Source organism: Platichthys flesus, chromosome 17 (genome assembly GCF_949316205.1).
Source record: "Platichthys flesus chromosome 17, fPlaFle2.1, whole genome shotgun sequence".
Lineage (NCBI taxonomy): Eukaryota > Metazoa > Chordata > Actinopteri > Pleuronectiformes > Pleuronectidae > Platichthys > Platichthys flesus.
In genome coordinates this window covers 9,573,316-9,695,211 of record NC_084961.1, presented here as the reverse complement: position 1 = coordinate 9,695,211, position 121,896 = coordinate 9,573,316, and the positions used below count along the sequence as shown (strand labels likewise).

The following is a 121,896-nucleotide window of genomic DNA, read 5'->3' as shown; positions in this document are numbered from 1 at the left end:
GAGAGAAGGGAGTATCTGTGGAAATAGACAGACACTATAACTCCTAACGGTGCACAGATGTAATGTAATATCCTATATACATAGCATATAGTGGCATATCCAGAATGTAACTCGTCTGAACCAGCAGTAGTGTCTCACTTTAATGCTCAGAGCATTTTACACGAGACAAAGGTAGGTTTGTAGCATGTACCCCGAAGGAAAGCTGGTCTTCCTCTTTATACCTTTGACTCCCCCCCCCTCTGGTTGAGGTATTTTCTAAGGGTCAGGGTCTTCTGATGACATCAAGGAAACAAGCCAAAGATTCATTCAGTCAACAAAGGATATATTGTACAGGATTCAACATGGTCAGTAAACAGGGGAAATGACCAAGAGTCTAACCATGAAGAGTTCACTCCTTCAGAATTTTATGGTATTCTAGTCATACAGCTATCGTCACATAGAGGAAACACTTTGAACAGTGATACTTCTGTCAGCGCAGTCACTACTGGATCACAGCATGTTCTCTCGGCTGCATCTGCATTCGTTTTTTTGTACAAGGAGAAGGAAAGTCCATGGACATTATACATACAAGGTTTCACCGAGAATTAACATGTCCATTACACTCAGAAGGAAAACAACCAAACACAAAACCAAGGTAAATGTCCATAAACTAAGGAGGCCAACCATAGTTTTTATAAAGAGAAAGAATAGAATATGGAGGAAATAATGTTTCTACTATAAGTATACGACTGGCTTCTGTGGAATGTGTTAGTGTGTTTTTCCACTGTTAAGGTATTCTGTAGGTCCGATGCATTGAGGCTGAGGGGCTCCAGATGTTGGTTATAAATCTGTCCAGGAGAACGGGGGTTTCTCTTTAAGAGCAACGAAGAGAACAAAGAGAAAAAAAAAAGGTCTACTATATTGTTTTGTGCGATTATTATTATTAATGACATAAATGCGATTTCCATGACACCAAAGCAGAGACCTGAACACAAACATTCCTCGAGCTGCTGAAAATCCTGAGTCTGAAACAAGGCACCTGTCATAATCCAGAGGAGGTAGTCAGCATGCTGAAGATGAGACGTTGCATGATGTGGGAATGCTGCTGCTTCCACTGTGTGGACCTTGACCTCTAAAATGACCAGTGTTCTATGACTAGTTACATAACTTCTTTTGATCAAACTTGGATGTATTACGGGAAATACTAAATCCTCAGTTGTAACTTTATTTGGACAAAATCAGATACAGGGTGACCCAATTGGCTCGACGATAAGAAAGTCCCTCACATACAACCTGAGTGAGCAGTTACAGGAAGGGTATTTCTTAGACTGTAGGCTACGTCCAATCACTTGATACTGCTACATCTTTGTGTCCAAGTCAGAGTTTTTGCCAAATTTGAAGACATTCCCTCAAGCTGATCTTAAGATATCAAGAAATACATATATCTACTTTGTGAGGCCACCGTGACCTATGACCTTTGGAAGGTCTCTGGTTCGTCTCTGGTTCGACTCCACGGAGAGACAACAAAAGACGAACCTGGATTGATCTGTCCAAAAATCCAAGAGTCTCCCTACCCTGTCTAGTGCCCCTGAGCCAGGCACCTTACTCCCCCAACATCTGCTCCCCAAGCGCCGTACATGGTCGCTCACTGCTCTGTGTGTCCTGCACCAGATGGGTGAAAAGCAGAGATTAGGCTCTGCCTTTGCATTTCTGTGCATGTGTTTGGGACTAATAAATGCATCTTAATCTTAATCTTAATCTTAATACAAAATAAGATCATAAGAATTCCCTCAGGCCACTGCGGGCAGAAAAAAATCTTAACCTTCACCCAGTCCACTGAAGATGTGAATTCCTCTCACACACACACACACACACACACACACACAGACACTTGTATTTCTATCTTAGTCAAGACGCTCATTGGCATAATTCATTCCCCAGCCCCTAACTACAGCTTTAACTGTATGCTACTTGAACACTGCAACTCGTCAGTGGTGATGGAACTTCACAAAGCTTTGTACTACAGCCAGGTTCATCACCTTTTTGAGGCAAAATGACCCCACTCTGCAAGGTCTAAGCACCCCCCCCACACACACACACACACACACACAGACACCCCCCCACACACACAACAAGCTGTTGATTTGATTGGTCGAAGCAGAAGAAACTGAGGCGCCGCAGTGCGCAATCGCAACTTTCAGCTCCAGTCACATGGAACTGAACGGTGATCAGTGATCGGTGAGTTTAATATTGAATATTGAATATTTAACAGTGACCAGAGCAGCCTGACTCGCAGTCAATTCGCTGGACTGAACTCTTCATCGGGATTAAACACGGACGCTGCTCTTCATCGGTAAGCAGGAAGTCATTATATATTTTCACGCTGGGTGTGAGGAAAAAGTTCGAGACAGTTGAAAGACGTGAATTGTTGAGTGACAGTGTGTTGTTGTTAGTGTCGTGGAATGATTTGCTGACTAGCAAATAGTTTGGGTTTGAGCTCTGCATAAACGATGTTGTGTTACTTGTTGCCTTAGCCTTCATATCTAGACAAACCTTAATCAAGTTCTAACCAAAAGAAAGTGTTCTAAATATACACACGACTTCCAGGAAACACACAATATGACAAACACGCACGCACACTTGTGTTTATCTAGGGTTATAAATACTGATGTAATAAACCAGATTCCCTTCGCACTGAGATTCCGCGTCTGGGTGTAAATACAAACATTTCCACTACTTCCCGCTCCAGTCACATGGACCTGGATGGTGACCAGGGACCAGTGCAGCCTGACTCCCAGTAAAGTCACTGGACTGAACTCTACATCGGGATCGATCACAGACGCTGTTTCTTCATCTGTAAGCAGGAAGTCAACGTCTTGAAAGTTGTTGCTCGTGTATCTTGAGAATTACAACAACAAACAACAACCGTATCGGTGCATTCACGTGCTCCCCTGAACCTTAGTTAGTTGAGAAGTTGATGAGTTTTCACGGACGCAGTAAACAACCACATGGACCCACAGAGAGTAGAGTTGTAATAATAGTTGTTAGAATTGAATGGTTTGTTTATGTTTGTTGTTTTCTTTTCTGTTTAACTTACAAACAAGGGGAATTATAACAATTAATCAACAGTCATCACAACTTCATGTGGTGTTTATAATCTAATAATCATTTTTAACAATCTCACTGTAGTGACACCTATTGACTTGTATGTGTGAACGATCGGATGGTGCTGCAGCGCCCCCTGGGGGTGGTTAGAGTTTAATATCGAGCCACAGGACTCAGGAGTAACACAAATTTAGCTGACTATACAAACTTTTTGGAGACAGACTCACAGTACACATCACTCTGAATGACAGTACCTATGAGCAAAGACAAAGGTGGGGTCTGTATTCTTTAACCCTCAGACCCCCCTTCATAGGCAAAGGTATTTATCACCCTCCTGATGTCTTATCAGCGGGGGAGACATCCTGCCTTCACGTCTCTGTGGAGTGAGACTCCAGGTGTGAGAGCCCAACCATATACAAGGAGATAAAGCTGAGGCTTCAAAGAGGCAGTAAAGTTCAAATCTCTTAAGCAATAATCGTAACCCTGAAGTTGCCCTTTCAGATAAACAACTGGTCATACCACACACACATCTGCTCATGCAGTATGACCTACACAAATGACAAAATTTCAATTACAAAACAATTTTAATATAGGTTATAGATGGATAGATAGATTACTTTATTGATCCTGGAGGGAGATTATATTTGTCATTTAAATACAAGGTAAAGATACACAGTGCAGTGGAAGTCCACTTAAAATGCGACAGAAGGAGAGATTAAATAAATAAGGTGCATTTATTGAGAATAATGGACAAAATGTTGAATATCCTTTGTGAAATGGAAGTTTCCATTATCTAACTGTTCGACCTGATTGTGCTCTGTAGGTGCAGTTACAGGAATGCTTGAGTAAGGGTAAAACTGAGGAAATGTCGGTTAATATAAGATTCTGCACACCTATACAATCTGTACATTTAAGAGAGATCTAAGTCCACCTCTCCAACAGGCAGCAGGGTACAGGACGCATGAGCTTTCCTTTAAGAAACAGTGCTCTGAATTTGAATTACAATTATTTATTAATCTTTTTTTCCTACAGGTGGTGACTCTACAACTGCAACATGGAGTCGGGTGAGGCACAGCTAGTTGAGTCTGTCACTGTGTGCACGTGGGCCACCACGCTTAGAAGCATGTCATTGTTTTTCTTCTCACGCATTCTCTGTTAGTAGGCTTATCGAGCACAGGCGAGCTCTTCGATTCTCTGAAGGTGTATCTGAACAACAAGAAGAGACTACAACCCATCATTGGTACGTAGCAACAAACACCTGTTTTGTTTTAGGTTGTCCGTGCTCATTGAAATAATTAGTCCTTCTATGTCCCGTCAGGCCTGGGCAGCATTATAGAGTGTGTGAAGGTGGGGGAGCGCTGCAGAGAAGCATCGTACCTGTGCGAGGTGTGTGTGTGTCGACTGAGTAAAGCCGACATGCGGAACCACATCAGCGGAAGTCTCCACAGATACAACTACATTGTAAGTAGGACCCTAGAACGAGGATGCATCCACACGCATTCACTTCTAAAATAAGGAGATGTGAGAATTATAGTCTTTCCTCTGCACTTCATTCTTTGTCAGAGAAGGTCAGACAGTCTTACAGCATGTGAGGGTCCTGAAGAGTGAAAGACAAGGGAACATTTGCAGGCGTGTTCTTTTATGCAGCTGGGTGATCCAAGCGTGTTTTCAGAGGTGAAGTGTGAAATCCCAGGAGATAAGAAACAGGCTGTGGCTCTCATCAAGGTTGAAGCGGAGGAGACGAGTACACCGAGCACCATCAGAGCTCTTTTCAAAACGGCACGTTTGCTTGCTGGGCTGAGTTGTAGTTTACGCGCAGGTTGTGTTTTGCATGACAGAAAGCCTGGCACCCCCATCTAGTGTGTGAATGGAAGGAGAACTCTGACCTGTCGAGGCTGGCCTGGCCACTGATGGAGATCGCCAGGACAATTGAGGCAAAAGAGGGGAGTGGAGATGTCAAGGTATGTTCTGTTTATGACTTACTGCGTCTATCTTTGTTTCTGTTTGCCAACACGTGCGTTTGGATGAGTTCTCACATGTTTTTGCTTCTTGACATGAAGTTAATAGAGGTTGGAGACGTTCTGTACCAGAAGGTGGCAACACTCAGCGAGAATGATGGTCAGTGATTGATCTCGGTCTTCCTATCTACTGTGTCTGTTTACGCTTGTGTTTTTTTGGAACTATTTCTATTGTACATCTAAGTTATTTTTAATATATATGGATCCTTTTCTCTCTCTAACAATACAGCAGTAACTCTGATTGCAGCAGTAAAAACTGTAAGAGATTGGCAGGGTGGACCCGAGTGCCTCTCTCAGGCTACATCTGATCAGCTGGAGCAAAATTCCGGCCAATCGCAGAGGACTGTGTTGCTCGGTCGCCACCAACCGCCCAAGAGCGAGCGCTCCCTCGATGCTGATGTGATCTCGCATAAGATGTCAACACAGACCAACAATCTTTATCCTACTGTTGAGTCAGAGGGCTGGTTAACAAACAGCTCAACGCCACACTCAAACAACACTGAACCATCTGTGCTCTCAGAGAACAGCAGCAGCTTTCTTCATGGCTACAGAGGAACCAAGCCTCTTATTGGTGAGCACAGATAGATAACAGCAGCTGTGAGAACACATTGAGGATGTGGTTTAAGGCCCAGATCAGACCTAGCTTTAATACCTGTCCCGAGGGAGCCAATCACAAGGGGACAATGCTAAGTACGCGTGTGAACGCATTCAAACGTGTCTTGAGATCTTATCTCTCAGACCACATTCAGAGGAGGTCCTTGACACATGTGGCAACATTCTTATCACTGTGGGAATGCAAATGTGTCCTTGCCACACACCGGCTCGTGCACACAAACACACACACACACACACACACACTCACACACACACACACACACAGTGACATCGGACATATCTGTTAAAATAACATTATGTACAAGGACATTTGCATATGTGAGTGGGGAAGTGAGATTCGATCTGATCGTAGGAGACATATTCAGGAAACCTTTTATTACCAAGTTTGTACACGCATGTTTAAAGCTGTTTCTTAAAGGGTTCTTTCACCAGTAATAAGTGCTAGACATTAGTATTTCATTGTAGACTTTGTGACTAATAAATAAAAAGCTACTTTATATGCTCCCAACAGGTCTGGGCCGCGTGGTCGAGTGCAGGATAGACACTGGCTGCACCTTCCTTTTCTTATGCCACTGCTGCCGCATCCGAACAAACAAAACGGACATCATTGATCACCTGACCGGCTCTTCCCACCTCATCAACTACTTGGTCAGTTTGTTGTATCAATACCTGAAATAGAAAGAAACAGATTGTGTGTGGCCAGGCTGTAATGAGCATGCCAGGAATACTTTATTTTTATTTTTTTTAGATGGAAACTAATCCTGAGCAGGTGGAAGCATCGACTGCAGATATTAATGACAACTTTCTCCGATCACTGGCCGAAAAAGTGGAGCAAGAGGAAGGCAGAGGAGAGCTGAAGGTATCGCGTTGTCTACTCTGCACAGTTTACCTTGCTCTGGTTATTCTAGGTGTGAAGACGACTCGTGTCCTTCACCAGCAAGGTCTTGACTGCTCCTGCACTCGTCTTCTCGCATCAGTTTTTAAACATCTTATGTTCCCAGGTGATAGACGCACCAGAGTCACTCTGTATCCAACTGACTGGCAGAAGTTACCACTGGTGTAAGTACAGATTTGTGTGTTTGCTTTTGTGTCTGTGGCCATAAACAGGTCTGAGCTCTTGAGGAGTGACCCGACGTGTATGTATGACCTGTACTCTACACTATACACACACAGTATTCATCTATGGTTTCATCAAGTGAAACTTAAAGATGGTCGACATAACAGTTCCCCAAAACCAAAATCATCCAATGCCCCCTGGTGGCTGGCCTCCAGTATCGATTAAGATTAAGATTAAGATACATTTATTTCTCCCAAACACATGCACACACAAGCACAGACATGCAATGTAGGGACATTTAACCTCTGCTTTTAACCCATCTGGTGCAGGACACACTAGTGCCCCTTGCTCAGGGGCACTAGACAGGGCAGGGAGAATCCTTTGGTCATAATCCCCCATCATAATCAGCCTTTGGACTGTGTTCTCAAAAACATTTTTATGAATTTAAGCAGGGTTACCATTATGTTACCGCAAAACGTTTTTGACTGTCATTCGAATTTACATTTTTGTACTTTTATACAGTATATACAGTCACGCTTTATATGATTACAACTTTTGGTTGAGATGCGTCCATTTTTATATGTTTGAAGCACTATTCCCACGATGATTAATCCATGGTGAAAGCCTCTTTTTTTTCATCATCTTCTTTTTTTATTCTCTTTCAGCCTCGTCAGTGTTTGAAGCACATTTTGAGCCCCAAAGTTGCTCTTGTGTGTTTTTCAGTGCAAAGACTTGACGGTTTTGTTTTTCTTTGTATGCTCCATGTATTGCATTTCTTCCACTTCCAGGTTTGAGGATGCTGTGTAACAGATGGACTACAAGCACCCCAAATAACAAATTAACTGTCAGAGGTGTGTTTCTTTGAAAGATACTGTACGGACTGGGGCTGAACCTTTTTCTTTCTTTCAGTAATGTGATATTCTTGTTATTTCCTTTTGCTTTTCACCTTGTGTGTCCACTTGACGCTCTTTGCTCAGGGCATAGTGTGAACAAGGTCTCGGTTGAGGGTGTGACAGAGAAACGTTCTGCCGTTCTGTCAAATTGGGGGAAAAGGACGAAGACGAAGAAGAAGAAGAAGAAGAAGGGGAAAGTGGCTGATACTTTATTTACGGTAAGCCTGCCTCTTACCAAAGGTCCAGTGGTACTGCAGAGGACGTCTTTCAGCAAGGACATCCTCCCGGTGTCCTGTTCACCACCACCTGCCTCAGACCTCTTCCCATCGCCCAAGTCCGACACTGATAATGGCGACGCTGAATCGTTTGCCGTTGACCATGATCAACACACCCTCTACACTGGAGGTGCAGTGACCGGTCAGTACATGGCAGGAGAGACAAACTGCACAGTCACTCTGTATCAAATGATGGATGGTTATTCCAGTGATAATGAGCACTTAGGCCAGTCCAATGACACAACCGAGAGAGAAGATCAAAAGGGTTACTGGGAAAGGAGTCACGATAGACACCACGGTTCTCAAGAGAGATCAAGAGAGAACATTCCCTGCACACCTGAGATGGGTTATGATGAACAGTGGTATCACCAACAACTGCTGCAAAATCCTCACATGGCACCAGATCATATTAGTCTCATGGCGGCCGATGCGGGTCGTAGTGGTAGAGTGGCTCCTCGTTCAGACGCTGCTTGGATCAACACGTGTCCTCAGTTAGGAGACGTCCTTGCCTACAGTGGCAGTTTCGCACCAGAGACTAGCGTGCGCTCTCATGGGACTGACCAGAGGCAAGTGCCAACATACTTGGAGTTCACCTCTGGCAATGTCCAGATAACTCCACAAAGTTATATGACGCCTCCTCTGGCCTATCATGGTGTCCAAACAGGCCAAGGGGCGATGTCTAACCCCAGCTACAGTTATGGACAGACAACTGAACCTGACTGCTACTCTCCCTATCAAGACAGCAGCAGCAGCAGCAGCTGTGGTTGGGACATGTCCTGTTCCAATGCTTTCATCCCACCTGTGCCATCTCTGTATTATGGAACCAGCTCTGATTCAGATTTCAGAGGCACTGGGCGGCTGAGGGTTGATGATTTCCAGGGGTGGCGCTAGAACTCAGATGGTCCAACATGGCTTCTAATTGTGCTGTCTTGTTATGCTCACATATAAAATCAATTCGAAGGATGTTTGCCTCCGAGTTTAGAGATCAGACTTTGACTTTTTGACTCACAATCAGTGTTATTTTTGTTTGACATAGTTTCTTTGACGTGTTATTAAAAAGCGTTATGGGGAAGATTTGTATTTTTTTTTTATTTAGAAAAGATATTTGTCTTGAAAGCCTTTTGTTATTCTTCAATGATTATTATAAACATGATTTCAGCTATGCAGACAGTATCGGAGATAGAGTATAAAAAGGTTATAATTTATTTTCTGTATTGTTAGGTCTCTCATTTATCCTAACCAAGTGAAGGTGAGAGGCATTTCAGTGTTTGCATTCCTTTGAGTTCTGAGCCAAAGAAGCATAGTGGTAAAAAAAGAGAAACTGTGATCGGGTGTAACTAAATACATTGAATGAACACCCACATTTTTTTCCTGGTGGATACCAGTGTGACTTCATGAATGTTTAAACTGAGCTTCAATAACTCGGAAGAATGTCTTTAAAATCCATAAAAAGTGTGGTGGCTCTCTTTGAGTTTGTGCTCCAGTTAACGTTTCTACTTTTGTTTTAAAAAGCTGAAGCCTGTCATGAAATGTGAAATGTCCTGCTCAACCAGCTGAATAAAGAACCTTCTGAGATTATTTGGACTTTTTGACAATTTGTTTGGTGCCTATTTTGTTTACCTCTGAGGATTATATTTATGTTGACAATAATGTATAACCAAATCTTCATGTCATCAAATATAGATTCATTTTATTATTTTAGGGGAGTGGGATTTGGTTTTCCCTTACTGAGATGTGTTTTCACTCAAAGGCTCCTAACTCTGGTTGTAATGCCATAATCACACAAATAGATGTTTTGTTAAGACCTGCCCATTATGAAACGACATTTCACTAGATCCAGATTTTTCTTTGCAGCTGCACCAAATAGCACAAACTCCAATAGTATCCTAAAAATGCAAGATCCAAAAAATGTTTATCTGGATCTATGATAACAACACATGTTATCATAGATAACTCTTACAATTGGCAGGATTTCAATTAAAATATTCATTTCAAAATATCTCACGCTTTCTAAATGTAACTTGAATAAATACAAGAAAAAACATTTACTTAAATTAAATCAATAAATAAAATAAATAATAATTATTTTTATTTTATTTAACTTAATTTAATTTTAATTTTAATTTTAATTTTAATTTTAATTTTATTTTATTAAATTGTATTCTCCAACAGGAACGCCTGTCAAACTTTAGCAATTAAGTTAACATTAAGGATTGGATTACCTGCCTATTCCCATGAGAAACTAAGCACAGGAAGAAGATGTACAAATTGCACCTGTAGACTTTTTTGTTTGTCTGGTCATGACACACCTGTGTTTCGAGTTTTGTGAACATCGGTAAATGATGCTGGTCTTCACAGGTGACTGACCTACACAAGCATGTAGCCGCCCATCGTAGTTTAGGAAAGGAAATTATTTGGATTTGTCGAACGCACCCCTCGATTTTCGTCACTGTTATTTCCATCGGGCATGAACGCAACATCGGTGTGACACGGAAGTGCCTGCATCGCAGCCTGGTTTATCCCGAGCACAGCCAGCTAGCTAGCTAGCACAACCCGCCTGGCGTTGGACTCGGGGACGGCTGCGCATGGCTTTTTGGTCTGGATAGTGAACCCCCTGCAGTGAGTGGATAACCCGCTGCAGATACGCACACATCAGGGAGAAACCTCGACGCTGCTGCCTCTCCCGGCGTCTCCCTCCTCGAGTCTCCCGTCGAAGATGTCAGCTTTCTCCGAGGCGGCTTTAGAGAAGAAACTGTGCGAGCTGAGCAACTCGCAGCAAAGTGTGCAGACCCTGTCGCTGTGGCTCATCCATCACAGGAAACACTCGAAGACCATCGTCAATGTTTGGATCAGCGAGCTTAAGAAAGGTAAGGCTGACACGAGTAAGCTAGGTGCTCATATAAAACACTGCTAACGAGCCCCGGAAACGTACGTGTAGCAGTTGGCTACACGGGCTAACTGCTGCTAAAGCTATTGGAACATTTATAAAGTTGCTGTGCTAACGTCAAACTTGTGTTTGGAGCTGTTAGCAAAGCAACTGCGAACATTAGCCAACTTTCTAGCTAGCGAGTTAACTTAGCGTTTAACCTGTTTATCTGTGTGTGTAGGGCTGGTGGGTTTGTGTGTTATCCAAGGCTGCTGACACTGTGAAGTTAGCCTTGGTAATCGAGGTCTGTCACTCAGTTGTTTTGGTTGGTTGACCCTTCACGGTCACTGTTACATGCTCATTACACAGGTTGTTATTAAAGCTGCAGCAATGAGTGTGTATACTATTATTTAGTCGCTCAAGTGACTGGGTGTGAAGGGACACAGCTGGATCGTGGTGTTGAACCCACAGATAATAACATCTTTGCACATTGGTGTCCTTTTGCACATTATCCATATAAAGTAAACCCATTATGTTATGTTATTCCACTATTATACCTCTTATTGAGATTGTTCACCCAAATACTTGCATGACATCTTATATTCAGAATAACATTTTAAACTGTTGTGATGTAAATATTTATACTTACATGTTATAGCACTGTGAATTATTTATACCCTTATAAATACATGCACCCTGCACAGAGCATTTTATTCAATTTTTCATTTTGTGTACCATACCTACTTATAATAGTCTAATTTGCACATCTATGTAAATGTTTAATTCAATATTGACTTATACTAATGCACAAATGCAGTTCATCTCCTCAAGCAATCGTCCTGAGCCACTGCACTTTATTCAAGCACATTTCTTAAGCACATTTCTCTACAAACACTTTTCCTGTTGTTAACGGCACATATTCTCTATTTTTTTCATTACATTTTTTTAAATCATGCAGCTCAGTTGTAGATTCTCTCAGCTCACTGTTTCTCGTCCCTCTAACACCACAACCATCCACCAGCCGCTGCAGACGGACTGTCAACGTTTTCATGTAGCCTCTCTAAAGCCAGATCTTTATCTCTGAAGATGGTTGAGACCAAAGCAGAGCATCCCTCTTTCACGTGAATGATAATGTAGCAACTGTGACTGGTGATACCATCATTGACTTTACATTGACATCATTGACATACGTGAGCAGTATGCCATAATAAAACTCACCCGACTTCATATTTGTATGTTGTGTTTTTAAATTGATCATAGAAAGACTTTAAACAAACTAATTGAGCACTGAATACCAAAAATAATAGGGGTATTGTGAAAGCCCTGGATCAATAACTTATCCTCTAATGTCAGCAGTTGCTACGGATGATTCTGTTGCTGGTCGTAGCTGCTGGGATGGGCGCAGTGACCATTTCTCCTGGGAAGTTTCACTGCTCCCAAAGTGGCTTCACAATCATCTCTGTCATATTTTAGTCCCTTCTCTTCTCTCAAGGGCACAAGCTGCAAACAAAAGTTTCAAATGTTCCACTGAAAGTAAGCATTCAAGACGCATCGTAGTCAAGGTCAGTCAATCTAATGCATTTAAAGCATAGCATCTGACGGAGAAATATAAACTACATAATTGTGCATCAAAGTTGTACTGTGATTGATACTTTTACTTTGACGTGGCGTTTGTCTGTTAAGGCTTAAATCCATTAAGAAGTTAAGACAGCTCCATGATATCAACATACTATCTTACAATGTTTTTGACACAGTTTAACCTCTGTTTTGCTATTTTAGTTTATTAAATATAATTTAATTTTTATATATTTGTTCCCATCATTGTCACTATACTGTAGGTTTATTTTATTTCACAGCAAGATATTAGATATAGTATTTTAAATAATGGTTTGTAACTAAAATGTAAGTTGATCCACTTGCATTTTATTTCTGTAAACAGTTACATGTCAAATATATAATTGAGCTGTTGGGAATATTTTGGGGATTAAAGCCAGCTGCATTGCTGTAGTTGTATCTAATAGAGGTGCACTTTTCCTTAGGGTGCTACTCAACAACCTAATGATATCTCAAGTGGATGTTTTATTTTGGGAGCCTTGTCTGAGGACTGAAAAGAGAGTGCAGTGGGAATAGACATGGCACAGTTCTCTGGAGCTTTGTGCTCAGCTCATTGTTCCCTGTTCAACAACAACACAAACAAACACGTGTTGTAACTTTAATGTTCTCATTGTGTTTATGTTGGTGGATAAAATACAAAAATTGAAAAGACTAAACACCACAAGCTGTTGCTTAGAGGGGAGAAAGTAATATTTACTGGTAGCATAGGTTTTAAATGTTTCTACCCCCAAAACTTATTAGATTTGGTTCTTATTTGTGAATAAGAATGATTCACCTCAACGCATAATGTTCTGGCTTTGAATGGTATTAAAAATGTAATTTATACTAATAATTAGTAGGTTGATAAATGTATCCTTTGGAAAATGGGTTAATATAGCCAGTGTATTTATTGTAACCAGATGCTCCACTGTAACATGTGTTTGTATTCATTTGAATTCATGCAGCTCAGGTACCACGCAAGCTGACCTTCCTCTACTTGGCCAATGACGTCATTCAGAACAGCAAGAAAAAAGGGCCCGAGTTCACACAGGACTTTGCACCGGTCATCGTCGATGCATTCAAACACGTGTCCAGGTCAGATTTAACATTACCACATTGCACTGAAATTCATGCTGTTTAAATTCACTGAGTTGTGTTGAGAATTTGTATCTAAAATTGGCAATTCAAGGAACTGCTCAGTCAGATTTCTCAAGGATAGCAAATGCTAATGACAGTATGATACACTCCAATGGGATTAACATATCCAGATTACCTAATGGTTCAGAATGAGATATTTCCAAATTAGGAACACATGATTTGATGTGTGTATATATTGACAGTTATAGCATTATGGTTTGTCTGCATTGTTAAGTCTTCACAAAGCGGTTAAACATGTCTCTGAACTGTTTCCTGTGCAGAGAGGGCGAGGACGGCTGTAAGAAACAGTTGGGTCGGGTTCTGTCCATCTGGCAGGAGAGAGGAGTATACGAGACCAGCCTGATCGATCAACTCTCTCAAGTCTTGTGTATGTACAATCCACATTAATCTGTACCTGCACTGTGTGAACACCCTACCATGTCTACATATTTGGTGTTAACTACAATACATTACTAATAACCCTGCTTGTAGACAGGTTCAAACCTCACTTACTTGGTCTTGTAAAATGCATGTCATAACAGCACATGGCACTTGCTACTATGTTTAAGAGATATAGATTCTTAATAGCCAATCAACTTCATGGTAAGATGGTGACCTTTTTCAATTTGAGCTAGAAACAACATTAAGCTGTTTTCAGTCAGTTGCGTTTTCACCAGCGCAGAAATCTCTGGAGTATTGTGGTGAGGCTTGATGCAGCAGAGGCAAGACAGGCGTATAAATTCCGCTGCAGAGATGTTTTTATACTTGCTCATCTTCGTCTGCGTCGTCTTTCATCTTGAGATATTTGTATTCTTCTTTTAGTATTTTACAGTTTTCAGTCTGTTGCATCCACATGCGCATCTCCTGCTGTTTTCTCACATTATCCAGACTGTTTACTAGGCGTCTAGCAGGAGAAACCTCAGAGAAGGTCAGAAACCTGAAAGAAGCTTTATCTAATGTTTTTATAACCTTCTTCTCTTTTTCCTCTGAATCTCAGATGGCGAAAAAAAGGCTAAGAAGAGGTCGTATGAGCAGATCCGACCAGACGATGACGACTTCGCCTCCCAGAGCTCTCCAGCTGAGCCCCCACAGGTACTGCTCCAGACAAACACTGAATCCATGAGAACATGATTTAAATGAAATGATACTTTAAACTATTTAGAGCCCATGTAATCATATATTTTAAATGTTGATGCAGCTACTTCTGTAAGGAATTGTCTTTTGTGTCTTCCTTTCTCTGCTGCCTATCAAATGTATATTTTGCAGAAACTTATCAACGCTTATCATTAATCATACCTTATTCTTCTGTCACTTCTCCCATCCTTTCTCTCCTTTCACCTGCTGCCTCAGACAGCAGAGTTAATCCGAGCTCTGCAAGAGCTGGAAAATGCAGCCTCTGGCGACTCAGTGCTGCGTCAGCGAATCTCCTCCCTTCCTGCTGAGGTGCAGGACACGTCACTGCTTCACAGGATCACAGGTAGGATGCAGGACGCAGCACGTTTTCTGTATATACACTCACCCAGCACTATATTAGGTACAACATTCTTAGCATAGGGTTTGAAACACTCAGGTCTGGTGACCGAGGCCACTGAAGTTCGCTGAACATATTCTAATTTTCGTGAATCAGTTGGAGAAGACTTATTCTTGGAATAATGCTTTATCGTGGGGGTAGTGGCCATTAGAAGATGGTAAATCGTGGCCATAAAGGGATCCACATGGTCAGCAACATTACTCAGACTGGCTGTCGCATTCAAACAGTGATTAATCAATATTAAATGGCCCAGAGATCACAAAGAAAACATTCCCAACATTATTATAACACCACAAGGCCGGTTAGGTTCATGGATTTTGTCCCACCGTGCCTCAGCAGAAATCCAGATTCATTAGACCATGCTGTGTTTTTCTAGTTGTCATCTCTAGTTGTCTATGTCCATTATGCCCCCTGCACATTAGAGGATTTTCAATTCTTATTTGATTTTAAAAGAGGTGTGAGACCACAGGCATGATGACAGATGTAACCAATTCTTGTTTGTGTCATGTTTAGCACTGTCTCTTTCATTCGTGTGTGTGGCTTTTGCTCACTCACCAAATCGATGTTGTGCTCATACTTCATGGGTCAGTTATCCTCTAATGTGGGGTCTCCTGTTGTAGCTCGTCCACTCCGAGTTTTAATGTGCTGTTCATTCTGAGCAGCTTCTCTGCTCACCACAGTTGTAGGAAATGGTTTTATGAGCTACTGTCAGTTTCTCCTCTGATCTCTCTCTTATCAACAAAGTAATTCCAGCAGAGCTGCTGCTCACTCGGTGATTTGAGCTTTTGGAACCATTTTGAGTAAACTGAAAGACTTCTGGCCCCAACAATCAGGTTTCAGTCAAAGTAAACTGAGGTCTATATCTGCATATTTGATCATTGAACTACTGCCACATGATTGGCTGCTTGGATAGTGGCATGAATATGCAGGTGAACTCGTGCCCCTAATAAAAGGCTTAACCATTTTAACCTACTATTTATTCAAATGTTACTAAGCTTCCCCTCAAGAAACAAACACTAAACCAGGATGAACAAAGGGGGAAAATGGCTCTGTCTGTCACAGGATACAATGATTGAGTTGCCAGTAGTTACACAGTATCTGTTTAACCTTGTGTACTGATTGATACCTGAATGACCTCCACTTGAACCCTCTACATTAACAATGTTAAAGCATTGTGCTCCCTGTGTGCTGTCTGTGATTGCAGATAAAGAATCCGGGGATCGGCTCTCCCGGCTGGTGGAGGAGGCCTGCATGCTGCTCGCAGACTACAGCGGTCGCTTGGCAGCAGAGATAGACGACAGGAGGCAGCTCACCCGCACGCTAACCGTCTTCCTGCAGAGCCAGAAGGATGGCTTGGTCCAGAACGAGCAGAAACTCGAAGTGCGTAAATCACTTTCTTTCTTTCACGTGCATGTCTCGTTCTCCTCACCTTCGTGTCATTATTAATCATTCTTTGTGTTCACAATTTGAAATAACATCACTTTTCATGTATTTCAGCAGTTACATACTGCAGAGTGCCCCTTGTATTATTTCAAATTGAGTGTCAGGGCTGCAAGCCTTTGAAACTGGAAACATTCCACATTAGATCAATCCACTTGACGTCAATTGAGATATTCTCTCGTCATTGAAATACTCAAAGCCTTTTTTATTTAGTTCACTTCACTCAGTGCCCAATGGTAAGTATCATTCCAAAAAGAGAGCGATGAAGTTCTCTCCTCGACAAACATATCTACTTAGTTTCCTGTTTTCTCCTAACCATGACAACAGTGCTTTGTTCTGTGTTGACATTAACTGTCTAGCCTTTATCCACAGGGGACCAAGAGGATAAAGTATCTCATATTTGTATCTTCACCCAGTCTCAAGTCTTCTGTAATAAAAAAGAAAAAATGAAAATAAAAGATGAAAATAATTTTGTGAGTGCTTTTATTTTACACTCGCCGCTCCTGGTGGTGTTTGCATTGTTTCAACATCCAAGACCTTTAATGCTTCTTTTCTTGTATTGACACAGTAAATGTTACCTAAACACAAAGTTTGAATTGAGCTCAATATGCTCATATACTGGTGCAACCAACGAGCCAGAAAATACAATATCTTCAAGAATCCTGACACAACTGATATTTTACATTTAGAGATTTGTGCTTCCTACTGAGGTTTGAAGCCTGATCTGTTTATACAACCACCTTCACATATCAGCTGGCACACAATCAAACACAATAACGTCTTAAAAGTGACGTGTGCAGCAAAACTGGAGCAGAGATAAAGCACTTGAGCAACACTTAATGCCACTATGTCTCTAAGGTGTCAACATTTCTGCATATACATGAACAGGGGTGTAATTGTATGTGAATGTGTCATTCATACACACCCCATACCTCTACTGCTGTTAGTAGTAAAACAAGTTGAAACACTTGGAAAACTCTTAACTCTAAGTTAAAAAACTTAGACTTGAGTTAAGTTTATTATCTTGAAACTGAGCCATGTTACAGGTTCAGTCAAATACACACACACACACATGCTTATACATACAATGCTTTGGAAGGGGGATGAGTGGAATGTGTTAAAAGCACAAAAAAATGAATTTTTTTCTCAATACTTAAAGTCCAATCCACCTATGCAATACAAAGGTATTAATTAATAATATATCCATTTTCTCTTATTCTTGAGTGATATTTTTTTCTAATCATACATCAGCCTGTTATTTATCACTGTCTACTTGCCACTAATTGTGACCTCAATATTTCTGCTGAGACTATAAAATAATCCCCAAAGTGCAATGAGCGCTGTGAACTTCGAGCTCTGACGGACCTTTTCCTCTGGACTTTTTTCAGGAATACAAACGCAAACTGACGAGGGTAACCCAGGTCCGCAAGGAGCTGCGTTCGCGTCTGAGCAATCTTCCAGGACGGATCTACAACCCCTCGGACTGACTGACGTCCCCCCCCTGACCTTGTACCGGACACTACTCCGACTGAAACGTCTCCACCTGCATCTCAGATGTGTGATCAGTGACGTCGCCACAGCCTCTGTTTTTGATTTTTGGAAAGAGTATTTGCGTGTCCCTGTTTGTCGACCTGTGGTCAGTGCACTGTACACAACGACCTAAAATCCTCAGACACAGGCCTCCCATGCTTTGGCCCCTGACCATCAACCTTTTACAGCTTCTTAGTGGTACGGATGCTGCTGGTGTGATATTTTTGTATTTATAGCAGAGTGAGATGATAATGCACCAGAGTATAAAATCCAAAGTGTTACCATTCATTATTTGGATTGCTGTCATAACTTCCTTTTGCTCTTTCTTTGTAGCTCTTTGTTTTAGGTACTTGCAGCAGCTTCTTACAAACTAGGATGATTTGTTTTAATGCAGTGCGATATGGCCTCCAAAGAGTATTGTGTACTTGTGAAATCATTAGCAAACCATATTCAGAGGCGGAGATGAAAGCCACGAGCCTCAAAGCAAACATATGTAATTACCATTTACATAAAGCCTCTTTGTGAGAGGGCTGTGTATCATCTGTGATTGTAAATGGCATGTAAATATAATGGAGTTATACCTTTACGCGCTCATGATTTCTAACAACATGGTCATTCAGACAAAGTACTGATTTGCCTCTATACAATGATATATTTGCAGTTGCCCATTACACCCAACACGATAGTGAAACAATGAGAGAAGGTGTCTGTTGTCTTGTTTACCATCACACACGACTGATCATTTTACCCTCGAGTCTGCTGTATGCTGGGCCGTCACCTCGCGCAGCTTGAGAAGAGCCCCGGTTTCCCAAGTGTGATGTAAAAGCAGCCGTTTGTTTTTGTGGCTGTGGAGCAAATAAGTCTAAGAACCAAAATAAACAGAAAGTGTTCAAATCCCTTCAGTCCTGTCCCGTCCCGTCTGTGGTGATTGAGACTTGTCCAACAGAGGGTGTCAGTTGTCGTCCTATCAACCACCGTTGTACATTCATGCTACCAGAATTGTTTTTTTACAGGGTATAATATTGCATTCAGTTGTCATCTGGAGCTGGTGCAGAACTGGGCCAGATTAAATTAGGTCACAACAAACAAAATCCATCATTTTTTCTGATTGGAAAGAATCAAAATGGAAACAGTGACACATGCGATTAGACTGTGGACGTCAGTGGTTCTCTATTTTGCCCAAAACATATAAATGATAGTTATTGGGGACTCAGTTATGACAAAAAAATCGTGTGCACAGATGTGGGAACGTTTTTTGAAACACTTCTCAGATTAGGGGTTCCATAACACAGCGGTAGATGGCGGTAATTTTCTATTTAGTTGCAACTCTGCAAAGAAGAAGAAGATAGTGTTAGTACACTCCAGTCCAGTAGGCGGCGTTTAACCGCGTTCACCAACCGTCCTTTAAACTCGTAGAAGAAAACGAGCCTAGCGTTAGCAACATAGCGCACGATAACAGGCTTTCAGCGAAGTTTCCTAAAGCTTTATCATTTCAAACCTCACCATTTCAATTGCTCGGCCCCCGGCCGCTCATTAATTAAACCGCATAACATCCAGAAATGGACCAATTCGAAACACCTTACGATGTTGAGGCTGACTTTATTGAATGCACGGTAAGCTAGCTGTCGTTAGCTGCATTTCATGTTTGTGATTGTCGTGCTAAAGAAGACAATAATCTGACTTTCACCTGCGTCTACTCTCAGTTTTTAGGTTTTTAGGTAACGCGTTATACTGAGTGTGGGTTGATGCATCAAACTGGATATAAACTACTCCTCCGATCCCTGTAGATTATTGATGGTGTTTCAACTCACTGGTTATTGTTGAGGTTGTAATGGATGAGTGTAAGGCTAAGGGGCTGTTTTCATTTAGCTGTTGTGATCCAGTAATCGGATCATTGCATCTAAACCATCATATGTAGCTGTGATAGTGATCCTCTAACGTCTTCTGTCTCCCTCCAGGTCTGTGACAAATCCATACGGGGAGACACCTTGTACAAGATACACATGACTACACCAGCGCATTTGAAGGTACACAGCACCGTGTACTACTGCACAAAGCTATACAATATTACAGTTGTGTTGAATATTGGCACCAAAACACCCAGCGATTGAAGTGAAGCTTACTGTGACCAGTGTTTTCAATTTGACCCCCTGATTGTTCTGCTCTTCACATTCAACAGTCATACATTTTCCACAGTTCAAGGGGAAAAAATCAAAGATGCAAATAAGAGGCTTCCAAAAGTGATATTTCACTATCTTTCTAAGCTGGTGGCATTATCTGTGGATTGCCAGTGTTTTCTCTTGTGATGCTGCTTGTCTGCTTGTGTATCCTGTGATCTTACTGGTTTCTATACCGTCTGATTAACACAAGGCATCTTTTAATGTCAAAGCACAATGAATTGGTGGTAAGACATTTCTCCTTGAGGCTTATGCAACTGAACTTGAAAGTCTCTAGACCTTTTTCTGTGCAGATTTTATATTCTTGCTTCCTTGGCTAAATCACTGTTTAGTATCCAGGTTCCAGGACAACTGTGTCTCTAAGGTGTGAACCCTTAGAGTGATGGTAGACAAGAAGGCAACATATTAACACCCGAAGATCTCACTGACTTTAAGACTTCATCTATGTTTTCCTCATGTTGCCTGACATCATATGAAGACAGTTTTGATGGCCACAACTACTTTGCAAAAGCAACGTTTTTTTTTTTGTTTTGCAAAAAGGTCTGTAACCGATCTGCATCAATCTTTTTTCGATGCTCTATTCCTTGCTTGTTTGAGACAAAGGAAGATCCTTGAGACTTTGTCTCACATCCACTTATATAGATGTTCTGGAAAATATGGAAATGTATGTTTTTCATATCCCTCTGGAAATCTGATGCCATGGCTTTTGATTCCACGAAAATTCAACATCAAACATCAACACACCAATGTCAGGCACATGTCAATGATGTTCTTGCAAATGACGGTTGTCATGTTTTTGCAAGTCTCTGGAGATATGTATTTTGGTGTGCAGGTTTGACAACTGGCGTCACTCTCAATATTTTTCCCGACTTAACCATCCGACATGGAAGAACAAATCTCAATGAACACGGACCATGCTTTGACCGTCTTTGCATCACAGATGTAAATGCATTTCTGATGCATGCAATGTAGCAACAACAGCAGCTTCAGTCCTAAGTCGGTGTCCATTCAGGATGCATCCACTAGTTATGCGTTCTTGTTTGATAAAGAATGGACTTAAATTCTGGAAATTAGCCTCAGATCGAGGTACAATGTCTGCATGTCTTGCATGGGAAGGAACTGTTTCATCTGGAACTTCCTTTGTGTTTAAAAACAAAAGGTCCAACCATTAATCAATAGTTGAATCCAGTGTGGGCAAGGTCTGAATGAAGAAATATCAGGTCGCTTGACCATCGGATTACATCTCCTTTTGGTTGTGATGAAGAAAACCGGAAGCTGCATCCCTCCATATGGATATCCTGTTTCACATTCAATTAGTTCCTTCACTGTTAGCAAGACATCTTTATACATGCAGTTATGTGTTGGAGGACAAGCTCATCTCTCCTTTATGGCTTTATTGTCTTACAATCAATTTAGGATATGGACTTCTGCTACACCTCAGATGAGCTGTGGTTTCGGTCAAATTAAGCGCAAAAAATGTTTGTTTCCATGATATAAACTTTTCTCTGTTTCTACTAGAGGTGAACTCATTGACTCATTGACTTGACTTTAATGGCTCTCCTTTCATTCCTGGCAGAAAGAGGAAGGCTTAGTCACTTCGGGTAAGTAGACAACCTCTTTAGCCTAGTCATTTTTTTCTATTCAGGCCATGAGTATATTGTCTTTTGAAATGAAGGAGATCACTATAATCTGCCCAGATCCATAAATTATTTTTATCCTTGTAGAATGGTAATGAACAAATATAAATATAAAGGTCACATCATCATGTGGACTGTACCACACTATATTGACAGTGCCCCAGCACCACAAAGGCAGGTACACAAACCTAATGGTTTCTCCTTAGTTCAATTCAATGCCTTCACTGAACCCTGACCTCATCCCTTTGAACACCTTTGGGCTGAATGAGAACGACACTGACCTCATCCTCCAACATCAGTTCCCGACCTCACCACTGCTCTTGGCTGAATGAGAGCAAAACCTGGTCAGGTGACCAGGTGTCTGAAAAATCTTAACAGCTTCATAAATTCACTACTTCTGATGGCCAGAGTAATTCAGATCTTGTAATGAAAATGTGCCACAACTGGCCCTGTCACACAGGTTTGATACTGGCTACTGAAAGTGGCCAGAGCATGCCACAGTGGCCTGCTCAATAAAATCATTCCAATCTGCACATCCAAAGCAATGGATAACATCCGTTTGACTGTTTACCTTTTGATGCCACTTGTTATTGGTGGTAGAATTATGCTGGGAAGAGTTAAATCCTCAATGGCTGATGGATGGGCGCTGTTCTCATCTTCCTTTTAATGTGCTGCACAAAATAAGTAAGTCGTACTGTAATCCCATAATATAGCCTGGGTTTATGAAACACATGTTTTTTGTTGTGATTACTTTACTGGTTGGATTAGGGACTCAATGAACTCCGGTCAGTCACTGATTGTTTTGTGCAAAATGACAGGCTCTTGCGTTCCCCAGTGGTAGAACACTGATTGGGCTAGCACCTGCACTAGAAGGAGCTTCAGACCCAATGGCATCTGCTTGTGTCGCAGGCAAACTTGGTGAGAAGCTTCTTCGACTGCATAGGGTTTGTTTTTTTGTCTGTGTGCTGGCCAAAGGCATCCAAGAAGGTAATATGTTGTGTCCGTCGCATATTGCAGAGAATTAACTGATTTAGATTGTGGAGGTCAAATGTCAAAGGCATTGTGTAATCATAGACCTTTTTGGCCTTGTGCCAAAGCTTGATTGATTGTTTTGCCTCTGTGCTGTGATAGGCAGCGCAGAGGGCATATTGTGTTTATTGGGATCTGTTCACGTGTCAGTCCCATTCTCATGAATGCAGTATCCCAGGAACCGGTAAGGGGATCACAAATATTCATTTGGTGGTCAAACAAAGGTCATGGTCCCAAAACTCATTTGCGGCCATAACTCAAGAATAAATGCACTCTTTATTTGATTTCAAACCTATTGTTTGCCACTAATGAAGATCCCAGCACGGGGCTGTTCATGTCTACATCCAAAATCTACTGTAGCCAAACATGGGGGCTACATATTAACAGAGCAGGCTCACGTTCCTTTATTCTGGTGCTGCAGCATCAATGTGCGCACCAGCATTGAGCCGCAATCATCCTGATTTGGCTGATCGTTGGCTGTGGAAAGAAAATTCAGAGAAGCGTGTTAGGGTAAGTTTGCAAAGATTTGAAGAACTAATTAGTTCTTACTCATACTAAAAGAGAACAAGCTTCTTTTTTACTTGTGGTCTGATTTAAAAAGCTGGACGTTACCTCTACAGTTGGGTAATGGAGGTAACGTCAGCATATAGCTTCTTTTTTTGTGACAAGATGGATTTCAAAGGAGGCTCTGCTGTAATGCCTCGACGGGCAATTCTTTACCAGAAGGTTAAAGCATAGCAACATGCTAGATACCAAAGGTTACATCACGTTTGTTTTCCAATGGTTCACTTCTGTGTTGATTTACAGTAAGTAGAGCAGAATTTGAACATGTGTTCAATGTGAAAAGGAGAGTTCCAACCTTGTTGCTGTAGCTACAGTACAACGTCTTTACTTATTACTTCCCTTACACCTGTTGGTCATATGCATAGGAGATCATATCCTCCACTAAGATAAAGGGAGATGTTCCTAACATTACGAGTTAGAGAAAGTTAAGTGAGAGAAGATGCAGTGGGTTGCAGATGTATCTAGTGAAAATAGCCTTACAATAACAACCTTTTTAGAACTTTCCCTGTTGTAATATTTTCTTTTACCAACTACCAGTGTTTTGGTTTTCTTAGGGCTTGCAGTCAGAAAAAGAGGCGTACTGGACTTTAAGGACATTTTACAATACCTGGAATACCTGAAGCTCAACGAGCCCATCATTGGTAAATATCCTTCAACTTTTTGAAAAATGTATAGTTTTTCCCATGTGGATTTAATTCCTATGTAACTATTTGTTTTTGCAATCATTTCTTAGGTTTGAGCTATTTGGAAGAAGTCCCTTGTAATGATGAACAAGAAAACCTCAGCTACTTTTGTAGGCTATGTCACCTGACTGTAAACCTAGTCGAAGCGGTCCACCATGTGATTGGACGTAAACACAGGCAGAAATATGTGGTAAGGCCTCGTTAACATTTTCAGAAAGAAACAGCAGATCTTTCTTTGGGTTTTTGCCTGTTAATGTGTGTGTTTTAATGTGTGTATTTCAATGTGTGGTTTTAATGGTGCGAACCAAGTGAAAACGCCTTACCTTTATGTAGGAAATCGAACGGCCGGACTTGGTGACCTGGGATAAACAATCTGTAATACACCAAGCAGGAAAGATCATACGGACCCGAGCAGAAATAATAGAGAGACAGGATGGAAGTGGGACTCCAACGGTGAGAGCCATACAGATTTCATGAACTAAACATCCTGAATAGTAAAAATAATATTTGCATTAACCTTAATCATTATTTTGAAAAGTCATATACAATTTCTTTTGTCTCTTTTCCAGCCATTGGCAAAAAAGAGGCATGAAAGCAAGTCAAACGCATCAAGAGGTAAATTTATCCCAATATTCAGTTTTATATTAAAAAGCTACAACTTTGTAGGACTTTTCATATTGTCTTTCGGTATCCAATTGTTTTAAAACAAACTTGAAAAACGTTGGACATTTCCTTTTAAAGTTATGCCCTACATGTAATGCTATTCAGGGAATATGTGTAAGGCATCCTTATTATAAATCACTGCATATGCGCCACACTAAATGTCGTAATTTATATTGCTATTTATGGAGGAATACTTGCTTTTGAATAGTTGCAGTTCCAGCATGTAGTAAATGGGTCAGGGCCATTGCATCTGCAAAAAGAGCTATTTCTAAGCAACATGCATATGAGTCTGTAGTATTTTTTTATCTAAACTCTGTGTTTACTTGTGTCCAATAGTTCCTCCAAGGCAGAAGCAAAATAGTTTGACCCCAAAAGACGTGCCGCCACGGTTTCCACAGTTTAAGGCCAACATGGGGGAGAACTCTGGCCGAGGGTACCCGAATACGCCGTCATTCCACACAGAGGAACCTTCCATGAACAGAGACAGACAGATGTACCAGCGGGAGGATGGTCTCAGCCGTGGATACATGAAAGACGAGCAACACAGTGCAGCTTACATGAATAACAACATGTACGGAGAAGAATATATGGACCCTAATAATAGCATCCAATATGAACAAGATCCACAAATAAGAGACCAACAGGAGCCGTGTGGTGGTACCAGGTATGATAATTGGGAGGAGGTGCCAATGCCCCATGGCCAGACTGAGAATTTTGATTATTTTCCAGAGGAGGCTCCTCCTTACAGAGGATCCTACCCAGAAAAAGATGCTCCGAAGGACTTCTACTCTGAGGAAGCTTGGTGCTGCAAAGCCCGTTCTGAGTATGAGCCCTCACAGCCGTCGTATCCAGATGATGAACGCCAGTGGTCTCTGGACAGAGAATCAGTCAGACATGACGATATGAGTAGAGCAAGTCGGCAAGGATCAAGTGAACCAAAGGCCAAGAGGAGGAGCTTTTCCACACCTGTGGAGAGTGACTTATCACATGATCATTTGTTTGGTATTATCAACGATTATAGGCACAACCAGAGAGAACTGTGTGAAGAGGTAGCTTCTAACCCCGGGATGAGCAGAACTGGACCCCCTTCCTCCCGGAGACGAGTGGACGTGACTAAAACCATATCTGGCATCCCAGAGCCGTTCAGGCGCTTTCTGACGGGTGCCACTAGTGATGAGGGATGTGGGAAAAGAAAACGAAAAAGTCGCTTCTCTGATGCCACTGCAGAGGAAGTGGAGAGGACAAAGGAGATGTGAGTGATGATGCACCTTTTGAAGCTTAAGAAATATGTGTCTTTTATATATTTTAATGCCTGATGTTTTATCTTCTTATTCATTTTTCTGGACATCTTTCATCCTCCTAAGTCTCCGTAAAGAACATGGATACCCAAATCCAAAGTTCGTTGGGCATCAGAGACCAGTTAGTGAGACAGTGCGACCTGAAATCCACCGAACACAACATCCTGACCACTACACGTCATCACAGGTAGCTTGTTGTAAAATAATCAATTCATATAACTAGATTACCCGCCAATGTTTTCTACTTGTACTTACTGTAATCTAAAACTTGCTCTGACTTTTTGTTTGTAACTGATGTCAAACCTGTTGGTTTTAGAGCCAACATCATCCTGAAAGCTACCACAGAGAAGGCTTGCGGTCAGAGGGGGTCTTTGATCTGCTGGTAAAATCCTGAATTATATTTTATAAAACACTTTTCCTTTTCTCTTTTGTTGCTTTGGTCTTCCTTTAGGAGTATAACTTTGCTTTGGAAGTGCTATATAGATACAATTATTATTTTAAAAAGCATTGGTAACACATACAGCATTATGCCACCGAGACAAGGAGTGTCTTATGTCTTTTACCCTGTTCACTTTCCCCCCTTCTAGAAAGGAATTGAAATTGAGAATGCAGAGGAGGCTGATTTCCTGAAGAACAAACTTTGCAGCCTTCTGAGAGAATTTAAGTCCAAAAAATCTGAGCAGACAGCGGTACGTGTCACTCGGCACAGGGCCGGCCCTTCTGATGAACCAGTACTTTAAACTATATCCTATGCAAAAACTGTAGAGGCGAATGAAAGAAGAATGTGTTTTTGTTGTTGCAGCACAACAGCCAAGGCGGAGCAGTCCACAAGAACGAATACAACAGCTTGAACCCGGACCTGCAGCTTCCTCCACGACACCAGTATGAGAGAACACGCAGAGAAGATTCAGACCATCGACGATCACAAGACACAAGTTTCCAAGATGGTTCCAGAGGACGAGGTTGGCAGCAGCATGAGTATATGCCTGTCGAACAGCGCCAAGAACACCATCATTCTGAACGCAAGGAACCAGGAACCTCAAATAGAAGCCGTTATGAAGGTAAACTGCAATATATAAATATATAACACAATAACATAGGATTCTGTTGAGCTTAATGATTTTCTATTTGCTGCATACCAGTCATTTACTCTTACATTTACGTAATACAGGTTATGCGCTATCGTTTTGGACGCAGTCGGAGAAGCGTGCACAGTTGTTAAAGTTCATGTTGAGTTTTTATGATGGGATGAATGTACACTCCTGTGATTAACGTTAAGCTACATATTCAGTTAAATTATAATTATGCATTTTTCCATTTCACTTTAATTGGATGTTTAAGCTATTTCCTCGATCTCCTTATTTTTTTTTTCAGAGGCCTTTGGGCACCCTGGAATGTCTCGGACACCACATGCTCCCTTTTCAGACAAGCCAGAACATTACCCTGAAATGTTTAAAGAACCCATGAACCCTCGTGGCTACCGACCCGCTGCTGAGGAGTATTTCGACTGTCCCTCTGCTGCCCTACGCATGGCCGAAGAACCTAGGATGCAGAGCGGCTCTCGGTTCTCCACCAACCTGGACAAAATCACCTCCACCCTCCTGGAACTTGTGGCAAGAAAACAACAATGAGATTTCTGCAGATGTTGGTTAAATTAATATCTATTGTTTGAAAGGAATTCTTTGATTTAAAAACTAGGTTTTAAGTTAAATTCCCTTTTTTGTTTTTTTAGTTGTTTGCTTTAAACTTGTGAAGAAATGGGTTCTTGAATAATTTTTCTATGTAGAGATTAAAACATTTGTCTTCTGCAGCTTCTGAGATGTTTCTCGTTTCTTCAAATTACTGTTACCACCACCAGCAAGAATAATGATACTGTAACATTTTTAATAGTAATGTACTGATACTTCACCTAATTAAATTTGTCTTGGCTCAAGTGGAACTAACTGATGTTTTTAGACTATTTAATGCAGGTTTTTATGAATAATGTGGTCCCATGAAACAGAATATTGTTATTCAATTATTATCATTATTAGCAGCAGTGGCTGCATGAATATACTTCACTGTAGTCCTATAAAAGAAATGCATAAGTATCTCAACAATACTAAAACTTAAGGAGTAAATAGATTAAATATAAAACTCACATTAAAACTCACATTTCCGTTTCAATTTAGCGAATTAAAGTGGAATTTGTGGAGAGATGAGGGGCTTACGTCACTGCGGCATAGGGCTACGTGTCGTCTACGTCATCACGTTCGTGCGTCCAACTCTTTCCGGTTCCAATAGCAGCCATCTTGTTTCCCCTTGCTAGCTAAATAAAATAAATAATACGCCGAGTCGGACTTCACCTCGAACCCGTAAAACAAAGTGAGTAAGGAATTAAATTATATGTTGTGTGTGGAGATGTTGCGTTTAAGCAGCCCGCGTTGGGTGGAAGCGGAGGCCGTTACTTCCATTGTTTTCATTTGCCTGTTCTTGACCAATAGACGATTGTTTTGGAAGATGAACACAGGCGCCATTTCCCTCCCCGCGCTCTGAGGCGCTTATTGGTGGCCCGCTGACGGGATCACGGGTGGGTCGGGAAACTGCCGCTTTGTGTCCACCATGTTGGCTCTCGCCTTCCGTGACAGTCACGCGGACCGGCCACTTCTAGCTTGGGCCCCGAATGGCGTCAGTTGCAGAACGAGCTTAGCCCCTAAAAACCTTGATTGGTGGAATCTAGTCCGAGGTTTGATTGGTCTGAAGGACACATCCAAACGTTGTCTTTATTGGTTAGGCTGCTTCTTCCCAGCTCCGGGAAGCTGTGCAAACTTTCATTTGATGGCAGGACACGTTGACCAGTGATTATAGTTACACTCACTGCGGACGGCCATCTGTGCTGTACAACAGTCTCCATCTTTAGCATGCTAACATTATCTTCGCATACGATAGCATGAAGGCAAGCTAGCTGCCGGTGCTAAGTGTGTGTATTTAGTGGCTTTCGCGGTTTAGCAGCAGCCGGCAACGATGCAGTGCTTTTCAATGTCGCTTTTATCCTGAATGATTTTTTCCGAGGGATAAATAAATACGGGATTCCATCTGCTACACTGGGACGTTGCATCGGTTTCTTCTGCACTTTAGGCTTTAACTTTCTATAATGCAGCGACCCCATTTAAATGCGCAACCGAATTAAAGGCTGGTGCAAAGTTGCTCTATTTCCAGTATACATGCATCTCTAAATCTGAAGTGTGTCTCTGTTTTCTAACTCTGTGTGAGCGACTCTTTTGGTTTCGATCAAACTCAAATGAACATAACGCACGTAGCTCAAATCAAGTTAACACTGCAGACACATATGTTATTTGTATAGCGCCATATCATAAAATACGTGATCCCCAGGGACTTTACATAGTAAGGTCGAGACATAAAAAAATATAAAGCAACAAGACACAAAGGTCACTCAGCATTAAGCAGTTCTTTAGTTAGCATTTTTAAAAGATTATTTAGCCCTACTGAAATTTATATTTAATTTGTCTGAAGAACAATACAACCTCTACTGCCTATCACCAGATAATATATATATATATATGTATTTAAAGTGATGTGGAGTTTTATATTCATTTTCAGCAGAGGGGCCAGATGCTGTATTTGGTTTTAGTACTGCATTTGATTTAGTTGATAGATTTTAGTTTTATCTTCACTTCATAGTTATTTTTCTTCAGTTTATTGTGTTGCATTATATTTACAACCTGATCTGAGACATTTGTGTGCAGTCAGTCAGCTAACCGCCGGTGTGCGTGCATGTTTGTGGGTGAATGCATGGCCTGGTCCGACTACCCTGAGGGTGCTGTGTATTTATGAAACCCATAGTCTGGCTGGTGGAGGTTTATCTCTAAACAGCGTCAGTGAGAGCAAACATGTCCCCGCTACGGGCAGCACAGGTCATGGGAAGGTCTCATTCGTATGGTGACCTTGCCAGGTGTCATTACTGAAGCATTTTGGGTAGCTGAAATGCACCTATGAGGAGAATTGCTCTGGCAAGGCGCCACGCTGAAGAGATTAATCTTTGTGCCGCTCTGCTCTAATCATTAACCGGATGGCTATAGCACCGGCTCTAGTCCCAATGCTCCTCACTAAAATAGAAAAGGGAACATTTAGCTTTGTTTCTCTTGAGTCTGTCTTGTTCTCTCGCCCTCTCTCCACTTGTTCTACCCCTCCCATCCTGTAACAACTCTCCTCTCTGTCCTTCTCCATCCTTCCGGTTCCCCTCCCCCTCTCCGTTTTTCATTGATGGGACAGGTTTGCTCTCCTTCTCTCCCCCTTTTTAGCTCAATGTATTTCTCACTACAGTCAGAATTTGCAGGAATATTGAGCATAAAGCTCGGGCCATGCCATTATTCTTTGCCCAAGTCTAAATCTACTCTAACCAAAATGTCATAACCATCGCACTTTAACTTTCTGCACCTTCTTAACACTGCCAGCTTAACATCTCTTAAAGTGGAATTACTGATAGTCAGTGGTGCATTGAAAACCGTGAGTGTTGCACGTGAGCAGCAGTGTCCTGCCTTGGTGTTCATAAGTAAAGGTTACTGTGTAGAAAGTGGGCACCTTATGCAAGTGGCGAGTTAACAAGAAGGACATTGTAGGACATTGCTGACATGGTTTTTTGATGGTGTTTTAATTGTGGAAGTTGCTGTTAGCGGAGGATTTGGAGTCAAGACAAAGGTGTCTTTGTTTACAGACTTTCACCCATATCTCTTGAGTCTTGTTTATCCACAAATAGGGCGAGATTCAGTTGCACCCCCCCATCTCTGTTCCGTTCTATGCTCACGAGTCAGCTGATTTTTTTTTTGTTGTGCAAATCTCTGCAATGATCTGTTATGCAGCATTTCGTTTTTGTATTAATTTAATCAACACCATGATTAGGGTTTCATTGGTTTCATGTTGCAAGTTGCATAAATCTCTTCCCACGACTCATGAGAATTTGTTTAATTAAGTCTAATTTATCTAATTCATATTCTAAATGAGTAATTACTGACCATGCATGTAGACAATTGTTCTCCTCTGTGAGCATAATATTAAGAGTGGAATGAATCTCATTATAACAAATAGGTCGGTTAGAGGCTAGATGTGGTTTGTACCTGTGGCTGTGAGCAAGGATGAATGACAAGCAAGGACAAAAAGGTGTGTGTGTGTGTGTGTGTGTGTGTGTGTGTGTGTGTGTGTGTGTGTGTGTGTGTGTGTGTGTGTGTGTGTGTGTGTGTGTGTGTGTGTGTGTGTGTGTGTGTGTGTGTGTGTGTGTGTGTGTGTGTGTGTGTGTGTGTGTGTGTGTGTGTGTGTGTGTGTGTGTGTGTGTGTGTGTGTGTGTGTGTGTGTGTGTGTGTGTGCATGTATGTCTTTGCACACGTATGAGACAGCGAGACTGGATAGGATGCTTTTGTACTTTAAATCATGTGGATGCAACATGCGGCATCCATCCTGGCAGTTGTTTTAGCCAGTGAGGGCCATCGTGGCCGCCTGCATCACTATGCTCTCAGCCTATAGCGTCAGAGAGGAGGCGGGGCAGAGGGAGACATTTAGTTTGACATTGTAAATAAGCAGAGAGCAGTTGTCAGAGAGCAGCCCGTGGAACCTTTCTCATCTTTTCAGCCGCAGGGGAGGCAGCCACCGCCAGAGGACAAACCATGCAGAGGCAAGCCACTACGAACATACTCTCACACACTCCCCAAAGAGCTTTTCACAACTTTGTTTGCTCTTTTCCACCTTCTCTCCTCTCTTCTCTCTCTTTCCCATTTATTTTCCCTGACCCCTATCCTGCAGCTCAAGGTAACTTAGAGCAGGAAGTTGGCTGTCGGTAAAGGGGGTTGGGAGTAGGAAATGGGAGGAGCAGGCAATGTGTCAGAGCTGACTTGTGTGTGCAGCAGCCAATGGCATAGGAGGAACCTGTCCTCTTACTGGTTGCAAGTGTTAGAATGAGGCGGGAGCCGGCTATGAGGCGGGGCTTGAGTATCATGTAGCATGCTAGATTGATTACTCTTGAATGTTAAAGGGGAAGGAGGCTAGAGATTGCTGTTGTGAGTCGGGAGTGCCGCTGTACTGTTTGCCTGCTGTTGCCTGCTGCGGTGCCGGGCTCTCTGTTCCCCCTCGCCCTCTTCTGTGCGCTGGGCCAGGGGTCAGCTCAAAGACAAATGCACAGGTCACTGGTTAGAGAGAGGGAGAGGGGTTAGGGGGTGTAGAAGGCAGAGAGACACAGAAGGTCAGCGAGTTGGGGACTTGCTCAGAAGAGAAACAGGAGGGACGGGCCTGTATGTTTGTGCAGGAGGAGGACGCTGGGGGGCTGCTGAAGGAGACCGGGCAATGTGTAAAGGGAGAGTGGGAGAGAGAAGGGGGAGGGGAAGAAGAAGAAGAAGGGGGGGGGGGGGGGGGGACGACTTGCTCTCCTCTGTGTGTCCGGGCTGAGAACCTTTTTAAAGCCATCCAGTGGAGCCAGAGTGCCTTTTGTCTGTTGATACGATAAGGGGACTGCAGGAAGTGAAGGAGCTTGAGAGTTTTTCTGTCAACCTCTGTGCCTCTTCTTCCTGCTGCTGCTGCTGCATGCGCTCAAGGAGACTTGAACAGGGCTATCTGTTTCCCTCTGTTCTGCTCCGCTCCAACAGGGCAGACTGTTCACCATGAAGGGCACAGAGGTAAGTCCGATCGCTGAAAAAACAAACCTAGAGAGAAGACTCATTAAGTTGGCCAGGCTTAGATTTTGTGAATAAATTCCTCTGATCTGCTCACTTTCTGATGTTTTCTCTCTCCATCCTGCCCTGCAGTGATGAGACAGTGTCTGTCCTTTACAGCTGTCCTCAGGCCCCCTCCCTCTCCCGTCCTGTAGTACTCTCCTTGAAAGATTGGAGTTGTGCTTTGTGTGTGCGTGTGCGCTTCTCACACATGTCCTTCAGTTGTCACTTCACTACAGCGTATTTTTTTTTTTTTTTTTTGCAAAATGGTTTGAACAAACTGTGATATTTCTTCATGTTGTATATTTTCATCCAATCTCCCTTCAAGAAACAATATTCTGTGGAATCTGTCTATATTTGTTATTGTTGTGTTTTGAATTTGGAGCGCCACACAGACAAACACTGAACCCCTCACTCTGAATAATCGGCCACATAGAAGTGTCAAACTCCAACGCTGTGCTTAGATGTGCTTCACTATCTTGTTGCCGTTGATGTCTCAAAGGCTGTGTAACATCAGGATGTTTGTCGGACCCTGTGTTCGATTAGATTCCCTTGTTTTTTTTGTGAGCTCCAGACAGTGACGCAGAGCTGGGCACCAAAGATGGCATCCAAGTTGAAAGGAGATTTTTTGTATATTGAGAACTCCGCGAGAGGATATCTCTCATTCTCGGTGTCAGGGGTCTCCAGTGGTGGAGGTGCAGCTGGTTGCAATGACCTCAGGCCCCTTCCCCGGCCGTGCCAGGCGCCCAGATGGGACAAACTGTCAGTCTGTCAGCTTCAAGGGCAGAGGAGGCTTATAGTTTGATCTGATCTCTTCTGATGGAATCTTTGGAGGGTGCCTCTCCTCTCACTTGCCTATGACTCCCTTTCTCTCCCCTCCCTCGCTTCTTAATTGAAAGTTTCCATTGGTGCCTTTGACAAAACAAACTCCCATTGGGGGGGAGAGAGAGAGGGAGATAGTGCGAGAGGCTGAGAGAGGGAAACTAAAAATAAACCCTAAGTTGAAGCCCTTGCTGCCAAATCCCAGGGCTGGCTGCTGTCTGCATGAGATTTGAATATCATCTGTGCCCTTTGTTGTACCGTAGGCACAACCGGGGAAGAAAGAGTAAACGAAACACGCAAACCACTTCGAAATCGCCAGGCATTTTATCTTATCACTAAGGTGACCACTACTACCATGCGTACGCTCTTTTGTCCTTGCCCCCTCTCTTTTTACATGGGCACACTGTCACTTAGGCCTGTGTGTGTGGCTAGCCAGGGGTAGTCAGCTGTGTTCCAGCATGTAATATGCAGGTAGCTGTAGCCCTGCCTACTCTGACGCGAGGGACTGGGCCTAGCATTGGATGAAGGTCACAGGAATGTGAGATTGGCTCCCTGCAGTCTCTCTGTCAGCAACGAGAAGGAAACATATAGCCGGGGATGAGAAGCGAAACTCAAAGGGGATACGGAACATAGCTAATATGTAAAGTATGTGATGTTTTCATTAAGCTTCTTAGAAAGTACAAGGCCTGAACCACTGGGGTCACTTAAGTGCTGCAGTGAAAGTTGAAAAACCTGTCCTTTTCTATCCTCCCCCCGTCCCTCCCCTTCTCTCTTTCATCTAGCGCTCCCTCCCTCCTCCCCGCTCTGGTCTCCCTCTCTCTCTCTCCTCTGTTGAATGACCTTGGGAGATCAGTGACTAGCACTTCCTGGAGTTGGCTTGAAGCAGAACCAAGGGCAAAGTTTGCAGGGGCTGTTTGGTCAACTGGATCGGTCCAGCCGAGCCGAAGGGATGTTACTCCGTGGGTCCCAGAGAGCACTGTCTGTTATTATAACCCCGTCCATTCACATTAAATCACAAAAAATTTGCAACAGCATCTGTGAAAATGTGATGGGATTTCCAGTAGTTAATCTGTAATTTCTGGCTGGGAACTTCTTGTTTTTTTCTCTTGCCTCAGTAGATCATTAACCCTGCATGATGTAACTGTGCCAGTGTGTTTGTGGCATTGGTGATTGGGTTCATCAAGGTGAACACTTTAATAGTACAGGATATGTACACTTGTCCCCTTTTGATTTATGGCCGTCATTTAAACTGAATGTTTATAAGAATGACATTTGTTGCATGTGCTGTTTATTCTGTCATTTTAGATACAGTAGATCAGAATAAAACCGTCGTGGTAAAAGATGTATGTGAAGATTCAGTGGTTGAATTATTTATTCTGTTAAACAGTGATGGATGTTGTTTAAACAGGGATACATTGCTTTTTTCTGCTTAGCCGGCCAGTTTAAAGCTCGCAGACGTCAACCTTTAGTGACCTTCCTGCAGAACGGTCCATTCTGCATCACTGACAGTTTCACAGCCTGTGGAAAAATGACCTCTTGCTAAAGACATGTCCGTTAGCTGGTATTATGTCCTTATAAAATGTCTTTTGCTTGATATCATATCGCTGAATGTAACCAGTGTTTATGGGTATATATTTGTTATTTTTACAGCCCGGTGGTTTAATCGTTAGTAACCACAAATAATAAATAATGCGGGAGGTTGTGTTGGGTGGGGGCTCATCTGTGCCTCCTCGATGTCATCATACCCTCCCTCTGTCATTTGCCAGCACAGTCTCCCTAATCCATGTATATGAACAGTCTCTGGTGTTAAAAAGGAGTTGTGAAGATTTAGGTCTGGAACATATTCTAAAAGCAATTAACTGCACAATTAAAAACTAGTTGTGCCCTGGATTACAGATTAATTGAAGGACTACACTGATTCATTTACAGCAACCGCTTCCTTGCAAATGAGTTGTAGAAATTCTCACTTAACAGAAATTATATTTGGCACCCGTTGACACTGAGTTTCTCTAAGTCAGGTCTTCTTAAATGCACATGCTCTTTAATGTGAAGTGTCCACCCTGCTTGATGGAAAGATCTGTGATGAAATTAATTCTTCTTCAGCACAGCGACCTGTGAGACTGAAAAGTTGGCCCTTCTTCCCAGACTGTAACTGTAGAACATTTCACCATAACCAAATACCAATTAATGGATTTACTAACCTTTTATACAATTATACCTATGTATGTGGATCTCCAGGCTGAAAGGCTTTACAAATCTTAAAGGACAAATGAACATGGTTAATTGATATTATCTTTTTATTTTTCCGGTCTTCTGCATGCATTTATCAGGTTTATTTGGACAGGAATTGGAGGCTCACGTAAAGTGGTGTGATGTCAGGGCTGGAGCGAGTCGCTGATGCTGCTGTGAGTGGCCACTTGATGTGACGTGCCAGTAAGTGCGAGGGGGAGGCAGGGAGGGATGAGAGCGAGAGAGGAGAGATGCAGGACTGGGCCAGGAGGGAACAACATTAGCGCTGATTCAGCTGCTGCAGGCAGAGCAACATTGAGTCTCCGGGAGAAGTTGAGCAAAGGGGATCAGGTGAAAGTAAGTAAGACAGAGGAAGAGGAAACACAGAGAGAGATGGGAAGCACTGGAGAAGAGACAGGGAGAGCGATAAAGAGGAAGAGCAAGTTGCTGCGGTGGAAAATGTTGACAAAGCTCAGACATCACGTTTGTCCTCAAAGACAGACACACACACACACAGAGAGCATTGGAAACCCAACACCGGCCTCTCTCTGTCTGAATGACCTGATGAAGGACAACAGAACCGCAGGGAAGAGGAGAGGAGAGTTGGACATTGCAGAACAACAACACGTACCCTAATATAGCCTACAGGACAACGCAGCATAGATGAGCTTGTCACTTTTGACACAATGATGCACTGTATTAGGAAATAAGAAAAGTATAAATTAAAGTACATTTGCAGAAACTTTCTCTGTAGCAACGTACACTACTGACAACAGGTAGTAAGAAGAGGACCACTGCAGAAAAAAAGCCGCCTTGACACTGGCTTTTTTTCTCCAAACCATTTACAACCTTTATAACACTGACATTTATTAGCTCTCAGGGAGTCTCAAAATTACATTGATTTTCTTTGTGCGGTGGATAGCCCCACTCAGTGTGTTTATTTGACTGGTCTAGACCCAGACCATAGAAGGTGTTGCATAAAGTCAGCAGAAGACATAATGTTCTGCGCTCATGTGTTAGACGTTCTCCCACACAAACTTTCCATTGATGCGAAGGCAGGGGAAATATGGTAATATTGATACATGGTAGGTACAACACGCTATGCTTATTGCGGGAGCAACACCCAAGGACATGTTGATACCTCGCCCCTCTCTCTTTCTCGTATGTTCAATCTTTTCTGACACTGACTCACACTCTCACCCTCCACCCTGCATCTGCTGTGGTTAGTGCGTGGCTGTGTATTTACATTGAAGGTCACAGGGTCAGAGAGAGGGGGTTGTGGTGCATGTGACTTAATAACAGCTCTGTTTTTAAAGAAAGGGCAGGAGTTTACGAGAAGTGAGGCATGTGTGAGAGAGCAGAAGGAGCTGTGGTGCGAACCCTAACCCTGCTTTTTTTTAACAAATCACAAAAATTGCTGTTTTAACTCCTATCCCCCTCAATGTTTCCATGGTAATTAGCCAGATGGTTCCCTGTAATGCTGTTAAGGGAAATGCCTAATTATTGTTTCTTATCAGGCTAACTTGTTGGAGAGTGCCGCACAAACTGGCAGAAGAGGACAGACACACAAGGTTGAGTTATTCCAAATTATCACTAGATCGAGTGCTGATACGGGTGGTCAAATACCATTTAGCTAGACAAACTAATTTGCGTGGTCATGGTGCCGCAAAGTGCACAGAGGCTGCACAAGAACTGGTTGAGGTTAGTTCAACCAGCGGGTAGATAAAGAGTAACTACAATTCCTGTCAGTCATTTCTGTCCCATGGAATGCTGGGATTGCTCTACTGACTGCATGATCTCAATTAACCTTGAAATGCAACTGGACGCTGGAGCGTCCGGCAGAGCAGGGGAGATATTGTCAAGGTCAATCACTAGCCTGGCATGTCATAGCTACAAGCGGCCTGATTGATTTATATAAAGCCACCCCCACTGCCATTCTGCCTCATCGATTTAGGTTTCTCTCTGTCAAAAAACTGAACGACAGAGCAGGATGCAACAGTGCTTCTCCTATATTATTCAGTATCTTCCACAAATGCCAGAGATCGAATCTTACCTTTCAAAAATCAATCCGGTAAAGGCTCTGCATTCGTAATTAGCGATTTATCGGTGTAAAATATTTAAAGCTGCACTTAACTGGTTGGAAAAAAGGAGCTGTGCCGTGTGTCAAAACAGTCCCGTACAGCACTACTGTTAGAGAACGTAGAGACGCCAGGTGAAGTGTTTGAAAAGCTGTCTTTTTGTATTGTGTCACTCTGTCAGTTGGACCGGAGCTGCAGCCATTCATGCCTGTTGGCCCAGAGTGAGAAAAAGAAAGAGACGATAAAGAGGAGACACCCCCCTCCTTTTTCTCCTAACACTCTTTTTCTTTGTACTGTCACATCTCTCTCTTTCCCTCCGTGTTTCCCTCTTTCTGTCTTGTTTGACCCACATAGCTAGGTTTGCACAGCAGTCTGACTGAGGCCCTGTCTGTCTCTTACCTCCCCCTGTTAAAGCCTTTGGCACTTTGTCTTTGCTGAATAAATGCTGTACCGGACAAGGGACAACCCCTCCCCTCAGCAACACACACAAACACACTCCGTCTCTCTCGAGTACCTTCACACACTCATCTCTTGTTCTGCCCCCCACCATTTACGTTTTCTTCTCACTTCTTCTGGACCTACTGAGGTTGGGAGAAAAGCGTGAGAGGGAAAGAGTGCGATCCAGACACGCCAAGCTTGGCATGCTCAGACAGGCAGGCCAATATTCCCCAAGCAGATTCCTGGCATGCCATAGTAACCTGCTGGATCCTCTTTCAAACTGTCAGACCCCTTGTACAAGCAATGTTTTATGTCAACATGCATATGTGTGTTACAGCCGTTTCATTTCACTTTACAACTTTTTATGAGTTTGCGAGCGTCTACTTGTGTTTGTTCACAATGTCCATCCTTAAAAACAAACTAGGGCCTAGTTGTTGTCACAAGATAGTTACTCCTTGACACAAACGCACATGTGTCCTCACTGCATGGGGTCACAAGGAGCAAGTGACTTTCACATGACATGCTTGTGTTTGCAGAGGAGCTGCAGCTATGTGTCTAAGTTTATAGAGCCATTCACAATCAAAGAGTGTGCAGCCAGTCTGGTGGTGGGTTCTTGGGCATGTCAACATCCCACAGTGACAGGAATAGAAACGTGTTGGGACTCTCTTTTAGATTTCACTGTATATTATACTTATAGGCTGCAATAGGACATGTGTTTATGACACTGGGGAAGCACTCTTGGCAGTTCAAGGCCTGGCTTGGACTGACTGTCGTTTCTTTATCATGAGCATCTCTGATTCGTCACGTCTTTGTTGTTGCGTTTTCTAATAATTACCTTTTCTTTGTCTTCTTCCCCTCCCTGTGACCCCGTCATCTCTCCATGCAGCATAGTAGAGGATGTCTGCGGATGCGTTTGGAGCTGGGGGCAGCGATGCCCAGCAGACCTTGCAGTCCTTCTGGCCTCGTGTCATGGAGGAAATCAGGAACCTGACTGTGGTACGTTTCGCCCAAGGAAACAGACAGGACTTTCTCAAAACTTGCAAATTCAACACTGAGATTCAGTGGTTTGATATGATTTCAAACAGACATAAATGTAGATATTAAAACACATGTGCCTTTTTCTGTTCATAAACTAACAGTCGTCTGTTGCTTTCAGAAGGATTTCCGTGTGCAGGAGTTGCCTCTAGCCCGAATCAAGAAAATCATGAAGCTGGATGAGGATGTCAAAGTAAGATGAGAGCTCGATTAAATGGCGGAATATGTGTTACCACTGCTAGGCTGCCCCCTGCATGGACCTAAGAAGTTAAATCCACGGCAAACATTTGTATCATTACTGCAGAGAGCATTTAGAAGAAGATTGTAGAAAAAGGTTTTCCTTCATGTTTGGAAGGGGAGGATGAGGTGAGGTATATTCTGCTGCCACATGCTTCTTCACCACTAGATGTCACTAAATTCTACATTCCGGACCTTTAAGGATCATATTCCTAAATATGGCGTTCCTCCTCAGTCACCTCAGTGCCCATAAAAAGCCTGCTGGACTCAACAGTGAAGAGTATTTTATAATGGAAGGATATTATCAGTTGTTTGTTCAGATATCCTTAGTTGATCAGTGGCATATAGCTCAGTTCAAAGCGACTCACCCATCTCCTAATATTTGTCAGTTTCATTCAACTAGACAGCTGCTGGCATGAAGGAGTGGGCGCCAGAATATCACCCAGCGCTCCTCACAGTCTCTAAAGAGAAAGCCTGGGAACATGAATGTGTGTTTGTGTCGTGTCAAGAGCATTTCCTGAGTTAAGCAGCAGCTTAAAGCGGTAAAGAGATCAGGAGCTCACTAGCATATCTGAAGACAGGACCCTTCTGTCAGCTCTGATGCAGCAGCTTTTTCTGCATGTGTGCAACCACATGCGGGTAATTATTCCAGTTCAACCACATGTGGGTAATTATTCCAGTTCACTTGCAGCATTTAAGCTTCACATTCATTCTAAACACTTAACCAATTATTGCAAGGGTTGGTCAGAGTTCAATGCCACTCAGTTCAAAGAACTTCAAGTCCTTAGACCTGCAGACCAGTGACTTTACAACGAAGAAGAGCTGTTTATAGGGATGAGTAAGGGTTTGAAGGTAATTCAAAACTGTAAAAGCTAATGACATTCTATTGCTTAGCATTATCTTCTGTTTGAGTAGTGCTGTGGGTTGCAGCACCTGTGAATGTATTGCAGTTTTTTTTACTCATGTGATTCATGTTGTAGCTGATGTGTGATGATGTTTAAAAGTTTGCAGGTGTATTTAACTAAATGCAACTCCATCTGCGTTACACAGATGATCAGTGCAGAGGCTCCGGTTCTGTTTGCCAAGGCAGCTCAGATCTTCATCACGGAGCTCACACTCAGAGCGTGGATCCACACTGAGGACAACAAGAGACGCACACTACAGGTCAGGGACTTGTTTTACCTTTATCCGATCGCCCTTCACCACACTTCAAAGTAGTTAACCTTTCTGTGTTAGTTTTCTCTCTTTCCACTCCCTTCTTAAGCAATTTCTTTCTAATCTCTTGGAATTGTCACATTAGTCTTTTGTAATGATAACATTACTATCACTTGTTTCTCTACTTTCTGAAAATATCCTTATTCTGCCACCTTCTTCTTTTGTAATACATCTCTCATTCCATGCATATTGCTTTTTAGACCCTTTCATTTGTTGCTTTGTATTCCTCTGTGTGCGTATACAAAGATAGGCCTCATACAAGTAGCCCCTTAAGTACTATCCCCCCTGCTTAGTTCTTTCTCCCTCCTCTGACTTAAAAAAAAAAAAGCCAGGCGGCCGCTGGTGACCCACTTTTTCCCTCTTGTGCCATTTTGCTTGCTCTGATGTCCACAAGTTGAATAAGATGGACTCTGGAATGATTTAAACGGAAAAGGGAGCAGAGAGATTGAGAGTGCTGATGGAAGCAGTTGGGAAATTCAGGCTGGAGTTTGTCTCACCTTGATGTCAAGAGGAGAAAACTGTGGGGCTGAATAGCTCTTAAGTCCACTTTAGCCATTCACATACCTCTGAGAGATAAGCAGCCATGGAAATGTGTATATACCAACGCAGGTTGAAAAAGAGATTGGAGGGTCTTAAACTGAAGACCTACTTTGGAATAGTGTTCACTTTTCTGACGTCTGTCCTTTTTTTAGCATCAAACGTGTTAGAACTCTGCAGGTTTACATGTTAATTGCATTTTACACAACAGATGTCACACAAGGAGCTTGTGACGTTTCACCTCATGAATATGTGATTCGTTCGTGTTTTAAATGGGAGAAAATAGTGCCATCCCTTTCCACGTGTTCACACACACATGCAGGAGTGCCTCCGTATCAGTTTGTGGAAGAGGGCACGCAAATTGGGGTCACCATAGCAACACTCATCAATAGAACAAGTGTAGATGTGACCTGGTGTTACCAGATATTAATCAAGCTGCTATAAATAGAGTCTAGTGCAGGGAGGGCCACAATGGGGGTCCTGACGGCCAATATCCTGTGGAAAATTCCACAGAGACAGCACACTGCTATGGATATAGGAGGGTGTATAGCAGCAGAGCGTGTGCTAACTACGGCAGGCTGGTTTTATTAAACTGTTTGCCTTCATTCATGGTTAAAATCTTGTTGAACTTATCTAGGGCGACAACTATTAGTTCCAATATTAGTTGATCTGCCAATAATTTACTTGATTAGCAGTTTTGTGAATTGTTAAAAGTTCCCATCAGAGTTTGTTAAAGTGACTCATTGAGCCTGTACAACAGTCGGAAACCAACATATGTTAAATCTTCTTTCATAGAAGACTAAGAGAACCAACAAAGCCTCACACTTTACCTCTATAGATGACAATTCATTTTCTGTTGACTTATGGATTCAGCTCGAGATGTATCCTGTTTTCCTTTGAGCTTGGCTGTCATATCAAATACCTGTCATAACACTACTGAGAACTTTATTGAAATTTAAAGGTAGCCTCATGTGTGGTTATTTTGAGATGCTCTGAGGTATGTTTATATATAGGTTGCTGCATATGTTTAGTTATCATAATTAAATTCCGACCTACTCTTTTGACCTTGTTTGTCTGTTATGATTACAGAGGAACGACATTGCCATGGCAATAACTAAGTTCGACCAGTTTGACTTCCTAATTGACATTGTGCCCCGGGACGACCTGAAGCCCCCTAAACGACAGGTAGGGAAGCACACACTTTTAGTTTTGTTTTTATGACCAGCACAGTCATTGGCACACACTGTTGGTGTATCCCAAGTGCAGACAGCAGTGCCGATCATTTGGCTCTTCATCTCAGGAGCTTTTCTGATGTTGGCAACCTGGAGAGGCTGTAAACATCCTTGACTGGAAGCTGGGACACCGAGGGCTTTCAGTCGGATGTTTGCAGCATCTTATTGCCTCTGACAGCCAACAGCTACCTCCCTGTGGCTACTAGTTGGATCAGTAGGTAGCTAATAGTTACTAGTACTCTCATGACGTAAAACATATCCCTTCCCAGGAACTAGTTTTGCTCAGGCAGAAGATTGATATACTGTGTAGACGTTTTGTGCACAAGATGGAGGGGTGAGATATTTAAATTTGTTTGTCAAGTAGACTGTCTCCAGGCATGTAAACATCCTACACTCTCAGCTGTGTTGTCATGGAGCTGGGAGAGGGTTGTTTACGCTTCTGGTGATGGAGAAACCTCATCAAGATGAAGCCTTGCTCATTTATAAGACCGAATGACACAGGTCAGTGTTCACGATAAAAACATTTTAAAGAATTGGTAGACGAATTGGTTCAAGTCCCCAGGCCATCAAACATTTAACCTGCTGATCTAAGCCTGAGTCTTAAATCATTAAATCTCATATTTTTCGTGGAGTTACAAACATTTTGGCTCCTGGCTTGTCAGAGTTAAACATATGTTCAGCGTTGTCCAGGCCGGCGGTGAATGGTATTGACCAGTATGATGCCAGTAATGGAGCTTACATCCAGATTACATTACTCCTCCTCTGCTACATCCCATCAGTTATTTATCAGAGTGACTCCCTCTTCCATTACACCAGCAAAAATAATTCATGGAGATGTAATGGACTGATATGCCTTCTTCTGTTTGTGTATGTGTGTGTTTGTTTTTTTTCTCATCTAAAGGAGGAGATGCGTCAGTCAGTAGCTCCTGCAGAGCCGGTGCAGTACTACTTCACCCTGGCCCAGCAGCCCGGAGCCGTGCAGGTGCAGGGAACACAACAAGTGCAGCAACAGGGCGGACAGACGGCCACGACCATCCAGCCTGGACAGATCATCATCGCACAGCCACAGCAAGGACAGGTACTACTTACACCTTGTTTCAAGAGCTCTCCACAGGGTCTGTCACAAAGCACTTCGGAGAACAAAGGACACACACACACACACACACACATAATTTAACAAGCAGCTACTAAATTCAACCACAGCTGTATTATCAGAATTTCAGGCATTATTATGACAGTCTGAAAAAATTCAGCCAATAACTTCTGCACTGCACTGCAAGAAAATATAGTGCATCAGTATCCTAATGAAGTTAACTGCACAAACCTGTGCGTGTGTGTAACACTTGGAGGATTACCTCTCCCCGGTTGTGTTAAGTAGCACATTCTAAACTCCACTCACTCCTGGGAATCGCGCTGCAAAAGGCTTTTTGCTGGCTCATCGCCATGCCTGGCTTTATTGACATTATTAGAGCCTGATCAATCTCACAACATCCCATTATCTTTTATTTACTTTTACCACTTATGTTCATAGACATAAAAAAATACCTCTTGTGGTCGATTGAAATGTCGGCTATCAGCTTAGATACATACATTTCTGAAATCATGTTATTAACAATGTTTTGCTTTATACATGAGGTAAATGTTTGATTACAAAATAAAAATAATCTAGTACAGCTACAGAAGAAAAAGCTGAAAGAAACCAAAAGTGTAAATCAATAACTGTTTCTTAATGGAGCCAATAGCAAACACTCACACAGAAACAGACAGACACATACTTACTCACACAGAGCCGACGAGCGGAGAGGAATTCTCCACAGTGCTTCACTGAAAACAGTAAGATAATAAAAACACATAATTAGGATTGCATTCAGTAATCTCTCTTTCTAATGATCCCATTCCGATTACTTTTGCTCGTAAGCGCCTCCTCTGACCAGCTTAGTCTCTGCACGTCATGTAGCTGTGCTGCTGGGCTGCTGTGGTGCTTCATGCTGCTTCAGCAGACTGCCTTTAGCTGAGCTGTCATTGTCAGTTAGACCTGGCCTGATTCACCAGTGCTGCTGCTGCTGCAGTCCCCGATGAGTACAGGGAGGTCACACTGTGACACTCACCTTACATAGACCTAATAGTAGTCAATTTACAACATAATACTTTGAAAGTATAGGCCTTTAGGTACTCTGTGAAAGCATAATTTTTTTTTATCTATTTTAATGTCTTCCAGTATCTGTTTGCAATCCATCTTCTGTGTGTTCCATGATATAAAGAGATCAGGATCCCGTCACTGCCCTCCTCTTTGGTATAATAGATTGGTGGAGTGAGTTGTTAGCACAAAGCCTTGTAGAAGTTTGAAGAACATAAAATAGATGGAGGAAGTTTTGAATGGTGAAAGGTGATGAGCAGGGATCTCATTTCATATTCTATACTTGTTATTCAATGTGCAGAGTTTTCAGTGCCGCTAATTGTCACTGTTGTACCGATTGTTAGTTTTCTCTCAGGTCACAAAATGTCTCATAAGACACATGAAACCTCAGCTGGCTTAAAACCGGACCTTATGTGTTTTTTCCATTTCACTCAGCCACTCATTTCTCTTGTTTTACTTGCACATCTCATTACCACGCTTGCAGGTGCTGTTTCCTGCTAATGTCACTGTTTTGCTGCATTAGCATTGAAGCTTTCTGTGTATACACTCCACGCTTGCATTCATGTGTTAAGCTGTTGCTGCTGCTGCTTTTCTCACTGTGTCTTTCTCTCATTTTCTCATTCTACTCTGGCGGCCATCAGATGCTGCAAGGTGCCACCATGCAGCAGTTACAGCAAGTGCAGGTGCAATCACAGGGCACACCCATCACGGTAAACACGCATGCACAAATGCTTTTTAAATCTTCACTAACCACTCACACAGACAGATAGAGGCCAACCCTCCTGCCTATGAGCTCTGTCCTGCTCAGCTGACTGAGGTCTATACAGGAAGACGCAGCATGAGATCAGGTGACCTTTCCTGGATAGTGTGACAGACAGAGGAGAACAAAACCTGCGTTGTCACCTTATGTCCCCATTTTGTTTTTGTCTTTCTGATGATCTTCAAACTGACTTTTAATACTTAGGGAAACATGCTTTTGTCCCTCTGGTTAAAATCACATTCCAGGGGAGGTTGATCTCCAAGGCCTTTGCTTTGTGTCTGTCTTACACTACAGGCCTTTACCAGGACTAATGTTTTGCTTCTCTCTCTCTCTCTCTGCTTCTGTCTGCCTCTCTGCTCTTGTCTGTTTTTTCTCTTCTCTCTTTTTCTCTCTTTTATTTTCTCTCGGTCAGAGTGCGCCAGTGGCCATGCAGGTGGGTGACGGCCAACAGCTGCAGATCGTCCAGACCACATCTCAGGGTCAAGCTCAGGCACAAGGCCAGGGCCAGACTATGCAGGTGATGCAGCAGATCATCACCAACACGGGAGAGATTCAGCAAATCCCGGTAAGAAATGGCATCAAGCAGGAACAGAAAACGGATAGGAGCTAGGGGAGAGGTTGGTGATGGAGAAAAGAAGGTTAAGCAGTGCATGGACGGGTCAGGGAATTGCATGAGGCAAAGGATGGATCAGGTTAAACAGATTAAATTGCATAAGTTAAGCAAAGTCTGTTTGCTGCAAAAGATGAGATATAATAAGACTCCATTAATCACGAAGCAGTGTGGGGTTTGACACTGTGGGACTTTTTATTATCCAACCTTCAGTACATTTTATTAACTTCACCAGGGGAAAGTGAACGAGTCCTGCTGCTGCTTTCTATAGCAGGAAAATGGCTGTGACCTCTGCGGTCGAATTACCTTTTCTCTTAATCGAGCTTTGTCTCCCCCTTGTGTTGGTCGACCGCAGGTTCAACTAAACACGGGCCAGTTACAATACATCCGTCTAGCTCAGCCTGTCTCCGGAGCACAAGTGGTCCAAGGACAGATTCAGACGCTCGCCAATGCCCAGCAGGTAAATCAAGTTACCAATAAAAAGAGCATTCAGAAAGTAATTCCTTTTTTATTGCTCAATTGTTTAACTTTTTTTTTTTTGGTTGTTTTCAGCTCACACAGGCAGATGTTCAGCAAGGACAGCAGTTCAACCAGTTTACTGATGGACAGGTAATAGTTTCAACAAATAGTGTGTCAATGCTAGATTTATTTCCTGTTTTCCCCCTGACTCACTGTCATTTGTAGCTTGTTGGTATTTTTTGCATCTCTCTCTTCAACTTGTGCATTCACCGAGCTGCTAACCAGCTGACATGTGCAAAATTACACTACTCTTATTAAACCAGGAATTACTCACAGAGATCAATGCCAAAACAGGCATTAATGATTAATTAGTGGTTTCATCAGACTGATTATAGTCAGTATTTGACTGAAATTGTATGTAATGATCATAGATAAATGTTCTATTCCAATCATATAAAAGATGCTTTGTCCTACCAGCTTAATGTTACCAACAACGTGTGAAAATCCAACGACACGTAAACCCTCAACTCCTCTGTCTCTCTGTTTCACAGCAGTTGTATCAGATTCAGCAGGTGACCATGCCAGCAGGACAGGAGCTGACCCAGCAAATGTTCATTCAGTCCACCAATCAGACAGTTGACGCACAGGCCACGCAGGTCAGCACCGAATGAGCCCAACCAGGAACCTTTACTTCAAACCCACACGACAGACAACCCACACGCACCAGTCCATGCGACGCAGAAGGACGCCACCAGTCTTCACAGAGGATGCTCGACACCCCTCGATTTTAAGCACTGCTCCTTTTAGATGAGGGTCCTGTAATCTTGTCACAAAATTAGAACACTGGATCACAAACCAAAGGGACACTGATTGACTCTTTCACGATCGCACGCTTCGATTACATTTTGTAATTCTGCCACCCACATCTGTAAAGACGTAATGCATCTCCTGCCCAAGTCAGCTGTCTCTCCATCAACCAACTCTATTCTTCTTGTCTTTGTCTGAACTTAAGTATTTTAAAAAAAAGATTAAAAAAAAAGTGTTGAGCTTTATTCCCGCCATTGTTCTCCGTTTGGAAAAGGAATTCGAAAAGTTTCTGTCTCTGTGAACATGATCTGGTCCGGGGGCATCTGATTGACGGAAGCCGTGGGTTTCTTCATTCTCCGTCACCTCCTGCTTTCCCCTCCGGTGACGACGTTAATCATCCCCTCTTCATTGTTTGTCATTTATTGATGAATTGAATGAAGCCATATACCTCACATATCACTTTTTGCAGCAAAGAAGAAGTTCAATGATAATGATGATCTTCCTGTAGTTTCTGTGTTGTGTTATGTTCCGCAGTGATGAAGCATGACTTTATGTTGTAAGGGCTTCAACCTGTTCCTGTTACCTGTGTGATCGGTCATCGCTTCACCTCCATTGGTTTTCTCTGCTCACTGTCTTTGTTCGCCCCCCTGTCTTTAGAGCGGGGAAGCTCTTCTCCGCCTCTATGCAGTTTCACACATTTCTAACTGGGTTGTTTTTAAGTCTTGTGCCCTGGTTTAAGTCTCATGTACAAACTCATGACTCCATCTGGAGAACCCCCCCCCCCCCCCCCTCTCTTTTTATAGAAACTTTTTTCAATTTTTGTTTTCTTTTCAGTTTTGAAATGTTTGGCCTCGTATCTTCCCCATGATTTTTTTTGTACAGTAATGATTATTATCAATGTTCTTATTGTTATTTTTGCATGTAGTTCCAACTGCCAGCATGACATGCAATAGATAGGTACAATGTTTTTTATTCTTGATGTTCCTTTTTGTAAACAAACTGTTTTTTTCTTTTGTGAGAAAATAAAATAAAAATCATGACTTGTCTAAAACTCCTGTTTTGTATTTTCGGAGGTTTGTGGCGTTGAGAACTGATTTGTGTGTGTTTGTTATTGTCCTGTTTTAGGCGAGTTAACCATCTTGTTATTGTGTGGATGGTGGACAGGGAGACAGGAGGGAAATGCTTCAGCGCCAAGAGATAAGACATGAACCAACTCATTCAGCCCACTACTCTATCTCCAGGTGGAGGCATCTCACCACCAGTGCCTTAAATATTATTACTTGTGTTTGTACTATATGCGATTAAGTCTCATTTTAAATATGGTCACACAAGGAAATACTTGTGGCTTTAATTGTGTTGGCGTGAGGCCTGTGCGGTGTTCCCAAATGACCAGTGGAGGGCAGCACTGATCAAATAAACTAACTGCCACTGATGTACTGTACCAGGGCACCTGTTATATTGTCTAACACAGGTGTACAGTTTTTCACCGGGGGCATTGTTTAATGAGTGCGGACCTATCCAAAGTGCACAGCTCTACATTAGTCTAGCAAACATGTGGAATCAATATCCCCCCCCCCCCCCCCCTAAACAAGACTATATGAAAGCCACTAATCCTATTCCTGCTGCTCTCCTCAAGCACTGGAACAGCTTCATGGGCCACAAAGGGCAAGCAGTTAACAATAGAGTCACGAGTTATCTGACTGGAGACCGCTCAGCTCTTACAGATCAGACTGCATTCCTTATCCGACCTAAATCTTTAACAGCAAGGGAAGAAATTATGACGGGGACAGAAAAACACTGGGTTTGCAGAGATGCTCTGTGCTCACTTCAGCCGGAGTTGAAGGTCAAATTTAGAATGTTGTGAGTCAATGTTCAAAAGTTTCAAGTGTCCCTTTGATGGGCTTTGTAAAAAATGAATATCCCCACGCATGCACCCACGTTGACCAGCTGCCACACAGATGTCTGGGTAAGCCCCGGTAGTCGAAGTCACAAGTAAACATTACTCAAACCGGAGGGCCAGTCCTTAATCGACTTAATCACCAAACAATAACTGCATTAATGAGTGCAGACTCATGCTCGGCTCTTTCTAATAAGAGGAACGAGGATTGTGGGAGTGTTTGAGCTTAAGTCAAGCATGCAAAGGATTTTTCTGGTGGTATTTTTCTTGGCTGGCCCGTCTGGTCAGATCAAGGCAACCTCGGCCAGATGAGCTGAGCCTTACTGGCTTGGCTGCTCCCGGCCTGGATCTTGTGATTGGGCCACGGCACAAAGTGTTGGCCTCACACTCAAGGAAAAAAACTTGACAGGAGAGGATGTTCAAGGGGTTTGGGTTTTTATTCCTGTCTTTGTGATGTTTCGGGAGTTTATCACAACATCATACACGCTTGTTTTCCCAGGTCCTGACAATACAGTGTTGTTAGAGAATAATGAGACAGCTGGGGAGCTCAGTCAGCAACATAACTGTCCTGTTTTTCAATACTTGAACAAATATTTTACAAATTATCAATTTATAAAATAAAGAGTTGGTTAAAAAAAGCCTGAAAGACCGTTTTGAAGGGTAATAAATTGTCCGCTATAGTATAAAAGAAAGAGTTGCAGAATCTGTTCCAGATTTGAGTTTGTGTTAAATCATGTAAATGTAAATAATAGACCTTGAATGTTTTATCAATTGGCTGATCGGCCAATTTGAGCCTCTCACAGACACAGATATCAGTATCTGCATTAATACTTGCTGTTATGAACACTTTTTACAATTTTAAGAGTAAACACAAGGATGGGCATTTCCTGTTTGCACTTTTATGTAAAACATATTTTCTGAAATGAACATCTACATATTTAGATTCTTTTGCTTTTCTTTATAGTTATTATAGAGTTTATGGTTAAATTTCAAGCATCAGCTACTTTTCTTTGTCATGATGGTTTGATATCAACATCTTTGGACGCAGCCCAACAAAATGCACACGGCTTAAATAAAAGATTAAAAATATTAGTTTCACTCAAAATTACAACTAACCTGCAACTTTACATTATTACATGTCATTTAGCTGATGCTTTTTTCCAAAGCGACTTACAATTAGTACACTCAACATTCATGAGGGGCTATTTAGGGGTTCAGTATCTTGCCAAGGACACTTAGGCATGCAGATGGGATAGAGTGGGATTTGAACCGGCAACCTTCTTGTTACAGAGCACCCGCTCTAACCCCTAGGCCACGCTGAACACCGTGAACTTTAAAACAAACTGAATTCTTTGAATTTCAGGGCTGTTTCTTCCAGAGTCGACTGCAACACATGCATTATACAGTCAAACCCACGCACTTCATTAGTGTGTCTGTGTAACGATTGAGTGTGTATTCACTCTGTCTTTAAATAGCTCCGAGTTGTGTGGTTTGAGGTTGTTTTTGCAGCAGAAGCACGCTGCCCACTCACTCTGTTAAAAGCACTGAGAGTGGTGGGGAGCTACAAAGGAGCTTCAGAGCGCTCATGAATGAGCCACAGAGCGAGGTCTGTGCCCGACTTACTGTAACTTCCTGACTCCTTCCCTGAGTCCCTGCGTGTCGAGCCGGACACTTGACTCATTCATGTTGCAGAGAGCGTCACAGCGATGAACGTGGGGAAAGCTGCTTCCTGTCTACATGACAGCTGGAGTGTGTTGCTCAACGGGAGGTTCTGGCTCCCAACAAGGGACTGTTTGAGGGGTCTCTACAAAGACTAGAACCAGACTAATCACAACAACAACAACCCACAACAGACGATGTCTCAACAGCTCATCCGACCCTCCGTGCTCCCGTCTTCCCTCTGAAGTCTTCCATCAGATAAATAAAGTCTGTGTTAACGAGAGGGAAGCAGATGAAACATTAGAAGAGAAAACAAAGGCAAACAATAGTGTGGCGTGGGAAAGCCATTAAGGAGTGTAAGTAAACGTACGAGTGCGCAGCGGAAACACAAGGGTGATGGGGGGGGGGGGGGTTGTTGGACTGAGTTTGCACTGTACTATATGTAGTACACAATTGCTGATGTGAGTATTTTTAAAGTTCCCCCTGAGTGGCTGTCGACTCCAGCAGCTCAGTGGGCTCTGTGGGACGTGAGTGAATGCTCGGAGTGAGGAGTGCAGTGGGAAAACAACAGAGATGGGAGAGGTGTGCTTCAAGAGAACAGTCACCTCCTAATGCCTGGCCCCTGTGCCCCCCCCTCCGGGTCACTCCTGCCTGTATATCCACCCGTGGTACATAAGCTGTCGATGAGTGCCACAAAACCTGGTTATACAATTGTGCGAGCTTCTCCTTGCACATTCTTGAATTGAACCGTCCGTTCCACATTGATGGTCTTACGGCCTTCGACCTTGCTCAGCTGTCGTGTGTTGTCTCTCGTGGCCTTTAGCCCAGAGGCCGTGTTGGATCCCCCGGCCTGGCCTGGCCTGGCACCACTAAATAAAAGTAACACTGGGGCAAGGCTGGCGCTGTGAGGGGGAGCGTGGCTTTGCCTCGGCGAAACTTTGATGTAAATCCCAGAGGGTCCAAGCAGGGCTCCTCTGTCCATCAACACCTCCTTCCATTGCCTCTGTCCCTGACCTCATTTGGACCGCGGAGCCACGAAGAGGAGAGGCAAGACCAACGGGAGGAGGAGCAGTTACCTCGAGGGAGAGTTGTAGTGGGAGATCCCCAGTACAGGATGTTGCCGTGTTGATGTTCTCCTGCTTTCATTGTGGGGTAGTCAGGATTCACAGGACTCTACTCTTAGATGGAAGTAGATTCCTCTCTCTGTTGTTTACATCTGTGTTGCTCTCAAAGAACGCAGAAATATTACTCACACCTTTGCTGAGACTTGCGGGTGTGGAAAGGTTGGTTTCCACTTTGTCCCTTTCAAAAGCTCAGTCCTCACATTTTCACCACATCAATTAAGTTCAGATATTATAACATATATTATATTGACATTCATGTTTTTTATTTTAAAATACCATAGCCAGCACAGTATCCAAATTTCTGTATTATCTTTTAGAAACAAGTTTTTAATTAGTTGTTCATTATTTCATTATAGAATGAATCAGTGGCGGATCTAGAGTTTTCTTAATTGGGGGCCATAAAGGGGGCCACAATTTACACAGAGGAGCCAATTACAAGTCCAATATCCAAGAATAATTCATGATTCAGAAAGGTTCACATTTAAATCATTCATTGTCCACTGTCATCTCTAAAGCTTTGAACAAAGACACATATCATTGAATATATCTTTTATTAATTGTTTTTATCCACATTGTGTTTTGGGAAAAAGGTTTTAAAAATAAAATTCTTCGAAAAGTTGTTATTATTAGCACTGTTAGTAAGTGACTTTTTTTAAAGACTACTGACATGACAGAGTTATTTCAGGGCCCAATCAGATTTCCCTTGGCACCAGTTCCCCCCCTGGCCCCACCGATGGATTCACCCCTGGAATTAACTGATGTTTAAAAGCATTTGATGCCATGTTCAATATCCATCCAATATTCAATCAGTAATAAACTCAGAATACATTTTTCAAATGCAATGTAGCTGTAGCACAGGCTGGAGGGATTAGGTCCTTTATGAAACAGATTAATTTAGTTTAGTAAATAAAAAAGATGTGTCCTGTAAACTACATTGTAGTTAACTTCTAATGCACAATTTGACTTTATATTTCAATCTGGTTTGTCATGTTAATTGTCTGCATCAACACAGTGGTGTGAAAAGGTTAATTCCTTTTGACTCTGTGTGTCTGACGCGAAGTCAAGAGTTAGGGATTAGGATAATGTAAAGTTATGTCACGGGAGAGGAGCCTGGGAATAACGTCTAGATTCGTGCCTTGTGAGAGACCGCAGCCGCATTCCCACACCTCATTCCACAGACCTACATGTTCCACAGAGACAAGCAGGCACACTGGACAGGAGCGCACATACTTAGCATGAGTACCCCTCCCCGCTCCCCCTCTGATGTTGTTATGGAACACTGCAAAACGTACACAATGCCAAACACATGTCCGAGGCGCACGGTCCCTTTCTCTGTTTGGTGCAGAGCACGCGATGATAAACATTTTATTTGAGACTATCGATCATATCGGATTTTTGTTTAGGTTTCCGTCTCATTCCGTTTACTCGAGCAGACGCCTGAGTGATGTGATTGTGGAAAAAGAGCAAACGCACTGCAGACGCCCAAACTTTCTGATCCAGCCGAGCAGAGGTGTGTCGGTTCGAACGCACATTATGTCACTCTCTTGGCATCTGCTGGTGTAAGCGTTGGTCAGACGAGGCCCTGCAGCATGCAGGACTTTGGGGGACCCCCTAACAATGCATTCCTCAAAGGGCCCCACTGACAGGTGAGCTCTCCGCAGGGCACCATGCGCCATCACCGCAGGATTTGTGCCATGACCACAAACCTGTTGTGTGTCATAGATTTAGAAAAGCTCTGTCCACACGAGGAGGAGGAGGAGGAGGTGGCAGTGGTGGCCATTGTTGCTGTGCACCCCCCCTGCACCTGTCTCTGCTCAAGCCCTGTCCCATATAAACACAAGTGGCGCCAGTAAACTGCTGTCACCGTGACTGCGTAGTAATTGTGCAGAAGTGATCAGTGCATGAGCCACAGTTCCGATCAGAGTCAGCAGCTCCACCAGGGACCTCTCACTCCTTCAGTGCACAGGAGAGAAACCGATCCCCGTCCGGTGCGTCTCACCGTCACTGCGCGCATCCCCCGTGCTCACACTCATCCAGTGCGCCTCCTGCACTCCTCGACTCCCTCTTGCTCCGTGCGTGTCCACTCGTCCGGGGAGCGACGCTTGTTTCGTTCTCCACCCTTATAAGCGCTTTTACCAAATCCCAAAACCCACCGGATGCAGACATCGTGTTTATGTGACCTTTTCACAGCACTTTTCTGGGACTCTTTGGACATCGCGGCACAGATGGGCTTCACCCCTGCGCGCTGCACGCTGCAACCCGCCTGCCGGAGCGGAGGAGCGCCGCTGGAGCGGACACACGCACAACATGAGGAGGGGAGAGCAGGCTGATGACCGCGGCCGTGGGGAGGCTTCAATCCGCCAATTACAACTATAGGACCGGCAGAGAGCAACTTAATGAGGCAGTTGTGGCTGGTTGGAGTTTGTTTGGGATGGCGCAGATCCGCTGCTCGGCCCCTGTGCGCTCTTGCTTTGTGAGTTGCGTGTTTAAAGTGTGTTTTTAAGGTGGTTCACTTGGACTGAGGTTCTTATTTCTGCACAGTGATGGCAGACCAATAGCAGCTCACTTTAAAAGCCTATTTCCCCCGGACTTGGCACGTGTGACGACTCCTCTGCACCCCGTGTATTATCCCCTCTTATCGGACTCCTGACAATGATCGCTGAAGGTCACGTTTCAGCGCCTCTCACTTCTCCAAGTCCTGCGCATCTTTTCTTCTCCGGTTCAGTGATTCGCAGATAACTTTTACCAAACCAGACCGCAGGAGATGACCCCGACTCCTGAGCTGTGATCGGTGGAACCCCTTCTTTAAGTCCCACTCTGACAAACCGGACCATGACTGTCGGGCGAAAACTTTGCCGTGCGCCCCCGATGATCCAGTGAAAAGTCACCAAACCACAGTTTCAAACCGGAGGATGTTGGGAAGCCCGTCGAACAACGGCGGCGTCAGAATGCTGACGCCCACGGCTCCGAGCGACGACCGGCGGGTGGAGTTCGTGGCTCTCACCGCGGTGCACACGGAGCGGAGCGAGCCGTCCACCCCGGAGCGCGGGCACCCGTCCCACCGCACGGGTCTGCTGGGCACCCCGCGGCCGGGCCCGCCGGGACCCCGGGGCCACGCGGCCGCCTCAAACAAGCGCTACAGAAAGTTACAGAACTGCCTGTACAACGTGCTGGAGAGGCCGAGAGGATGGGCGTTCATCTACCACGCGTTCATGTAAGTTCACCATAACTTTAATAAATTTAACCACATGATCCCAAACTCCAAAGTTTCATAAAGTTAAAGCCACGTGCTGCCAGAGGGGCTCCACCTGACTTGTTGTCCATGTGTTGTGATCAGTTTACACCAGCACTCATCTGATGGATTCTCCAATTAACCAGGCAGAGTTGCTTATGCTGCACTTAGCAGGGGCATGTGCCATGCGTCCACACATCATCTCAACACGGGGTGCAGCGTTCAGTTCCCCCTCATTAGATGATCAAATCATCAGGAGGAGCTTGGAGGTTAAATCCAATTCATCCAAATCCACAGGGGATAATTGGCAATTTAAAAAAATCCTCTTAACATGGTTGAAACCTGATGATTGTCACATTTTTTCACAATGAGGATCGCATTGATTGAGTAACTCACATCATACTGGGAAGTAATGTCAGGAGACACTCTTACATATGACCATAAAACTTGATTGGACTTGATGGTTGCAACATTTCAGATGAAAAAGGACTTCAACCCACTCTGAGCCCTGCCTGAGCTTATTAACCCAAACAGGCAAAAACCTCTCCAATTACGCACATGCACGTCAAACTAAAGCACGTGCCTCTCTTCTGGCAGGGTGTTAAACTGTCTGTCCCATGTGCTCCATAATGTATACAACATGTAAACACTGGGAAAGTATGAGCTCACTGGTGCTGCCTGCTTCCCTCGGAGAAGCCAACGGCCCGGGAACAACATGTAAAGCATGCAGTGCTTGTTTAATTAGGATGTGTTAACATGGCCCACAGGTTTACTTTAAATATGTGAAAGAGAATCACAAGAGACATGTATTAAGAAGGTATTAAACATTTATTAAATGTATTTTTTAACATGTCAACACACGTATCATGATCATTTTAGTGGAGGAATCTATAAACTTTTCACAGACACCCTGGCTGCTCCCCAGTTGAAAACTATTGAACTAGGACATAAACTCAAATTGTGTAGTCATTTTGTTTCGTTGAATTTGTACCAGTCTCAGATGTAATTTAACTTTTGGGAAACTATCGTGAAGAAAGCCCGGTGTGAATGCTAGGTGTCCTTCAAAGTGAAAGTTCACTTAGTGTGTGTGTTTACCCTCGACTTGGTGTGTTCCAGTTCCTTCTCAAGTGAAGGCCGGGACAGTTGTGCGCCGGCAGCTGTCTTCCAGCAGTGTCGGCGTCTGGCACGGTGTGGACAGAGCATTATGTGTGGGAGCTCCTTGGACCCGGCCAGCCTTTCTGTGCTGCTGTTTAGACAAGTGCAGCTGTCCCCCTGCCAATGCCATCACCATGTTTATCACGGAGGGAAACCCCACCGCGGGGCCACGACTCGCATGGGTTCTCTTCATACACCTCTGGCACATCAGTGGGTGCAGGTCGGCGAAATCCATAGCCCCTGGTGCTTTCAAGTTCTTTACTGTGTCTGTATCCTCCCTTTTCTTTCCCGTTGAGATTGGAAACATGTCTTTGTAGCAGACGCAGAACAACATGTACTGACCCTACGTGGGGGGTGCTCTCATTTAGAGCCACGGCCTTTTCGTGCAGGTTGTTGGTGACATTTCCCCTGTTATTCCCTGGTGTCAGAGTGGAGGGCAGCTCTGCCAGTGTTGTTGTTCCTCTGACTGAAGCACGGCCGGCGCTTGGAGGTGCCCAGATCATGTTTCAGATGCCACGGCCTCATAGACGGAGCGGGACTGACTTCGGAAGCCAGCTGCTCATGTGATGGTCTGTTTTAATGTCTGTACCTGAGACTTAGAACTTACCGGGCCCGCACTTTGACATGAAATATCTTGGGTGCACATATGTCTTACCCGAGCACATCATTCCCTTGATATGATATTACCCTGAGCTGTGCATTTGTTTTGATTAATTACACGTGAATTGCTCAGCATGCCGGGAGCCGTATCATGTGCGCGGCAAATTCCTTGTACAATGAAGCTCCATTAAGGCGGCGTTGATCTATTGTAATTAAATTCAGCTGTACGCTGCTTTGTAGAGCGCTGTGCTAACTTCCCCAGATCCTTTAATTAGTCCTCAATTGCAACCGCGGAGGCTGGAACAGATGCGCTGCTTCCCTCTCGCAGGTGTGTGTTGTGGTGTGTTTGGGAAAGAGGTGAGGCAGCTCTCCACAATAATGTCTCTCCGTGGGCTACCAGTTAAGTCCCACCACACTTCTCAGCCCTCCTTATTGCTGTCACAGCTGCACAGAAGATGCTGCCTCACACAGACGGATTCCTCTGCTTACACAAAGGTTTTGGGAGATTTAACATCCTGCCCACTAAACAGCTCAGGTTACATTATGATGAACTGTTTCCCATTTCTATATGCAGCTGTCTCCTCTGGATCAAACTCTCTGCTGCTGCCAGTCCAACAGCTCTCCTCTCCTCTTCTCTCCTCTCAAACTCAGCAGGGGTATTAACACCTTCAAAAAGAGACAATAGTTTTTCTCAGAAATACTCACTATTAAAGAAATTCCTTTACTTGCACACATCTTCAGTTTCCTTGGACACACTGCGGGTTCATGTACTCACCCAGGCTCCAGTTCAAATGAAGCGTGGGCCATTTGAAATGTTAAGTGCCTCTTGCCTTGTTCTGGTCCCTTCCGCCATTCACAGTAAAATCCAGAGACCTCTTTGTCACCTTTGAATCTCTTTTCTTTGTTTTAACTGCAGTAAACGCACAATGTCAGCAGGAGGGCTGCTCGGCTTGTCTGAGCTGGTAAAGTCCGCTAAAGTTTCGACAAGCAGCCGCGGCCCAGCAAGAAAGTTTGGGTTGTAAAAAGGTGCATAGTTTAGAAATAGAAGCTTTGAGTTCCTGCAATTATAGATTTTTTATTAATTTAAATAATAGAACTATTTGAAAATAGTCAAGATTTCACGTCCATGTAACACCAGTCTATGCCACCAGTCTCTGATCAGAGAGTACCACACCATGCACACTAACTCCAGCACAGTAGAAACCCAAGAAGTCAAGTCGTGGCTGGATGTTGGCTTCGGCTGTCATTACCGTCAGTGCAGTAATAGTACATGTGGATGTGCAGGAAAAAGAGTCGAGCCTGAGCACTGACCAGCCAGGGTGATTGATTGGTTCTAACGAGGGTGACAATATACCATGCATTTATTATTCATGTCTTATAGAGGTGCAGCAGAGATGAAGGGCCAAATTATACATGGGCGTACCACGCAGCTTGAACAGTATCATCTGTGCTAGAAAGGCAGAGACAATGTCTTTAAAAGTAGTTGTTTAATGAGGAGCTCTGTGATTGAATGAATGAACAGATAAAAAAGGACAAAACAAAGACGACTAAGCTTGGGAAATCAGTTGGACAGTAGTGGCTCAGGAGAAGTGGGCAACGCAAAATGTCCACTTCTCTACGCAGTTTTCGCAGTAGTGATTTGGCGTAGAGGCGTGGTAGGGAGGTCTCACTATTACAAATGCTCAACCAATCGCGAATCAGTCTCAGCTGTCAATCATCCCGTTTTTATAGAATCAAATAACTCATTCTAAAACCAAACCAAACTTTGAGATTAAGTTTATTTGATGTGTTTTTAGTGAAGATTTAGCTTCACCCATGTCCCATCCACTAATATGGAGGAGGCGAGGTTTATGACTGCAGCCTGCAGTATAGGCCCTCCCTTTTTAGGAAGCTTATATATCATCCATCTCTGTCCTTTATTGTCAGTCTAAAAGTCAAGATGGTTTGTTGGCCCATCCATCCATCCATCCATCCATCCATCCATCCATCCATCCATCCATCCATCCATTTGAGTGTAAATTTAACAAATACACTATAGTAACTGAATGCATCAGAGAACACTTTAAGTGCATTCCAATCTGTTGCAGCTCTTAATAATGCATTATTTATGCTATAGTCCAACTGCCCCGGACACTTAATTCTCTCTCTGACCCTTTGCTATGAAACAGGAGCTCCTTCTCATGCCCGGTGAGTCTTTCCCGAAGAAACCCTTCAGTTTTCCCATCGTGCTGGAATCCCTTCACCTTAACCTTTTATGGCACCCCCACCAGTGATGGCGTGTGTTTATGAAAGCTTGGGCCTAAAGCCACATTATTTATAGATGTGGAGGGAGATACCCACAACAGGAGCTGCGGCCTAATGCTCTCCATAACCTCCCCGCTGATGGTTTGCTCAAAGAGGCTGTGGAATATCTGTATGGTTATGGTTAATTGATCTTCACACAACCTTTTTGTGCGGTACACAGAATGCGTCTTGCAAGCTTTTCATTATAGTTGAATTGCCTTTCTGACATTATTAAAGTCATTTCGCTCAGGCAGCTTGTTGATTGAATATGTTCCCTCTGTCCCTCCAACGTGAGCGAGCTAATCTACCGGGGACATTGAAACAGTCTGGTCGGCTTTTCCAGGTTTTCAACCGCGCAACAAGAAATCCACTAAAGTTGCACCCCCCCTCCTCCAGCACCCTCTGACGCATTTGGTGTTGCACAATTTTTTTTATTATTAATGGTGTGAGCCACGTCAGAAAATAGCTCTTTGTTTGGTTGTTTGCTTTTTTTCAGGTAGCACATGAATGGTTTTTTATTGATGACTAACAAACAGAGAGGGGGGGGGGCAAGTGGCACCGTAAAAATGGTGACGGGAGAGAAAGCCACTCGGCACTTTGTGTGGGGCTTTAACCGGCTCTGGGCTGCAGATTGGCGGCTTGTTGTTCATTTACCGCTGCTGTTTTTTTTTTATCTGTTCACCTCAGCAGGTTGTGTAAATTCTGCTCCATTAAGAATCCTTTATGGCCCAAATGCCTCAGCTCTTCATTCTGTCTCTCTCTCCTCCATCAGTCCCTCCTTCTCTTTCCTCCTGAGTGGAAATATCATCTCATTTGCTGTATTACCCTTTCTAATTGACTTCCCCTTTCTCGCCGCCTCTATATCTCTCCTCCTTTCTTTCATTTAAACCTCATTGGCTTTTCATGCAAATCAAAGAGTATGCGTGACCTGCTATAGCTTACACAAATAAGCTATAGCAGTATATATCCATGTATATATTCATGGATATAGACATGAATATATAGATAATAAGGAGAAATAGTCAAAAATGCATGAGAAGTTTAAGAAGTTGCGACGACATTATTACTCACTAACTTATCTCGATATCGACACTTTTTATGATATCTTAATTTATCATAAAAAGTGTCGATATCGGCTGGCATAAAATTAGTTTGGCCATATTGCCCAGTACTAGTAAAACCATTAAGTATAATCTCAAAGGTGAAGGAGTAAGTTTGATAAATATGTATTATTTAAATTTGTTATTCCCTAATGAAAAGTGTCTATATTTCAATTTATTTAACTAAATTACAGTGATTACACCATCTGCACATCCCTCTAGGTTATCCAGATGTGTGTTTTATACCCTTCAGACATTGTACACCTGCCCTGTGTGTGCCACAGTTTTCATTTCACATTCTCAAGCAACCGCTCTAACGTCCTGGCCTGTCCCCCAGGACAAACAGAAGAGGGAGGGAGCATGATTTCGGTTGCTAATAATGATAATATAATACTGATATGGATTCCTGTAGAAAAGTTCTATTTTTGCCCCTGTCCTCTACTACGTCACCAGCTCAGGAGCAGGTAGGGATCTTGTGTCTTGCTCAAGGACACTCAAGAAGCAGGGTAAATGTCTCTTGACTTGGATGTAAAGGTAGTTTCTTCTAAGCCTACAGGGAGAGAAAGTATGGGAGGAAACATTAGCGGCAAACAGTGTATACAGAGCCAGTAGATTCAAATGTAGGAAACATCTCTGTTTTGCAAGTGTTGCCCCTCAAAGAAATGAAGGGTTTGCGACAGGAAGAAGGATTTGTGTACACGTGCGGATGGAAAGGTACGAAGAGGAGAGTTGGAGAAAGAGAAAGAGAAAGAGAGAGGGGGGAGAGTTGAGGTTTGTCGGCGTATTCATTTCTCCTTTCAGGGCAAAATGTGTCTCCCCGGGGAAGGGGACTGATCTGTCCCGGGATGGCTGACCAGGAATCAGGTTTCTCCCTCAGTATCCAGCTCTGGTCATTGTGCTTACTTTCACTCAGGAATAGGTCATAACACATACACACACATACCCGCACGCACACAGTGGTCTCTTATCCTCATGCAGATAGGTGATCGGGGGGGGTGTTGACACTCTTAAATCGGCAGTCATCTGTGCTTATGTAATGTTATTGATGCTAAAGCGGTCCAGGAATACTGTGACATTTGGCTCGGAGGGTCCAAGGGAAATGCCAGGAGTTTATTTTGACAAGTCAAGACCCTCTAAACACTTCAGACCTGCTTTCACCGTCCAGAGACAGCTCCCCCTCTACTGTGTATTTTATGATTACACCTCTGTATCTGCAAAATATGATATTGGCGATTTTTGCAGTGCTGGCAAATCTTCTCAAGTAGACATAATACAGGAGCTGTAAATACTGACAAAGTGTCCCCTGTCTTCGCAGAGGACTACATTGTTGTCCAGTCTACAATGCTATTCATGTAACCAGCCTCCTAACCATTTTAAAGCAAAAAACTACTATTGAAAACTACTATTTACGGTGATAAAGATGCACTTATGTGGATTGAACAGTCCCAGTTAGGTCAAGGTTTAGGTAAAGATTTATTTAAACAATTAGGATTTGGATTCAAAATAGATACTACTTCAATATTAGAGGACCTTTAGTGTCATGTTTACACTAACAAAAAAGGTTGTGACGCAGTCATGTTTAAAGTAAAAAACAGGGACCCCCAGTTTTAAACAGGAGGCTGACCTGACTTCCTGTGTCAAATACTGTATTGATCCATCCACCCACTCCAGCCCTCCTCCTAATGGGGACTTCCTTTTTGCTCCCATCTTAAGTACCACAGCCACTGAAAGATGCCTAACAATGAAGGTAACTTTGGGGTTGTACTAAGCTGCTTGGAGCGACAACCAATGAGGGGGAATATCAAATGTTGTTGACACTGTGTTACACTTTCACTTCAACAATTTTACTGTTGCAAACTCGCACCCACAAGCATCAGAGAAAGAGAAATTGTCCGATGAGATTTCACTGCACTTGTTCAGTCCTGATTTATGTTTATTGATCAGCCTTCCTTTGTCTCACTGAAAAATATCACCCAGCACCTTTCCACTCGGCTGATCTGGAAACTTTCTCGTGGAAGTCGGTGCTAACACGACTTAGGTTCTCACTCTCTGCTGTTTTAAATCAATGTTGCACCGGACTGTCAAAACCCTGCACCCCTGTCCGATAAGTCAAACAGGAAGATCAGGACCTTGGCGACAATTGACGGCCCTGTTGGTGAAAGTCTGACTTTTAAAACTGTAAATGTAATGTGTCACAAGCCATAGGAAACCTACTCTGTGCTCTCATCTTCTCTGAATGTTGCACAGTTGCTGCACGACTGAGCCGCCAAATCCTGTTTGAGTACAAAATCAGAGAACTGAGCGACGCCTGGGCTCGTGTACAGAATCCATTCCCAGCAGCTCAGCATGTGAGTTTCTTTGCTATGGTCCATGGTCAGGTTCTCAATGAGCTTCGATCATTGAGAACCACCTTTCTTTGACAAAAGAAGATTCAGGACTTGGTGGGATCGAGGTGTTCAGTGTGAGTGAAGTGTCGAAGAGTGCTCATAGGCAGGGTCAGTGTGTCGCCAGCGTCTGCGGAGACCATAACGCAGACAGAAAAAAATAAATCAATAGCTTTAGCTTTGCCATTATCTCTCAGCAGCCCACTCAAAGCCTGACCCTAATGGGCGGCTGCGACTACACATGCCGATGATCAGCAGATACCGAATAATGTGGAAACTAACCCTGTAGTTAACCGCCGAGAAGCAGTTAGCATGGGAAAGCCAGTCCTTCTTATCTAATTCGCTACGTGACAGTGACTCTGGGATTTAAAGATAAGTGAAAGGTGAAAGGTTTAGCTACTGGTGCATAACTCAGATTGAAATCTAAATATAACAGGAAATGCTGGGAATGACTTTTCATGGGTCACATGGCAAATATCCTTCATCTTGACATTTATATTGTTTTATGTTTTCACGTCAATATCCATCGTGATATTATACATTTCCTGGAAAATCTTCAGAAACTGTCCAATAACAGTTTCTGCATAAATTAAGTCAGAAAACCAGGCAAAGCTCTATCATGTAGTTTAAAAAGATTATATAAAATCCATTAAAACAGTCATTTTTATCAATTTGAATATTAATCTAAAATGATCCGATGTTAAACTAATCTTGATAGGCATGTAAAAGTTGAATGAATATTGAACTTAATTCGGAGTGAGTGAAGACAGATCATATCCCTGCAGAGGTGGGCCGGTCTCATTGATGTGTGTAGTTCCAGCCCCAACAGCTTGTGTATATCACTGTGTCTCTCTCTCTGCTCATTTTTCTGGTATTAGATTTTTTTCTCTGTCCACGTGTTTGTAATTTGAAGCCCATCAGGCACATGAGCTCTGTGGATATAAGTTTTCAGGATGAGGAGGCTGCATGACTGTGCAGGCGAACCCGACAACCTACCATCACTAAAACACCCTCAGGTTTTCCAGTGAACCCTTGTCAAGTGCTGCTTAACATCTTCCTTTCAGTGTAGAGCGACCTCTGTTCCTTCTTTCTCTCTCTCTCTCTCCAATGGTCCACCTCTGCTCAGTCTCTGTCTCTTAGCCCACGTTAGGCCCCTGTGTCTCTCTGCTGTTGTCCCTGCCTGGCTGCGGCCTCATGCACAGCCCAGCTTAAGTGTTGTTAAGATAATTTTAATTTATAACGGCCGTCACTATAAACATGTGAGGAAGCAGTGCCATGGAGACGGCGCTCAAACAAAATCACAATGTGGGACAGTATTTATAAGGTCTGCAGAAAGCGCTTTGCAGTGTGTGTATACACTGTGGTCGTGTGTGCGTTCGCCCTTTGCTTACGTGGCTGCGTGTGCATGCGGTCAGAGAAGGTCTTGATTGGCGTGTGCACACTTGCAAAATGGGTGTGCATTCATGCATGTGCCGGTTTATAGAGATTGTATATGTGTACGGTGTGGTGTGTGTGTGTGTGTGTGTGTGTGTGTGTGTAAATGTGTGGCCAATGGCACTGTGGGCAGAGCATAAACAATAATCAAATGTTAATGACGGACCCATAATTGCTCAGGCGGCCTGCTACTCTCATGAGATTGTTTTTTCATGCATTCTTCCCTCCCCTACTCTAAAATGTCTTATATTTGCGCAATTGCTTCCGTTGATGGAAGTGTCATTTCCTCTATTCCCGTGTGACACTGGCTTTTTAAATTCCTGCTGGTTGTGACCGGCCTCTCAGCTCTGGTATCTCTATTTCCATAAGAACTTTGTGCCTTCTCGTTCTCTTATCTGCATCACTTTGTCAGTTTTTCTACCCTTTTCACCACCGTTTTTTTCTCTCCACTTAAATGCCTCCTCATTTTCATTTTTCTTGCTGCTATCTATCCTGGACGGACGCTCCGTAAAGAGGTTCTTGTATATTTGTATTTTTGGGGCCTTTCGCCTTTATTGATAGGACAGACAGCGTGAAATGGGGAGAGAGATCGGGGAAGACATGTAGCATAAGGTCCGGGTTGGAACTGAACCTGCGGCAGTTGCAGGAGGACTCGTCCTTGCATATGCGGGGGGGGGGGGCTGGCTGCTAGCTGATCCGGTAGTGACCCGCATGCGACGGCTACAACCCCCCCCCCCCCCCGGGAGAGAGCGTTCTTTCCAATTATTTTGTATTGTTTCTTCCAAATCCTCTAAATGAACTGAATTTATTTACAAAATAAAGTTCTAGCCTGTGAATCTGTCATAGTGCTTAAGAACATTCCATTACACTGATGACGCAGCCAGTTTTGCTCAAGGACACTTCAGCACACTTTGAAGCAGAACCCTCTGTTCACTACACAGCCTCTCTACCTCCTGAGCTGCTGCTCCGGCCTCACATCCCACTAATTCACACCTCGTTTTCCACATCACAGGTTGAACACGATCAAGTGTTATTGATGGTGAGAACACTTAGGCCGATGTCGAAACATGTTTTGCTGTAGAACGCACAGAAATGTATCATGACGTGATGGACGGTGCTATGTAAAAGTGGGAAATACAAACAAACAAAACAAAACATAAAGCTGTCACATTAAACTGTCCTCACTTTTGTATGTTATGATGTCACGCAGGAGTCCTGCCTGACTCGTATGTGTTTCTTACTCCCGTTACTCCGCTAGCGTCGCTCCACACACACACAGACACACGCGGTAAATCTGTCCCAACATGTTCCGTGCATGAGTGCGTGCGACGGTGGGCCCTCTGGTCTCCTCTTGGCCCTGAGATTAAAGCAATGTCAGCAAGTGTGTGATGAGACCTCCCAGACGATACCTCATCCCTCTCTCGCTCCCTCTTTTCCATTCTGGCTCACCTCTTCTCACCGTCCCCTCGTCTGTCCAATCCATTATTCAGCCACCTCCTTCTGTCTCGTGTCCACTATTTTTTCCCATTATCTATCTGTCTGATACTCACTCCTTGTGGTCGTCACGACTTTGTCCTTCTCCCGTCCACTTCTATTTCTATTTATAGTTTATATAGTATATACTATATGTATTTTACTCCAAGTCTCTATTCCTCTGTCTTGTGGTGTTTTTACACCTGTAAGTCTGGACCATGGTACAAAGCAAGTTTCATGTCTTTTAATTGTGTACAGTTGATCTGCTTAGTTTTTGTTTCACATTGCAATTTAGACATTGCATTCTGTTTTCAAATCCTACGTGGGCTGTGTCTATCCATGTTCGATGCTGATTAGTTTGTAGACAGCGTTAATCTGATGGTGCGTGTTATCAATTCATCTATTGCATTGAAAAGTCTCTCTGTTGCCTCAGCTTCCTGCAATTGGTCCGAAAGTCTGACCTATTGAAAGAACATGGTTTGTTTGCTCCAGATCGAGACCACTCCTGGTGGTACTTCAGTTTTGTCCCTTTGGTTCCAAGGCACATTTTTCATTTGTTGCTTTGCTGCTTTTCAGCGACAATCTCTGGTTTCGGCCTCCAGCTGCCAGACGTTATGATGTCCTGAGATGTAGTAGCAGTGTCCTCAATCACGGGCAAAGAACCAAACCGCAGTGCAATCAGAAACTCTTAAGACTGCTAGAGTTGTCTCTATAGTTTAACTGAAGTGCAGTGTGCATGAAACCAACAACGCCACTCAGATTTAAAGAATAATTGGGGCAGTGCACAACAAGTGAACTTTCTTAGGCCAACAGTACAACAAGCATGTCTGCTTCACACAGTGATTGTCCAAGTTTGTGCAGGTGACAAAGTTGGCTGGGCTTGACCTTCTCCTCTCATCGCTCAGACGGATGCCTCTCAGGAGAAAGTGACTGAAACTATTCAGATATTTTCCATTCATCACGTCTCCTCCCTCTCTGTGGCTTTTGCCCCTCCAAGCATGTAAACACTCGGTACACATTGTACACATTGTACACATTCTACACATTGGCCTTACTGTCGCTGTAGCCAAAGAAAAGAATCACATGAGAGTCTGAAGGGACAGAAGAGAGCAGCAACAAGAAGAAGACCAGTGCGGTGAGAGAGCAGGGGCAGGGCGGCGGAATAGGGTGAAGTTTTTAGCAGAAGGATGAATAATTCAGAAGAGTCTTATCTTCCTGCTCTCATCCGCCTGTGCCCTCCATGGCCGGTCACCTAATTGGTTGTAATGAGTTAAAGAGGGGGGTGTGTGTGGCAGAGACGCCTACAAGTGGTCCACTCTGGTGCTGGCTCTTCCTCCGCTACACTAAAGAGAGGAAGAGGAGGAGATGACAGAAGGGCCAGGGTGGGACGGTGGGTCCAAAATGCACTCTAAATATCGGGGAGGGCTAGAGGACTTTCCCATGCTGTTCAGTCACTAGCTCCACATAATCAGTCTGTTGTGATACTGATATCTTGAAAGCAGGTTTCTACAATCTCATGTGGGAGGCACTGATTTATGTTGGAGTATCCAGTCCTCTAACGTTAAGGAGGGAGCTCGGTAGTTTGACAGAAAATGTAAACTTGGTGAATGCTCTTAATCCTGATTCATGTTTTTGTGAACCCGCAGGGGGATGTGTGTCAGACGGAGAAAAAAAACAAACACACTGTACATAAATGAGATATTTACGACCCCAGATTTACACACACAGAAGTCCAAGACCGGGTGTTGAGAAGCAAACTTCCTGTGCTTTACAGAGTCAGTGGACAAGGGTCAAGAGTTTCTACAGAGCGATAGAGCTGCGCAGTTCATTTGATAAAAAACACTGCTCCACGTTGATTGTAAGCACACGCAGCAGTGTGCGAGGAGAAGTGCCCTTTATCCTACAAAAAAAACAAAACATCCCGTGATGGCCGTGCTCTTTTCCCCACTGCTGTGGACAGTGATATGGTCTAAATATTCTGTATGGGTCAACATGTTTTGTCTGTGGTTGTATACGCTGCTCAGAAAGTGGTTGTGGAAACTGGCGGAGTCACTGTGAGTGTGCGATGTTTGTGTTGAAAGTGTTTTTTTTTTTTTCAGGGCTTCACCGGAGGGTGATGCAAGTCTCTTTTCACAATGGCTCTGGACTCTGTCTCAAACATTACACATACCATAAAGAGACTCATGGTTACCCCAGGACACACAGCGACGGACACACAAAAGATTTACTTTGACAGGGAGGGATGGTGGCGCTGACACTGACAGTAACGCAGGACAGCTCCTCCATGTGATGGGACCGGTTACCAGTGTTTGACTCCAATAACAGCAAAGATAACGTTAGCAGACAGATAGCGAGGCAGACTCACCACTCGTGCAGCTGCTGCATGCCTGTGCCGAACCAACCGAGGGCCCTTCATCCAAGAAGGGAAACCCACTCTCTGGGTCAAGGGGTCACTGCCGTGGCTACAAACAAGCCTGTTAAGTAGTGCCAAATAGGGCTGCTCGAATATGGAAAAAATCATAATCACGATTATTTTGGACAAACTCAAAATCAAGATTATTTAAACGATTATTAATATGTGCCCTTATTCTGAAGTCTATGCTTTATTTTTTTAATCATTACCACATTTTGTTTATACAAAACGTACCCTTCTTCTGTTCTACACATTTCATTGTCGCCACAATAATTACTTCACAAATTGATGTGGGAGATATTAATTGACAACATTTGATGAGCCTAATGAGGGTTAAGGACAGAGGATGCCACGCTGTTAAGCCCTGGGGGACACATTGCGACTCGAGAATATGGGCTCTACAAATATAATTTGATTGATTCATTATTTGAATACATTTTTCCTGAACACAACAAGGTGGATTTTGGACACATCTGTAGTGTAATGGGTCCTTTGTTGCATGTCTATGATTTGATTTTCCACCCTGTCAGCTGCAACCATTTTTATCTGTCTTCCCGGAACAAATGAAGCTTATCAACTGTACATACAGATGTCTTATGTCTTTTAATCTTTGGACAAAGGAGAGGTGTCAGACTTTTTAGGTTGTGACAAAAAATTCTCTTGTCAAATATTGACAGAAATCAACGTGTAGCCATAAGCTCCTTCGGATGGGATGATTGACCATTTCCGCACTTTATATGACCTCTGACCCACGTATTAGTGATCTGACCTTAACACCACTGGGACCATTAGGTTCTCTGCTGACCACCTTGGTTCTGTGTAACCCCGGCTCCCTTTCTCGCACCCCTGTGCCTCTAAATCCTGGGCCAATCCTATTACCCAGAGTTCATATGTCACGGTGACTTTCTTTTTGAGTTGTTTCTCAATCGCGGAGCGCTACTGCTGACCCCCCCCCCCCCCCCCCCCCCCGTAATCCATCACCGGAGATCCCCGCTGCCATGGTAACAACATTAGACCTGTCACAGAGTAATGATGATTGGCCTGAAATCCAGTCGTGGCCCCCGTCAAGGAAGGGGGGTAAAGGAGTGTAAGCTGTTTGTGTGTTGTGGGTCATGGAGCGTTTCACCACCAATAAACCTCTGAGAAGTCACATGATTGTGTCCCAACTTCTGCTGGTGTGTTAAAAGTTTGAACGTTTTTCTTCCTCATACTTTGATGATCTTTAGAACCTCCAGGGACTTTTCCCCAGCCGCCATCCCTGTCGGTCCAAGCTGAGTGAAGGTTGAGCTTTCGATGGTTACATATCAGTACTATAGAAAAATGGTGTACGAAGTGGCTGCACATACACCTACTAACTGGTTTGCAGACTCATGGCTAATAAGCTCACTGCTGGGAACAATGCTACAGCTAAATGTCAGCGCCCTCTCAGCACTTTGCCTGCACCCTGGTCACAGCTCTCGGCCCGGGGTAGTTACTCTCCACTGACAACGTGTCCATGGGCCACAAAGAGCAGGAATCGGGGAAAGCATCACAATGGTTTGTGTTGGGCTGTGTGTGTGGGTGTGGGTCAGTGTTCATGTCTAATTATAAGCTCATCAGGGTCTTAACTATGGTCCCCGTTTTTTCCAGTTTAATGCACAGGCGATATCAATATTGTGCATATAAATCACACATGGTCTCACTTTACCAGCCTCCTCTGCCCCAATCACACACACATTTACTATAATTTATGCGAGCGATTTCACACTGAACTGACCTGATGTCATAAAAAACAGACACATCTGATATTCCCAGCAGGTCAGAGCTCCACCAGTCGCCAAGAAATTGTCTTCAATTACGATTAATCCAGGTCAGGTTAGACTCACCCTGTCTTTCCCACATCATGAATTCATCCTTTCCCTGCGGTCCTACTGTCATTTCTCTCCATTTACTGTCGAGAAGCGTGACCACACATATTTCTTCAGTCTCTAACCCTCTGCATCGCATATTTTAAAGGGACATGTCTCATCGTCACCGAGTGAAAGATCATTTTTGCGGGTTGCACGTCAGCTATTCTAGCCACATTGTTTTGATACTTGTGGACTAATGCGTTCCAAGACGACGGCTGTTACTGCTTTCAAGAGGAATCTCTAATGTGAAACAGTCCGGACCAGAGCTGCCACTGAACCCACCAAGGTCAAACGCACTGTGTTGGGTTTTCTCCCCTGTCCGTTTGTTGGTTGGTTTTCAGACAAACACTGAAGAATGTCTGCACAAATGGGTTCAGACAATTTCCGGAGTTTTCCTTTCACATATGAAAAACCTAGTAAGAGATTCTCTAGTCAGGCACGTTCACAACAACACAAAAACCTCCAGAGTGTTCAGGCGAAGGGTAGCACAGGATGCAAGACTTATTCAAATCTGCTGCGGAGATCACATGTTGTTGTTTACACCAGCATGAGCTCAGATCACCTGAAGCTCTTGAGTCTCGTCTCTTTCCAGGTTGACGTGTTCGTCTGCCTCGTCTACGTGTCGTCTTTTTCTATCCTGAGAAATTTGCGTTCTTTATTGTTTTCAGTGAGGTTTCAGTTTACGTGTTTACATGGTCACCATTTATTCTAGGGAAATCTTTCATTTCACAAGTGAAGAACTGATATCTAAGAGCGTGTGAAAGTTAGTGATGGAATTGAAGGGGACTGTACACCTTGGGCGGAGGAGGGCAATTCTTGCTCGCCTGGGGTTTTGTACATTCAGTGACTTGATATAATTAACAGCTAATATAACTACTTTGCTCTAGTTGGACATTGCTCAGCGGAATCAGGCAAAACAATACTGCTTAGAGTCCTGGGGCTTAATGTTCCAAGGTCCAATGTTCTCCAAATGCATGCTGGGATGCTTGACCCTGATAAGTAGTTATAAATGTGGACTCTTAGATGGTGTTTTTGAACGTTCTTTTGCTGAGATGTAAACGAAGCACAACAAGATGTAAACACAACACTGACATATTAGTAATGTAAAAGTAACACATTAAAGTCCAACGTGGAATCTCCCTTTAACTCTGTTTATCAGAGCTTATCACTGGAAACACTGGAAAGGAGGCTGATAGGAGCAGGGAGGGAGACTCAGAAACAGGCGTTGTTGAGCTGAGGGTAACAGCAGTCGAGTGATAACTCTCTGTGGATCATTATGAGCTTCCTCCTGCACAAAAGAGTTATTTGATCCATTGTAAATACACAATTATTGATCACTGCAGCTTTGAGTCAGGCTTGTGAGCTGGATTTGGATGCAGCCTTTTAGAAAGGGACACAATTATAAAGTACTTTCATTATAATCTTCATGGTCGTCGTGGTGTGGTGTCATGAGCTCAAAATTTGAATGAAAAAAAACGATCTCCCTCACTGGAAAATATTTCTCACATGTTTTTTAGTCTCTAGAGTTTAGGAAATAAATTGTTAAGCTGGATAATTTACTCAGTGTAACAAAGAGTAGGATTATTTGTCAGGAGCGTTTATGACTCGAGTGTTTTCTCTCCCTCTTGTGGTCTAATTACTCCAACATGATTGCATTTGGCGCCCTGGAACTGTAAACGGCTGGAGACAGCCTGATCCAAAAGAATATGGTTATTGGAAATGTCACTTGTAATTTAAAGATTTTCTTTTTCATAATTGTTATTATGAGGGAGCTTCGATCTCTGGAAGAGGGTCACTGAAAAAGAAATCCTCAAAATCCTCACGTTTGATAAGGAGACTTCAGGAATCCGATTTTACAGCACTGCACGTGGAATCCATTCTGTGTGATACTCCAGTGGCCCAGTGTTCAGGGGTCAGGTCATCTCTGTTTTACCTTTTACCTTGAGAGAGAGGGACCGAGCTTCAGTGAGAGAGGAAGGAAGCAGCTCTGTTTACCTGCTGTTTTTATGCAACTGGAGGAAAAGTTTCAATGAATCAAAAGCTGAGAACAAAGGACTCAATTATGATGTGTTGAAACACACGGCTGAGTGAGTGCAGGCACCGCGTGTGTGTGAATGTGTGTGAATGTGTGTAAGTGTGTGTGTGTATGTGTGTGTGTGGGACATTCACCAGCTTGGAAAATGTATCAGTCTAATTGTCACACTGTTTGAAATGCATCATTTGTGGACAGACATTGTGTGCAGGGCAGTTGTTCTTTGGTGTGTGTGTGTGTGTGTGTGTGTGTGTTTATCTGGCTGCGTATGGATGTGTCATGGAGAGTGCTTTTGTGTGTAAAGAGTCTTTGTACCAATAAAGAAAATCCGTTATTTTTTGTGGAATTGTCCGGCAGCACCGCTCGTGATGCAAAATGCCAAGGTTGCACCCTTGTGCGCTTTCGGACCAGGGCTCATTACACAACTGTGTTTTTCCCAGTTAAGTAAATAATTGATCCGCTCACGTTATATTCCTGAACATTGTGGCATACAGAGGAAAACAAACACATTCCTCTTGTTTTTACACAACACCCTCATGTCAGGTTTTCTCCTCTCCTCCCTCCCTCCATCCTCGCTCCCTTCCCTCTCTCTCTTCCCGGGCATTAGTCAAGCCTGTGAATTGCTCCGTCAGCCTCTTTCCTCGAGAAAAAGCACTTTTCATCTCGTTTGTGTTGCTTGCTTGGTTCCTGCCGTGAAAAGTTTGCTATCCCAGAGAGGGGTGGGGGGGGGGGGGGGGGGGGGGGGGGGGGGGGGGGAGAGGACGGTACTGGGACTACGGGACTGGCCTGTTTGAGCTGTGCTCGCAGACTATACCTGAACACATTTTGTCTGCAGTCGCTATTTAAAGCGGGTGAAACACTATTAATATCTTTCTACTGTTCCCACCTTCCTCCCCTCTTCCTCCTCTTGCTCCCTTCTCTTTCTCAGCTCACAAATCCCTCCCTCCTCCTTCTCCTCCTATGCTACCTCACCTTTTCTCTCTCTTTTCTCCTCTCCAGATAGGTCGGAATAGGGGCTGTGAGCTTGGTTTAGTGTGTGTATGTATGTGTGTGTGTGTGTGTGTGTGTGTGTGTCTATATGTGTGTTGTGGTTACACTCTTGTGCTACATTTCCAAGGTGACATTGCCATCACTTCACATGCATGTCTGTCAGACCCTGCTATAAATAAATCTCTGATTGTTCTTCTTTGTGCATTTGTTCAAGCAGGTCCATGTGTTTACCTGTGTGTGTGTCCTTGGGGGAAGGTGGTCACTGCGAGTGTGTTCAATTATCGGACTGTGCATGCGTTCTCCTATTATTTGCGTATTTGTGCACGGATTGTGGGTCAATGACTGAAAGCTGTTGTCAGAGCCGCATTGATCAGGGCTGGCGCCGCAAACACACATGCACTTACACAGGTACAGGTACAGTTTGCGTGACATGACCCAAGAGTCCTTCAAGGTAATGTCCCACATCATCCCTCACCTTCCCTGTTGCAGCAATTGTTCCGAACGGGTCTTTCTTTCTCTTTAAATCGTCGTCCATCAGTCTTCACATCTTTCTACGTCAGTTTCCTGTGTTTCTCTTCATCTCCCTTCTCAGTCTTCTCCTTCGCCGTCTCCTCTTCCCTCCGCCTCCTCTGTTGTGTGTAACTGATAGCTGCTTTATCATCCGCTGATGATTGAATCAAAGGTGCATTCTCCGGCACTCAGCTCCTCTGCCAGACACGCTGCTGGAGTGCTAACCCCATACAAATGCTGTGTAATTCAGCAATACACAATGTCATATATGTTTGTTAGCACTGGTAATAGCTATTTATCTCACTACAGTATTTGCACAGGCCAGTCAAAGTAATGTGAGACCTCCCTGTTAACTTATGTATGTTTACAAGAAAACAGCAGTAAAAGCATCAGCCCAGGCCTCCTCCATTATTAGAAGTGGTTGCCCCGGGAGCTGCTGTGCATTTGTTTGTTGTCTGCCCCCCCACCCCCCCCAGCTGCCCTCTGGAGCTTTACATGCCTTCAGCCAAAGAATATGCACTTTACACTGTAGAGCGTATGTATGTACCCGATTAAATAAGAGTTAACATGGAAAACATGGGTTCAGCTACACTTTACTCTGCACCTTGTTAAGCCCTAAGAGACAAATTGTGATTTGTGAAAATGGGCTCTACAAATCGAATTTGATTGATTCTTTCTTTCTCACTTTGAACGCGCATTTTTCTTGATCGTCTCGTGTCCGTGAGACAAATTACACTTATCCACTTTTGGAGGAAAGTCAAACATTCTGCACATACAGCCGAGCAGGCATTATTCTTTCTAAAATAAAGTTCTGGAGCAATTACCAAAGCAGACAGCCTCCCAGTGACTCTCTTGAGTGCCTGGCTCCCATTATATCACAACAGCCATTTGTATTCACACCTGGTGTATCTATACTTTAACATGGCCATTTGTTATATGTCTCTTTATCCTCCTTTCATCCCCAGCACGATGAGAGGAGATATTGGGAAGTTTCATTTTACAAGAAGGTATTTTTCCTTCTAATAGTCACTGTATCTCCTCAGTAATGGTTTGATAGATATATTTTGGAGGCAAAGTACTAAAAGCACTCAACTCTATGTTCTCCTGAGACCGACTTTGCTGATTTGCTGGATTTCAACTGATGCTTTGCTGCTAATTGACATTTCCCTGAACAGAATGGAGGTTCATGGTGGTATTGAGGAGGATGGTGGAGAAAGTGTGCCCTCAGCAGAAATGTGACCCCACCATGTATCATGCATTGTCTAAATGTCTCTTATCTATTTCATTTTTTTATTTATTTATTAATGCGTTTGTGTATTTATATATTTATTTATTCTTTGGGGACAACATCTGAGATATGTGCAGAGGCCTCGTCTTGCCCGGTTGTTCCCAGGTCCCTTCACTCCACATTAAGAGCTGGAGCTTGAGAGGAGGTAATCAGACAGGGAGACATTTGTAGATCTCCATTTATAAATAATACATAAGTATAGGGGGAACCTCTGCTGTTAAAATCAATTCTGAAAAAACATTAGTCAAATCCTGTGTTCAGCAGCTATACAACTGCGGCTGATGGGATCAACCTTTTTCAGTTCATCCCAAGTGGACTATATTACGGTCTGTTCCAAATCTCTAGAAATCCATTCAAACGCTGTTGAGTTATTTCAGCCAGTGGTGGACTGACCTGGCTGGTGAATTTGGGAAGTGACAAGAGATACTCTTTTGATTTTGGTGTCGTTTTGGTGTCTAAGGACCTTATCCTTGAAGCCACAATTGTATCAATGGACTGAATATAAAGATGAACAACGGATCTCAACTTCTTCCAACTGTCCAGAAGTAAAGCTCACACATCCGGGGAATGAACACCACCATCTTGCACATCTGTAGCCAGAGTCTGTGCGGTAGAATGGAGCAGAGGTAGCAATTGACCAGTCATAAACCAGTGTCAGCTCAATCCTGATGTTTTGTACTGTTCTTATAACGTTAAATAGCTAATTAAAACTAAACTTGCACACTTGAACAAAACATCAGAACCTGCACCTCAAATGAATTACACCATCTTTGAGAAAAAGCTTTGTTTGGTCCGTGTCTCATCCACTAACATGGAAGAGACAGGGTTTATGAACTACACTGGAGCCGGCTGGCAGGCAAACAAGACGATGGAACACAAAGTGTTGGTAAAAAACACAAAGTCTTAACTCAAAGGCTTCAAGGTCAGACAGGAGCAAGCATAAATCCTGAATCCAGTAGTGAAGGCAACAGTCATGCATGAGGAGGCAACACTAGGAAGAGCGTGAGAGAGAATCTGAACCCATCAACACCTTGTGGGGTTTTTTAAAGAGATAACGGCAGCTGCCAGCTAACAGACCAAAAAGTTTCCCGCAAGGCTCATTAAAACGTTCTTGTCGTGTCCAACTGCAGATCTGTCAAAAAAATTCTTTGGAGACCAGACCGTCTCATTTCAGTTTGTCCTTTTCGAACCATGTCCTCCCCGATACCCCCTGAATCGGGACACAGAAAACAATAGCAATAATATCTTGTTTTCAGTTTCAAGTGGAAAAAAGAAAGAAAGATTTTCAAAGAACACAAGAGAAAACAATAAACACTTAGATTTAGGGGAAGAACATTCAGCAGTCTCTACTACTTTAGTGTCTTCAGGTGCTGTCAAATTTTTTAGGCAATATCTCCAGATTTTGATTTTGACATTGGCTGATATGCACCTGAGGCTGTGGAATGTTAGTGTTTTTATTTGCTGTCGTTATCTTCTTGGTTCCCTAGCTAGTTTACAAAATCCCTGACTTGCTTCTCGTGGAGGCCGCCTGATTGTATGTAAGCCAGCCAATCAGAATCGCTTCCTTCCAGCCTGTGATTGGCTGGTTTTGTGGTACATTTATATGATCCTAACCCTCACTGTGACCTGTGGTTTGAATGAGATGAGGTTTTTAAGGGTTTGTTACATGTCCCCCCCCCCCCCCCCCCCCCCCCCCCAAAAAAAAAAGAAAGAAATCCATTGTGTGTCTGCACGTAATGAGCGGTGTTGGCAGTAACTCACTGCAGTCTTTCTGGAGTTACCGTATGTAAGGGATAGTGTTGTTTCCGGGTAAATAATAAAGAGTTGCTTTCATGGAGTCTGCATTTTGTTGAAGCCGAGCAGTCGATGCAGCTTTCTGTGCTCCAACTCGTTTTCCTGTCATAAAGCGCAAGTCGGTGAGAGAAACCACCTGAGACGCCGACCCAGCTTATCTCCCTCCTTATGGATATACACACAGTGCTTTGAGTTAATTGAGGGGAAAAAGACGCACGGATTAGTCAGCACATTGCTCTGCTGGTGAACGGCCAAAAAACATTGTTTGTGGAAAGTCCTCATCAGTGTGTTTGTCAAACCAACTCAAGCCACAAACTCTCTCCTGTGCACACATCACCGGCCTGAGAAATGTACTGAGTAACTTGGGGATGACTGTTAATTCACTCTCGGTGTCCGGTGTCTTCTGAGCTGTCCCTGCTCTACGTTTGTCTTTGTAGTGTCTCCTCTTCTGGAAACTGTGGCCCGGGCACGGAGACAGAAAAACAGCTGCTCATTCACTCTCTGCCCAAAACAACGTTTTTTCAACCCAGTTTAAGATGGAGAAAAGAGACAAACAGATCCCAGACTTTTCAGATCCACCATATGCTATACAGTGTTTCAATCTAACTGGTGCAGAACATTTGCTGGTCCTTCAGTGAGCCAATGGGTTGCAGGACAAATTAAAACACAATCCTGTATCCTTCCTTCCTTTCCTTGATCATTTCTGGAGTAAAGCTGATGCAAGACATCATATACTATCTCATTGATTACACTCTTTAGCCTGTGAGGATGTGGGTCTTTCTCAATGTTTCCCACTTCTAGGAATCGAATGTATCAATTTATGTGTGTGTGTGTGTGTGTGTGTGTGTGTTGCATATTTCTTTGCCTTGGCGCAGTTCCGTATCTGTGTCTCAGAACAGCAGCTGTCCACCGCTGCTTCCTTATCTGACTCAAAAACGTGTACGTCTAAGCAGCTTTTTAATGCGAGCGCTTAAAATGCATTTCATTTCACAAACATTAGGCAGGGTCGACTTGCTGATAGCATTACTAATCGTGCAGAAAGGGAACCATTGTGTGAGGCCACAACAATTGGTTTACCCGTCCGGCAAGTGCTCTCTAACTTTGGGCTCTGACATGTGGACCAGCTGGACCATGCAGCAGCTGCCACCTGGCTAATTCTGTCCCACTGTTCTGGATTCACATGGCACAGGGGCCACGCTGCGATGCTGCTGCTTTATGTTTGTGTGCAAATCATGTCGGCCTTTCTCCCTCAGCTCTTATTTTAAATTATTTACGTCTACTCTCTGGTCAAAGATACGTGATAATATGCGTTGGTTCTTTTAAAGGTGTCAAACATGAGGGGTTTGGTAGATTAGGTCAGCAAACACCTATAGTTGTTGTTTTCCAGCGTCCATTAGGCTTCTGACTGTGATGACTTAAGATTTTGTTAACTAAAGCATATGGATGTAGCTTATAATAGTCATATTCTCATGTACTCAATACAGCGCATTCATCCCTATTTCATTATGAAACCACATTCAAACTCCTGAAATCCAGATGTTATTTGGATCTGCACCAAATTCCACAGACTCATTAATACCAGTCCCATAAACATGTCAGATTTCTTTCATCAATCGGATGAAAACAAACTTTTAGAGCTGCATCAGTGCTGCATACCTTTATTAGGTCGTAGCATTGAATGTAGCAGGTCGTGTACAGTTTTGGAGCTTTATAGTTTTTTACGAGTTTCCTAATTGTTTTCCAAAGAGAACGATAAATTAAGATCGTCATGTTTTCCTTTTTATTCTCTATTGCCCGGCCACGAGAAACATCAGCTCAGGTTCATCTTACAAAAGTAAATGTGATGAAAGACACGTAACGCTAACAGAGCAAATTGTGAACGAAAAATGACTGAATAATGTGGTTGATAAAACAATCAAGAGATAAGTAAAAAAAGAAATTCTTACTAGTGGTTATGTGGTCTGCTGTCTCATAACACTGAAGCTCCTTTCAACCCCCTCTGTCGACAGATCCACCGGAACAACATCTAACAATATCTTTTTCCACTGGTGAAGAGGGACAGAGTGCGGTGGCCACTACACAAGTGCGAACATTATTCTTTTCAGCGCCTCCCCATTCCTGACGTGAATGTTTTCACTGTGCGGTTAATACATCATCCTCTGCTGAGAGCCTTTCGAGCAGCGGGGAATATTTGTTGACGAACACTTACAGTAACCTGTGGAGAAACGCACGTCAGTCATATACTGGATGTGTGTGTGATAGCTCTGTGTATGCGCTACGCTGTGAACTAGATTTGCATGAGGTAATAGTTTTGGCAGTTTAAAGAGATCTTAGGCAGAGCCTTTTTTTTCAAGTGCAACGTTCAACAGAAAACGTAAATGATGTTCTCGTCCCTCTCGTCTTGAACCTGATTTAATGATGGAGATCGTGCAGCGGAGACTCGTCACTTCTCCAATTTCGCTGAAGAGATGAATTGTTTATAAAACACCAGGGCACCTCGAACGTGAGACCCAATTTCCCAGAATTTATGTCGTGTTTTATTCTCTGCACTGAAGTGGCCATTACTTCTGAGGTGCAGTCATTTCTCTCCCAGGAGAGATTCACCGTCCCGTTCTTTCAGTGATGGCAGCTTGCTCATACCAGTCCTCTTACAAAAAAAGTACACGTGTGGATCCTAGCATGCTTCTTAATTTTCCTATAATAGTTAGTTTTTAACAGCCCAAGTTTTTAGGCTCATTGTTTTGACTGAAGCTCACAAATAAACTTTTATTTTTTTAGTGAGTTTATGTAATATCCTAAAACAGCTGTAACCTTTAACTGAATCACATCCTGTATTTAGGATTGATTTGAATCCCACATGAAGTTTTTACATGCCTCACAATAAAGGGAAATGGCCCACGGTGCGAAGCGGAGCCTCAATGATGTGTTTAATTGTTTCTGGAGAACAATGGAGCAACATGAAACGGTGAAACAAGCTGACTGTTGGTTTCGGTCGTTTCAGCTGTTATGAAAGATGAAAACAGAAGGAAATAATTATGATTAACACTTTCACTGAAAACAGGAAAGTAATCAATAAATGTTACCATCAAATCAGAGGGTAGTTGGGGTTTCTTACATCACAAGACGAGGACTTCAATGCTGCTGTTTGAAGCCGATATTGACCTCTTTTAACTTGAAATACTTGAAAATAACTTGCGTATTAAAGTAAAATGTGATTGAGATACATCATTAAGCTCTAAAGCCTCTAAAGCTGGTTCCATTGTTCTGGTTCTTATGCCAATGACCAAATATGATGACATTAGTCAGCAGGCTCTGTTTTTGTTCTGTTATGGATCAGCTAATCTTTTTCTGCTTATTTGCAATTTAGTTTTTCTCTGTTGGTTAATCACACAGAAAGTGAACAAAGCAGGTTTTAATTGGTTGTGTGATTCTTCTCTTAAGGGATTAATGTGATGCAGAGTGTTCTTATTTCAAATTTGTGTATTTATAAAAAAGTTTGAACTGATTGTGTGTGTGTGTGTGTTTGTGTTTCAGCTTTCTGCTGGTCTTCAGCTGCCTGGTGTTGTCTGTGTTCTCCACCATCCCGGACCATCAGAAGTTCGCCAACCAAGGCCTCTTCATCCTGGTCAGACCTTCTCCCCCCTTCCCCCCCCATATCTCTCGCACACAAACACACAAACACACACACATACACGTCATATCACTTCCTGCAGCGTATCCGTTGAGTGCGTGTTGTTTTGTTTGGAGGCACAGACAGCCACGCAAGCAGGTTGGGAGGATTCAGGTGTTGTTGACCGTGCAGGAAATCACAGATATGATCCACTAACCTTAAAAGCCAACCCATAATCTCTCCCCTTCCTGTGTGCTCGAGCTGCTTTCGGTTAATGGACGCCCGCTTTCTCCTTCCGTAACCCGGCTCCTCGCCTCCCGGCCCCCTGCTCCCCTCTCCCTCTTCCCACCTTGCTCATCTTCACTCGTTATTTATTGGTTTGATTGACTTTCACATTCCCCACTGTTCTCCCTTTCAATCAATCCCCCAGCCATTAGCAGGCAATCAGCCATTAGTGGACTTTACTTACACGACCATTCGCTCTAATGACATTCAGTGCACCTTAAACTGCCTGCACGGTGCAAAAACCTGAAGGTAATAAAGACACAGACATCAAGAGAAGACCGACAGAGTGTTAATGGTATTCGACTGTTATGGAATAATCTTTATTAATTCTTTTATCTTTTAATTTAATCCCCTAGAAAATAAAATGTAAATATTGCCTATGCTCTTGTGACATTTTTAGCTTTTATTTTAACAACCTGGTCAATGGAAAATATTTTAGGGCACAGTTTCATAGATCTTGAGGCATGTAGTTTATAAAAAGAATATACATCACATTCTCACAGAGAGGAATTATTGGTGGCTTTCCAGATGGGTGGTATGTTCACACCCCAGGATGAACAACTCTACTTATGCTCAGTTGTCGCTGACCTTTCTGTCTCTCTGTCTTTCTGTGTGTGTGTGTGTGTGTGTGTGTGTGTGTAGGAGTTTGTGATGATTGTAGTGTTTGGGTTGGAGTACTTCATCAGGGTCTGGGCCGCTGGCTGCTGCTGCCGATACCGTGGCTGGCAGGGACGGCTGAGATTTGCCAGAAAGCCCTTCTGTGTCATAGGTTAGTGTGTGTGCGCATGTGTGTGTGTGTGAACAAATTATGAAATCTCCTCATCCTCATTTTTTTTTTGTCTCTGTGGATTGATTTCCTTCCCTGCAGACTTCATAGTGTTCGTGGCCTCGTTGGCAGTGATCGCTGCCGGCACGCAGGGCAACATCTTCGCCACCTCAGCCCTGCGGAGCATGCGCTTCCTGCAGATCTTGCGCATGGTGCGTATGGACCGAAGGGGAGGCACCTGGAAACTACTGGGCTCAGTGGTTTACGCTCACAGCAAGGTAGGAATTCCCAATAGCTACATATGCTCAGCCACAGTGACAAAGATGATACTGGCTGGGTTGTGATGACCAGTCTGGACTGAACTCTGCACCTACCTGCACCTCATCACCAATCACTCACCCAGTATATATACACTTACTCACACACACACACACACGTCCCTCCCACCTTGTCTCAGTGGTGTGTATCAGTCCAGCTCTCAAGGGTTAATTCTTCGTGTCACAGTGTAGGGTCACAGTCACTTTTTCTTTCAGAGGCTGCCTGTGCCCTGTAAGTTTCGGTTCCCTTTCCTGGTTTTTAATTTTGTGCGAGTTTTGGGATTTTGCAATCTCCGCCTGTGGATTCTCTGTAACCTTCCCGTCCCTGGCTGCCTTCCCATGTTTGACCCTTGCCTCCATTAAAACTGAGATTGTTCATTTAAACTTTGTTTTGCCAGATTCTTCCAAGTCTCTGTTCTGGTTGCAGTCACCTGTGTTACTCACATTTCACACATTCAAATTCAGTCCCATCTGAACAACCAACAGGCCCTTGCCTAGTTTTCTTCCTCGGGAAACATTGTCTTCTTTGCTACTTGCAGTGTGCTTCTGTTTACTGTGTGTGTTTTGTCTGTTTACTGTGTGTGTTTTGTCTATTTGCCGTGTTTTCTGTCGGTGTGTTGCGCCCTCAGAGCCACAATAGGCCGCTCATCTTTGGGCGTCAGGTGTTTGTGTTTGTGCTGACGGCTGCTGGCTGCAGGTCACAGTTCGAAGGTGGCGATGATGAATTGATGCATCAGCTGTCCGAGGCAGAACCATACAGCCAAGTCAAAGTGGAGGCCAAATGTGGTGATGATGTTGGGAATTTGAACATTAACAATAATAGCGGTCCGGTAATGACGGAAGGGATTGTGATGGTGGAGATGCTGCTGACAGTTGTGATTGATTCTCTCTCTCTCTCTCTCTCTCTCTCTCTCTCTCTCTCTCTCTCTCTCTCTCCCTCTCTCTCTCTCTCAGGAGTTGATTACAGCCTGGTACATTGGTTTCCTGGTCCTCATCTTCGCCTCCTTCCTGGTTTACCTTGCAGAGAAGGATGTCAACTCAGATTTCAACACCTATGCAGACTCCCTCTGGTGGGGGACTGTGAGTACTGCATAGTGCACACACAGACACACACTAGTATCGCCCTGACTTCAGAGGAAATTACAGTGAGTTCCTTTAGCTTGCAGTAATATCCTGCAGACTTACTCTAACCATAGCCATACCTGCACTCGGCCGACCCTGAAGGGGTGTGGTTAGAGGTGAGGGGAGGAGGGAAGAGAAGATGAAGGAATGAGGGAAGAATTGAGGAGGATAATGGGATGAGAGAAGGATGTAAGAGAGGATGTAGTCATGAGGGAAGGTGGGAAGAGAGGATGGGATGAAGGAGTGAGGAAAGTGAGGATCTGGGTAAGGATGAGCAGAGGGGAGGAATGAGGTAGATGGTTATTAAAGTTGGTTTCATATTTACACACAGTCTATGTTTTCTTACATCATATTGTGTGTGTGTGTGTGTGTGTGTGTGTGTGTTTGTGTTTGTTCCTTCGCCCCCAGATTACTCTCACTACTATAGGTTATGGTGATAAGACCCCTCGTACGTGGCAGGGACGGCTCCTGGCTGCAGGCTTTGCTCTCCTGGGAGTCTCCTTCTTTGCCCTGCCGGCTGTAAGTCTCCTGACAGCTGCTGCCAGTGACTCCTGTCTGCTCGGACAGAGTGGCACCCCTAACTTAAATTTGACCTCTGACCCTCAGGGAATTCTGGGGTCAGGTTTTGCCTTGAAGGTTCAGGAGCAGCACAGGCAGAAGCACTTTGAGAAGAGGAGGATGCCTGCTGCCAACCTGATACAGGTACATGACGGCTCCTTCCATCTTTACGTTTGCCCGGCAGGCTGTTGACTTTCACTTTGTGATTTGTTCAGGCTGCGTGGCGTCTCTACTCCACCGATGCCAAACACTCCTATCTCACAGCAACATGGTACTTCTATGACAGCATGTTGCCTTCGTTCAGGTAGGCGCTCCCATCTGTTTACATGTTCACCACTGACTGGATTCCAACATCAGGAATCTGTATGTTTCCTTTGGTGTGATAAATATTAGTTTTTCAGAAAACAGTGAATTGTGAAAGGTGTTTATTTTGCTCCTGCTCGTACATTCGTATCATTATGAAGAAAACACAGATCACACCTGCTGCTGTTTAAACGTTTTCAGTTTAGTGCAGGAGTGGATTTAATTTCTCTTTTGCATTTTTTATTAATTATTATTATCCCTTTGAAATACGTCTGCCACCTTTTATTTCAATACATTACTTTTGTTTCGACACAGTGGTTTCTTATATTTTTGCATTTTTGTATTAATTTGACTAATTTATTATCTTAAAAGGAGGGGAACATGAGAAAACACTGAGACATGCACCTGTTTTATATTCACATCAAGTCACAATGTTCACCTTTCACTACCTTTAGATTTCAAATTCTTACATATTTGATTCCTCTCAATTATCCCTCTTCTTTTGAGTGTTTGGAATGTTGATTTGCTTTTTTGTGAGGTTTCCATCATTTGCTATTTTTTGTTCATTTGTCATGTTTTTTTTTGTTTTTTTTTTGTTTACTTGTGCACGTGGGGGTGTCAGAGAACTGACTCTTCTGTTCAGTCACCTCCAGCGACAGCGTAGCACCAAGAAGGTTCTCCACAACTCCTACCACACGCTGCTGTCTGGGCTGCGGCCCTACAGCTCCCCCTACTTGTCGGGGGACAGGTACGCACACCGCCACCACTCACAGCCTCACGGTACATTCAGACGGCCGGGCAGCTGCCCATCTCATGCTCACACACAGCAGGTGCACACAGACGAACACATCCAACACGTACACACACACACACAGAAAGAACAAGGCTGACTGCTGCCGGAGCTTCCCGCATGGACGTGTTGTGCGTTTAACAAAATGTCACTAATATCTAACCTGAGACCACTGTGTTACAGGACACCCCCCCCCCCCGCTTCTCTGCCTCTTTGTCTGCGTAGCTCGTACCTCACTCATTCTCCACCACCTTCCACCGTTCTCTCACCGATTTCCTCTTCCTGTCTTCCTCTCTCTTTCCCTTTGTCTCCATTGTGTCTTTTTCTATGCCATCCATCCTCCATCCTTCATCCGTTCTCAGGAAGGCAGAGGCTCCATGCAGGTTTGTTCTTCATGAGCTGTGCTTGCTGATTTGAGGATATTCGTAATAAGGATGAATACGTTTGCGATGATTCATAACTTTGTTAGCGTAAAACCCCTAACAAGAAAAAAGGACAGCTGATCATCATGGTAGTATGATATCGGACCTGTGCATGCAGTGGACGAGAGGTTGTTGGCGCATACGTTTTGCAGGTCGAACTGTCCTTGATTTGAGGAGCTGCTCTCACACCACGATGTTTAATCATTTAGTCTTGATGATTATACTCAGGTAAATCATCCCCCATTACTGTTGCATGATCCCTCCCCACCTCCCCGGAACTCAGAGTGTCTTCATAATCCAAAGAAATGCTGTTTGGATTATTGAGATCTTCCCCCTCGTCACTCTGTTCCTCTGGTTTTATACCGCTGCCTTTAATCCTCACGGGTTCAATGCGTGCCCCAGGGTTGTGCCCCAACTTCTCGTCCTCCTTCACTCCGTCCCCCCCCCCCCCCCCCACCTCTCTCTTCCCCTCACCCTCTCTCCCTCTGCCTTGTCTCCCCAGTCAACTTCTTTCTAAAAAGCGGGGTCTCTTCCGGATTCACGCTGGCCGCAAGCAGAGGTATCCATGGCAACGAGCCTGCGCACGGGGCACGCTAAAATGTCACAGATCAATAACAGCACTCCTCCTCCTTCCTATGACACTCACATCCCACTCACTTTGCCTGAAACACTCCAAACATCTGTGGGCCTATGCAGTGGCTCGCTGTAAGGTCTTGTTCAAAAGTTTCAGAAAGACGAATTGGCTCAGTTCAGATAGCCTGGTGTAGCAGATGCACTGTAGTACCTATTGTCATATATAGGCTCCACACTCTGGTCCACATATGATTGAGTGAATCCTTCCCTGCTGTGGAGACATTTTGTGTGGACTTTGGTTGAAGGTCATGATAAACCATGTGTTGAAGAACATGACAAATGTCCTTGATGGTTTATTACTTTAACAATTTAGGTGCACGTCTTTTCCTTTCATTGAACATCCCGGATGAAACGACAGAGCTGAATATTTGATTAAAAATGACCAAAGACCTTTTAAGAAATAGAAATATTTAGCATGATGTTCTATTTTGTATTAGTTGCCTTTCGGGCAATTCAATGTGTTTGCGCTTTAAAAGGTTCAAAAGTGCAAAATTGCATCTGTACGCATGCGATACTCCTCCAATGATTTGGAACGATTCAGTAAAGTTATTTCCATGAATGCATCCAAATCATTTACTTGCTCCCCCAACAGCATGCGGAGGTCAGTCACTTCATCTTTCCCATTTCCTCCATTCAACCCGAAGCATTTCAGCATGCTCGTACGAAGTCCTATTTTCACTTACGTCCCGTAACTATTTAAATTTTAATTTAAATGGCCTGCTGCAACACACGCACAACAAAGAGTATATCATCGTAAACATGTAGGAGTGAACGGCTGAGCTGGAATTGCTCTGTGGTGCATGACGTTTGCGTTTCTTCTGGATCTTTGACAGTGTGTAACATGTGAGTGGCTGCAGAGAGAGGAGCATGCCATAACAGCAGCGTTAGGAGTGTTTTGAGGGACTGGCCACTTTCTCCTCTCGGCCCGCCATGGCTTATATAGAGTGTCGATAAGGCACCTTTTGTGCGGCTGCACTTTGATGGGATTAAGGAGGTGCATCTTGGTCCGACGGAGCGTCATCCCAGCAGAGCTGCAGGTCTTGAATCAGGTTTCAGTCTGATTTAGCTGAATCAGGTGCTGTGAAAAGCACATTCAATATACCCAGAATCAGTTTTTAGCTATTTTAAGTTGCGCCTCAGGACTCTCTGCCTCGATGATAAATCCACCAGTCTCCAGGGAGACGTAATGTAAATGTCTGTCTTCCTGTTTTATCTGTTTGCTGATGAGGAATGTCGCAAAAGATCTGAGGCCATTTTTTGGTGTTACATCACTTTTACTAACAATTTCTTTTCTAACAAGCTCAGGCTGTACTTCTGCTGCCTCCATAAAGTCCCAGGACAACACAGTTTAGCTTTTCATCAAGGGCAAAGGCATGGACATTGAGAAAAATCTTGGTGGCTGTCATGATCCGAAAACCATAGTCTGCTCACGGACGGTTGACTGTTTTATTTTCACTGTCAGCAGTAAAATGGGCTTCCGGGATCGTATGAGAATGAACAATTCTCGGTCGTCCACAAATAGTCGGAACAAGGCGTCGCCGCTGCCCCCGGGCTCCGGGGTGCGTCGCTCCCCCAGCCAGGAGAACGTGCCCGAGGCCACCAGTCCGGGGAAGGTGCAGAAAAGCTGGAGCTTTAATGATCGCACACGCTTCCGCACCTCACTTCGCCTCAAACCACGACCTCCTGCTGATGGTGGGCAACACAAACCCACACACACACACACACACATCAAGCCTTTTTTATTAACAATCACAGGCACGTCTGCTGGATAATAATGTCTTTGAATGTCCTTGTTCCAGTGGAGGGGGTCGGGGAGGACAGCGTGGAAGACAAACCGTATTGTGACGTTGCAATGGAGGAGGTCATCCCGGCCGTGAAGACGCTTATACGAGCTCTCAGGTGAGTCCAGCCATCAACTGCACATTAGTCACCAGTAGTGGAAGGAATTATACTGTACGCAAGAGAAAACAGAAGTAGTACAGTAGAAATACTGAACACATATAGAGATAATTCTATAAACCTTTGATGGTCCCATCCCGTAACACTGACAACAAAATTGTGTCTGTTCCAAAATCCTGAATTGATTAATCCCGAGGGAAACACATTTTTCTGTTCCAGCTGATCTCAGTCGGCTCATTCAGCGACAATATAACAGAGCTGTAAAAGCATGTATTTTAAAAAACTGAACAGTAAAATAATTTGAGTTCCCATATATTTGTATACAATGTAATGTTTTATAAACACTTTATTAAATATTTCTATCATGTTTATAAATGCTAATTAGGAGGGTTGGAGATTGCCAACAAAAAATTCACCATTGTATTAAAAGACACGTCGATTAGTATTAGCATATTTCTAAGTTATTATAAAGTCATTGACATCAAATGCGGAGATGGAATTTTCCGGTGTCTGGAATGTTCTGGCTCTGAAAAGAGAAACTACACTCAGTTGTAAAAAACCTTACTTCTTTTTGTGAGCTCCACACATCACGACCTCCCTGAGTAAACCGCTGGTCAATGATGGATTAAGGTCACTTTGGTCACACAAACAACCCCCGTGCGTGCGTTTTCAGATCATGCTATTAATGGGCGCACATACTGCTCCTCCATTTAGGTGCTGGCGTGTGCAGATTCAGCTGACAGAGTAGAAATGTCCACTTAGGAGAGGTAACTGAGCCCTGCTGCAGGAAGCGCTACTCCCCTCCGGCGACCTTGTCACTCAGCAAGCCGAGCTCTTTCAGGCAGGTCATGTGTAGGGAGGCGTGATAGGTTGGCCTTTTAGGGAGCACACGCACAAACAGACATATCAAACAGATGGATGGTAGCAGTACAATCGGGCTGTGTGGAGAGTGGAGACATGTGATATTGTACAGTTTGGATAAGGACAACTGTACTAATGGCCTGAGAGCATTGATGTTAATTGCTTTCACTGTGTAATCTCTTTGTGTTGTTCATCGACTGTAAGCTTGAATGTTCCTATAGTACAGTGTCAGTGTCAGACGTCCTTACACAGGATGTGCTGTGGCTCTTTAAATTAAAGGGGCTGGTTCTTCCTGCATTTCTCCAATGAAGCAAAGATGCTGCTCATGTAAACAAGGTGGTTGCATTCATAGTGTGTGTGTGTGTGTGTGTGTGTGTGTGTGTGTGTGTGTGTGTGTGTGTGTGTGTGTGAGAGAGACTGAAGAAATACTCTATTGTCAAAACTACAACATGATTATGAATGAATTCGTAATTAATCATAGTCGTGTAATTACACACACACACACACACACACACACACACACACACACAAACACACACACACACACAGCGTTCCTCACTGATCATGAAGAAAAAATTACAAAAAAAGAATAAAAACTTCTCTCTTTTAACAAACCTCCATTTCTGAATTTTATTTCCTTCTTATAAAAGCTGTAGTGTTTCTTTTTATAGCTACTCTTGATTCTACCCACTCTATGCACTCGATCGTGTATTAAATTACAGATTTACTATTAGAATTTTGAATTGTTGCTGATTTTCAAGCTGTATGTTACATCACCAGATGCTGATATCATAAACTAATACAATTTAGTGACATGTAAAAATGTGTTATTTAACTTTAAGTCTCTTAAAGGAATAGTTCTTCCACAAAATAAAAATGCACTCATCTACTCACCACTGTGCCGATGGAGGGGTGGGTGAAGTGAATGAGTCCACAAAACACTTTTGGAGTTTCAGTGGTAAACTGCGTTGCCGCCAATTCCAATACAATTGATCTAACTGGTGACCAATTCTTCAAATGTAAAAAAGGTCCTCCATACTGCTCCTGTGGCATCATCCACGTGTCCGTAAGCCCCGACATTCAAACTCGACTCGAAAAGTTTTCAGCCTAAATGTCCACTGTGATCCTCCTCCTGCGTGTTCGAGCGCACAACCTCGCGCCTCCACGCTCTTGCCCCGAGGGACATGTGACGACATCAGTGAGAACTTTACCTTTTTTCCTTCTTATGTTTGAAGAGTGGTCACCAGTTACTTCACTTATATCGGATTTGGTAACAACGCTGTTTTCCCCCTGAAACTCCAGAAGTGTTTTGTGGACACTTCACCCCCCCCCCCCCCCCCCCCCATCAGCACATGGGTGAGTAGATAATGAGGGAATTTTTGGGGAAAACTATCTCTTTAAGCAGCAGCTGCTCATGTGTCTCAGGCAATCGTCCATTCATCACAGTTATTGCATGTTGAAGCCTCCAAGGCCTAACGTTTGGAGGCTCTCCTCCTATCATGGAGTGATTGGTTAATTGAGAGGCAGATAGCAATTCTCTTTGGGTTAAAGCATAAATGTAGTCCGTCCATTCGAGCACATTGTCGGTGTCAGTTGTCTGAAGCAGGTGCTTTGTGAACAAACTGAAGGTTCCTCCTCAGCGGACGAACAGCAGGAGGAGGTTTTTCGTTCCCGAGATGCAGCATGATGTATTACTGCTTGATATTGCTAGCCCACTGATTGGGTATGATATGATCCCTCCTCGGATTTGCACTTGACTCAGCAGATAGCTCTGACCTCAGCTGCTCCGTGCCGCAGACAATGGAGGAGAGGGACTTCCGATAGAGAGCGCAGGTATGCTCACAGCAGGTGCTTGCACACGCACGTGCTCACGCGGTTTCTTATAAGGTTCACGACTGACGCACTGGAATCACAGGGATTTGCAGGAGGCCTTAGTGCTGAGGTTTCACTTTAGAGAGATGCATTATCCGTTCCGGGGTGTCTGAATAAATGCATACGGTGTTCTGTTTATGTATAGATGGGGGGAGTAGAGGGAGGTAAAGGAGGAGAAGAAGGAGAGGAGGGGGAAACTACTGTGACTCCTCACATGGAAAAATCCATTACTGCGTATAGCTCCAGTTTTTTGCTCATTTGCAGTCTCAGGTGAAGTGCCTACTCTATTAAATAAATAAAAATAGTTTGCACATGCTTACTATATATATCCATTTGATCTTTCGTCATCAGTTATTTTTTGTGTGCGTTTCAGCTGTAATATTTTTAAACCTGTATAATGTTTACTCAGTATATTTCTGTAAGAATGATTGAACACACATACTGCAGCTCGTGCACTAACTTTTTGTGCACTTGTGAATCGGAGTCGTCCCTGCAGTGGCTCGCCCCACTTGGCCTCCTCGGGAAATGTGTCAGCATAACAGTGACATCTTTAGGTCTCGGTTAAAACCCTCCCACCGGAGACTATCTGTGATCTACCTTTGCTGAGCTGCAAAAAATATTTGCCCTAGCTGTGCCAGCATTTTGGGACACAGGTGACACTTCCTGTGCCTCCGATCGCCGCTGAGTTTGTATACGTCTCCTCTTCCGATTGTTAGGAAGGTATAATACCTTTCTGTGAGCAGGGCCAGCTGTACTGTACCTCTTATTGCACCTGTACCGTTTTCTGACAGTAGACCTGACCACGTATAATAAAAGACATTTCATCGACTGAGAAAGAGTCAGCATTTTGAGGAAACCCTTGGAGGAACCAATTCAAAAGCGCCCCTGCTTTTTTTTCTTTTCTTTACCTGCACATGAGAAAAAAAATGCATCTACCTGCAAAATAAGAAAAAGGCCGCGAAATACCCCAGGCGTAGGAGTCATCAAGAAACAGGAGTGCTGTGTTAGGGGGAAGAGGGCGCTGACAGCTGCTGCAACACCAGCTGTGGGGCACTCCTCCTCCTCTCGCTCCTCTTCTCCTTCGCTTGCACCTTCTCTTCTTCCTTGCCGCAGTTGCACCTGGCCGCTAAACAAATCGGTGTGCAGCACGTGTTTGTGTGTGTGTGTGTGCGGCTGCGGTTAATGCAAGCGCTGCAGGCCCGGACAAAGGTTACCGTGGTTATTTCAGAAAATGACCCCTCTCGCAAGTTCAGATTTCACCTGTTCCTGTTTAGCTCGTGTGCACTTGTGTTACTGTAGTGTGTGTGTGTGTGTGTCCCTCTGACTGAGATGCAATGCATTTGTGGCATTGTATCTTTGTTTTTGTGCACGTGTGTGGTTTTTTTACACGGGTATGTGTGTGGCGTTTTCTGGAAAAAGCTGAGCGGCTGTGATCTTTCACTTCCCCAGACCTTTGATGTGATCCCTTTCTTCCTCCTGTGAGGGCAACTGGGACTATTATGGTGGGTTTAGTCATCTGGCTGCGGGAGATAGGGTTTCCTCAATCCCTCCCGGAGTGACTCGTCCTTCAATCCATCACAGGATGAGATGACAGCTCAGGTGTGTGTGTATATTGAGGCATCTCTGAGGTGGCTATCGAATAAATGTTAAGAAAGGAATTGAATGACCCAACCAACATAAAAGGCCAGACACACAAACACACACAGCATGACGCTGCAACCACAGCGATATTTACAGGTATGTGTTCAGCGAATACAGTGGTGCTGGGTCCACATTCCTCAGTGTGTGAGAGAGGGATGTGTGTAGCGATGATGAGCTGTGTGCAGTGGGAGTGGGAGCAGCTATGGTCCACCAGTGGCTCCAACACGGCATTTGTCACACTGACAAAAGAGGAGAATCGGGGCGAAGCTTCTGACAGTGTGTGTGTGTGTGCGTCTTAATCCTGTTGGTGGGTCTGTGTTAATTGCTGAAACAGCAAGTCCTGATAAGCAAATGTCTCTGGAAGATGTTGTCATCATCACAATATACACGCATGGTTTGGTAAGAGGGGCTGCACTGCTCTCTTTATGGGGCTGTATGTGAATGATAAGGTCACTCTTACTGTAATTAATCTAGTTATTCTCAGGGTGGATCCCATCCTTTGATAGATGGCCCTGCATTTTCACAAAGGTTTACCGGATGTCCATGTGTACGTGCTTGTGTGATGTGGGGTTTGTTTCTTCGGGCACGTGTAGGATCTTGAAGTTCCTCGTGGCCAAGAGGAAGTTCAAGGAGACGCTGCGTCCGTATGATGTGAAGGACGTCATAGAGCAGTACTCTGCGGGACACCTGGACATGCTGGGCCGCATCAAGAGTCTGCAGATGAGGTGGGTTTCCCACATTTCAGACTGGGAGCAGGGATAAACAGTTATCCTGTTCACATCGAGCAGTTAACTGAAAATAAAACAAATGAATATAATTGATGGTGTTTGTGAGAAAGGGTGGACCAGATAATTGGACGAGGAGCCGTTCAGACCGACAAGAAGACACGCCCAGAGAAAGGAGAGAAGACCCCGCCAGAACTGGATCCACTGGACGAGCTAAGCATGATGGGACGTGTAGTCAAAGTGGAGAAACAGGTAATAGAGGGGGTACTTTGATTTATACCCCATTTGTGGAACTGTGTTTTCTGTATCATATGAGCTATTGATAAAATCCAGGTGGATCACTATTACGCTGGTGAATTTAATGAAAAGCTGCCATACAGCATATAAGTGTACAGGAAGTGCAATAAACCGAGGAAGTCATTTTGATGTCTGTTCCAATTAGTCTATGGATTTTCTTTCCTCGCTCCATCTTTTTCACAGCTCCCACGAGACGCTGACAACTAATGGCTGAGGATTTTTTTTTCCTAGAGTGATAAGATGTACTAAGCTTCGTCAATACATGAAACCATTAAGACGCATTGTCCATTTGATCAGAAACAGTGATAGGACATAGCAAAGTAAAGCTACTACAATTTCTCAAGTTTTGGAAATAATAAAAGAAATTTACACACTGGAATGATTCAATTTTTATTTGTGATACGCTTACAGAAAGTAAAAAAAGGATCTAAGATTCAAGAGACCATCATGAACACAAAGGACACACAGATCTTGATGATGCAGTGTAACAATGATACAAATTGTGCAAAGGTATTTTTCCATTTGTGTGTTTCCTCAGGTTCAGTCCATAGAGAACAAGCTGGACCTCCTGCTCAATTTCTACACCCAGTGCCTAAAGAAAGGCTCGTCCAACTTCACCCTGTCCTCCCTCCTGGACCCCGACCTCACCTCAGACTACCAGAGCCCCACGGACCAAAGAGACCTCTTCCCCTCCGCCTCCACGCTCAACATCTCACGGTCCGATACCGGCAACTTGGAATGACAGTGAGCTGCACACACACAGTCCTCCACAGCACATCCTCCTTCGGCTGAGTCCTCACTCTGAGCAGCCCGCCGACATTCTCCCGTTTCTCAAATCCACAATCCTCATCTGTTGTCTTTAAAGCGAATGTGTTTCCACAGCTGATCCAGACAGAGGCCTCCACGTGGCCTCCGCCAAAGCTGCTCACCGGAACCTCCTCTCAACCCACTCGACGAGGATGGAGAAACGGAGGGGAGCACGTGAACGATGATACTTGACTACTGAACCACTTTCCTCCCCCGCTCAGCTCATGCTTTCTATCGACGCCGACTTCAAAGCTTCATCTGTAGATAACCCGACTTTGAGCTTTGAAGTTTTGTAATTCTTTGGAGAAGTCTCTCTCTCTTTCTCTCGCACAACATTTCAGATTTTCTTTTTCTGTGTTGGCCGCTTGAATCCACTGACCGAGACGTTGCTGACTTTGCTGCGAGTGTGTTGGAGTGCCACAGGATGACCTCCCAATACTGTGATGGGTACGACCTGTACATTTTCCATTCACACCAAATGTATTATTAAAAGAGCTGTCTACAGAGAAAGGATCTGCTCCCTTGGACGGGCAGACTGGCCAGAGAGCCCCCTCGCCAAAGCACCAAACCTCCATGGTTGCCCTCTCCACCCAGACGATGGAGTTTTAAATGAGCAAACCCTGCTTTCATCAACCAAACCTGTCACACAAAAACAGCTGGGAGAATGTGTTGGATTGACTCACGTGTACAGTTTGCGTTGACCTTCATTCATCCTCGACGGAATTCTGTCTCCTACAAGCCCACTTGCAAAAAAGATGTTTTGCTCGCATTCACGGGAGGATTTAATGGAGCCAAAATGTCCTTTAATGGCTCTAAAATGCCTCCTCTGCAAAGTTTTAAAAGGCTTCTGTTCCTCTTTAAGTGCTCCCGTAACCAGAGTTTGTTTTTATGACATGCCTTGTAAAGCTCTCTGTCTTGCAGCCCACCCTCCAAACATGCATGTTCCACTCCGATGAGTCCCGTAGATAAAGCCTCACCGATCCTCAGTCAGAATTTTCCGATGTCTGACCCTTTTTCCTTCACATCGAGCCTCAGGTCAGGTTTTCTCACGTCACAGGTTCAGGCGGCCATTCGTCCTGCACCCCCCGTCTCACTGGAGGATCCGTCTCACCTGCTGCATGCACTTGCAGAAACATTACGGCCAGTTTTCGTAGAGCGAACAACCTTTAAAGTGTTTGGGTCTGACATGTGAATTCCAGGCCTTTAACCTCATGAACCCTCATGTCTTAGGAAACGGTTCGAGCTTCAGTACGAGCAGACGGCGTGCAGCAGGGTTGAGCTCCAGCCATCACTTAGAGGTGTTACTGTCAGTGCCAAGCCCCTGTACTGTCTTCTGTCTTTTCTTCCTCGGAGATGTTTGACGCACAGACAATGCTCTGTGCTCGTGGACAAAACTGGAGACACACGAAATGAAGACAATTTCTTTGCCCTAAGTACTTTGGCACTTGATACTAACACATTTTATGGATAAAATCATCATTTTGTTTTGATTTCCCCGATGTTATTATGTTCATGCACTTATTTCTGTGTAACCTACAATAGCAAATATTTTTTAAATGATTTTTTTGTGTTTGATAAAGTGAATGTAGGGGATTAATTTAACATATTTAAATTCGGTTGGATACGATCTCTAAATAAATCTAGCCTTTGTTAAATCATGGATGACAAAACTGTGGCACGCAGCGGATCAGGGTTCACACAAGACTCACAAAAGCTCCTTTTTGGTTTTGTAAGATTCAAATAAGAAAACATTCACTCATACTGTATTTGGCCAGTGAAAACACTTTTTGTTCCCGAAGGTGTTTTGTTTATTTCAGTCAAGCCAGTTGACTCAGGTGCTCCACAAGCTCAGACTTCAAACAGTGAATGTACTTCATCGCTCGATCTCTTTAGGATCTAGTGCTCTCTCTTTATCTTCAAGTCTTTTCCGTTCGCTTTGAATAGAAACATTAGGTACGTGGTTTCATTCTTTGGCCTAAACGATAAGAGGTGCCTCGTTGTTAGAGGCGTCGTCACACTGTCACTTCATCGTCACCTGGAATGTCCAGCTTTTTAAAAAATGTACGTGAGTCCACTGTATTGCATGTCGTTGTTAGTTATGGCCCCAGTATTAGAAAACAAGTAATAATTGAGGATGTCTTCTGTAAAGTCTTGAGTCAAGACATGAAAGAAAATGACTTGTGCCTTCTTTGTCCTTGTTCTGTAACTGATATGTTGCCGCTTTTGATCTCAATCGTAAAATATCACTGCTGCCTCCAGGACAAAAATGTTTCATTGAGATATCATCCTCGTGAGGATGGTCATGCTGGTTTGTTTTTGCAAAGGAAATGTTTCACCACAGAAACACAATCCAAATTGTTATGAACACAGTTTTTAGAGGTGTTCGCCTTTTATGAGGAACAGAATATTTACTGTATGTTTAGCGAATCATCGCAACTAACCCAGGACCTAGCATCGACGTCCTTACTGTGTTTGAACATTTGTCAGATCTGGAGGCACGGGCATTTCTATCACCGCAGGAAACTCTGCAGGCATGTCTCCTTTCGTAAAAAAGCATGTCACGTAGAACCGAGTGGCTTCCACACAACTACCTCTGAGGCCACTAGGGGGCACTAGTCTAGGAAACCAAGTACGAGAAGCAGTAATCGGTTGTCGAGGTGACTGAATTCTATGCATGACTCAGATGTGCACGTTCTGTCTTCTCGTTTCACTCTGTTCTTGACGTCCTCATCGTCCATTGTTCACTGACTTGCTGCCATTTGACATTCCAGCTCGTTGCCCTTTAACTGCTCTCTTAGGTGTTGGAGCTGCTGTGGAAAACGAAAACTAGAACCGATCGAAGCAATAAGCAAAATGCTAAGCTAACAAAGTCTTCCAATTCCAATTGATGTAGCTACATGGTTGATGAGATATGGCGCTTATAGTATTTTCTAATCGAATGCACACCTCTGTTTGATCTTTTAAAGAGATACAAAGAAGTGTATCTGCGGAGGATAAAATTAGCTCACTTGACTAACTTATTAATTTATTTGTTTCAATAAAGCTCTTTGACTGTATGTTGGCTTCTCGCTTTTCTTTGACACACAGTTCTACTGCGGGTGTTGAAATCCGATGACAAAAAAAAAACGGGTAAATAATTTGCCAAGAAAGTTTACCTGTTTAATCTTCAACTCTTTCTTTGCCTATTTGAGTTTACAAACATTTATTTAGAGCAAGATTTGGGTTAAAAGACATTTATTGACCTAAGTTACAATAAACAAATCATTTCTTCCCCTGTGTAACTCGAATCCTAAAAAAGGAAAGTTAGCTGATGGCAGACCTTTTACAGAAAGTGATTGACAGTTTAGATTCAGAACACGGGACAATTTCTTCATGGTCACTGTGTAAAGTTTCCAACACCGTAGAAGTGGCAGAAAAAAGTCACATGACGTTTATAGGGGTCGACAATCAAATAGGCAAACGTCTGCTCCTCCTCTCGTGTACCAGGGAAACAACGCCCCGGTTTATCCTGTGAGGGAGAAATAACAGTGTTTTATAGCTGAAGAAAAAGATGTTTACTGATTTCAGGTTATTAATGATGTTTGTAAAATGTCTTGAGCAGGACACGTATGTACGTAGGTGCTGACTTTGATCACCGTGGAAACAACGCGGACCCTCTTTGTGTCTGGATCCCTCTGAACGCTACACAACAAACAATAAACTTTTTTTTATCATGAATTACACAGACAAGATACTTTTATACTGTTATACTATTAGAATAATTACAAAACTTATACCAATACAGTTTTCATATTACAAAGAAATCACAATATGAAGAACAAACAGATGACCTGTTTGCAAAAATGACAGAAACGTCCTGATTTAGTTGATACACAAAAACTTAAGATGTTATATTGTAAATGTTTGTAAAAGAGATTTCAAATAAGAAAGCATGTGATACAACTAATGTTTTTTAAATATATTTGAAAAAAAAGCTTTGGAGCAGCTACTAACCTTTGCCTCAACATATTTATGTGAGGCCTCCTTCTCTGCTTATCAAAACAAAGCAAAGAAACAGACTGTGCCTGGAGAAGAGCTTGATCACAGCAGTTGCTTCCCTGCCACCAAGACTGACAAAGATCCTCAGTGAAGCACAAGCACAAGGTTCTCACTGAAATGTAAATGCAAAAGCAAAGAGGGCATTGGTAAGTTGTAAATTACTTTTATGTGCGCAAATCTTTATTCATAATTGAGATAATGATTTTTTGTGAAGAATGGTGTTAAAAATTAAGTTCATATGTTCAGTTTGAGAACAGATCTTTGTCATAATCAAGAAAGAGGGCACTTTAAGTTGATAATTCTTTTTATGTGCACAAATCTCTATTTATAATTGAGATAATTATTTCTTTCTTTGGTTATATTGATATCTTTTTATTTTCAAATTGTTCAAGAGAGACCACTACAAATGAGAAATGTTATGCACTTTTATGAAGTTGTAATTTGAAAGTTTCTAGTTACAAAGTTTAATAAATCAGACACTAACAGCACAGCACTGTGTTTTACTCCTTTTTTAACTAAACATGCTTTGCGCTGGTTAGGGGGTACTCGGGTGAGTTTTTTTTCAAAGGGGGTACATCACTAAAAAAAAGTTGAGAACCTGTGCTTTAGATCATAGACAAGTCTTTAACCTCTGATAAACTGATCTTTAAAAAAGAACAATTAACATTTATAAAGGGTTTATTCTTTATGATGTATTAATGTAATCGCTTATATCAAAGAAAAGTCTTTGCAACCTAAGAAAAGCCTTTGACTGATTAGGCAGGTAGTCGCCACCTGTTAGCTTAGATAGCAGTATATTCCATTCATACTATTTGTTGTTGGTTGGAACCGGCCAATACACTCTCTAAAATGGCTAAAACAATAATGGATTCAAACAACAAGAAAAGACCTGATGACGTCAAACTTCTTCATATGCCAGCATTATCCAATGCATTCTGCATACTGGACAAACTGGGCTCTGGGAGTTTTGGAATAGTTCAACAGTGCTTAAAGATGGACACTAAGGAGATTGTGGCTCTGAAGTTTGTCTCGAAAGCAGAAGGCCAAAAGGAACTGGATATTCTGGAAAAACTCCGGGAGATCGGTCAAGACAAGAACAACTTCGTCAGGTTCAACGGGCATCACACACACTGTGATCAAATTCTTCTGGAATTTGAAAAGCTGGATAAGACTCTGTTTGATTGGCTTGGAATGTCCGGGGGCAAGGGGCGGCCTCTGTCTGAGATTCAAGCAATCACAAAGCAGCTGTTGGTGTCACTCACTGCCCTGAAGAGCCTAGGTCTGGTCCATACAGACATAAAGCCAAACAACGTAATGTTGGTGGATCAACAGCGACAGCCTTCAAAGGTGAAGCTGATTGATTTTGGCATGGCTACTCGGGTCTCCGAATTGAAAACTGGACATAATTTCCAGATCATTGGTTTCAGGGCCCCTGAAGTCATGCTGGGACTTCCTCTGAATGAGGCCATGGATATGTGGGCTCTTGGTTGCATTGTGGCCTACCTGTACCTCGGCACATGTCTGTATAAACTAGGGACTTGCAAATATCAGGCCATGAAGAACTTGGTACAGATAAATGGTCAGCCCAATGACAACCTGCTGAATTCTGGAAGGTACACCAATGTGTTTTTTACAAAGACAAAATACACCAAAAAACAATTGTGGAGCCTGAAGGAACTTTGCCGCTGCAAGGAGTGTGCAGTACCAGGAGGGAAACGCACAAAGTCCTCCCAGAGCAGCAAGGGGAGCCCAGCATCCTCTACGTTTCAGAAGCCCGGGAAGTTTGCCAGTCTTGATGACATTGTGGTGACTCGCCCAGGTGCGGCTGAAAATGAGGACACGCAGGCCTTTTTAAGCCTGCTGAAACAGATGTTGCATCTCGATGCAAAAAAAAGAATCGACCCAAGCGAAGCTCTGCGACATCCTTTCTTGACCATGAAGCACTTTCCTAGTGAGTGTGTCTCCAATCCTGACACGCCATCGGCCCCTGGGAGAAGACGAGTTCACCGATTGGCAGGATGCATTGCAAAGGGCAATACAACTTGTGTAGTAGGGGTAAATGAAAGATATGACTCGTCTGCTATCACAAGTAAGGCTGAGGCATCACCTGAAAGGGCAAGAGGTGGTCGTGGTGAGAAATTCTCTTCCACTGACAAAAGAGCCAAAGGTGATGCTGAAATGAGCGCCCGTAAGAAGCATATGAAGAACTTTCCCAGTGAGTGTGTCTCCAATCCCGACACGCCATCGGCCCCTAGGAGAGGACGAGTTCGCCCATCGGCAGGATGCAACTCAAAGGTCAATAAAACTTGTGTAGTAGGGGTGAAAAAAAAATACGACCCATCTCCCGACACAAGTAAGGCTGAGGCATCACCTGAAAGGGCAAGAGGTCGTCGTGGTGATAAAATCTCTTGCCCTAAAAAAATAACCAAAGGTGATGCTGAAATTAGCCCCCGAAGGAAGATCATGAAGAACTTTCCCAGTGAGTGTGTCTCCAGTCTCGACATGCCATTGGCCCCTAAGAGAAGACGAGTTCGCCCAAAGAAGATGATGAAGAAAGTTATAACATTTTTTAAAGGCCTGTTACCTTGTTGCAAGGTTGATGTTGCCGATTAGACTCATGCCTGACCTATAAAATAAACACAGAGCCCACAGTGCATCAAAATGATGTTTTGAAATTTGTCACGATCTTTCAGTGAGTTTCTCACTCATGGAGCAATACAACTTTTTACAAATATATTACAGGAATCCCTATACTGTCAAGATGAAGTGCAGAAATCAACACAATGTTATCTTGATAACCGCATATTTTTTTTTACAGTATGAAATAGTTAGAACCCTACAGACATCTTTAGTTTGTCTCGTTACATCATGAGTGAAGTGAGGTCACCTGGCAGGTACTGTAGGTACTGGAGCGTATTTAAAATGGGCCTGAATGGAGCCATCCCTGCCTGGCCCTGACTTGAACACTACTCTACACTCTCAATTAATTTAACTTGAGAATGTTGTTATTAGATTTTGGTGATATATCAGAAGGAACAGGTTGAGAGGCTGAGTAGACAGAGACAGACATGAAGGCAGTAAACACAGCGAAAGTTTGGGAGCGCTGGCAGGTAGAGCAAACCCCAAACTTTCATTCTGACATACAGCCCCATCTTTCTCTCTGTGCTGTTGAAGAGGATAACTCCTGGGACCATATACAAGCACATATATGAAATTATTTAAAGCAACACCATAGAACTTCAGCAACAGCGCCCTCTGCAGTCACACGATATGATTATTGTGCTCCGTGTCTGAGCGATTGTTTTTCCATGTAGAGAAAAAACAATGTCTATCAATGTGTTGAGTGGAGCTCTGACTGTGTACGCTCACCCATGATCCCCGGCTTCCTGAACCAGAAGAGCTGCCGTTCAATTCCATTGTCAATATTAAAAAAAATGTCCACACAGAATATTGCAGATAAAAGCTGCTTTCAGTAACTTCTCACTCGCTGCAGCCAATCTACAGCTCAGCATTACTGTTGACCTTGCTGGGAATGATTCTGGCCATTTAAGCTACGACTATCAGTCAGTTACAGTCATCTGACTGAAGGTCGAAACCTACTCACCAAATTGTTTCACCACAGAAACATAATCCAAATTGTTATGAACACATAGTTTTTAGAGGTGTTCGCCTTTTATGAGGAACTTTATTATTTTCGGAGAATATTTTCTGTATGTTTAGCGAATCATCGCAACTAACCCAGGACCTAGCATCAACGTCCTTACTGTGTTTGAACATTTGTCAGATCTGGAGGCACGGGCATTTCTATCACCGCAGGAAACTCTGCAGGCATGTCTCCTTTCGTAAAAAAGCATGTCACGTAGATCTGAATGGCTTCCACACAACTACCTCTGAGGCCGCTAGGGGGCACTAGTCTAGGAAACCAAGTACGAGAAGCAGTAATCGGTTGTCGAGGTGACTGAATTCTATGCATGACTCAGATGTGCACGTTCTGTCTTCTCGTTTCACTCTGTTCTTGACGTCCTCATCGTCCATTGTTCACTGACTTGCTGCCATTTGACATTCCAGCTCGTTGCCCTTTAACTGCTCTCTTAGGTGTTGGAGCTGCTGTGGAAAACGAAAACTAGAACCGATCGAAGCAATAAGCAAAATGCTAAGCTAACAAAGTCTTCAAATTCCAATTGATGTAGCTACATGGTTGATGACATATGGCGCTTATAGTATTTTCTAATCGAATGCACAACTCTGTTTGATCTTTTAAAGAGATACAAAGATGTGTATCTGCGGAGGATAAAATTAGCTCACTTGACTAACTTATTAATTTATTTGTTTCAATAAAGCTCTTTGACTGTATGTTGGCGTCTTGCTTTTCTTTTACACACGGTTCTACTGCGGCTGTTGTAATCCGACGGCAAAAAAACAAACGGTTAAACCAATTTGTCAAGAAAGTTTACTTGAACATTGTTTAAATTAGGGAGAAATCACGATCTTGTGTCATCTTCAACTCTTTCTTTGCCTTTTTGAGTTTACAAACATTTATTTAGAGCAAGATTCGGGTTAAAAGACATTTATTGACATAAGTTGCAATAAACAAATAATTTGTTCCCTTCTCGAATTCCTAAAAATTCCTAAAAAGAAGGAAAGTTAACTTATGGCAGAGCTTTAACAGAAAGTGATTGATAGGTTAGATTCAGACCACGGGACAATTTCTTCATGGTCACTGTGTAAAGTTTCCAACACCGTAGAAGTGGCAGAACAAGGTCACATGACGTTTATAGGGGTCGACAATCAAATAGGCAAACGTCTGCTCTTCCTCTCGTGTCCCGGGGAAACAACGCCCCGATTTATCCTGTGAGGAAGAAATAATAGTATTTTATAGCTGTGAAAAAATATATTTACTGATTTCAGGTTATAGTTGATGTTTTTAAAATGTCTTGAGCAGGACACGTACGTAGGCTCTGACTTTGATCACCGTGGAAACAACGCTGACCCTCTTTGTGTCTGGATCCCTCTGAACACTACACAACAAACAATAAACTTTTTTTATCATGAATTACACAGACAAGATACTTTTATACTGTTATACATTAGAATAATTACAAAACTTATACCAATACAGTTTTCATATTACAAAGAAATCCCAATATGAAGAACAAACAGATGACCTGTTTGCAAAAATAACAGAAACTTCCTGATTTAGTTGATACACAAAAACTTAAGATGTAATATTGTAAATGTTTGTAAAAGAGATTTCAAATAAGAAAGCATGTGATACAACTAACATTTTTTAAATATATTTTCAAATAAGGTTATAGATACATATAGGACACTTGATAAATGATAACACATATTCTAGTTGGGTTTATCTTTATGCTCTGGTGTTACAGATGTTATAGATACAAAAATATTTTGCCAAACAAATCTAAATCTCATATGTTTACATATGGAGTTGTAAGGAAACGTGATATAATGACAGTGTGGTATCATACTCTACCTGATCAGAGCTTTGTACACTTGCTTCGTGGTGTTGATGTAAGGTTGGATGGTGTCTTCATACTGACAGAGCTCCCCCCCAAGACACAGGTGCTTGAAGAGGCGAAACAGAAACTCTCCCCGCTCCTCCCCCCCGACCGCGGAGTAGTGCTCGCTGTCCTCCTCCCGCAGCATCTGGAGGAACAGAGGATGATGAGCACAGGCATCGTGTGAAAGGGTTCAACATAGACGAGACAACAGACGGATGGACGGTTGAGAGAGAGAGAGAGTGAGACGCACAAGTGTATGTTTAAGATTTCTGCTGCAGCTATTCACAAATCCATCATTAACTCTGTGTGTAAAGTTCTTGAGTTCCAAGAAGCTGCTGGTTATTTTCAACCGAGTGATTTACCACTCCAGCTGCACCATTTCAACTGAACGTGTCTGTTAGTTATCACTTTAGTACTGTGTGTGTCGGTAGTATCTGATCATCTGAAGCGTTGTCTAATAACAAAGTGCTGTAACATCACACGCTTTAACATAATTACCAAAGATAACAGTCTCAAGAGGCTAAAGTCCACCAGTTCATTTTCTAAAAGACTCTAAACTGACAAAACTAAACTGATAAATAAATCCTGTATCATGTAACCAGATTAAAGTCTGGATTTAAAACACGTGGAGGAACTGATTGAGATTTTGAAGACTATCGATTGGACGGTTTCCTTCCAATAGTCTCTGCACCATGACACCTCACATCATTCAGTGCATGTCATTATCAAAAAGGTAGGACATCTGCTGTGGGCAGACTTCCTGATTAAATAATGAGTAGATAGAATGGGAACAGATATTGTCGAGCAAGTTGTGGGAAAACTTAGCCACCCTTTTTCACTCCAGCTGGATGAATCCACAGATGTCAGTGGAAATGCACAACTTGTTGCTTTTGTGAGGTACATCGCTACTGACGACATTTATGAGCACATATTATTCTGCAAAACTTTGGAGGGTAGAACAACAGAAGAGGACATTTTTGATGTTGTCAACTCCTTCTTCTGTGAAAACGACATGAGCTGGAAATCCTGCAGCAGCATCTGCACGGACGCCACAGCATCAATGACTGGCTGCGCGAGAGAACTCATAGCGCGCATAAAAAAAAAAAAAAACGACGTGAAGTGGACTCACTGTGTCTTACACAGGGAAGCATTGGCGTCCAAGAAAATGAGCCCTGTGTTACATGACGGTTTGAACGACAGCATGAAAGTGATCAGCTTCATAAAGTCAAGGCCACGTAATGCAAGCCTGTTTCGCCGCCTCTGTGACAACATGGGAGCTGAACACACACAACTGCTGCTTCATCCAGAAGTGCACTGGCTCTCTCTCTCTCGAGGGAGAATACTCAACCGGCTGTTGGAATTACGATCTGAAGTACACACCTTTCTGATTGAGCCCAGACCTCCCTATGCCACCTTGTTCCAGGACACAGACTGGCTTGCAAAGCTGTGCTATCTGGCGGATATATTCAGCAAACTCAACAAACTGAATATGTCTCTGCAGGGCAAGGACTCCAGCATTTTAAACCTGTATGACAAGGTGGATGGCTTCTTGAAGAAAGCAGAGCTGTGGAGAAGGGCCTCTGCACAGGGGATTTCACCTGCTTTCCACAGGTGTATAATTGGATAAGGATGTGGACAGAGCTCCAGTCAAGTCGGTCATAATGGGCCATTTGACCAACTTGATTCAAGATTTTCATTGACATGGAGGAGAAATGTGCACAGCTGGATTGGGTGAGAAACCCATTTCTCTTGTCCGAAGCAAACGGTCGCAAGCTCATCTCATCTCATCTCATTTTCATCCGCTTATCCGGGGTCGGGTCGCGGGGGGAGCAGCTCAAGCAGGGGGCCCCAGACTTCCCGTTCCCAGGCCAGTGTTGAGATATAATCTCTCCACCTAGTCCTGGGTCTCCCCCGAGGTCTCCTCCCCACCTCAGCTGACTCCTTTCTAAGTAAAGGAGCAGCGGCTCTAATCCGAGTTCCTCACGGATGGCTGAGCTTCTCACCCTATCCCTAAGGGAGACGCCAGCCACCCTTCTGAGAAACTCATCTCGGCCGCTTGTACCCGTGATCTCGTCCTTTCGGTCATCACCCAGCCCTCATGACCATAGGTGAGAAGCAAGCTACCCATCACTAATCAGGAAAAACTCCTGGAAGTGTCATCTGACCTTGACCTCCAGATGAAGTTTGCCACATCCACACTTGCACAGTTTTGGGTGTGTGTGAAGCAGGAGCACCCTGACCTTGGACAAAAAGCTTTGGAGCAGCTACGACCCTTTGCCTCAACATATTTATGTGAGGCCTCCTTCTCTGCAATGACTGTTATCAAATGAAAGCAAAGAAACAGACTGTGCCTGGAGAAGAGCTTGATCACAGCAGTTGCTTCACTGCCACCAAGACTGACAAAGATCCTCAGTGAAGCACAAGCACAATGTTCTCACTGGAATGTAAATGCAAAAGCAAAGAGGGCATTGGTAAGTTGTAAATTACTTTTATGTGCACAAATCTTTATTTATAATTGAGATAATTAATTCTTTCTTTGGTTATTTTGATGTCTTTTTATTTCCAAATTGTTCAAGAGAGACCACTACAAATGAGAAATGTTATGCACTTTGATGAAGTTATAATTTGAAAGTTTCAAGTTACAAAGTTTAATAAATCAGACACCAACGGCACATCACTGTGTTTTACATCTTTTTTTCAACCAAAGATGCTTTGCGCTGGTTAGGGGGTACTCGGGTGAGGTTTTTTTTCAAAGGGAATACATCACTGAAAAAAAGGTTGGGAACCAGTGCATTAGATCATAGACAAGTCTTTAACCTGTGATAAACTGATCTTTAAAAAAAAAACAGTTGACATTTATAAAGGGTTTATTCTTTTTGATGTATTAATGTAATTGCTTTTATCAAAGAAAAGCCTTTGCAACCTAAGAAAAGCCTTTGATTGATTAGGCAGGTAGTCGCCACCTGTTAGCTTAGATAGCAGTATATTCCATTATACTACACTCTCTAAAATGGCTAAAACAAAAATGGATTCAAACAACAAGAAAAGACCTGATGACGTCAAAGTTCTTCGTGTGCCAGCATTATCCAATGCATTCTACATACTGGACAAACTGGGCTCCGGGAGTTTTGGAATAGTTCAACAGTGCTTAAAGATGGACACTAAGGAGATTGTGGCTCTGAAGTTTGTCTCGAAAGCAGATGGCCAAAAGGAACTGGACATTCTTGAAGAACTCCGGGAGATCGGTCAAGACAAGAACAACTTCGTCAGGTTCAACGGGCATCACACACACTGTAATCAAATTCTTCTGGAATTTGAAAAGCTGGATAAGACTCTGTTTGATTGGCTTGGAATGTCCGGGGGCAAGGGGCGGCCTCTGTCTGAGATTCAAGCAATCACAAAGCAGCTGTTGGTGTCACTCACTGCCCTGAAGAGCCTAGGTCTGGTGCATACAGACATAAAGCCAAACAACGTAATGTTGGTGGATCAACAGCGACAGCCCTCAAAGGTGAAGCTGATTGATTTTGGCATGGCTACTCGGGTCTCCGAATTGAAAACTGGACATAATTTCCAGATCATTGGTTTCAGGGCCCCTGAAGTCATGCTGGGACTTCCTCTGAATGAGGCCATGGATATGTGGGCTCTTGGATGCATTGTGGCCTACCTGTACCTCGGCACATGTCTGTATAAACTAGGGACTTGCAAATATCAGGCCATGAAGAACTTGGTACAGGTAAATGGTCAGCCCAATGACAACCTGCTGAATTCTGGAAGGTACACCAATGTGTTTTTTACAAAGACAAAATATACCAAAAAACAATTGTGGAGCCTGAAGGAACTTTGCTGCTGCAAGGAGTGTGCAGTACCAGGAAGGAAACGCACAAAGTCCTCGCAGAGCAGCAAGGGGAGCCCAGCATCCCCTACGATTCAGAAGCCCGGGCAGTTTGCCAGTCTTGATGACATTGTGGTGACTCGCCCAGGTGCGGCTGAAAATGAGGACACACAGGCCTTTTTAAGCCTGCTGAAACAGATGTTGCATCTCGATGCAAAAAAAAGAATCGACCCAAGCGAAGCTCTGCGACATCCTTTCTTGACCATGAAGCACTTTCCTAGTGAGTGTGTCTCCAATCCTGACACGCCATCGGCCCCTGGGAGAAGACGAGTTCGCCGATTGGCAGGATGCATTGCAAAGGGCAATAAAACTTGTGTAGTAGGGGTAAAAGAAAGATATGACTCGTCTGCTATCACAAGTAAGGCTGAGGCATCACCTGAAAGGGCAAGAGGTGGTCGTGGTGAGAAATTCTCTTCCACTGACAAACGAGCCAAAGGTGATGCTGAAATGAGCCCCCTAAAGAAGCATATGAAGAACATTCCCAGTGAGTGTGTCTCCAATCCCGACACGCCATCGGCCCCTAGGAGAGGACGAGTTCGCCCATCGGCAGGATGCAACTCAAAGGTCAATAAAACTTGTGTAGTAGGGGTGAAAAAAAGATACGACTCATCTCCCGACACAAGTAAGGCTGAGGCATCACCTGAAAGGGCAAGAGGTCGTCGTGGTGAGAAAATCTCTTGCCCTAAAAAAATAACCAAAGGTGATGCTGAAATTAGCCCCCGAAGGAAGATCATGAAGAACTTTCCCAGTGAGTGTGTCTCCAGTCCCGACATGCCATTGGCTCCTAAGAGAAGACGAGTTCGCCCAAAGAAGATGATGAAGAAAGTTATAACATTTTTTAAAGGCCTGTTACCTTGTTGCAAGGTTGATGTTGCCGATTAGACTCATGTCTGACCTATAAAATAAACACAGAGCCCACAGTGCATCAAAATTATGTTTTGAAATTTGTCACGATCTTTCAGTGAGTTTCTCACTCATGGAGCAATAACACTTTTTACAAATATATTACAGGAATCCCTATACTGTCAAGATGAAGTGCAGAAATCAACACAATGTTGTCTTGATAACCGCATATTTTTTTTTACAGTATGAAATAGTTAGAACCCTACAGACATCTTTAGTTTGTCTCGTTACATCATGAGTGAAGTGAGGTCACCTGGCAGGTACTGTAGGTACTGGAGCGTATTTAAAATGGGCCTGAATGGAGCCATCCCTGCCTGGCCCTGACTTGAACATTACTCTACACTCTCAATTAATTTAACTTGAGAATATTGTTATTAGTTTTGGTGATATATCAGCAGGAACAGGTTTAGGGGCTGAGTAGACAGAGACAGACATGAAGGCAGTAAACACAGCGAAAGTTTGGGGGCGCTGGCAGGTAGATCAAACCCCAAACTATATATACAAGCACATATATGAAATTATTTAAAGCAACATCATAGAACTTCAGCAACAGCGCCCTCTGCAGTCACACGATTTGATTGTTGTGCTCCGTGTCTGAGCGATTGTTTTTCCATGTAGACAAAAAACAATGTCTATCAATGTGTTGAGTGGAGCTCTGACTGTGTACGCTCACCCATGATCCCCGGCTTCCTGAACTAGAAGAGCTGCCGTTCAATTCTATTGTCAATATTTAAAAAAAATTCCACACTGAATTTTGCAGATAAAAGCTGCTTTTAGTAACTTTTCACTCGCTTCAGCCAATCTACAGCTCAGCATTACTCTTGAACTTGCTGGGACTGATTCTGGCCTTTTAAGCTACGACTATCAGTCAGTTACAGTCATCTGACTGAAGGTCGAAACTTACTCACCAAAGTAAGAGCACGGACAGGCATCTGGGGCGAGGAGTGGGAATGAAAGTGGCCCCATTTTATCTGCCGATTCCAAGTCAGTGAACCATCAATCTAATTTTCAGGGGGCTATTTTAAGGTTAAAAAGTTGGATCATGTTGCTTTAAAGAGACACATCAATGGCTTTACTAGATTTGACAAACTAAAGGTTTTATGATGCTGATATTAATCTGATGACCTTATTTTGCTTCTCTTAGGGACACAGAAGGATGTGTTTGCAAAGAGATTGGTTATAATGTTCAGCTGTTAATGAAATGTGAAGAGGACTCAAGTGAATCTCCTCCGGCTTTGAACTGGCCTGATGCAGGAGTGGGTGTCACCTGCACAATCGGACATTAGAGTTGAATTCAGATTCAAATGTAGAGGAAAAATTCAGGAGACAATGAATGGCGCTGCTTGTGCAGTTTGCAGACACACACACACGCACAAACACACACAGAGAACAAGTCAGGGACAGAGGATGGGAGGGGAAAAGGATTTAAGTCTGTGAAAGCTGCAGCGAGATAGAGAGAGAGAGAGAGAGAGAGAGAGAGAGAGAGAGAGAGAGAGAGAGAGAGTCACCTGTCTGAGTTCATCATAGTCAGAGTAGACTTCGTGTAAACATTTAACTATGTGTCCATTGGGCCTCAGGATGCCACAAGAGAAGATCGGGTCAAAGAGCTCCATGGAGACTTTGGTGCATGCTACCACCTCCACATGGACAGAGACCACGGGCTTGTCTACAAAACACACACACACACACATACACACAAGTCAAAAACATTCCACAGGGTTCTGACCGTCCGGCAGTTGACATCAATTTCCTATGAACTGTGATGAAAGGCATTCTGGGGGATGTTGCATACCGAGGGGCACCTGGACTCCGGCCTCCATCTTTTTCAGACAGGATACCACCTCAGGGTCTTTGAAGAAATCCTGCCATCACAGAGAGACATCAGGAGCACTCAAATATAACCAAACCAACTCAAAATAATAATTTACTCTCGACTTCAGTATTTCCAAGAAGAAAAAGTCAAAATATCCAATTATTTTCCTTGTGAATCTCTCTTTCCTTTTCTGTAACGATCACAATCAAAAAGAAAAGCAGCATATTTTCAAGCTTTACCGGGTCAATAACTATAGATCGACTCGCCGATTGATTTTCTTTCCCTGAACTAATCAATTTATCGCCCAGATGTTGCAGCTGTTCATCCGTTACACCGAGAAATCTATAATTTATGGTTTATTTTATTTCAACTGTTTTCAGTGTAATGCAAAAACTATTTTACAAAGCAATACAAGACACTTTTGGAGGAAGAGCAGGAGGAAGAAAAAACATCCGAAATCAATTCTACATGCATCAATATCCATCATCATTTCAAAAATGTTACTCAATACGTTCATATTGTTTCATTTTTTAAACGTTAAATTGATTAATTGAAGAATATCTGAGCAACTAACATGGTTAAGGATAGTTTTCAGTTACCTATCCTGTTCTATTAGTCAGTGTTAATACATGCCAATGTTTTTTTTTATATCTAGCATATACATTTAGTAAGTATGTGATTTTATAATATAATGGATCTTACCAGTGCAAACTGTTCACAGTTGTAAGCGTGAAAGCTCTGATCAAAGCTGAAAGACTGAGCTGAGATCCTTCCCTGCATGGACCTGGAAGGACACACATCCATTCATCAACAGCACGTTACAAAGTGAATGTATTATAGTTTCCTGGTTCGCTCCATTTATTTACCATTTCATTATCAGCGTTGAAACCTCTTTGTCCTGCAGGAAGAAGAACGTCTTGTTGGGGAGAGGGCGAAAAGAAAAACTTTGCTCAAACGGACACTTCTCCTCTGCCATGTTGATTTGTTTTTACTGTTTCTTCACGACAAACCGTGAGCAGCGTCTCCTCTTCACCCACTTGAAGAAGCTTGGTTGTCGCTCACGGGCCAATCAACGATAGGAGTTCTCACCAGCCATGCATTAATAACACAGGAAATGGATTCGGGTCGTTTTTGACCCACGTCGTGCATTAGAAGGAGTTTAGCTTGTGCGTCAAAGGGTTAATCTCAGATTCGCGTGGTGTTACCTTGGCAACAGACGCCGGAAACGGCCCCGGGATGGTTCCATGAGCTACAACGTCTTTTTAACGCGACGTTACTGATACTACCATATGAAGATTACTGTTTTAATACCTTTATTGTTTCATAGTGTTTTTTCGTCTTACATTCACCGGTTTAACTTATTGCTACTTTTTATTATGGTAATAGGTGGTCACACTTAAAATGTAGTGTTTTTATTCTTTTATTATTATCAGGTTTAGGGTTACGGATATTTATTCTGTGTTCCTACTTGTTCTTATGTTATTTTTGTGTATTTGTACATGTGTGTCTTTTATTTGTGAAGCACTTTATAGCATTTGAGAAATGCTATGAAATAAAAGATAGGCCACCAGAGGGCGACAATGTACTGCTTTGTAAACACGTTTTTGTGGTTATTTCTAAAATCTATCAATTGTTTACATAATAATAATAATAAACATAATAATAATTATAATACATGTGCATGCATTGCATTACTCCACACATAATAATACAAATAATAATAATAATAGTCCAAACTTTAAATCCCTTCTTACATTGAAACCTTCACTTGACTGTCTATTCATTTCTAACAACTTACACATGTGAATGTCAAACATGTAATAACGTAGTTTGAACTGTCCATTTTACAGATGATTTATGTGTCCATCCCACCCAAAGGGAATCTGCTGAGGCATCTCACCGGTTCAGGATGACAGGCCTCATATGGTGAGCTTGTTCTTGTTCTTCCTCCAACTCCCCACAGACTCCTACAAATATTTGTTTTTATTATTCCTGGCTCAAATACTCATTTCATTCCGCCTCATTCCCAACATTCTTGGATTGTCCAGGATGTGGGTTCTGTTTGATGCACATTCCATTACGGGACGCCCCGGCCCTGATCGTGTCCGTGAGGGGAGAATATCCGGTGTGGGGGGACATCCTGAGGTCATAATATTGAAAACGCTTTGTGTCATCTCTTTAAATCTGTGTAAAACTTTAGGTATTAAGACGCTTCAGATAAGACAAGGCAGGTTTAAAACCATGAGGGTTTTGTACACTGTGACGGGGAGCATGAGGTTTTAAACTGTATGATAAAAATCTCCATCCTGTTAAGATTACAGGTAAAACTCTAATGGTTTCATCTCAGCTGATGACACGAGTGATGGGGAGAGACGTTGTATCATTAGGGGGGTTCGTTGGTCCCCCTAGGTCGATACAGACAAACCTCAAACCTCTGTCATGTCCTACGTCAAATCTTCAGCCGCTTTAGTCATTGAGAGCTTCTGTAAATAGGTATTTTGTACGTGTTAGAGCAATTAAGTCCCTTCTTCTTGTTTGCATTGATTAAAGTAGCAGGTTGGTGATGTTAAAATGATCCGTTCTCTCTCTTCTATCCTGAATAATGATTGTATCATGATGTAAGACTGATGACAACATTAAAATGTAAACAACTTAACACTTTTATCATATTCACACTATTTAAGATAATTTGAGTAATACAGGTTGAACTTTCTTTAAACTTTACATTCTCATGAAGATAATAGATAGTGTGAGACCATGGTATAGTGACGGTACATGATGATAATGATACATGATGGGGTCCTATAGGGGGGGCCAAATCCCAACAATTAACTGAAGCCGGGAGGAAACCTCGTCAAACTGATGTGTCCACACTGATTCAGTCTGGATATAATGTAACAGGTAATGAGTCGGGGAATGAAAACAAAACATGTTCTTCTCATTGTCTGCAGATTGCTGTGTTGTAATGGCACCTAATTCCTCCTCATTACGTCCATCGGGTTCTGAACCGAAGCTTGACAGGCAGGCGGGCGAAGCAGGTGAGGAGATGTCAGAGCTGAGGAATGCTGGGAGGTGATTGCTGTCTGCGATCCTATCTTTCCCTGACAGTTACAAAATGATTTTAACAGCCGAGGCTGAACTTTTTCCAGATGCCATGGAATACTTTGTGAAATCAGGATGACTCCCATTGGTCCGCGTCATTCATCGAGGGAATATTTGTTAGTTTCTTTTGAAACCAAACAAATTTATTTAAAATTGGTATTTGGGGACTTTTAGGGGATTAAAACTCAACTAGAATTACAACCCTGTGGTTAGGCCTCCTCCAACCAGTGCAGTTTCAGTCAACATATATCTTTTCATACAAGGTCACCGTCACCTTTGACCTTTGACCTCTGAAATCGAATCAGTTATTCTTTGCATTCAAGTGATGACTGGTCAGAATTCCCTCCAGGCAAACACGGGATATTACATTCAAGAGGCGCAAAACATGTATTGTGAGGTCACCATGACGTTGACCTTTGGCTCCAAAACTCAGATGAGTTCAAGTGAATGTTTGTGCCACATGTGATGAGATTCCCAAATGGTGTTCCGGTGATATCGTGTTCACCAGGACAAACATGTTTCTCATGTGTTCACAGTGACCTTGACCTTTGAGATGTTTTTATTAAATTTGAAGAAAATCCCTCAAGGCGTTTTTGAGGTACTGTGTTTTCAATAGTGGGACGGACTGATGGATGCACAACCTGAAAACCTAGGTCACTAAAATAATAAAATGTGATAATCGTGAATTGCGCTTTCATCTCACAGCAAGAGTCCTGGTTCGAAGCCATTTCATTGTCTGGGGTCTTTCTGTGTGGAGTTTGAATGTTCTGCTCATGTCTGTGTGACATGCCGCTTTATAACGGCATACAGACCTATGACTTTTTAGGTGGTTTTGAATGACATGTCGATGGCGCGCTACATCCTCCTCACCATGAAAACACCACCTAAAGGCCATGGAGAATTTGCCAGCCCATTTAGGAGGATTCCTGATCCAACAAACGATGTCTACCAGTGATTGAATGATTCAACCAATGACCTTACTTACTGTGTATTTCAGCTTTTTGCTTTGGTGTCCAGTGATTTGAATGCTTGAATTATGGGAGATCGACGTCAAGCAAGTTTAAAAATAAGAAAAATTGAAACTATTTTCTCTTAACTTATTTTAAACTAAGTTAAATTAATTAAAAAAATGGGTTAATTAAACTGACAAATTAGGGTAAAAAATTGAGTGAAATGAACTCCAAAAATTTAGTGAAATTAACTCAAGGGCTCGGGCCCTAAAAACAGAAAGACAGAGAGAAAAGGAGAACATCTAAATACGCTGTTCTTTGTTGGAAGCAATAGTTGAGGAGCCCCTGTGACAGCAGAGCACTCAGCCTTGTAAAGTGCTGCTGAATCGATCATGTTTCCAGGCCTAGTGATAATATCTTACCTGGAGTCAGTCAGGGCAGCCTGAGAGTCCTGTTCCCAAATGTCACTCACACAATTAAGAGGCTTAACGTGGCTCCAGTTTGCAGCGTCGCTCCCCTCTCAGGTGTCTGGAGGGTTTATCAAACCATATCATCTTCACCAATATCATCCTCATCACGTCAAGCTTCATATCTATTGTGCTTTCTTCCTTTTAGTGTTATTGTCCAGCCCCAGTATGTGTGTGTATGTGTATACAGTAATGTCTGAGTTGAAATGAATACAGTGACTCAAAGGGAAACATTTCCCTTTGAGTCACTGTTACATTTTAAAGAGCATAGAAACATTTGTTTGACTACAAGTCGACTGTAGAAAGAAAGCAAAACTGAGGCAAAGAGTTGTACCAAGACTTGGAGAACAATGACAAATCCTGCTGCGCTGTTTTGATAATGACTAAGGGAGAAGCTGAAACTTTCCCTCTTGACGTCATGTGGAGAGTGAACTTTGTTACTGTTCTGTTATTTTTGTGTGTTTGTGTGTGTGTCTGTGTGTGTGTGTGAGTGTGTGTTCAGGGTCAGTGCAGAATTTGAGTCCCAAACGGAGCTCGGGTGTATTTCTGTTTGTATGGTGTATTGTGATTGTGCAGAGGAATGTGATACCCAAACACGTTCATTCTGTGGTTTATCTCTGTTTGTGTTTATGGTTCAGTTGGTTATGACAAAAGTCACCATAACAATATTTGATTCACAGAATGTCAGTTATCGTTTTTAATATGTTCATATTCGTTAATCTTTTTGTATTTTGTGTCTTTTAGTAAAATCATTTTTTTTCCCATCCTGCACCTTTAATCATCTCACACTGCTCTCGAAACAAACCAGGATATTCTCTCTAACTTGAGTTTTCCATCAGAACCCAGTGCTTGTTTGTTGTGTCTTCCTCTGAGCACACTCCCCCCTCTTTCTTCTTGTGTATTAATTTCCCACCGTGCTGCGTGATATTTTATCTAAGCTATTCTGGGAATCCGGGAGCTTTGCAGGGACACGCCAAAGAGGAGGAGGAATACGTAGTAAGGGTAGATAAGAGAAGATGGATAGAGTTGAAGGAGGAGTTGGGAGTGTGGGGGGGGGGGGGGGGGGACAGGTAATGTCTCTTTTAAAGCAAGGCCCTCACTGATGTGGCTGTCCATAAGTGTTTGATACTATCTGTGGAGTTGTTGTCTGCTCAGCTTCTTTCACCGAGTCAGCAAACCAGCGTAAAGCGTATTGATGGATAGCAGCGCTGTCATCAGACGCCGATGGTTCCAGGGGTTTTACAAGATTAGTGTTGTGGTTTCACTGACAAAAAGGTTTCAGCCCTATACGGTTCAGAGGTCAGAACCAGAGTGGCTGATGCATGGAAGGATAACAGATTTTTGTTATGGCCAAACAAACAAAAACTATGCATACATATATACATCACACTTTTTATATATTATATATATATATATACGTATGGGTTTTTCTCTATGCTATACGATGGCGCCGTTTTTTATCCAGAATGTTTCAATTAAATTCTGGATAGTGGGAGGAAATGGAGTTGCGTCTTCATCTTTGTACACACTCTATGGTTTGACCCCAGCAGCATCTCCTTGCAACCCTAAACAGTGTACATGATGGATTATTTGATCGATCTACACAAGAATAGTTGTTTGACTCTGTCCAAGTAGTTTTGGCCATATTCCATATAAAATAAAAGAACAGAACGATTTGTTTGAAGAGATTGACGAATGAGGCTCTGTTTCTATGAGCACTCTTTTCCAGCTACTATCCTAAAAGAGTCTGAAGAGCCACTGTGCACAAAGGAAGTTTCAATGTTTGGTGACTAATGAGAGAACATAAATAATTTGTCATCGGTTCATTTGGCCTGTTACACCGGATCAAATACACTGAGGCCTTCATTGTTCCAGATGACGCGAACTCTGTAAATGTAAGGGGCTGAGTCACTTTGCATTCGGCTGAGTCATGAATATAACATGTGAGTTGGTTGGTTTATTAATAATACGTCTGGTTCTCTGATAAAGATAGAAGAATATCTGATAAAGTGCACTAGTTTGTTGACATGAATTATTATAGCTGAGCCAAGTACATTTTAGTTTAGCCGCATTCTCCATTCGTCCCAGTTGGGTTCCAAGTTGATGACTGGTCTTGTTCATCTCTCGCCTCTGACGCCCATCGACTTTAGAAGCACTGTCTTTATGCTGCTTCTGTTTGCACCACGTCTGTCCCGGTCTCCGTGGCAACCGTCCCTTTACAACCCACTGACTGACACAGAACATGGGGCTGGATGTTCCAGAGGCGTCCAGGAATGTAATCACATGTCCTCACCAGCCAGTTGAAGCCTCTGACGGAAACAATCTTGCGCCCTGTGACAGTGGCTGGTATCGATGATCTCATGCAGTGCCTGTCTTCCATATGCACAACATGTAGACGTGCAAGAGCTTGTGTATTTATTTCACCCACTCGGTTCTGCTTTGTACGGCCAATGAGACTCCCAACTGGTTCGCTGTCCTTCAAAACAAACCATTGAGACCAATAGGGAGGTGGTAAACAACTTGCTGGAATACATACAGGGGGGGAGCAGGATACCAGCCAGAGAATGTCTGTCATTGGCCTAAAGCAACACTCCTTCCAAAATCTTAATTCATCAGCGTAAACAGAGAAACAAAACTGTTTGAAACCATGGGATGTTCCTTCAGTCTTCAGTCCCCGGGTGTGGTGTATCTGATCGAGTGTTCTGTGCTCGACTGTATTAGCCTGCGGTACCCCGGGTGCTGGGTTCGATAGCTGATGCCTGGATGTTGTTGTACTACTACTAAAGCGTGCCTACAAGTCACCTCGCCTCCGTGTACGTTATTGATTATCAAAGAGTACTAGTAACCCACGGTCCAGTTTGAGACATACCTCCAACACTCTTTATATAACATAAAGAACCACAACATGGTGTCAGAAGACAGAGTTACGGAGTGAGCCGAGTGACTACATGCAAGGTGAAAAAAGATTAGCATCCTGCTAACACAGGACGGCTACGGGGCGAGCATGGAGCAGTTCAGACCACCGTCACAGCTGATGCTCACGGGGAATATCGCTGAAAACTGGCGCAGATGGGAACAACGCTTTCGCCTGTACATGACTGCTTCAGGTGCGTCAGAGAAAGAGGAGGAGGTTAAAATAGCCATCCTACTTCATACCATAGGCGATGAAGCATTAGAAGTGTATAACACACTCCATGTTGTTCCGTCCGAAGAAGATGACATAACGGTGGAAGACGTTCTCAAGGCATTCAAAGAGTACTGCAGCCCACTGAAGAATGTTGTGTTTGAACGACATCAGTTCTGGTCTCATGCGATGTCATCAGGAATTACAGTGGACAGATTCATTACAGAACTGCGTCAGAAAAGTAAAGACTGTGAGTTCGGCCGAAGTGAAGATGACATGATGAGGGACAAGTTAGTGTTCAGCATTAATGATCCTCGTCTGAAAGAGAGATTACTCCGTGAAAACGGACTTACACTTCAAAGAGCCATTGACATATGCAGGTCAACAGAACTTGCCAAGACACAAATACAGGTGATGCAGATGACCCCAGTCACGTATGATGCACCAATTGATGCTGTGGAGAAAACAAAAAGACACAAACAAACAAGCAGCAGGTTCAACATGGGCAAGAAGCAGACGACAGTGAACTGCCAGAGATGTGGGAGACAGCATGAGCCCCGCCAATGCCCAGCTTACGGAGCAATGTGTCACAAGTGTGGAAAAAACAACCACTTCTCCAAGGTATGTCGCGCAGTTGCAGAGAAACGTGACAACTATAAGTTCAAGACTGTGAACAACATTGAAAGTGAAATGGATTCCTTGTATATTGGCATGGTAGACAGCAATGAGAAAACAGCAGCGAGCCTCACAAAGAACGGCAATTGGTTTGAAACAGCCAGCATCCGAGGAGTACCAATAAAATTCAAACTTGACACAGGTGCTGATGCAAGTGTGCTGCCCATGTCTATTTTCAAGCAGATACCAGGTCCCATTCGACTGCGGCCCACAAAGACTGTATTGATTGCTTTTGGTGGAGCCCGCCTGCCTTCATGTGGGGTTGCATCCCTGCAGTGTGAAACCGCGAGACACACAGCCACTGTAGAGTTCCATGTAACCGGACAGGCAGACAAAGCGATTCTGGGAGGTGAAGCATGTACAGAGTTGAGGTTGGTAAAGAGGGTTGAAGCACTGACAACGACACCCCCACAGCCATCAAATCCTCCATACACCAAAGAGGATCTGATTGAAAAGTATGCTGAGGTCTTCGCCGGACTGGGCGAGTTTCCTGGAGTACATCACATACATGTTGACTCATCTGTCCCCCCTGTGATTCATGGCTGCAGAAACATACCTCTTTCAATCATGGACTCACTGAGACGCACACTTCAGGATATGGAGAAGAGAGAGGTGATAAAACCGGTGAACGAGCCAACTGAATGGGTGAACAGTCTCGTCGTCACGAAAAAAAAAAATGGTTCACTAAGGGTGTGTTTGGACCCTAGTAACCTGAATGAAGCTGTCAAACGCCAGCATTACTCCATACCTACCCCTGAAGATGTGCGCAGTAAGCTCGCCGGGAAAAACATCTTCACCATCCTGGATGAAAAAGATGGTTACTGGCAGATCAAGTTGGACGAGCCATCTTCGAAACTGTGCACCTTTAATACACCTTGGGGCCGATACCGCTTTCTCAGGCTTCCGTTTGGGATTAAGTCAGCCAGTGAAGTGTTCCAGCAAAAGAACTGCGAGACCTTTGGTGACATCCCAGGTGTGCACATCGTTGCAGATGACATGATCATAGCTGCCTCCTCAGAGCTTGAACATGACAAAATCCTTCATGAAGTGATGGAGAGAGCAAAGGCAGCAAATGTGAAGCTTAACAAGGACAAAATACAGTACAAGGTTGACACAGTGAAATACATGGGACACATAATTACCTCAGCCGGACAGAGGCCTGACGATGCAAAGATCAAAGCAATCATCGACATGCCGCCCCCAGTGGACAAACAAGGCCTCCTACGCCTGTTGGGAATGACCAAGTTCTTGGCCCAGTATGTGCCAAATGAGGCCTCACTGACAGCGCCGCTCAGACAGCTGCTCAAGAAAGACGCAGTATGGCAGTGGTGTCCACACCACGATGCAGCGCTGGAGACTCTGAAAACTGCTCTCACACAGGCACCAGTGTTGAGGTACTACGACCACAAAAAGCCGCTCACACTGCAAGCAGACTCATCAAAGGATGGACTCGGTGCATGTCTGCTACAGGACGGACAACCTCTCTCCTATGCCTCGCGTGCACTCACAGATACGGAAAAGAGGTATGCTCAAATAGAGAAGGAGCTGCTGGCCATTGTTTTTGCGGCCAAAAGATTTCATCAGTATGTCTTTGGCAGACCAGTGACTGTGCAGTCAGATCATAAGCCTCTGGAAGTCATAGTCAAGAAACCACTGAACAAAGCACCAGCACGACTACAAAGCATGTTGTTACAACTGCAAAGATACGATTTGTACATCACTTACACCCCAGGCAAACACATGTATATCGCAGACGCACTGTCACGAGCCACGACGAGCAAAGATGGTGACAATGTGAACGAGAACACCTGTGATGAGAAAGTTGTGTACGCCATGGAGGCCACAGATGCATTAAGTGAGGAGACACTCAACCAGCTGAAATCCGCCTCTGCTGCAGACAGTGTATTACAAGCTGTGTGTGAGAAACACCTGAACGGCTGGCCTGCAAGAAGACGGAGCCTGGACAGAAGTCTTCACAGCTACTGGCCACTGCGACACGACATCAGCATCCATAATGACATCATCATGGTGGGAGATAGAATAATCATACCACAGAGCTTCAGGAAAGTTATCTTAGAGAAGCTTCACATAGCTCACCAGGGTGTCCAGCGCACAAAGGCCAAAGCTAGAATAGCCCTCTACTGGCCTGGCATGACACGGGACATAGAGATGACAGTGGAGAAATGTAAGCAGTGCCAGCTGTTTCAGCCGCAACAGCAGAAAGAGCCACTCATCACACATGAAGTTCCTGAACTCCCATGGATGAAAGTTGGAGCTGACATCTTCCATCTGAAAGGTCAGTCTTACCTGTTGCTAGTGGATTATCTGACAAAATATCCTGAAGTGCTGAACTTGCCCGATTTAACAGCTCAAACAGTAATCCAGAAAATGAAGTCAGTTTTCGCCAGGCACGGGATTCCCAGAGAGCTGGTGAGTGATCACGTTCCTTTTGCCAGCTACGAGATGAGGTCGTTTGCAGCCTCATGGGAATTCAAGCTTACGCACTCCAGCCCTGGATATCCGCAGTCCAATGGACTTGCGGAGAGGTCTATAAAGACTGTGAAACATGCACTACAAAAAGCAATGCAAACTGGCACAGACCCGCATCTTGTACTGCTGTCACTGAGGAACACACCAGTGACAGGGCTGAACATGACACCTGCACAGATGTTGATGGGAAGAGCTCTGCGCAGCACGCTTCCATATTCCAGTGCTTTGCTAAAGCAGTCCACCCCACGGCACATGCACAGCAGGTTACAGGTTTTGCAATCACGCCAGCGTCTATCCTATGACCAAAACGCCAAGCCGCTGCCTGCATTGGACCCAGGTACCACAGTACACATGCAGACACGACGTGGTTGGGAGCCAGCCATAGTGACAGGCCAGAGATCCGAGCCACGCTCCTACAACGTGCTGACTCCAGCAGGAAAGGCTTTACGGAGGAACAGACGACATCTTAGGAGGATACATCCGAGTCTGTTCAGAGACACGGACTTAAGTGAAGGTCCAGAAGAAACACACTCTGAGACACATGAGTCTACTGACCTGTCACCCCAAGATCCACCACCACAGGTTTTGCCGCCTGTGAGCGTGAACAGTTCGGAATTCCACACCAGAAGTGGCAGAGTGGTGAGACGTCCTGTCAGGTTCAGAGACTAGTTCATGGTCTAATGATAATGAGTGTCACTTTATTTTTTAAAAAAAAAAAAGAGAAAAGAAAAACAGAGAAAGTGAACAGACAAAATGTGAAAGTCTTTTGTCATAAATGTTTATTGACATGTTTATAAAAGAATGCTTATTAAGAAAGCAGGTTGTTCTGTTGAGAGACATGTTCATCTGATATGTTTACATAGATGTTGGGAAGTGACTCGTTGATACTGAGTAAGCACTATATTTCAAGGAAATGTTTGATATTGAGCACATTACAGTTTTGCCAATGAAGTTGTTTCAGCTAAGTGCATCAACACATCTCATTCTTGGAAAAGAGGGATGTGGTGTATCTGATCGAGTGTTCTGTGCTCGACTGTATTAGCCTGCGGTACCCCGGGTGCTGGGTTCGATAGCTGATGCCTGGATGTTGTTGTACTACTACTAAAGCGTGCCTACAAGTCACCTCGCCTCCGTGTACGTTATTGATTATCAAAGAGTACTAGTAACCCACGGTCCAGTTTGAGACATACCTCCAACACTCTTTATATAACATAAAGAACCACAACACCGGGGAGATCAGTCAGTGGAGCGCTTGTGTAACAGTTGTGTAAGTGAGACAGGAGAACCTGAGGATAAATACAGCAGAGGTGAGGAGCACTGCTGACGCTGCCGCCCCCTGAAGCCCCGTCCACTCCATTAAAACACAACTCTTCC

The 121,896-nt window shown here is 43.4% G+C and overlaps 6 protein-coding genes across 14 annotated transcripts; 5 read left to right on the top strand and 1 right to left on the bottom strand.

The window, feature by feature from the left end:
• Positions 1 to 2,176: 2,176 nt before the first annotated feature.
• Positions 2,177 to 9,520, top strand: si:ch211-199g17.2 (uncharacterized). 3 transcript variants are annotated; one of them, XM_062410015.1, is made up of 13 exons: positions 2,177 to 2,332; positions 2,729 to 2,835; positions 4,117 to 4,148; positions 4,244 to 4,324; positions 4,403 to 4,545; positions 4,923 to 5,045; positions 5,145 to 5,202; positions 5,332 to 5,673; positions 6,229 to 6,365; positions 6,466 to 6,576; positions 6,719 to 6,776; positions 7,563 to 7,625; positions 7,752 to 9,520. In XM_062410015.1, exons 3-13 carry the CDS (start codon positions 4,139 to 4,141, stop codon positions 8,831 to 8,833), a joined length of 2,208 nt encoding a protein of 735 aa, XP_062265999.1. In that variant the 5' UTR covers positions 2,177 to 2,332; positions 2,729 to 2,835; positions 4,117 to 4,138; the 3' UTR covers positions 8,834 to 9,520. The 3 variants fall into 3 exon arrangements, with proteins under 3 accessions (XP_062265999.1, XP_062265998.1, XP_062265997.1); XM_062410014.1 differs by having other exon boundaries at positions 4,247 to 4,324; positions 4,923 to 5,202; XM_062410013.1 differs by having other exon boundaries at positions 4,923 to 5,202.
• Positions 9,521 to 10,424: 904 nt separating this feature from the next.
• Positions 10,425 to 18,941, top strand: LOC133972700 (regulation of nuclear pre-mRNA domain-containing protein 1A-like). The gene is made up of 7 exons (XM_062410265.1): positions 10,425 to 10,809; positions 13,367 to 13,496; positions 13,820 to 13,926; positions 14,536 to 14,630; positions 14,889 to 15,015; positions 16,274 to 16,449; positions 17,898 to 18,941. The coding sequence occupies exons 1-7, from the start codon at positions 10,659 to 10,661 to the stop codon at positions 17,994 to 17,996; spliced, it is 885 nt and encodes a 294-aa protein (XP_062266249.1). The 5' UTR covers positions 10,425 to 10,658; the 3' UTR covers positions 17,997 to 18,941.
• A 506-nt stretch (positions 18,942 to 19,447) lies between these two features.
• Positions 19,448 to 27,900, top strand: si:ch211-13c6.2 (uncharacterized protein LOC100000125 homolog). The gene is made up of 13 exons (XM_062410237.1): positions 19,448 to 19,652; positions 19,998 to 20,066; positions 21,793 to 21,817; positions 24,001 to 24,087; positions 24,180 to 24,319; positions 24,463 to 24,582; positions 24,699 to 24,744; positions 25,129 to 26,044; positions 26,157 to 26,277; positions 26,407 to 26,472; positions 26,678 to 26,779; positions 26,893 to 27,151; positions 27,465 to 27,900. Exons 1-13 carry the CDS (start codon positions 19,599 to 19,601, stop codon positions 27,719 to 27,721), a joined length of 2,262 nt encoding a protein of 753 aa, XP_062266221.1. The 5' UTR covers positions 19,448 to 19,598; the 3' UTR covers positions 27,722 to 27,900.
• A 439-nt stretch (positions 27,901 to 28,339) lies between these two features.
• nfyc (nuclear transcription factor Y, gamma) lies at positions 28,340 to 48,432 on the top strand. Of its 7 annotated transcripts, none has more exons than XM_062409788.1 (11): positions 28,340 to 28,454; positions 39,239 to 39,348; positions 39,512 to 39,580; positions 40,675 to 40,788; positions 42,466 to 42,561; positions 43,510 to 43,686; positions 45,387 to 45,455; positions 45,918 to 46,070; positions 46,471 to 46,575; positions 46,668 to 46,724; positions 47,126 to 48,432. In XM_062409788.1, the coding sequence occupies exons 2-11, from the start codon at positions 39,250 to 39,252 to the stop codon at positions 47,243 to 47,245; spliced, it is 1,059 nt and encodes a 352-aa protein (XP_062265772.1). In that variant the 5' UTR covers positions 28,340 to 28,454; positions 39,239 to 39,249; the 3' UTR covers positions 47,246 to 48,432. The 7 variants fall into 7 exon arrangements, with proteins under 7 accessions (XP_062265772.1, XP_062265768.1, XP_062265769.1 ...); XM_062409784.1 differs by having other exon boundaries at positions 39,509 to 39,580; XM_062409785.1 differs by lacking the exon at positions 28,340 to 28,454 and adding an exon at positions 31,600 to 31,755 and having other exon boundaries at positions 39,509 to 39,580.
• A 6,493-nt stretch (positions 48,433 to 54,925) lies between these two features.
• LOC133972936 (potassium voltage-gated channel subfamily KQT member 4) lies at positions 54,926 to 96,602 on the top strand. Its single transcript, XM_062410562.1, has 17 exons — positions 54,926 to 55,275; positions 80,173 to 80,263; positions 81,176 to 81,302; positions 81,402 to 81,577; positions 82,571 to 82,696; positions 83,147 to 83,257; positions 83,345 to 83,440; positions 83,512 to 83,600; positions 84,222 to 84,347; positions 84,752 to 84,772; positions 85,314 to 85,370; positions 86,907 to 87,136; positions 87,244 to 87,343; positions 92,311 to 92,442; positions 92,556 to 92,694; positions 93,278 to 93,483; positions 93,622 to 96,602. The coding sequence occupies exons 1-16, from the start codon at positions 54,974 to 54,976 to the stop codon at positions 93,479 to 93,481; spliced, it is 2,127 nt and encodes a 708-aa protein (XP_062266546.1). The 5' UTR covers positions 54,926 to 54,973; the 3' UTR covers positions 93,482 to 93,483; positions 93,622 to 96,602.
• Positions 96,603 to 102,147: 5,545 nt separating this feature from the next.
• cfap300 (cilia and flagella associated protein 300) lies at positions 102,148 to 110,897 on the bottom strand. The gene is made up of 7 exons (XM_062410174.1): positions 110,581 to 110,897; positions 110,417 to 110,498; positions 109,694 to 109,763; positions 109,410 to 109,567; positions 103,079 to 103,251; positions 102,536 to 102,602; positions 102,148 to 102,433 (listed from the first exon to the last, which is right to left on the bottom strand). Exons 1-7 carry the CDS (start codon positions 110,688 to 110,690, stop codon positions 102,302 to 102,304), a joined length of 792 nt encoding a protein of 263 aa, XP_062266158.1. The 5' UTR covers positions 110,691 to 110,897; the 3' UTR covers positions 102,148 to 102,301.
• Positions 110,898 to 121,896: the final 10,999 nt, after the last annotated feature.

Bases quoted from the DNA above. Each gene is read 5' to 3' on its own strand.
- LOC133972700 (XM_062410265.1), top strand. From the start codon at position 10,659: ATGTCAGCTTTCTCCGAGGCGGCTTTAGAGAAGAAACTGTGCGAGCTG. The intron at 13,927-14,535 runs GTATGTACAATC...TCTGAATCTCAG, and splicing joins TCAACTCTCTCAAGTCTTGT to ATGGCGAAAAAAAGGCTAAG. The intron at 16,450-17,897 runs GTGCGTAAATCA...GACTTTTTTCAG, and splicing joins AGAACGAGCAGAAACTCGAA to GAATACAAACGCAAACTGAC.
- LOC133972936 (XM_062410562.1), top strand. From the start codon at position 54,974: ATGTTGGGAAGCCCGTCGAACAACGGCGGCGTCAGAATGCTGACGCCC. The intron at 80,264-81,175 runs GTCAGACCTTCT...GTGTGTGTGTAG, and splicing joins ACCAAGGCCTCTTCATCCTG to GAGTTTGTGATGATTGTAGT. The intron at 92,695-93,277 runs GTAATAGAGGGG...GTGTTTCCTCAG, and splicing joins TAGTCAAAGTGGAGAAACAG to GTTCAGTCCATAGAGAACAA.
- nfyc (XM_062409784.1), top strand. From the start codon at position 39,250: ATGTCTGCGGATGCGTTTGGAGCTGGGGGCAGCGATGCCCAGCAGACC. The intron at 39,581-40,674 runs GTAAGATGAGAG...TGCGTTACACAG, and splicing joins AGCTGGATGAGGATGTCAAA to ATGATCAGTGCAGAGGCTCC. The intron at 45,456-45,917 runs GTAAACACGCAT...TCTCTCGGTCAG, and splicing joins CACAGGGCACACCCATCACG to AGTGCGCCAGTGGCCATGCA.
- cfap300 (XM_062410174.1), bottom strand. From the start codon at position 110,690: ATGGCAGAGGAGAAGTGTCCGTTTGAGCAAAGTTTTTCTTTTCGCCCT. The intron at 103,252-109,409 runs GTGACTCTCTCT...CTGTTCCTCCAG, and splicing joins ACTATGATGAACTCAGACAG to ATGCTGCGGGAGGAGGACAG. The intron at 102,603-103,078 runs GTAGAGTATGAT...TTTGTTGTGTAG, and splicing joins GTGTACAAAGCTCTGATCAG to TGTTCAGAGGGATCCAGACA.
- si:ch211-13c6.2 (XM_062410237.1), top strand. From the start codon at position 19,599: ATGGACCAATTCGAAACACCTTACGATGTTGAGGCTGACTTTATTGAA. The intron at 19,653-19,997 runs GTAAGCTAGCTG...GTCTCCCTCCAG, and splicing joins CTGACTTTATTGAATGCACG to GTCTGTGACAAATCCATACG. The intron at 24,583-24,698 runs GTGAGAGCCATA...TCTCTTTTCCAG, and splicing joins ATGGAAGTGGGACTCCAACG to CCATTGGCAAAAAAGAGGCA.
- si:ch211-199g17.2 (XM_062410013.1), top strand. The intron at 5,203-5,331 runs GTCAGTGATTGA...CTAACAATACAG, and splicing joins AACACTCAGCGAGAATGATG to CAGTAACTCTGATTGCAGCA. The intron at 7,626-7,751 runs GTGTGTTTCTTT...CTCTTTGCTCAG, and splicing joins TAACAAATTAACTGTCAGAG to GGCATAGTGTGAACAAGGTC.